Source organism: Pelobates fuscus, chromosome 7 (assembly GCF_036172605.1).
Source record: "Pelobates fuscus isolate aPelFus1 chromosome 7, aPelFus1.pri, whole genome shotgun sequence".
Classification (NCBI taxonomy): domain Eukaryota; kingdom Metazoa; phylum Chordata; class Amphibia; order Anura; family Pelobatidae; genus Pelobates; species Pelobates fuscus.
Window position 1 is genome coordinate 93,226,811 of NC_086323.1, and position 111,699 is coordinate 93,338,509.

General features: G+C 40.3%; 1 protein-coding gene across 3 annotated transcripts; it reads left to right on the forward strand.

Annotated features, from left to right (window-relative positions):
- The first annotated feature begins 29,702 nt into the window (after positions 1–29,702).
- On the forward strand, positions 29,703–108,220 carry EDEM3 (ER degradation enhancing alpha-mannosidase like protein 3). Of its 3 annotated transcripts, none has more exons than XM_063426202.1 (21): positions 29,703–30,037; positions 40,467–40,512; positions 49,695–49,795; positions 68,802–68,841; positions 72,366–72,478; positions 75,790–75,943; positions 77,583–77,717; positions 78,479–78,584; positions 81,232–81,329; positions 81,504–81,629; positions 82,737–82,820; positions 84,703–84,786; positions 85,168–85,292; positions 85,887–86,052; positions 89,532–89,686; positions 91,580–91,733; positions 92,641–92,835; positions 94,165–94,330; positions 101,941–102,126; positions 104,341–104,388; positions 107,478–108,220. In XM_063426202.1, the coding sequence occupies exons 1-21, from the start codon at positions 29,916–29,918 to the stop codon at positions 107,858–107,860; spliced, it is 2,787 nt and encodes a 928-aa protein (XP_063282272.1). In that variant the 5' UTR covers positions 29,703–29,915; the 3' UTR covers positions 107,861–108,220. The 3 variants fall into 3 exon arrangements, with proteins under 3 accessions (XP_063282272.1, XP_063282273.1, XP_063282274.1); XM_063426203.1 differs by having other exon boundaries at positions 104,341–104,355; XM_063426204.1 differs by lacking the exon at positions 104,341–104,388.
- Positions 108,221–111,699: the final 3,479 nt, after the last annotated feature.

Sequence of the window (111,699 nt, forward strand, 5' to 3'; positions counted from 1 at the left end):
AGTACGCATGCTCCTGGTGATCCTTCTTTACCTGCAAGTTGAGCTAAAGAAGGATCACCAAGAGCATGCTTACTTCACCTATTTAATGGCCTTAGCAGGAGACAACAGTGTATACAATGTATACTCCCTTCACAATATTACACTCACCACCCTGCCACACTAACCCTGTAACATAACCCTGTAACATGCAATCGGAACACTGCCACACACTGTCATGCTCATCCCATCATCAAGTCACACTCAACGCTCCTCACCCTGCCACACTAACCCTGTAACATGCAACCGGAACACTGCCAAACACTGTCACGCTCATCCCATCATCAAGTCACACTCACGCTCCTCACCCTGCCACACTCGCCTCCTCATCTCCTAACCCGGTCAAATTCACCCACCCCTCTCAACTCTCGCCCTCTTAAGCTGTCACAATCAACCCACTGCACACTTTCACAACAACTAGACTGGGGTAAAATTGGCACTTTGAGCTCCCTTGTTGACCTTGACCCATTGTGGCTCACTGGGCATTTTCCCATTTTGCATGATAGCCAGTCTGGGTGTGCTTAGTATAGACAGATATTTCTGGGTGTGTCAATTTACCCGGAGAAAGGATTTGTAGCCAATGCCAAATTGCCAATCAGCACATAAAGCTGAGTTAGTGCTCACTCTCACATTGATAGAAATGCCCTACAATGGCCTTATACAACCAAGAGTATGTTTAATTACATATCTGCTCTTTGCTTTTAAAGTGTTATCTATGTCAACCCTATCTTACCATAACAGTCATTAGTTTCAACCTTAACTGTCACCTTCTCCCACCCATTGTCCCCATGTTACCTTACCCCTTTGTCAAAAGATGTTAAGGCAAGCATGTCAAACTCAAAGGCTAGCAACAGGGCCGGACTGGGGATACAAAGCAGCCCTGGAAAAAAAAAATCTATGCCAGCCCCATAAGTCATTGCCCCATATACTGCCGTATGTAATATGTAAGGCAATGTCTTGCCACCCCAGATGGTTGAGAAATATATATATATATATATATATATATATATATATATATATATTTATTTTTCTAATATATAATATTGGTCCTTTTAATTTAATAATACATTACGCATACTCACATGCAGTGTTTACATTGCTTCCTAGTGACACCTCTAGTGACAGTCACTCAGACAGTCACTAGAGGTGCTTCCTGTGTCAGTGCTGCACAGCGTGATTGCACAGTGTGCAGCACCTTTGCAGCCAATCCTATGGCAGAGCATTGGATTGGCTCAGATCATCATGCTTGATGATCTCAGCCATAGAGGCAGGGCCAGTCGAGGGGAGACCAGCACGGCGTGGGGAGAAAAAAAAGGTGAGTAAAAACACTTTTTAAATACACACAGACACACCATGACACAGACACACAATGACACAGACACACAATGACACAGACACACACAATGACGCAGACACACACAATGACGCAGACACACACAATGACACAGACACACACAATGACACAGACACACACAATGACACAGACACACACACACACGATACAGACACACACACACGATACAGACACACACGATACAGACACACACACACACGATACAGACACACACACACGATACAGACACACACACGATACAGACACACACACACGATACAGACACACACCATGACACAGACACACACACCATGACACAGACACACACACTATGACACAGACACACAATGACACAGACACACACACCATGACACAGACACACACACACACCATGACACAGACACACACACACCATGACACAGACACACACATAATGACACACACACACAATGACACAGACACACACATAATGACACACACACACACCATGACACAGACACACACACACACCATGACACAGACACACAATGACACACACACACACACACAATGACACAGACACACACATAATGACACAGACACAGACACACAATGACACAGACACACACACACAATGACACAGACACACACATAATGACACATACACACACACACACAATGACAGAGACACACACATAATGACACAGACACACACACAAATTGACACAGACACACACAATGACACAGACACACACACAATGACACATACACACACATAATGACACACACACACAATGACACAGACACACACACACAATGACAAAGACACACACACAATGACACAGACACACACACCATGACACAGACACACACACACCATGACACAGACACACACACACACATACACTCACACTGACACTGACAGAATTACATATTTTACCTGTTGGTGACCGGCTGGGTGGGCTAGTGGACGCAGGGGGAGGTCTTCTGCTGGCCGCTGGCTGGGGGAGGTCTGCTGGCCGGCGGCCGCTGGCTGGGGAGGTCTGCTGGCCGGCGAGGTCTGCTGGCCGGCGGTCGCTGGCTGGGGAGGTCTGCTGGCGGCCGCAGGGGGAGCAGGCTCTTCTGTCTCTGCTCCCCCGCCCTCGCGCGCAGCTTAATGAGACCGGGGCCGGAATATGACGATCTCTTGCTAGCGCGCGAGGGCGGGGGAGCAGAGACAGAAGAGCCTGCTCCCCCTGCGGCCGCCAGCAGACCTCCCCAGCCAGCGGCCGCCGGCCAGCAGACCTCCCCAGCCAGCGAAATTTCCCGGTATCCCGGTGGGCCAGTCCGGCCCTGGCAAGCAAAGACCAAATAAGCAAGGTTTAAGTTTGTGGGCCGCAAAAAAAAACAAAAAAAAAAACATTTTCATAGAAACATAGGTTTATTTTGAATAGTACAGTATAAAAAAAAAACAACCAGCGACCCCCTCTACTAAACCCAAGTCCTCCCCTCTGTCCACTAAATCCCAGTCTCCACCTTTGTCCACTAAATCCCAGTCTCCCCCTTATATTGTAGCAGTCGCAACAGCAGGGATGTCCTTGTGGTATTGTGCTGGGAATAACTTAAATTGGACATACGAGTACTGGGATGATCTGGACAAGAAATATTGCTTCTCCAGAGCATCATAACTCTGAAGGTAGTTTAGACATAAGAGGTGGAAAAGGTAAGTGGCTCCTCGGGCTTGCCACGGTAGGGCATTAAACGTAGGGGTGCAATAGGAGAGAGATGAGAGGTGTGGCTAGTGACAGACAGGCATGGCTACTCAGAGCTTAGGTTTATGTGTATCCCAAACTCACAGGAGCAGGCAAATGGAAAGGGGGCTAGTGGGAAGGATGGCCTAAAGTGTTTTGATAACCACACCAGGTTGGTCGATTCGTGGTGAACTAGGAGCGATTTCTCCAAGTGTACCTACTAAGAAGGAGGGGTGGAAAGAAAGTAAGGGAGGGCAGTAGCCAATATTGTTGCGCAATAGTACATGTGACTATTGGGTAGTGCCGTCCAGCCATACAAGCTTATTTATGTCTGTGTGCACCGCCTTAAAGAATGTCTGGGGAATCAGGAGTGTGCTAAAAATGTAGAGAAGTTTAGGTAGGATCATCATTTTAAGCGACACAGTTCGCTCCATCCAGGATAGAAAGAGTGGGACCACTTCTTTAATAGGATACAGCAATTATTCCAAAGTTTAACGTAATTGGCAGAATAGAGATTTGTGTGATTTTTGATAATTGTGATCGCTAGGTATTTTAGGTTATCGCCGGTTCTCCATTATAATTCACATGACCTTTGGAGGGTTTTGACTAATGTATCTGGAAGGGCTATGCACAGGGCTTGTGTTTTCAATGCATTTAGCAATTAGTAGGACACCTTGCCATATTCTGAGATTAGTTGCAAAACCTTAGGCAGCGTTATTTGTGGTTGTGTTATATAGAGGAGGATATCATCAGCAAACGCCCCGATCTTAATTTCCCTATCACATACTGTCACACCTTGGATCTCGGTATTTGACCGAATAGCCTCCTACAGAGGCTCCAGAGCTATGGGGAAAGTGGGCACCCCTGCCTTCTCCTATTGGAAATACTAAAGGGAGAGGAGAGAAACCTGGTTTGGAGAACTTGTGCTGTGGGGTTGGAATAGTGTGACAATTTGCTGTATTACTTGGGAGGGAAAGCCATAGGACTTCAGAACCCCTCTCAGGAAGGGCCAAACAATGTGGTTGAATGTTTTTTCTGCATCTAAGGCTAGCAAAAGACTGCCCTCCCTGGCCCCTCTCCCCCCTCCCCTCCCCCCCCCCCCCCCCCCCCCCGCCCCGAAGTTGCTGGAGGAGAAAAGATAATTTATGAGTATTATGTAGCCCATGTCGACCTGACACAAAGCCAGTCAGGTCGTCCTTAATCAGTGTTGATAAAATCAGGGACAATCTATTTGTAAGTATCTTGGCATATATCTTCATGTTTGTGTTAAGAAGGGGTTTTCCATAATTTTTAAATTGTAATACTCGTTACTCAAACCTCCCTAATGAAGCATTATAATAGCATATAATGGGTTAGTTTGTATTTACTGTGTTGCAATGCAAGAGTTGAAGATATTCTAGTTTATTTTAGCTTAAAGAACAGAGGTCTGTGCTTTATCCAAGGTTGCTGAAATCAGAATATACTTAATAGTATATTTACTGTTCAAGAACAAACACAAGCTTGTTTAGCCTTAGAAGAAATAACACTGCACAACCCTCTCTTTTGTTCTTTGTAATTGTTGAAGGCTGCTAGTCATGGCTAACCAGATCTATAACAAGTTTATAGAAATACTATACATCTATGATGACAATCTAAAATGAACATCTTAGTTATATGCCACTTCTTTAACCAGGTTCGGAATTTCTTCAAGATATCAACTGCTTTTAACTTCATTAAATGAATAGAATCCACTAAATGAATTTGAAAGAGTTTGAACTTTCTTATCTGCAACACCCATTATTGTGAACTTTTTATACCTTCGTCATTAGCCTTCAGTTCTAACTTAAATACGTACACTCTCCCACCCTAAATAAAAACAATAGGCATGTGCATGGGGAAAATATTCGTCTCGGATCGGCATTCCGAAATTCGGGACTTCATCAATTTGGGACTTTGGCAATTCGGCACTTCGACACTTCGGAACTTCGGCAACTTCGGCACTTCGGATCTTAGACACTTCGGAACTTCGGATCTTAGACACTTCGGCACTTCAGAACTTCGGCAACTTCGGAACTCTGGCATAACTGGACGACCACACGCAAACAGAGTGGCAACAGCCGGAGGGGGACTGAGAGACCCTCGGGCACCACCTCGATGAAGCAGCCCGCCACTCATCGACCACACAGGCGGAGGCCTACCCGCCACAAGAGGCGAAAAAACATCAAGGCCCCCAGACCTGCCCAAATAGGGAAGGACCCGGCCTCCAGCAGCTCCCAAGTCCGTGGGAACGTGATGCCGGCTATATCACTGGCCCGGAGCTGGAGGGAAGAACAGGCCTGCCTCTGGTTGTCTGCCAATACCTGCACTTACCTGGTACCACCGACACAGATCCCTCCTGGAGGAATAGGATGACCCACTGAGTCATGGGCAGTCCACCTAACACCAATAAAAGGACGCTATCCAGACACACATGGACGCTAGCCTATAGGTTTGGACGCCTCTTAATATTGCAGACTCCATAAGTTTATGCATGTGTTCCCTTACACAACGCTTGCCTCCCCTACCTTACTGACTGAGCCATAACCTATATCCCTGTCCTTCACTCCCGCCCTGACAAAACACAGTCGGATCAGACCTACCTGTTCCTGCAGTAAGGGCAGATATGCATGCTCGCACGGTGCCCACGGAGGTACACATATCGCAGATATACATACTTCAAGCCTACTCATTTATACTTGCACACACGCATTCCTCACTACTCTTGCAACATGCTTTCTAAACTATGTGACATGCCGAAAAGTCTAAGCCTGTTTTTGAATGGTAAAGTGCAAATTTCCATGCCGCTGCCTTATTACTATGCTAGTATACACGCTGCAGATTTAATCCTATTGTTGGCTTATATTACTGTCTTCTAACTTGATATTGCCTACCTGATGACAAGCCAACAGGTTTGCCTTTCTTTAAGCCTGAATGTTTTAATTTAAAAATTGTGCTGATTCAACCTATGCCATATATATGTTAGATACAAGTTGTCGGTACCTGCTACTGTGGCATTACCTGCATGTCTGTAAACCTTATGCACGCAAAAAAAAAAAAATGCATACCCTACACCTTTAATCACAGAATCATTTGACAGGCTCAAACATGCTACTGTATTCACTAAATTGGACCTTAGAGGTGCATACAATTTAATACGTATTAAGAAAGACCACGAATGGAAGACGGCATTCAACACTAGATCTGGTCATTACGAGTATACTGTTATGCCATTTGGTCTCTGTAACGCCCCAGCAGTATTTCAAGAATTTATTAAAGGAACACTATAGTCACCTAAATTACTTTAGCTAAATAAAGCAGTTTTAGTGTATAGATCATTCCCCTGCAATTTCACTGCTCAATTCACTGTCATTTAGTATTTAAATCACTTTGTTTCTGTTTATGCAGCCCTAGCCACACCTCCCCTGGCTATGATTGACAGAGCCTGCATGGAAAAAAAAACTGGTTTCACTTTCAAACAGATGTAATTTACCTTAAATAATTGTATCTCAATCTCTAAATTGAACTTTAATCACATACAGGAGGCTCTTGCAGGGTCTAGCAAGCTATTAACATAGCAGGGGATAAGAAAATCTTAATTAAACAGAACTTGCAATAAGGAAAGCCTTAAAGGGCTCTCTTTACAGGAAGTGTTTATGGAAGGCTGTGCAAGTCACATGCAGGGAGGTGTGACTAGGGTTCATAAACAAGGTGATTTAACTCCTAAATGGCAGAGGATTGAGCAGTGAGGCTGCAGGGGCATGTTCTATACACCAAAACTGCTTCATTAAGCTAAAGTTGTTCAGGTGACTATAGTGTCCCTTTAATGATGTCTTAAGAGACTTTATTCACACATTTGTAATTGTGTACTTGGATGACATATTAATATATTCTACAGATTTACACACTCATCACAAACATGTTACAACAGTTCTGAAGACCCTTCTTGCTAATGGTCTTTATTGTAAACTGGAAAAATGTCTATTTGACCAATCCGAAGTCCAGTTTTTGGGGTATTTGATTTCCGCTAAAGGTTTTCGTATGGATCCCCAGAAGCTTTCTGCTGTCATGGAATGGCCTCTACCAGGTTTGAAAGCCATTCAGCGTTTTCTTGGTTTCTCTAACTATTATAGACGCTTTATTAAAGGTTTTTCTTCTATTGTAGCGCCTATCACCCGTATGACAAAAAAGGATGGCAATACTCGTGTCTGGTCCCCCGAGGCACTTCAGGCTTTTGAATTTCTGAAAACTACTTTCGCCTCTGCTCCTATTTTACAGCATCCTGTCCCCTCACTGCCTTATATTCTTGAAGTTGATGCTTCTGATATCGGGGTAGATGCTGTCAATTGTCAATTTCAATTATATTATCACCTATAGGCCAGGTGATCCAACACTAAAGCAGACGCTCTGTCCAGACAGTTCGAAACTGCTGACAAACAGGAGCTTGATGTTACGCCTGTCATTCCTCCGGACAGGATAATAGCCACTACTATTTTGTCTATTTCTTCATCCCTCTTGCAGGCTATACAGGCTAAACAAAGCATGGCACCTAGCGAGAGGCCTCCTGATAAACTGTTCGTTGATATTCCCGAGAGACGGGATATTCTGTCATTGTATCATGACACTAAAACTGCTGGACATCCTGGTATTTCCAAAACGGTGTCAGCTGTTTCTCGATATTTTTGGTGGGATTCCTTCTTCGTACTTGACCTTGGCTTTGTTTCTGACTCCGTTATCTCTTTATCCTTATCTGCTCTGTTTGCCGGCTTGCTGATTTTTGTGTACCAGACCTCGGCTAGTCCTAGTTTATGCTGTCTCTTTGTACCCTTAACCTCGGATCGTTCCTGACTCTGTATCTCTCTCCTTTACGTCGAGTCCGGCCATTCTAAGGTCCGGTAGATGTATCTCGTCTCTGTGCTGTCATTTGTTAAGCTGAATCCTGCGTGTTGGGGTATATCACCGTTACATGTACGAGCTGTTCCTGCTTCCCTTACAGCATCCCTCCCACTAGGGGGAAAAGAACATGTCTGGCGGTGGAACCCCTCTTTCCATCAGGGTGGCCACCACAACAATCAATATACATTTATATCAAACTAAAACTACAGAGTATACGCATTAAATACAAATTTGAGGTGAGTAAACATGCAGGTTTCAAATAGTTGAGATTTAGGGAACCTGTCCACTCTGCCCTTTTCTTTTCTTTAAAATGCACAGCATAATTGTCTTAACTGCAATTCACTATTTAGTGCTTAAACCCAATGCTCTTGCTTCAAACTCCCTCTCTACCTCTCTCCCATTTTCTTTATTATGTGCTTCAACAATCATCCGCTTTCCAGACTTTCATCCCAAGATGAATGAACATAAAAAAGGCCTGCATCAGTGTGAAAAGATAGCATAGCCTCTGATCCCCTGAAAATAAGAATTCAATTAAACTTTGGGTTGGGAGTCAAGGTGGCCTTAAAACAACGTTGATTTTCTGCCTTTCTATTGTTCTTTTGTCCTTCCAGCTAACAAATTTATTTACTGTGGGCAAAATTGAAAGTGGCTGAATGAAATGGATAACAAACATGCTTCATTAATTTGGAATTTCTCAAGGTTGAAATGCTGCTGCTTCTCCCCAGTCTTAACGTCATTCCAATAGCCTTCTCCCAGTCTTCCTAAAAGCCACCCCTTCGCTAATCAGGAGACCATTGATAGAGAACCACTCCCCAAAGTGTGAACCAACAGTTATGGGCTCTCTGGGTTTTGAACCACCACCTAAAAATTACAAATAATGCATTATACTATTCCATTGAGTATATTACACTTTTAAACGAAAACTGGACATAATTCCTTACGTAAACCAAGGTACATTTTGGTTGCAATTTGACACCACTAACAAAAGTTTGCTGGTTGTATGATGACAATTTGAACATCATCCCAAGTTATCTATGAATATTTTTAGTTATAAATCAAAGTAAATGTGGTTGCCAGTTCTTTAGATGATTTGAAACATCTCCCATTATGAGTAGCAGCCAGTGATAAAGTTGTGACTGCTTTGCCTGTATCTGATAGAACATTAAAGTAAACAGAACCATAGTCTGGGTGTGTACTGTGGCTGTATTGTGTGTCTGTCTATACAGGGGCTGTGCTTTGCATATGTACAAGTATAGGTTTTGTAGTGTGTGAAATGGTATAAGTCCTTAATACCCTTAGTGGAGCACTGAATAAAATATAGGGCTTGCTTACCCTTAAAATAATCTTGATATATGTATAAGTAAATCTCAAACCCCAAAAAATAAAACCAGAACAAAATATAGTGCAGGTGATATGTGCTGCTATGTGCTTATGAAGCATACATAAAAAGAAGTCAGACCACTCACATGTACTGTCAGGGGTTTTGCCAGACATTATGTGATAAGATTGAAATTAAATGTATACTCTGTATCCAGATATATACAGGAACTATATAGTTATGTTTAATTATATACAAATAGTACCTACATTAATAATATTGAATATATTAATAGATGAAACCTAATGAATAAACGTAATTATTATTAAAACTAACATTACCTGAATGTGTGTAAAAGACGTGTGTATACATCACGTCACATATTAATAGTACAGCCAATTAGTTTCATTCAATAAGCCAGTGTAACTGAGCAAACCAGACACAGATAGAATTATCAAGAAGAGATATTCCCTAAGTAATTAATTTTACTTTTCAAATTCAATGGGAAATTTACAAGACCCAATTGTAAGAGTGAGTTGAACCAAAGTCAAGATTCATCAATTTGATAATTTCTGGCATGAAAAGGAGACTGTCTACCAAAAAGGACCACTATTCCTTTGAAGTTTGACATTCATGCTTGATGGATTGGCCATAAAGACAAGACAATTTGATGTCATTTGCATCACGAAATTCAATTAACCTCTTAGACAAGTCATAGTTGGAATTTGTAATGAGAAATTATCATGATGCTACAACGCCATCTACTGATCAAGGTCTATAAGACAATTAGAATAAGGTACACCCACCTAATCCCATTGGTCATGTTAAATTAGTGACGTGAAGAAATTCAAGATAAGGAATTCTTTAAAAAATGAGCCCACTGTTAGAAAATAAAGAAAAATAAATAAATAAAAGATCCAGAGGGTTGGATGCAAGAGTTAGAAGATCATCAAAGCATCATCAGATCAGACCAGACAATGAAACACCCTGGATATGCCTTACTCTACTCCTTTCCAACTAAATTCTGGGACTTTAAAAAAAAATTATCTGCTTTCCAACTGAATTTCCTGGTTAGTCAAATCAATTCTGACTTAGAAATCTTACAGAACTATCTATTTTTCTATTCAATTTCTCTCTATAAACATACTCGCATTCACCATTAACAGGATCAAACCTTCAAGCCTAAAGAGTAAATTTGCTGGTTTAATTTAAAATTAAGTAATTTTTATTAAAAGCAGAAATATACATGGATAATGCTGATCAGATTTCAAACTTTTGAAATCATATTTAGCGGAGGGAATTTAGATCATTTGAAATTCAGGCTGCAGCTGTATGAAAGGCTCATATAAAATTGCTGGTAAATTGCCAAGTTTAGCATATCAAGTGATTATCCAGAGATATTGACCGATCTGATTTTAGGGATAGTTAATTTTTTTAATCAGAAAGGTTAAGTATCTGCAGCTTATTTAGAATGGTTCTTTTGATTACTGGATGGAAAATTAGTTAAATTGACTATTTGTGTGGGAAATAGTGTATATTTAGATTTGCAATGTTTAAGTGTTTAGCCTGTCAGAATTATAGCCAACAGGAAGTGAGTGAGTTACCTCTGTGGGATTCTGCCTGTCAGTATCTAGTTTTTACGACTTGGAGCTGTGAGATTTTCTCTGTGTGCTGATTCTAGCAAACTGTCAGTATCTAGTTTGTCTGACTTTAAGCTTTGCTCTGTGTTACATTCTGGGTGTAAAGGAATTCTAAAGCTCTCAAAGATAAATAGTGTTCTCGTACTTTTAGGGTAGCATCTCACCACTATTCGGGTCTAATCTAGCACTCTGTAAAAAGAAAAGAGGTAAGCAATGTGTAGTACTTAAGACCACTTTTCTATTTAAAATCAGGGAGGTATATTGCTCACCTCATTCAGAGCCTTAGAGTTCTGTCTCTGAGGGTAATAGACGTTGTGCCAATATAGAGGGGAATACATTTCCCCAATGAAGACTCCTGGGACTCCCGGCGCAAGTGACATCTAATTTGCATCTTGCCCTACCCGCCTCCCAGCTGAAAACACTGTGTGCCCTCCCCCTTGAATCTTTGAAGCTCCAGACACCATATTAATTGAGGGTAAATAGAAAGGAAAAGTGGAAAAGGGGAACAAATATGCACCGAATTAAAAGAGAAAAAAAAAGTGGTGAAGATTTTTTTTATACCATAATAATACAGACTTAAGATTTAACTGTTTAAAATCAACCATAACTAAAATAAAAAAATAAAAAACTTGTGTAAGTTTTACATACATAGATACTTATCAGCAACTCAAATACAAACTTGATTATTCTAACATATTGTTTTCCTATCCAAATAAATACAAAAATGAACTGTACATATGAAAGCCCTATATTCATATACATCTGAGTATATATCTGAGAGAGGAACACAATCATGTAAAAAATCTAAATGAAATGGCATAATTAAAAATCGACGTTCAAACCCTGGGGTTGTAATGTATCCAGGTTAAACATCCATTTCATCTCATTTTGTCCAAGGGTTCTAGTGAAATCACCAACTCGCCAATTCCCGGAGATTTTTTGAATACCCGTAAAAAGAAGACCCTAAAGGTTGTGAAATATTGTGTCCCTCAAAACCTTTTTTTTTTTTTTTTTATTATGCTCAGCTCTCTGTATTCTATTAGTATATCTGCACTGTATACGGAGGAGTAACATTTTTCGCCAGCCACCATTGGTTATACTGTAATACAGATAGGGCAGCTTAGAGAACAGTCGCTTTATCCATCCTCTCTTTTTTTCTGAGTCTACAATGGACTTTTATTACCAGTTAGCCAATTTGCATGGCATTGGGGCCCTCTACTGTTGAGTATTTGGTAATACCTGCCCTATCCAGTTCAATTGACTTTAAATATTACAGTACAGTGAGGGAGTTGTGAGACTTGTACAGACGATTAATGTCACCAATATTTTCTTTAGGGAGATTTGCAAGACCTCTTTCTTGATTATCAACATATCCTTTAAGCCATGGGACAAATGGCGGATTGTGGACAAAATACAGTTATTTTGTGAATTATTTTCCAGAGTGACATCTTAATCAATTTTTAATAAAAAAAAAAGTCACATTTTACTCTAAGCTACTATTTGTTTGTAAACCTTAAATATTATTGCAGATATGGCCGGAAAAAGACAATATGTGGGATATCTCTGGACTCACAAAGTCATTCTTCAGCATGCTGGAAAGGAAACATCATGTGGAGGACAGTTTTGGGGAACCATGGCAGAAAGGACTGCCCTTCCCTCTGGGCACAAAGAGGTGAATACACTGAGCTTATTAGAGACCACTTCATCTCATTGAAGTGGTCTGGGTGCAGTGCCCCTGTCCACTTAACCCTGGAATGTAAATCATTGCAGTTTTTGAGAAACTGCAATAATTACATTGCAGGGTTAACTCCACCTCCAGTGGGTGTCTACCAGCAACTCCTGGTGAGTTACAGAGTTTAACATTGTCAGGGTACCTTGTGTGTTGGCACAGGCTGTGCCATAACCTGGAGACGTCCTGCTGTCACATCCTGCTCTGTTCTGCGGAGGCGTCTGGCCTTGCCTTCTGGTATCCAGTACACTTTTTACAATTCTTGTTTAGTTTTTCTTGGTTTTTCTGGTTTTCCATTCCATGTCTGGTTTTCTTTATGCTGGGTTTTCTGGGTTCATTCCTTTATTATGTTCCTTGAATTCCCAGTCTCTTATATTCCTTTAAATGTTTGTTTTATGTTGCCACACCCTTTCCTTTTCCATTTATCCTTTTGTTTCAGTTGGTTCCTGCAGGCAGTTGCTTCAAGTCGTCTGCCCCTTTCTTGGCGGTAAGTGCTGTGTGTGTGTTTTATTATTGTTTATTTAGTCATGCATATCTAGGCAGTCTAGGACCCACCGTACTTGGAGTACTTTGACGCAGTGGTGGGCTGCATACATCTTGGCCATTTATGTATGTCTAAATCTCCAGTGTTTTACATATATAGTACTTACTTATGTCTACTCTTGTTTTGCCTTGTATTTCTTGTCTTGTTTTATTTTGTCTTGTATTCCCAGTTCATGTACAGTCCTGTCCTGCTCTGTTCTTGTTTTCCTCATGTCTTGTGTGCATGTTCTGGGTTCTGCTTTCTGTCCTGCTCTGGTTCTGGGTTCTCCTAGTTTTGCCTTGTTTGGTTTCTATTCTAGTCTTGCCTTGTTTCTGTACTGGCTACATATCTGCTAAAGAGCCTCCCTATTCAGATCCTGGGAGGTCTGGTTATTGTCATCTGGCACCTGGGATCCGCAGAAGCTGCATCAGGGCCTGGGTATGTGGCCGCACAAACGCGGTGCTCAACACCAGGGGGCGTGCTGTTACCCTGCACCAGGCCCTGATAATCCATTTCTACACAGTGACCAGGGCCGCCATCAGGGCATGACAACCATAACAGTTGTCATGGGCCCGGCAGTCCTGGGGGGCCCCGAGCCCCACATACTGCTACAGTAAGTAATGGCTGAGCTGGGGAGTTAAACAATCTCCCCAGCCAGCCTGCACTCAGCAAGGGGCCCGCACAGCCGTCCGCGGGCCCCTGCTGCTAAAAATGTTCTCCCTCCGTGCAGGGCATACTGAGGGGCAGCTATAGGGGCCTCCCAAAGACCCCACTAGGCTGCCCCACAGTGTGCCTGTCTCCAAACAGAGCCTCACTGAGCTGCCTGTAACACTGCTCAGGGCAGCTCCGTGAGGCTTGTTTTGCAGGAAGTGACATCACCAGTCACAGTGAGCTATGCGGAGCTGCCCTGAGCAGACTTACAAGAGGACCACCAGAGAGGTAAGGTTTGGGAGGGTTTTGGGAGCCACTACCCCCCCTTGCTCCCACTGCATCCCCTACCCCCCTGCTCCCACTGCATCCCCTACTCCCCCCTTGCTTCCACTGCATCCCCTACCCCCCCTTGCTTCCACTGCATCCCCTACCCCCCCTTGCTCCCACTGCATCCCCTACCCCCCCTTGCTCCCACTGCATCCCCTACCCCCCTTGCTCCCACTGCATCCCCTACCCCCCTGCTCCCACTGCATCCCCTGCTCCCACTGCATCCCCTACCCCCCTGCTCCCACTGCATCCCCTACCCCCCCTGCTCCCACTGCATCCCCTACCCCCCTGCTCCCACTGCATCCCCTACCCCCTGCTCCCACTGCATCCCCTACCCCCCTGCTCCCACTGCATCCCCCTACCCCCCTGCTCCCACTGCATCTCCTACCCCCTGCTCCCACTGCATCCCCTAGCCCCCTGCTTCCACTGCATCCCCTACCCCCCCTGCTCCCACTGCATCCTTACCCCCCTGCTCCCACTGCATCACCTACCCCCCTGCTCCCACTGCATCCCCTGCTCTCTCTGCAGCCCCTACCCCCATGCTCCCTCTGCAGCCCCTAACCCCCTGCTCCCACTGCATCCCCTACCCCCCTGCTCCCACTGCATCCCTACCCCCCCTGCATCCCCTACCCCCCTGCTCCCACTGCATCCCCTGCTCTCTCTGCAGCCCCTACCCCCTGCTCCCTCTGCAGCCACTACCCCCCTGCTCCCACTGCAGCCCCTACCCCACTGCATCCCCTGCTCCCTCTGCAGTCCCTACCCCCTGCTCCCTTTGCAGCCTCTAGCCCCTCTGCAGCCCCTACCCCCACTGCATCCCCTACCCCCCTGCTCCCACTGCATCCCCTGCTCCCTCTGCAGCCCCTACCCCTCTGCTCCCTCTGCAGCCCCTACCCCCCGCTCCCACTGTATCCCCTCCTCCCTCTGCAGCCCAAACCCCCCTGCTTTCTCTGCAGCCCCCACCCCCCTGCTCCCTCTGCAGCCCCCCCCTTCTGCTCCCTCTGCAGCCCCCACCCCCCTGCTCCCACTGCATCCCCACCCCCCTGCTCCCACTGCATCCCCTACGCCCCTGATCCCACTGCAGTCCATACCCCTTGCAGCTCCTACCCACTGCAGCCCATACCCCCTACAGCCCCTACCTCCCACCTCCCTCTGCAGCTCCTAACCCTTGCGACCACTGCAGCCCATAACCCCTACAGCCCCTACCTCTCTGCTCCCTCTGCAGCCCCTGCTCCCTCTGCAGCCCCTACCCCCTGCGACCACTGCAGCCCATACCCCCTACAGCCCCTACCCCCTGCTCCCTCTGCAGCCCCTGCTCCCTCTGCAGCCCCTGCTCCCTCTGCAGCCCCTACCCCCTCTGCAGCCCCTACCCCCTGCTCCCTCTGCAGCCCCTACCCCCTGCTCCCTCTGCAGCCCCTAGCCCATACCCCCTACAGCTTCTACCTCCCTGCTCCCTCTGCAACCCCTACCTAATTCAGCCCCTACCTCCCTGCTCCATCTGCAGCACCTACCCCTGCTCCCACTGCAGCCCCTACCTCCTGCAGCCCCTACCTCCCTGCTCCCACTGAATCCCCTACCCAACTGCTCCCACTGCAGCTCCTATTACCCTTTGCACCCACTACATCCTGTCCCTCCTCTGCACCCACTACAGCCTCTATTCCCCCCTGTACCCTCTGCAGCCCCTTCCACTCACACCCTTTACAGCCCCTTCCTTTCGGCACCCTCTGCAGTCCCTTCCCCTTTGCACACACAAACATAAAGGGACACTATTTAGTTACCAGAACAACTACAGCTTAATTTATATTATACAGCTTAATGTAGTTGTTCTGGTGAGTATAGTCTACCACTGCAGGGTTTTTGCTGCAAAGACTGCCTTTTCAGAGAAAATGCAGTGTTTACATTGCTGCCTAGGAACACCTAGGCGCTTCCTGTGTCAGTGTTGCAAAATGTGCAGCACTGACATTCAACATCTCCATGCTCTGCATGTCGACGCTGAACGCTTGTCATAGAGAAGCACATATATATATAGAGAGAGCGATTTTCGCTATATATATGTGCACAGAGGGCCCCCTGCTACCTGTACGATGAAGAGGGGGCCCAGCAGCACACTCTGTCCTCCTTTCCAGCTGCTCTCTGTCTAACTTTCTTGCACCCTTGCGCTACAGACACACACTACATTCACTATACACATTGTGCTCTACACACACACACACACTACATTCACTATACACATTTTGCACTACACACACACACTACATTCACTAAACACACTCTGCACTACATTCACTATACACTCTCTGCACTCACTACAAACACTACATTCACTAAACACACTCTGCACTACACACGCACTACATTCACTAAACACACTTTGTACTACACACACACTACATTCACTAAACACACTTTGCACTACACACACACACACACACTACATTCACTATACACACGTTTCACTCACTACAAACACACTACATTCACTATACACACTACATCCACTACAAAAACACACACACTCTGCATGCACTATACACACACCTACATTCACTACACACACACTCTGCATCTAATGCATGCATACAAACATTACATACATTACACAAAACGTACAATCTGCATCCACTATACACACTGCATCCATGACACACATACTGCATCCACTATACACACTGCATCCATGACACACATACCGCCTCCACTATACACATTCTACATCCACTATACATACTGCATCCATGACATACATACCGCATCCACTATACACACACACACACACTTCATCCTTGTGGGCGGACTCGGGGCTGGCCCCGGGGGCCCAGATCTTGAGCTGTGTCAGGGGCCCTAAAATTTCTGATGGCAGCCCTGACAGTGACTATTACTATCAAGATCAGGCATACTGGGTCCACATACCACATCTTTCAACAGATTCTAGACCATATTTGAAGCATTTGTGCCACACTTTTATTTGTGCTGCACTCATTAGATTGTGCCTGAAAGCCTTCTGAATCATCCAAATAGTTTGAGCAAAGGAATGTTGAAGCTCAACGTAAAATTTGATGCAGAGTCCTTGCTCTATTCGCTCAGTCATTTTGAGTGTGGCAGCCACACAGTACACATGCTCACTGAATGGCACAGTGAAGTCGTCATTGTTCAGGCATGTACATTATAGACTACTCTCCTTGGGTGCCAGGTTACATCAATGTTGCAAAAAACGGTCTCATTACATTAACAATAGCTGGACTTTTTCTGGACAGTCCTCGTATAATAAATGCAAGGAATTAAATAATATTCAGAAGTGAAACGAAATTCAAGTGCTATCATTCGAAAGAATACCAAATTTGCTACTCAAATAAATGATACAAGGATTTTCACAGCTGAAAGTCTCTGTGCTAGTGCGAAGAGATTGTATTCATGAATACGTTAATAGTTCAATCAAAAAACAATTGTAAATATATTCAAAAATTAACAAAGTATATACATTAACCAATTGTTCACTGAATATAGTACTTCTTAAAAATAATTTCCTAAGCTCTAGGGGACCATATTGTATTATAAACAGTGTTGAATTGTAGGATGCTTAGGTATCCAACGTGATTCACTTGAAGCTATTGCTCAGATAGTAGCTTTCCATAAGGAGAATAATAAGGAGAATCTGTAAGAAGTGTCAAAGTCCAATCCGGCTCCGTAAAAAATAAAAGGCAAATAATTTTAACTGGGATTTAACTTTGAGGGGAATTGGAAGAGTCACTGGGACTTGGTAGAAAGGTACCTGTAGCAGAGTATGTAGGTGTCAACTGCACACGTGTAGAGACACATTAATTTGTGCACTGAGACATTGAAGTTGAAGGTTTAAATAGGTGGATTCATGAACTTCAATTAGACTCTTAAAGTGATAGATTGGAAAGTGAAGTGAACCATTTTAAGTAACCGTTATACACCCCCACGCCAAAGAACTACCTCTGGGAGCTATGAGGTTTAAGGGAATATTTAGAGTTAAAAGCATCCAACAACTCAGGGGCATGTATGCCAAAATGAGGAACCCATTGATTGTGTGAGTCATCATACCCTTTCCATTTGACAAGATATTAAAGTCTACATGAAAGTTTTTTTTTTTTTTTATAATTTAATAGGAATTTCTTTGATGTTAAATTAGGAATTTTATCAAGATTAAAAATTTTAGAGGTAAGAATTTAGGGTTATAGCCATACTTGGAATAGAAAGGAGAAAATTTTGTAGACGCTTGAATGTTATTGTTGTATGAAAACTCAGCGACAGGCAATAGGGAAGTCCAATTAGTGAGTGGTGTAAATACGAAGATATTGTTTCAAAATACTGTTTAATCTCTCACTTTGCCCATTTGTTTGGGGATGAAAAGCAGTGGATAATTTATGTTCTATTTGTAGGTTTTTTGTAAATTCTCTCCAGAAGAGAGAAGTAAATTGAACTCCCCTATCTGTAATAATCTCATCAGGAGATCTGTGAAGACGACATATTCCTTTATGAAGATTTTAGCAAGTGAAGATGCAGAGGGAACAGAAGGAAGGGGAATGAAATGAACCATCTTTGTGAGACAGTCTAGAATAGTAAGAATACAAGTATTAACCTTCAACAAAGCTAGGTCAACAATAAAATCCATACTTATGGAAGACCATTGACTAAAATGAGTTGGGAGAGGTTGTAATAGGCCAAAGGGTGGAGTGGAAGGTTTTTTCTTCCTTCGACACTCTTCACAGGTTTTTACATAATTTTCAATACTTTTGTTGGATTTGGGCCACCAGAAGTATCGTTTATCGTTGAAAGGTTTTATTGATCCCTGGATGACCAGAAAGAGGTGTGTCCTTCTTAAGGGTAGAGGTACGTATAAGAGGTACGTTTGTACCATAACCATAGGAAGTGGCATTTTCCTGAAATAAAGAGGTCAGAATTTAGAAATTGAGTAACTTATCCATTCTTGATAAAGCATCAGCTTTACCATTTTTATTACCTGGACGGTAAGTGATTTAAAATCAAACCGTTTAAAACATTTAGTTTAGAATTTAACCTTTTTGCAGAATGGAGAAATTCAAGGTTCTTATGGTCTGTGAAAATAACAAAAGGAGCAGAAGAACTCTTAAGTAAATGTCTTCATTCTTCAAGAGATATTTTTATGGATAGCAATTATTTTTCTCCAACACTAATTTCTTTCTGTGGGAGATAATTTTTTTTTAGAAAGAAAAGATATAGGATGTAAAGGAAAAGAAGGATTGTCTCTTTGAGAGAGTACAGCTCCAATTGCAATATCTGAAGCATCTACTTCAAGGACATATTAGAGAGTAGGATTGGGTTATCTTCGAATAGGGGCAGATATGAAACTGTTTAATGATTCAAAAGAATTCTGTTCCTTTTCACCCCAATGAAATGGTTGATCTTGTTTGTAAGGGTTGTTAGAGGAGAAACAATGTGAGAATATTTTTTAATACATTTTTTGTATTTAGGTTGGGGCCAATTTTTGATAGCCTCAACTTTTTGGGGATCCATACGAATAGAAGAATCAGCTATTATGTAGCCCAAAAGGAAATTTCACTTTTTTAAAAACACATTTTGGGTTTGGCAAACAACTTATGATCTATTAAACGTTGTTTGATATGAACCTCTTTATCTTGTGAAAATATATGGATGTCATCTAAATAAACAACCAAAAAATCATCTGATAAATCCTTGAAAATATCATGTATGAAGGAAGCAGTAGCATTACAAAGGCCGAATGGCATCATTAAGTACTCAATAATGACCATATATCTTGTTCTAAATGCTGTTTTCCATTCATCTCCGGCTCTTACACGGAGAAGGTTATAGGCTCCCCGGAGGTCTAGTTTGGTTAATATTTTAGCATTTTTGTTTCTCTCCAAAATTTCAGGGATTAGTGGGAGTGGTTAACGATTCTTTATGGTTATTTTATTTAATTGTTGGGATTGATTATTGGTCTGATGGTTCAATCTTTATTGATATCAAAACAAAAAAAAACCCTGCTCCTTTAGGAGATGTAGAATGACGTATGAATCCTTTTGCCAAGTTAGTATTAAGGTAGTCACGGAGGGTTTTAAGTTCCGGTCATTTAGAAGCTTCTTTTTTTACAAAAAAAATCTTGAAATTCCAGGTAATGATCTGGAATGTTAAGGGTGATAGATCCTATGATACATTGTTTTTTACAATTAGAATTAAAAAAATTTGAATTAAAGACAATAGAATTATTAGACCAATCGATGGAGGGATTATGTTTAAGGAAGGACCAGAAATATGTCAAAAATCGAAATATGTAAGAAAAAACGATATCAAAGGAGATTTCTTCAGAATGAACATCATTGATGGTTGATGAAAGTGTGGTAGTTTGATATACAATTGCATCATATGAAGAGACGGAACCATCGAAAAGAATCATTTCAGAGGAAAGGGTTTTATTAGAAAAAGGGATACTTAATTTATCTACTAATTTTTTGTTAATAAAACCGCCATTGGCTCCTGAGTCAATTACAGCTAAAAAGTTGTTTATTCTTCCATTAACAAGAATTGAAACTTAATAGAAAAATTATTCTTTGAAATAAAATTGGAAGAAACAAGCATGGTGGATTTATGAATATTGTTCTGTTTAATGAGGGGACAATCAGATAGTTGATGAGAGGAGGAGGCACAATATATACATAAATTAAGTGTCTTCCTTCATTTTTCTTTGGCTGTTAATGGTTTCCTGTAAGAACCAATCTCCATAGGTTCAGGTTTAGAGTTAATTTGAGAAAATGAAGAATAAGGCTGTCTGGTATATAGAGAAGTCTGGGATATTTCCCCACATCTCTCTCTAAATCTATGATCTAATTGGATTGTTAAATCAATTCATTCTTTGAGGGAGGAGGCAATACCAATTCGAGCTAATTCATCTTTAAGAGGTTCTGATAAACCAATCCGATATGGTAATTAGATTTGTTCCATGATGTGTCAGCTGAAAGTCTAAATTGAGAAACATTCCTCAATATTACCTCTACCTTGTTTTAAGGCCTGTAATTGAGTTTCTGCTGTGTCTTATTTTAATCTTCACATAATTCATTCATTTCAATGAGGAATTTATCTAAAGTTAATAAACAAGGATCATTACATTTCAATTAAATGATAAGCCCATTTGGCAAGGTCCCCGAGCAATAAGGAAATTATTGTTTTAACTTTTACATCATCATTAAAGGGATCCTATAGTGCCAGGAAAACAAAGCAGTTTTCCTGGCACTATAGGGTTAATAGGTCCCACCTTGCCTGACACCCCCCCTTCTGCAGGGAGATGTCCTTCGGCACTGGGTCAGGTTCCACCCACGCTCCACCCCCGCCGACGTCAATGGCCACGCGTACGCACATTAGACCTCCCCATAGGAAAGCACAGAGGGCAGACTTAGAGCTGTAATGTAAACGTTGCAGTTCTCTGGAACTGCAATGTTTTACGTTGCAGCACTAAGTGCAAAAGGGTCACAGCATCCAGACTACTTCAATGAGATGAAGTGGTCTGGGTGCCTACAGTGTCCTTTTAAAGTAAGTTCTTGTTGAAGGAAACCCCCCAACCCCCCCCCAAAAAAAACACTATACGAAGTTCTATCTCCGTTAAATTTTGTAGGGGGGTAAATTCTTGGCTCAGGAGTGTGTGCTGTCGCTTGTAATTTAAAAGTATCAACTCGTAATTGAATATCATTTACATTTACTATTAAATGGACTTCTTAGATAGATCGGTTTGAAAAGCCTGTATAGAGGCAGTAGTCTCCATTTAAAATGGTTTGACAATTTTTTAGGGCACAATTAATCTGTAATATTTTAAACAATATATTTGTCAAACATATTAAAAATACAGACTACTCACCAGTATGAGAGGTCGGTCTGGGAGAATAAAGGATAATCACCAGAATTGAGAGCGATATTTAGGTGATAATCCGGTTACATTAAATAAAATAGCGAAAATCCAGAAGGTTTGTTGTAGTCCAATCCGGTTTGGCAGCAGTAAATCAGTCTATAAGAATATCCAAGAGAAGGGTCAAATCCAGTCCGGTTCAGCAACAATTAATAATAAGGAGAATAATAAGGAGAATCCGTAAAAAGTGTCAAAGTCCAATCCGGGTCGGTAACAAGTAAAAGGCAAATAATTTTAACTGGGATTTAACCTTGAGGGGAATTGGAAGAGTCACTGGGACTTGGTAGAAAGGTACCTGCATTGAAGTTGAAGGTTTAAATAGGTGGATCCATGAACTTCAATTAGACTCTTAAAGGGATAGATTGGAAAGTGAAGTGAACTATTTAAAGGAACCGTTACACAGTGTGTATTGTGAATGAGAGTGTGTGTTTGTGTAGTGGATGGAGTGCAGGGGCGGGCTGGGCCGGGGGGCAGGGAGGCAATTGCCCCCCAGGCCGCCCAAAATAATTTTAAGACCGGCCGCTGCAGGGCCGGCCCTTTAAATGCTGCAGCCGCCTGAGCGCTCTGTTAAGAGCCTCAGGCGGCTACAGCACATCTTCTCCCTTCCCCTCCCCTGTAGCGTGGCCGAGCTCCTCTCTGGTCCGCGGTGCCCGGCCGGAGTGATAGGAAGGTGCACGCTCAGTGTGCACTTCCTGTCAGTCTGGCCGGTTACAGAAAACAGAAACTCCTGTTCCGCGCGGAGTTTCTGTTTCCTGTAACCGGCCGGACTGACAGGAAGTGCACACTGTGTGCACCTTCCTATCACCCCGGCCGGCCACCGCGGACCGGAGAGCAGCTCGGCCACGCTACAGGGGAGGGGAGGAGAGTAAGTGAAGGAAGGGGGGGGGGGACTAAGTGAAGGAGGGGGAGGGAGGAGACTAAGTGAAGGAGGGGGGGAGACTAAGTGAAGAGGGGAGACTAAGTAAAGGAGGGGGGAGACTAAGTGAAGGAGGGGGGGAGACTAAGTGAAGGAGGGGAGAGACTAAGTGAAGGGGGGACTAAGTGAAGGAGGGGGGCAGACTAAGTGAAGGGGGGAGACTAAGTGAAGGAGGGGGAGACTAAGTGAAGGAGAAGGGAGAGTAAGTGAAGGAGGGGGAGGGGAGACTAAGTGAAGAAGGAGGGGGAGAGAGAGTAAGTGAAGAATGAGGGGGAGAGAGAGTAAGTGAAGAAGGAGGGGGAGAGAGAGTAAGTGAAGAAGGAGGGGGAGAGTAAGTGAGGAAGGGGGGATAGTAAGTGAAGAAGGGGGGAGAGTAAGTGAAGGAGGGGGGAGAGTAAGTGAAGGAGGGGGGGAGAGTAAGTGAAGGAGGGGGAGGGGGAGAGAGTAAGTGGAGGGGGAGGGGGAGAGTAAGTGGAGTGGGGAGAGTAAGTGAAGGGGGAGAGAGTAAGTGAAGGGGGGAGAGTAACAGAAGGAGGAGGAGGGGGGTAAGAAGAACAAGGGGGGGAGAGTAAGTGAAGGAGGGGGAGAATAAGTGGGGGAGAGAGTAAGTGAAGATGGGGGAGAGTAAGTGAAGATGGGGGAGAGTAAGTGAAGGAGGGGGAGAGTAAGTGAAGGAGGGGGAGAGAGTAAGGGAAGGAGGGGGGGGAGAGACTAAGTGAAGGGGGGAGAGTAAGTGAAGGGGGAGAGTAAGTGAAGGAGGGGGAGTAACAGAAGGAGGAGGGGGTAGTAAGAAGAAGAAGGGGGGAGTAAGAAGAAGAAGGGGGGGAGTAAGAAGAACACAAGGAGGAGGGGGAGAGTAAGGGTGAGGAGAAGGGGAGATTAGGAGAAGGGGGGACTGAGAAGAACACAGGGAGGGTGGGTGGTGAGGAGAACACAGGGAGGGGGAGATGAGGACACAGGGAGGAGAGAGGGTAAGAAGAACACAGGGAGGGGGAAGGTGAGGAGAACACAGGGAGGGTGAGGTGAGGAGAACACAGGGAGGGGGGAGGTGAGAAGAACACATGGAGGGTGGATGAGAAGAGCACAGGGAGGGTGGGTCAGAGTGAGAAGAGACCGCTAGGGGAGGGTGGGGGAGAGGAGAGACCACTAAGGGGCAGGGGAGAGCTCTAAGGGACAGAAGGGACGGCTCTATAGGACAGGGGGCAAGACAGGGAGCTCTTTCACACTACGCGCACACACACACACACACACAATGCATCCCTATACATACACAGAAACACACAATGCATCCCTATACACACAGAAACACACAATGCATCCCTACACACACAGAAACACAACATGCTTCCCTTACACACAGAGAAACACACAATGCATCCATTACACACACACAATGCAACCCTTACACACAAAGACAATGCATCCTTTGCACACATACACAGAAACACACAATGCAAACCCTTACACACACATGGAAACACACACACTGTTTTTCTTACATACACACAGAAACACAATGCATCTCTTACACACACTCAATGCACACACTTACAGACACACACCTTGCATCACTTAAGCATACAAACACAGATTCACGCAATGCATCCCTTACACACAACCAGAAACACAAAATACATCACTTATACACAAATACACACTGCTTCCACTACACACAAACACACTGCATCACCTGCACAAACTGGTATCCCTATACACTACATACCATAAGCACACATGTTAGATCCTCTACAATAACACATAACACATCCCCTACATACTCCACTCCCTGTGAGCAAACTCATGGGTGGGTGGAACATATAAGTGGACTTATGAGTGGGCCTTGTGGGCATACTCACCGTCAGGCCCTGGGTCCCAGACCTTGAGCTGTGTAAGGGGCCCCCCAAAAATGGAGCTGCTTCCAATTCTCCCAGAACATTGAATTTAGTGACCACAGTTGCAAACAGCCTCCAGAGATCCTGTTCTACACCCAGGGCCGGTGCTAGGATTTTTGACTACACAGGCGAAGATGCATTTTGACGCCCCACCCCACGCCTCCCCCCAAAAAATAAACAATGCATCGTCACCTCTGTGTCTCGTAGCCCCCTTTTGAATTTCTTACCTCTATTAGTGTTGCATATCCAACCTCTTCAATGTCTTACCCCTTTGGCCCCTTTGTGCCCTTTAGTGTGTCTCCTACAACCCCTCTTATGTATTTTTTACTTCCCTGCCAGCCCCTTTCTGTCTCTTTCTTTCCCCCAGCCCCTATCTATCTCTTTTTTTCTCCCACATAGACATGGATACAGGCAAAAATACATACATGCACAAATACACAAACATACAGACACACAACCATACAAGCACACAGACATAATTATTCAGGCACACAGTCACAAAGATATACAGACACACAGTCATAAAAGGCACACAATCAAACAAACACAGTCATACAATCTACACATACAGGTACATTGTCGTGCAAACACAGACATACATTCATACAGACACAGGCACAAACAGAAATACAGACACAGGCATAAAGAAACAGAGAGGCATATAGAGACATACACACACACTGACAGACAGACAGACATACACACACACACTGAGACATATACACACACACACACTGAGACATATACACACACACACTGACTGAGACATATACACACACACACTGACTGAGACATATACACACACACACTGACTGACAGAAAGACACACACACTGACAGACAGACACATACACACACACTGACAGACATACACATACACACACACTGACAGACAGACACATACACAAACACTGACAGACAGACACATACACACAAACACTGACAGACATACACACACTGACAGACAGACAGACACACTGACAGACAGACAGACACACTGACAGACAGACACACACACACACACAGACAGACAGACAGGCACATACAGACAGACACACACACTAACAGACATACACATACACACACACACTGACAGACAGACACATACACACACACTGACAGACAGACACACACACACAAACACTGAGAGACAGACACACACACTGACAGACCGACAGACACACACACTGACAGACAGACAGACACACACATTGACAGACAGACAGACACACACACTGACAGACAGACAGACAGACACACACTGACAGACACACACTGACAGACAGACACACACACTGACAGACAGACACACACACACTGACAGACAGACAGACACACACTGACAGATAGACATACACACACTGACAGACAGACATACACACACTGACAGACAGACATACACACTGACAGACAGGTTCAGGAGGGTGGCTTACCTGGGATCCAAAGTGCTGCCTGAGGTGGTTGGAAGTTGGAGGAGCTGGTCCTGCCCAGCCCCCGTCCTCTTTGCCTCCTCTCTGCTGTCTTCTTGGGAGGACTTCCTCCCATGTTGACGTGAGGTGGCCGGCGGTAGCTCCGCCCCTGCTGGGCGCCAACCACGCTGTGTGCTAGAGAGGGAGCAGGGATATGACGTGTTCATATCCCCGCCCCCTCCACACAGTCCGCGGCACTGCCGGTTTGCGCTCGGCCACGCTACAAGAAGTGACCGGCAGGAGAGGGGAGCTGTGCGCTTCCCTCCTGCCGGTCACCCGGACTTTTGCGCCCCCGGGCCGGTGCGCCCTAAGGCGGCCGCCTGAGCCGCCTTATGGACGCGCCGGCCCTGTCTACACCAGACCAGTGGAGCCAAACTGCAGCCCATCATCATCCTCATCTGGTTGTAAGTAGGCAATCTAGTATATTATTAGTGACACTAATCTATAATTTACCTCACATTAAAGGGACACTATAGTCCCCAGAACAACTGCAGCTTAATGAAGTGGTTCTGGTGTCTATAGCCGGTCCCTGCAGGCTTTTTAATGTAAACACACACTGTGTGCAGCACTGGCGTTAGTTCGTATGGCAGATCATATGGGTGGGGCATTGTGATGTCACATCGGAGGGGGCGGCAAATTCAGCTGTTCCCCATGCAGCCACAAGTGCCGCTGTGCTGGGAGATTGTGATTACTCTTCACTTCCTCCCAGCCTACAGAGCAGCGCATGGGAGAGAGAGAGAGAGAGAGAGGAGGCATGATTTAATCTTACAACAAATCCAGTAAGCAAATCTTTATAAATTTACTCTGATGTCTGTATTAATATTGAGGGATGTCTAAGTAGTAACTTCAGTGTGTGTCAGCAGGGCCAGCCGTTGGGGTGTGCAAGCTGTGCAGTCACGCAGGGTGCCATGACAACAGAGGCGCCCGGCGGACAACACAGCTCACAAGTCGGGTACACCAGCATATTCAATTTAAACGATTCGCTGGTGGTCCACTGGTGCGCACCAGCAGTAGGTGCAGTCATATTATATCCTCTCCCTCGTGATTCCGGCGCTCAGTTAGTGAGTCGGAGCACAGGCTCAGAGATTCTCAGCCTGCACTCTGACAACATTGAAAGTCAGAGCCGTGAAGGAGCGGGTATGGCAAAGAGCTACTGATTAGCATAACATCAATATCCGTTATAAAACCAGGAAAAGGTGGGCACCATTGCGCTGATTTGGTGGTGCAATGGGCCACTTGACTGGTTTTGCCCCCCAGGCCTGAGGCTGCCAGCCCTCCACTGATGGAGTGTGTGTACAGTGAATTCAGAGTGTGTGTTTGTGTAGTGGATGTAATGTTTGTGTGTATAGTCAATGTAGAGTGTGTGTGTGTGTAGTGGATGTAGTGTGTGTGTATTAGATGCAGTGCGTATAGTGAATGCAGGGTGTGTGTTTTTGTAGTGGAGGCAGTGTGTGTATAGTGAATGCAGAGTGTGTGTTTGTGTAAGGATGTAGCGTGTGTAAGTGTTGTGTAAAATAGGGGTGAGGGGGGCTGCATTCTGTGGGGAAAATAGAGCACATTTGTCGTTTTTACATTTATTGTAATATGTTTTATTTTATTCCCCTTCCCTGCAGCCATGGAGGGAGGGAGACTGCATTCCCTGGTTGTCTGGTGGCATGGTGTAGGATGCCATGAGCTGTACACCGCAGAGAGGGCCCAGCACACTCCGGTATCGTCACTTTACAGAATCTCCTCTCTCTGTCTCCCTAAGTGTCGTGAGCCTTGCCTGCGTGCTGTGGAGCGTTGACATGGTATCCAGCGAAATGGATAAAAAAATGAACCCCATCGATTATTGAGGTTAAAGTTAAAACCACTTAATGGACCAATTAACAGCTACGATACACAACTCCCTTACCTTGTTTTATAAAACATGGGAGCCTTGGCAGGAGTACAAGGACGCATACAATCACAAAGTATTGACCCTAAAGGGAGTTTTCCATCACGCCATGGCATCCATTCATCTCCCTCTCCCCTTCCCTTCTACAGTGTTATTTTTTTTCTTGTTATAGAATTTTATGAAGTTGCGTAAAATTAATAAAAAGGCACCGATACAACTGACAAGAATATTGACATATAAAAATACTTGCAGTATAAACTGCTTCAAGAGATTCCTCATTTTAAGCTTCCTGTGGTCACCTCCAAAGGGGTACCCAGAGTGGATGGATATTCTTCTTATAATATTGACATTACATGATCATACATTTTTCTTATGCAAAATAAATAAAGAATTTTAAACAAAAATAGTATATGGGGTGTTCCTTTAAGTTTATCATACATATCCTTTAAGGGCCAAAGATCTCCCCAATTACAGGTTTCTCGACCTCTTCCTCCATGTAAGAGAGATATCACCAGATAAAGTGAAATATGAATTGGGAAAAGGGTTAAGCTTCCTTTGTATTTTGATAGGAGTTTGGCTTTGTTTGGTGCAAATATTCCATGTTATGAGTAGGAATTAATGCATGTATGCAATGTGCAATAAAAAAATAAAAATTTTGTAAACTGACATTTGGATTAAAATAGTATTTTGTTTATAAAAGACCGGAGAGTGCATCTCTTTTCAAGATATATATCTCTAACGTGGGATTGCACCAGGCCGCACAGGGATAGGCAACTTTCGGCTCTCCAGATGTTGTGGACTACACCTCCCATGATGCTTTGCCAGCATTATGTGTGTAAGAGCATTATGGAGGATGTAGTCCACAACATCTGGAGAGCCGAAGGTTGCCTATCCGTGCGTGACCAGGGCATTAAACTACACAGCCGGAGAAAGTGTGAGTGCCAAGCTACTTATCTATTTTTGTATATACAGGTATATTATTATTATGTGATATATATATATATATATGTATATACACACACATTTATACAGGTTTGTTTGAATGATTACATGGTTTATTGAATAGGAAGTTGGTTGGAAGAAGTCAATAAGCTGAATAAGAAGCCAACTATACTTTGAAATTTTTTTTTTGCAAATCCCCATGTTTTTCTGTAGACTTATAACACGTGACTGCTGCTGGTGGTTAAGTAGTATGTAGATTTAGCACTGACAAGCCTCCATGATTAATTATTAATGTCCCCCTGTCTGCAGGGGTATTTACAGTACATCACTTTCCATGTAGCTATATGACAACACGGTGGGCCTATGTTGGTATCCCTGCTCTGACCTACCAGGCACTGAGACCGCCTGTCACGTGACTGGCAAGCGAAGCAGTCCCCCGCTGCCCTTACTTCACCGGATCTCCGGGTCCACGTCAAACCCGTGATGTCACCGGGCCATCGCCGCTTTGATTGGCTACGACGCATTCCATGCCTCCACGTCACACCAGCAGCTGAAAGCCGGAACTGGAAGGCGAGCTGAGCGTGAGTCCGTGGAGCTCGGGGGGAAAGCTGCCTGGCAAGACCGGGGATTGTGTAGGCCTTGTCCCTGTGTGATCAGCAGGATGTGCAGAGCAGAGGTTTAGCAGCCGCAGAAGGACTGGTCAGCCCCCTCCCCTCACAGTGTGTGGCCATGGGCTGGTTAACTTTAACACTGGCTGGGATGAGGAGCATACTGCTCTCCTTCATATTGTCTGTGGCCGTACTCCGGACTGGACAAGCTGCCATGACCAAGGAAGAGAAAGCTCAGCTCAGGTAATTGTTTAACCAGGCTGGGATAATGATTCCAGATGGTGCCGACTTTGGCTTCGCTAAGCATTGTGTGAAATGTAGTCCATGTGAATTGGTGTGCCAGAGATTAGTCACCTCTGCAGTGCTTTAAGGGTTAAGCCCTGCCATGGCTTACTATGGACCCTTCAGATCTTGCTTACATTTCCTTACATGTTCAGCCATTGTTTGGATCCAGCTGGTGGGGACATTCTCCTGGGGGTACATGGGAAATGTAGTCCACAACAGCTGGAGATCCTTGTGAGATAGATCACTCATGTCCTTGGTTAATACAGTGAACACTACCCATGCACACAAATATTTGTGAACTACAATTGACTGTTATTTGTGCTGGAGGCAGGGGAGAGCTGTCTGTATTTGGCTGGGGGATAATGACAAGCAGCCCAATTTGAAATCAAACCAGCACACCCTCATACCACATTTTCTCAGTATAATATGACGTGTTTTATACTGATCCTGCCAGAACTTAAATACAATAAAAGTACAATGATTCTGTTGCATACTATTTTTGAGTATTGTGATGTAATGCAGTAGCCCACAATCCACTCTATCCTAGTGGCTTGAGGGGCATACGCCCCCTTTCCAGCAATCCCTTAGTTGGTTGTGCTTACTAGCAAATGTAGTTTACAAATATCTGGGTTGCTAAGGTAAGGCATAAATGGTTTAATTACTAACGTTCTGGATTAGTGTTCTGGTGTACCTGTTTAACCCCATGTGTGACGTCATGATTCCCTTTTATTCCATTAGTTTGGTCATTAAGGGGTTAAATTCTGAGTACTAATGATGTTCACAATGGAAATAGGTACTTGCTCTGATACATATAAGAAGATATATCTCGTCATAACATGTATTATTTTGAGCGCAAAGCGTTAAATGTTGCAACTTTCCGTTGGTTTCTGTGACGATTGCACCTTATTTAGCATTTTGTGTCATATATTTTCCCCATAGATTATTGCCCTGTATTTGGGCTGATGCCTTATCTAAAAGTATGTTGAATCATATAATGATGCTTTTTCTTTTACTTCTTTTCATTTTATTGAAGAAAATAAAGCAGATGCATGAATGATGCAGGCCAAATAGAACAATATATAGTTGCAAACCAAAGTGATTTTTTTTTTTTTTTAACTTCTCATAATACATTGGATAGTACATATCCATATCATTGGTGTTATCATCGTATGTAGACAAACATTACCTTGTCATGTTTTCAAGGCACCAAGCAGGGGTAGTAATTAAATCGTTCATGGACCAATAAAGAAAGAATATATTTGTAATGATATGCTTATGGTCATATATCAGAAAGCTATGAAGTGGGAGGTGGTTGTAATGGCGGATGGAATGTTAGATCTACCTATATGGGTGATACTTCATCAATATTGCCTGTTTGACTTTCACTAGGACCCCAATAGATTTTACTTTCTGTATCCATTCTGTACTGAGGGGGGAAACGTTTATTTCAATTTGACTGCTATAAGAAATTAATTTGTGGTAAGTGAAATAATAAGGACTTTTTTATATTTGGGGCTGGAAATCTCAGTTCGTTGAAGGAGAAATATCTCGGGAGGGAACTCAAAGCAGCTGTGTCACTTTCTGACGTTTCCATAAACACATACTTTTCATGAAAAGCTCTCGCAATGAAGAGATATACATAAAAACAAAGTAGTGACAATTAAGGCTTATGTAATTGTCAATCTTTTGCAAAATCACCTTTAATGACAATTCTGTAACAGTTTTAACCCCTTAAGGACACATGACATGTGTGACATGTCATGATTCCCTTTTATTCCAGAAGTTTAGTCCTTAAGGGGTTAATGGAATCTGCAATTTGTTGCCATAAAAGATACAATATGTGGACAGAAGCGCCACATTTGTATGAAGGATCCATCCTTGTTGGTTCTACAGTCCCAACAAATTATGGTGCTGGAGAGAAATATTGTATGGAGAATTAACATACAGAGTTTTGTACGGTTTGTAGTTTTTCCATACATGCACGCTAGCCTCTCACTGCTTTATTTCAGTCAATCCAAAGCTTTCTCTTAATAATCAAATTTGATAAAGTCTGGTTCATCCGCAAAGAGGGCAGTGCGGCATGGGATAAAAGCAAAGTCATTTACCCTTTTAACCATTACAGGATGGGGTGGGGGTGGCTGGAATTCTAGGACACTATAGCATACACGTTTGTATTCCTAACTCTTCAGTGTTCCTTTAAGCAGAAGTGAATTAGAGGGTGCAGTCCTGTGAGGTGTATCCAATGTGTAGATTTTGTGGGGAGGTTTATCAGTTTGTTTTGATTGCTTGCACGCTCTTTCTCTTTTGAGATGAGAGCCCTGTATAATTTAGTTTGGCTCTCATTTTGCGTTTATGGTAGTCTGACTAGATATGGGGACATATTTGAAGAATATCAATTAAAAAAAATAAATAAATATTTTCTAATCGGATTCTGAATAGAAGGTGAAATCCTGGTGTGACGTGGCCATGATGATTAGAATCTATGTACCGCCTTTCACTATGAAACGTTGCATATACAGACTTTAACCCCTCTACTACTGGAAGTGTAACTCCATCTCTGGTCGTGTCATTGGTGATTCATTAGCCAGACTGGATCAAGCGTTCCGGGTGACTAATGGGTATTTTGTGGAAATTTCCCATCCCATCAGCACCCCTGCCACTCTGTATATCCTATGTTCCCCATTCAGCCTGATCTCCCTGCCCCTCCAGCAAGATGAGTCTCTTGAGCATTTCAGAACTTAGCTCAGGAGGGCTAAGGTAAGTTCTGGCTGAGGAACTTTCTTCTCTTTTGCCATGGTAACGGAGGCTGAGTGTGGCTCCTGGCAGACCCCAGGTAGAAGAACTGTTTGAAAACAGTTTGCTTACATACTCCAGAAACCATAACCACTAAAAGTGGAAGTAGTAAATCAAGGTGCATAACCACTACATCTATTTGTAGTGGTTATGGTTTCTGGAGTATTCCTTTAATAATTTTAATTGGATAGGGTGTAGGATTCACACAAGCTTAAAAGAAACATTAAATTATGTGGGTTTTATTCACTTAACAGTGAATTGAAAGCTGTTGATTTTGGTGGGAAAGTTGCTGTTCAGACTCCTAAAACATGACCCCTCAGCTGCTACCGAGGTGAAGAAGAATTCATTATCTATTCATTTTTAGCCGACGTCACCACCATTGCCATGTTTAAGGAAAACAGAAGTGACAGACCGGTAATCACGATTTGCAGTAGTCTTTGTACCCAAACAGGACTATACTTCGGACACAAGGTCATGCGTTTAGACTGGAAGAAAGAAGATTTGGTCTAAGGCAAAGGAAAGGTTTCTTTTACCCAAAAAAATAAGGATGTGGAATTCTCTGCCTGAAGAAGTAGTTTTATCAGAGTCTGTACAGATGTTTAACCCCTTAAGGACCGGCCTGTTTTTGCGATGTTTGTACGTTAAGGACCAGAGCAGTTTTAACACTTTTGTGGTGTTTGTGTTTAGCTGTAATTTTCCGCTCTCTCTTTTACGTTTCCCATACAAGTTATATATTGTTTTTTTCAAGACGAGAAGGGCTTTCTTTACATACCATTATTTGTATTATGTCCAATATTGTATTTAAAAAAAATAATAAAATATGGTGAAAAATTTAAAAAAAAAACATGTTTTTGGACTTTTTACTTGAAAAATCTTTTACTTATCTACAAAAGCTAATGAAAAAAACTGCTAAATAGATTCAAAATTTTGTCCCGAGTTTAAAAACACCCAGTGTTTACATGCTTTATTGCTTTTTTTTGCAAGTTATAGGCCTATAAATACAAGTAGGAAATTGCTGTTTCAATATATATATATTTTAAATGTATCAATAGTGACATTGTAACACCGTTATCTGTCATAAATCCCCGAAACACACCTAACATGTACATATTTTTTTTTAAAGTAGACAACCCAGGGTATTCAAAATGGGGTATGTCCAGTGGCGTACATACCGGGGTCGCGGCTGCGACCGGGCCCGGCCCACCAGGGGGCCCGGCCGCCCTGCGACCCGGTATGTATGTCACTGGGCCAGCCTCTTCTCCTGGGGGGGCCAGGAGCCGGCCACCTCCGGGCCCCCCGAGGCTGGCCCTGCTGTCATCCGGCTGGCCGGTACTGCGGGCGCGCGAGGGAGCACTGTCTCCTGGGTACTTCCTCTTCAGCTCCCTCGCGCACCGCACTGATACCGGAGCCGGAAGATGACGTCATCTTCCGGCTCCGGCATCAGTACGCGGCGCGCGAGGGAGCTGAAGAGGAAGCACCCAGGAGACAGTGCTCCCTCGCGCGCCCGCCAGCCTGCCTGCCCACCGGGTGACCGGCCCCCCAGGAGCCCAGCAGCACCACTGGACCCCAGGGAATCCCCTCAGCTCTCCCACAGGTAAGGAGGCTGGGGGGATTTAAAAAAAAATGTGTTTGTGAGTGTTAGTGTTAGTGAGTGTGTGTTAGAGTGTGAGTGTATGTTAGTGTGTGTTTGTGAGTGTATGTTAGTGTTAGTGAGTGTGTGTTAGAGTGTGAGTGTGTGTTTGTGAGTGTGAGTGTGAGTGTATGTTAGTGTTAGTGAGTATGTGTTAGAGTGTGAGTGTGTGTTAGTGTTAGTGAGTGTGTGTTAGGGTGTGAGTGTGTGTTTGTGAGTGTGAGTGTGTGTTTGTGAGTGTGAGTGTATGTTAGTGTGTGTGAGTGTATGTTAGTGTGTGTTTGTGAGTGTTAGTGTGTGAGTATGTTAGAGTGTGAGTGTGTGTTAGTGTGTGTTAGTGTGTGAGTGTGAGTGTATGTTAGTGTGTGTGAGTGTGTGTTAGCGTGTGTGTGTTAGTCTTAGAGTGTGTGTGTGAGTGTATGTTAGTGTGTGTGTGTGTGTGTTAGAGTGTGTGTTAGTGTGTGTGTCTGTTACTGAGTATGTTTGTGTGCATCTGTTAGTGAGTGTGTATGTATGTCTGTCACTGAGTGTGTGTCTGTCAGTAAATGTGTGAGTCTGTTCATGAGAGTCTGTGTGTGTGTGTCTTAAGCACTTACCTTTCTCCAGCGCCGGACTCCCTTGGCGCTGGGAATCTCTCCGCCTCTCAGCTCCGAATACGCATGCGTGGCAAGAGCCACGTGCGCATTCAAACCGCCCATAGGAAAGCATTATTCAATGCTTTCCTATGGACGTTCAGCGTCTTCTCACTGTGATTTTCACAGTGAGAATCGCAGAAAATCCTCTAGCGGCTGTCAATGAGACAGCCACTAGAGGCTGGATTAACCCTCAGTGAAACATAGCCGTTTCTCTGAAACGGCTATGTTTTCAGCTGCAGGGTTAAAACTAGAGACCTGGCACCCAGACCACTTCATTGAGCTGATGTGATCTGGGTGTCTGTAGTGGTCCTTAAAGTGTATGTGTTTATGCATGCACTGGCGTACATACCGCGGTCACACAGGTCGCAGCCCTGCGACCCGGTGCCCGCCGCCATGTGTTGCGGCCCCTGCCCGCGCAGCGTAAGCGTGCGCGCGGGGGGGGGCCCACGGATCAGTTTTCGCACCGGGGCCCCATGGGTTGTGTGTACGCCACTGGGTATGTCCAGTCTTTTTTAGTAGCCACCTAGTCACAAACACTGGCCAAAGTTAGCATTTATATTTGTTTGTGTGTTTAAAAATGCAAAAAACGCTAACTTTGGCCGGTGTTTGTGACCAAGTGGCTACTAATAAAGGCTGAACATACCCCATTTGCAATACCTTGGGTTGTCTTCTTTTGCAAATGGTATGCCATCATGGGGCTAATTCTCATTCCTTGGCTACCATACGCTCTCAAAGGCAACCTAACCAATCTAACAAATTTCAATAAAAAAAAAAAAAAGTAAAATCAAGCCTTATATTTGACCCTGTAACTTTCACAAACACTATAAAACCTCTACATGTGGGGTGCTGTTATACTCAGGAGACTTCGCTGAACACAAATATTAGTGTATCAGAACAGTAAAATGTATCACAGCAATAATATCCTCAGTGAAAGTGCGGTTTGTGTGTGAAAAATGCAAAAAACTTCACTTTCACTGACAATATCATCGCTGTGATATGTTTTACTGTTTTGAAACACTAATATTTGTGTTCAGCGAAGTCTCCCGAGTAAAACAGTACCCCCATGTACAGGTTTTAGGGTGTCATAGAAAGTTACAGGGTTAAACACAGTGCTAGCAAATTAAATTATCTGGACTTTCAGCCTGGGTTGGCAGGCAGGTCCCTCAAATTGCAATCATTAAAATTACTTAATTAGATAAAATATTACATAAATACGCACGTAGAATTTTAATATATATACATATTTATATATTTGACGTCTACGTGTATATTTATGAAATTATTTATGTAATTATGTATATGGACATATGTATATTTCGTATTATTTTTATTTATACATAGATATATATATATATATATCATTACATTCTAAGTGTATTTTGATATAAATATATATATATATCAATATCAAAATACTGTTAGAATAAAATTGCATATATATATAATTTTTTTTAATTATTAAAAATTATTTTTATTTTTTGTTATTTATTTTTTATTAACATATTATTTGTATTTTATAATAATATATACCATATATATAGTAATTATATATATATATATATTTGTGTGTAATTTAAATATAAGTGTATTTTTATATTAATATACGTATATATAAATATAAAAATACACTTAGTATGACATTATATATATATATATATATATATATATGTCATACTAAGTGTATTTTTATATTTATATATACGTTTATTAATATAAAAATACACTTATATTTAAATTACACACAAATATATATATATATATATATATATATATACATACATACATACACACACACGATATATATATACACACACATGTATTATATCTATATATAATATATGTATATGTATCATATTTATTTATTTCTTCAACCTATTGTTCCTGTAAGTTTATTTGTAATTGTCCTATTTATAGTTAAATCCCCCTCTCATAATATTGTAAAGCGCTACGGAATCTGTTGGCGCTATATAAATGGCAATAATAAATAAATAAATAAATAAATATGCATACTTGCAAAAACATAATATTCAAGGATATAATTTTTCAACTGTAGGGTAATAGCTTCTTGATCCAAAGATAAATCTGGCTGCTATTCCGGGATCAAGAAGGTTTTTTGTTTTTTTTCCTAGTTTGTAGAAAAATTGGAAGTGCCTCAAACAGTTTTTTTTTTTTTTTTATTATTATTTTTTGTTGCCTTCTCTTGTGTGTGGCTAAATTACACCGTATTCCCTTTACGTGAAGTGTCCTTTATAGGAGGATTGAAAATGCATTAAAAATGTGGAATAAAATTAACATATTGAAAGATACGTTTGCACCCTCTGAATTTGCTGCATCCTGCGTGTTGTCAGCCATGTCTGCCCTCCATTATTTCACTGGAGGTGCTGATACATGTGTAACACATGATTATTTTGTAGCATTTTTTAAAAAATCTCTGCAGCTATAAGGAATAACTTTCATGAGACAGTGATTGAGACCCCGTTACACCATAACCTAGGTGATGAGCATGGGTACTAATGGTATATCTCAGTGCCTCGTGAAAAGCAGTGCCCACTTTATGCAAACTACAACTTCACATCATACATATACACATCCCCCCCCCCTTTTTTTGTGATAGTTCTTACTTTCTCTATGTGTTCGTTTGATATGTATTTGTATATTGGATAACCTTGACAGTTGCAGCTGTTTGATTTCACACGTGCTTTAGTTTCACATTATTGAAAAAGTGGTAAGCCTCAGTGAGTAACGTGTACAGTACTTTGTCATTGAATTCAGTCTCCCGAACAGTGCCATGAAAATGGAAACCATAAATTTTAATAAATACAGTAAGGTTAAATCTGCAGTGGGCAATTCGGGACCGGAATCTTGCAGATGGTGTCAAGTTTTCATGTATCCTTGAAAATGTTGGCTGTTTTTTTGCTGGATTTAAACATTTTGAAATGACACTGAAAAACCCCAAACCCACCTGCAAGCTCATTTCAAGCCAAATACAGCCCTTCTTTTAGACTTGAAGGGGCAATCTAGGCATCCACATGTTGGATCATAATGTTTTATTGTGTGCGCGGTTTATGGCTTAGTTTTTATTTATTTGTTTAACTATAATTTGTTTTTAATTTAAAGTTGAATATTAAAACTTCTCAATGTTGTGTTGTTGACTTATCTTAAAACTGTTTAAAAGTATATAAGCACTATTTACAGCAGACTTCATTACATCATTGGTATTTGTAGAACAGTGGGCTCAGCATTGTTAATGCTGTTCCTATTACATAGTAGTAACAATTAAGAAACTCAGAAAATAATAAATGGGAATATCCTTTCAGCTATGCATTTGCAAGGAATTTGGCAAGCACATTGTGTAGATAGTTACATTGTTACATAGGCCGAAAAGAGACATGTTTCCATCATGTTTAGCCTTCCTCACATCGGTTTTTGCTATTGATCCAAAAGAAGGCAAAAAAAAAAAAAAGTTTTAAAGCACTTACAATTTTGTAACAAACTAGGGGGAAAAAATTCCTTCTTGACTCCAGAATGGCAGTTAGATTTATCCTTTTATCAAGAATCTATTACCCTACAGTTGAAAAATTATACCATTGAATATTATGTTTTTGCAAGTATGCATCTAGTTGCTGTTTAAACATCTGTATGGACTCTGATAAAACCACTTCTTCAGGCAGAGAATTCCACATCCTTATTGTTCTTATGGTAAAAAAAAAAACACCTCGTGTTCTATGTATAATCCTGTTTGTGAATAGATTTCCACCCAATGGTTTGTATTGGCCCTGGAAATATTTGTACAATGTTATCTATCCCCTCTGTGGCGAGATTTTTTTCTAAACTAAAGAGGATTAAATTGTATATACTAAAAAAAGAGATCTACTAAGCAATTTGATGGTTTTAAGATTAAAGGAACACTTCACACACAGAAAGTTTGCTGAAGTGATTTATGTATGAGAATATGTTCATTTAGTTCTGATTAGTTTTTAAAATCTGCACTTTTACAAATAATTGCAGAAACACCTCCCTGACTCACTCAGAAAGCTTGGTTGGTTATCTTCGGATTCCGTTGACTCCACAGAGCTAATGGAAGTGGCATGCCTTTCCCCAGCCTGTGAGTCCATCAGTGTGCAGTTTACCTCTGCTTCCCTGGCTCTGAACTGGCATGCGGCTCAAAAATCAGAGGCTACTATGAGATTGTCAGTCTGTGAAGGGGGAAAAAAGGGAAGGCTACCAAAGGCTTGCAAGCTGTTTTTAGGTTTACCCCAAATTACAAAAAGGCATAATTAAATACCTGCATGTTTTAGTGGGGTATATCTACTAAATAGGTATTTTTTTTTTTTTTATAATATATTTGGGTAGTGCAGTGTCCCTTTAAAGAAACAGAGAAGTTTAAAGAGACACTATAGTCCCCAGAACAACTACAGCTTATTGTATTTGTTCTGGTGAGTATAATCATTCCCTTCAGACTTTTTTTGCAGTAAACATGGTCTTTTCACACTGTGCAGCACTGACCGTCAGTGTTTCCACCCTCTGCATAGAGACACATAACTTTACTCATAGAGATGCATTAATTCAATGCATCTCTATTAGCAGATGCTGATTGGCCATGGCTGTGTTTGACTTGTGCTGGCCCTGCTCCTGATCTGCCTCCTTGACAGTCTCAGCCAATCCTATGGAAAAGCATTGTGATTGACTCAGAACACCACTTCTGATGATGTCAGTCAAGCAGGCAGATTAGGGGCAGAGCCAGCAGCAGTAGATTAGAATAAACTATATTTAGAGAGGCATGGGAAGGGGGAAAGGGTGGTGGTTTTAACATTTTTGTGTTCCTGACCCTATGGCGTTCCTTCAAGAAGCTAATAGAGATTAAACAGAAATCACAAAGTATCAAAGGGGGGGGGGGGGGAGGGGGTTATTTTATGAAGAACACAACTGCATTGTTAGTCAAAGTAAGGTTATGAAAAGAATATGTGAGTAAATATATGTACATTTTTGTTGGCTGCCCATTGATGCTCAATTGTATGCTTCCACATTTGCCAAAATGTAGAGGAGAGACAGTGCGATGGGAGCCTAGGGAGGAGGCCACTTTTTATTTTTTTTAATTTTTTAATTTTTTTTTAACTATTCAAATTCATATGAATTCAAAATTTTAATGAACCATAATAGGCAAAGTCTGTCTAACAATTTGTTTTGTTACATTTCATAAACCTGTTATCAATGGTCATGTGTGGCTTAGTTATAATTACTATATATATATAGGCATTGCATTAACAACACTGTAAAAAATGTTTATTTCTGTTTAAATACATATTATTTTTTATATTTTTCTTAACAGGAGTCAAGTGCTGGAAATGTTTGATCACGCATATGGAAATTATATGGTATGTATACATTTTTTTTTTTTTTTCATCTGCAAAACTTTAATTTAGTGAAAAAAAATTGATAATTGTGTAAATGGTGCTTTTGTTCCCCACACACAAATACCGTTTTCAAACAGCAGCTTCAACACTCATGTGGACTTTCCCCCTATATACCATGCACATAAAGTATTTAATTTCAGTGGTGTGTGTGTGTGTATATGTATATGTGTATGAGGCCCTGACTAAAGCCCTGTAGTAGGGCGGGCGAGGCGTATAACTATGATTTGGGTGTGGGGCCGTACCTCCGTGTTGAGGTGGGAGATGGCCTTGCGGGACCGGATTTCCTAATAGGGTGAGCTAAGGCGGTAGCTTAGACCCTGTAGCCAGTTCACTTGTATACTTAAGGTTGACTGGGAATTCTGGTGTAATGTGTGGATACTAACCTTGAAAGGTTGTAAATGATAACTGGAACCTTCTAGTATTTTTAATGTGGCAAGTCTTGTTTGCTGCTCTCCTCGAAGAAGAAGCCTGAGGATTAAGACAGGTGTTGATGTATTTATGCGTATCGTGGTGGCGTATGGTTTGTAGTGAGGGTTGGCTGTTAGGAGTGCAACATGAGATCCTGAATTGAGGGATCTGAAAGGTTTAGTATAAGACTGGGACGAGTTTGCGTAAAAGAGAAAGGCTGATTGCCGTAAGTACCTGGTGGTATGGCTGAGTACCGGGTCAGGTAGGTTGGGTGTTTTTCCTGGCCTGATGGCAGTATGACCGTAGGCCTGGGTAAAGAAATTGTAAAGAATTAACACACCGCAGGCGTAAGACCGTGAGTCAGTCGTAATGAAATCGAGACCGCGTAATTGATTTGAAGTACAGGAACTATGATGAGCGTAACTGCTTTAATGTGTAGAAACCGGTGGAGGCCTAGAATAATACTGGAGCTATGGATTAACCGATGAATATTACATAGTTAGCGAAAGCTGTGACAGTATGTAATAAATACCAACATGTCTCACTGTGACAAGTCTAGATTGCGTTATTGTATTTGAGGCCTAGATGAAACCAAAGTGAGAAAATACTATACCTGTTCCTGTAATAAAAAGAACTTCAAATGAGGGGGGCGTGGCCAAGCAACTGAACTGAATGGCCGCATGGACTCAGAGCTCCGGGACACGGCTAGAAATTTTGCATCCTAACCGCAGCAAAACCCGACTGGGACAACCGACGAGGCAGGAGTGAGACCCGAACTACCCAATGGGTCGGAAAAACGAAAAAATAAAACCCGACAAACCTAACCTTGGCCAGGACATTGACGCAATCCTCAGACAGGCGCATCAGGCCAGCAGGCCCAATATGGCCGACTATGCCGGGGCCTATTCAGACCTGTCCGACGACCAGTCCCTGGACAAAGAGGTGGACACAATGCTGGCGAGACCGACACCAGCCGTAAAACCGTGCAGCCCAGACAAGGAACCGGTAACAACGGCGGTGCTTAAAGACCTGCTGGCGGGCTTACAACAAACTATTCCGGCAGATATGGCGAACCTGTGCGCAGACCTCCGGGGCCTGACAGGCCGGCTGGGTACAGTGGAAGCTACTGCAGGGGAACATGCACAGCAAATAGACTCAATGCAACAAACGATACTGGGGCTCAAAAAGCAAAATGAAACCTATGACACCATATTTGCAATGCTAGAAGACATGAGGCGTAAAAATAACTTGAAAATTAGGGGGGTCCCGGAAACTGTACCTACGGAGGAACTACCTCACATGCCGAGACGCCTTGCAGTGGCGCTGTTATCCCCAAGACAAGCTTAATCCCTGTCCCTGGAAGACTGCTTCCGCATCCCAAAAGCACCCAAGGCTCCAGCAGCCCCACGGGACTTAATAGTTCACTTACACAGCGGGCGGGACAAAGCAGCAATGCTCGCAGCCCTCAAGAACCAAGACCCTTACAACTTCGAAGGAATGCAGCTCACCTTCTATCCAGATTTATCCGGAGGTACCTTGGCGTGGCAGAGAACCCTCAGGCCATTCACCACTATCCTCCGGCAGAACGGCATACAATACCGCTGGCGGCATACGAGAACCCTATTGATCCTCCAAGGAGAAACACAGCACACAGTCCGCGTCGCCGCTGAAGCAATGGCCATCATGCACACGCTAGGACTACCGATGGACTCACTGCCGTCAGATGGATCTTAAAGGGGAGAAACTGCAACGCAATGCTGGGACCCGGCGAAAGTGACCGCGTTCGTCCCACGACAGCCCCCAATGGTCCGGCATGCGGAAGGGACTACCTGAACTCATTAGTGCCATGTTATGTCTAAAGACACGCAATAACCCTAAGTTACACCTAATTGTCAAACCACGTTCTCCTCGTTATAGTTTCTCCTAATTTGTGCAACACAGCAGTGCACACTCACTCCTATAGTCAGACTATCTGACCCCCCCATTAACCACGATTGAACCTCCAGCTGAGCGGCGCAAGCAGCCCCTAAACCAGGCACTGCGCCCCTAGATCCAACAATAGACCCAACGCACCGGTTTACACCGTAACTCAGACCTAACTAACGTGCAACGAGTCTCAAAAATGTACACTAGCAGATAACATTGTCAGCAGATATGCACCACAAGCATAGGTACATAGGCTTAACTTAAGGCACACTACCTGTGACCACGGCCAGAACTTAGCCTACAATCGGTGTGTCAGACACCACAGGCGCACAACACACACTTTGTTATGGCAACCATACCCTTTTAGAACAATAGTCCCACAACTCATACTCATATAATAATAAAAATGTGCTGACCCTCTATTAGCCACATTGTACATGTATATTTATGTTTAGCCCTGGACAGCTGTTGTGGCCCATGGGCCGTTTGTTAAAATGCGCACTGCAAAAATAAAGCATTAGGAAAAAAAAGAAGAACTTGAAATAGTAACTTTGAGCATGAATGCAAAAAAATATGCAATCTGTGAAGCCAAAGAAATGTGACAGAGGCAAGAATAAATGACTGCGTGACTTTAAGGAGAAGATGTAGTACAAATGTGGATTTAACAGAATTGCCCTAGAAGATCGTGTTTAATAATTAATATCTGTATGTAGAGTTTGAATAGGGTTGGTGTAGAATTAGAGAAACCTGCTCTTTACTTTGGTGTCATGAGAAATCTATTAGAATTGATAAAATGACTATTAAAACATAGTTTACTAGTTACTTAGCTGTAGGAAAAAGAACCGGATATTAGTAAACAATTGCAGAGGTTTTTTAATGTTTTGAACATAACAAACCGACAGTTTAGAAAAAAAAAATGGTAGTTTGACCTGATTAAATAACTTTATACTGACAGGTAGGTATAAGCAGTTAACTGACCGAACAGAAAGTATGCGCTTTAAAATGAAATTTGTGTGAATTAAATTCATGAATTATTTAGAATGGGATTGATAGAATTAGCCGTACTAGGGACCTGTAACGTGCGTTTGTTTAAAACCGTACGAATAGAACAGTAATGAATTGGGAAGTAGCGAGGTGTGAATAGGATTTACATCAAACGTTAAAGATGCATGAACTGGTAAGTAAATAGGTATGTGGTTCGTGCGTATGACCGAACGGTAACACAGAAATATAACTATTAATATCAGCGTTATGCCTATACATGGTTCGGCAGTTTTGGCCGTACGAATGCGTAAATGATGCGTAAGTATAATGGGCGTTCGTCCATTTTGGCGCGAACGCTGAATACGTGAAACAAGCACGGATACGTTTAAGGGAAAAAAGGGAGCCTACCCCTACGTTTTTAGGCCCGAACGGAGGGAAATGGCCGAATGCTATTTCCCTCACTTAGCTTACGTGAGCGTGCCGGTCTCGTGACCGGAAGCCAGGTACCGTGACCAGGAGGAAAACCCGGGTGGCAGGGCCTCAGAACAGACGGAGGATTTCTCTGGACCTCTTGCTGCAGGAGACTGAAGCTGTTTGGCGGGAAGCTCGGACCGGAAGTGCTGGTTGCTATGGGGATAGACAATCAACTGAACGGCAGAGTAGGGGACTTACTCCTCCCACAAATACAGGCCTAATGGCGCATATATATATATATATATATATATATATATATATATATATATATATATATATATATATATATATATATATATATTTTTTATATATATATATATAAATAAAAATACCGGCACTCTAGGTCTGTCAAAAGTTATTTCTTTTCTGTCAATCCAAAGGGTCAACATTTCAGCCCCCGTTCGGAGCTTTCATCAGGACACATGGATGTGTCCTCATGAAAGCTCCAAACGGGGGCTGAAACGTTGACCCTTTGGATTGACAGAAAAGAAATAACTTTTGACAGACCTAGAGTGCCGGTATTTTTTCTCTTACATTGTTACTGAGCACCAGGCTGTATATTTTGAGAGTTGGAGTGCAGGAACTCCTATTTTTAATATATATATATATATATATATATATATATATATATATATATATATATATATATATATATATATATATATATATATATATATATATATATATATATATATATTTTTTTTTTTCTCCTCAAAAAAAGAACATAAATACATTATTTTCTGGCCCCTTGCCTGGTAGTCCAGTATTCAACGCTACAAGGGAGTGTTACCCCTAGTAACACAAAGTGGGTACATCACGAGCCTGAGGCTCTACCCCACGTGAGTGTTATTCTTCAGTAAATTTATATTCATAATTGTGACACCTCTGTCATTCCTGTATCAGCTGCTCAGAGATGGCCAAAGAAGAAGATATTGAAATGGACATGGTGAAAAAGCTTACACATTTATTTACTTAAAACCAATAATATTGCAGTATCCAAAATGCGTTTTACCCCAAGGCTTTACCAGTTGCAAATGTATCACAGTAAGCCTCCAGGTGAAACGTGTTTCCAAGAGTTGTAATGCGTTGATTGTTAGACTTCCATGGCAACCAGGAATTGTTGTAAATACTTGTAATTATTGCCCTAGCAATTATATAGATACTGCATCTTTACAAATATGGATTTTATTTTATTTTCCATTTTTTTATTTTATTTTTATTGTGGTGACAATATTGTCACTTTTTGATCACATGTCCTGTTCAGTTTTGATACCTGGCATTCTATAAATCACATACAATTTCTATTGAAATGACTGTGAAGTTGGACTTATTTTTTATTGGCATTTAAAACCACCTATAGTGTTCAAATGTCTATTCTATTAGACATTTAATTTGTTTCACTGGCAAGCTGTGAAGGTGCAACTTTTCCATACTTTTCCATACCTTGAAGGGAAACCTCTAAGCACTCTAACCATTACAGCATCATCTAGTGATTATGGTGCCAGAATCCACTGGCACTCTCCTACAGTAATTGGTCAAACTATTTTGGAATTGTTTTATACTCAATTATGTCCTCCAGGTACCTGAAGTCCAGCTGCTTCTTCCAATATCACTAAACTGGAAGTCCTTGTATCAATTTTGTCCCTATGTTAATGGAATTTATTGGTTGAGAGTGTTGACTGATGCTCTCAGCCAATTAATTCTGTCCACATATGTGGTCCATCTAATGTGAAAGGGGAACTTCTGTTTTACAAAATAATATGCAAATGTTGGCACTCAACTGGCTGATGGTGCTCGTATTGAGGCAACCCACCATTTAAACTAAAATGAAGTATTATAACCCAATAATACAGTACTCAAAAAAGTTTGAAAATCGAAGAGATTTTAGATTGCAGTTCTTGTATATGTATGTGAATTTATTACTCTTATTCTTTTTAGCTCACATTGCTGATGGTTTCCACAAACCTTTGAATAATTTCACCCCATGTAAAGAATACTGCGCTATTTTTGTTTTGTAGGTGTAACACTGACAGGTCAGTAGAAATACAGAGTAGTATATTAGTATGAACAGCTCCACAGATTAGTTTACGTGTGCGCTAGAGGCATTGGGGGTGGGGGGGAATGTTGAGTTGATATTTATGGGATAATAATAGTAAACAGTTGAGAATTGCCCACTATTTCAATTCTCTAGATCCCAAAGATCGTTATCGTGTAAGTGAAATGTATTCCATATAAATAAAATCACAATTTGTTATAAAAATAGATACAATTTATTGTGACAATTTAAATAATAATAATAATAAGTAACATGCGTGACAATAATCAATGAATATTTAGTATAACATAGTATGCAATACAATATGGTAATGTAAAAACATCTTCCAATGGCTAACACCCTTAATTGTCAAGACAAGATTTATGACGGTAGTTCACAGAGACAAAGAAAAAGTTTCACACAGATTGCAGCGTAAAGCCATAAAACTAGCTAACAGTTAAAATAACCCTTTCAATGCTGGCTAGACCTCCTAAGTAATTAAGACCTATTCTCATGTGATTTTAAATAAAATAACATTCATACCAGCTCATTAGTCATTTCCTGGAACCATCAAATAAGCTTAATCTACTATGTTCTATAAGCAGAATTTTAACTTGCCTAAACAGATATTTTATCTTATTTTAGAGCAAATCAATACACCTGGATAAATATCACGATATGCTAACATGTGATGTGTCACATAAATACATAATTATTCATTTCTATCTGCAGTATAGAATGTCTAATTATATATTCTTTAGTAACTAAGATTTCTAAATATCGAAATCTAATCGAGATTTTTCAAGTCATATTTCTTGCTATTAGAAAATTTTAATTAAATTAGATTAATTAAATGAAACCAGTATATTTACCAGTTAAAGAGATGTTCTCAGATAGCGAAGTGTCAAGGAATGTTTCTTTCTCGCCTACTTTGTCTTGCTTTGCATCCTTCTGCCTCCTTTTGCTTTCTCTGCATACCTCTCTCTTCCCTTTGTCTTAACTTTTTAAAGGAAAATTCACTAGGTGATAGACCAATAGAAACACTGGAGGTGTGGTTACCTTCCAGATAACAATTTAAGTATTTGGTCTATAGAGGGCAGTCTCGTCCCACTAAACATACCTATGCAGGAAAGAGTTAACTTTTCCTGATGGCTATTTTGACGTCATTTAGCTTATCTTTATGGTTATTCATAATTTAAGTTTTCTGTCAGTTCAAAGAGATTCTTTGGGCTTTCTTCAGACTATGTGTCTGGCAAATTCCGCTATAATTTCTAATATGGCAGTTATAACTAAATATGACCCCTAAACTTACAATGGGACGTTATACAATATCGAAAGTAAAATTAAATTATTTAATCTTCTCTGTCACAAATGTCTGGGTTTAGAATTGATTATATTCCATTAGCATTTAGACAGTCTGTCCATCCCCCGTTCTCATCTCTTACCAACAGGTTTGTATATACTAAGCATTCCTTAGCTTCTGGCAAAGTGGTTAGCTTTACAGAAGGGATAGAAATCTTGTGTCTTTTGTTAGTCTGAAAATAACAAAATGGAGTCTGCTCTGTTCAGAATGATTTAGGCAATATACATTTAAATTTCTATCATAGCACAAAATGTCTGCCGATATAAATACCCTGACAATGTTAACTTGGATCTAGCGTAGCCGGGATGTACCCGGGTCGACCAATGTAGGTTGTGTAATCATGGCATAGGAAATTTAAAAATAAAAGGCAACATTAACAGAAAGCAATTCAATAAAATAAAAAGAACCACAGGAGAACAGTTCCTTTGCTCTGGATCAGCTAAGTTCAGGTGACCGCCACTCTTGTTGCACCATTAGCTGCAGGGGTGAATGGGACAATGTTGGCTGGATCCCAAAAGGCGGAAGTGGACTGAGATGGTCGACTGAGGCCCAAGCCGGACAAGACTGCATCAATCTCTGAGGCTTTGGTGACTTTATGCTCAGCTTTGTTGTGGTAGACAATGAGGATTCGTGGGTAGCCCCATCCATATTTCAGGCCATGGGAAGACAACGCCAACGTTAAGGGTCAGGGAGATTTCCTCCACTGCAGGGTAGAGCGTGAGAGATCCGCAAGAAAGGCGAGTTCCATCTCCTCAAAGCAGTATGGGGTCTTTCCCCTGGTTGCTTGCAAGAAGGCAGTCTTTTCCTGCCCGTTCTGAAACTTTATGAGAAGGTCGCCAGCGGCCGAGGCCTTGCTAGACTGTGATGTTGGCAGACGGAACATGCTGTCTAGCTGAATGCTCTTCACCTGCCTAGGAGGCAGTAGGACCAAAAACAGCCTACAGAGAAAATGTGGTAACTCAGCTGGAGTGATGCTCTGAGATGCCTCTGATCTTCAGATGCTTCCATTTCCTCTTGTCCTCCAGGGCTGCAAGTTGGTGATCAAAGTTTGCCTGGGCCGAGGCGAGTTCCCCCCCACCTGCCTCTTTAACTCTGTGAGGTGAGGTGAGTGGAGTGATTCTTTGTCACCGGCTCCACTGCAGCCATTCGGGCAGTAAAGCCCCTGACATCCTCTAGTACCTGGGTAATTGCCGCTGTTTTTGCCTGAGATCTGCCAAAAGGCTAGTGAGGATGGCAGCAGTGACAGGCGGAGAAGTGTCCTCTTCCTGCTTAGAGGGAGTAGAAGGTTTAGGGGTACCTTGGTAACTCAGGTCCTCACTGCTGTGTAGAGGGAGATCCCCTGAGACATCTGAGAAATCATCTACGTCCGCCGCCATGTTTGGCCTACCCATGCCATGCGGCCTCTAAAATAGATCCCCGATGTCGGCAGAATATCCAAACCGATCCAGTCTCTGCTTTTTAGTTTTGTGCCCCATCGTCCGTGGTGCACTGTGCGGAGGTCTGCCGGGTAAGTGCCCTCCATCTGCAGCTCTTTTACTGGGGAACACACTTTTGCAAGAGGAGCACCACGGACATATGCGACTGCTTCCATTGGGCGCTAGCTCTCTCTACCCCCCCCCCCGCTTTATTATTTACATGCCTTTACACATTTTGCAATATAAGTGCATCAGACCATGTCATCTATTTTTTATTTTTTTAACATTTTCTAATCAACATATAAATAATCTATTCTTGGATTTCAAACTATTTTGAGTGTGGTGTTATTAGTTTATAATATAATAACTTCTGTTTTAGCTGTATTTGAAGAACAGTCTTGATGTCAGGTACTGGGAAAGCCAGCTAAGTGCCATACTGTTCAGAAATGTTGAATGCTAGCCAAGAGGCTCCTCGTACCATTACCACTAGTGATGTAACTTAAGTTATAACATTAATAACATTGTTCCTCACAATTAGACACATGCTTACCCAGCTGATGAACTGATGCCTTTGACGTGTCGAGGAAGAATACGTGGCCAAGAACCAAGCAGGGGTGATGTGGATGATGCATTGGGAAAGTAAGCCCGTGATCGTCTTAAGTTTATTTTGTCTGTTTGTAAATGTTCTGTTTTATTTACTTTAAAAATGTCTCTTCCAATGGCACAAAACGTTGTTTGGTCACTAAGCTAAAATAACCATCAAGTTTATAAAAGATTTTGTGCATGCTGTTTTCTCCTAGAACATACTTTTTTTTTTTTTTTTTTTTTTTCCCAGAGCTGTTTGCTTATGGTAAGCCAAGTCTGGATTTGCAACAGACCATATTTTATTTGCTTCAGAAACATTTCCATTGCTTTTCTGTTGTAGAGAAAGGAAGGGCCTGATACTCTTCTACAATAAGCTTATTTTGACTTAAAAAAAATAATAATAAAAATGATAGGATAAATAATTTATTGATCTAACTTTTAAATACCTACCCATATTATCGTAAAAGGGGCAGGCAACTTTGAGCGCTCCAAATTTTGTGTATTACATCTATACTGATGCTTTGCCAGCATTATGGGTGTAAGAGCATTATGGAAGATGTAGCCCCAACATCTGGAGTGCTGAAGGTTGCCTACCCCTGCCTTAGAATTTACTAGATACAACCATTAGACTCCAGTTTAACTGTTCTCTGTCCTTGCATGGCTCTTCCCCTGAAATAGTCTCTGCCCTTTAGTCTCAAGCAGAAATTGGACCTTAAAACTCAATGTCGCTTAGTCACAAAAAATACCCAACTTTGCTATTTTGGCCTAGAGTTGGTAACACTAGAAGTAATGGCAGTGGCGAGACTGAAAGTGATGTAAGAACATATCCCAGTTGCCATGGTCAAAACTAATATGTAATGCCGTACAACCTACACGACTGCTGGAAGCTAAATTATTGTATATGTTAATTGTGAATAACAAGTTTGCATTAAAGGGACACTGTAGTCACACAAACAATTTTAGCTTAATGAAGCAGTTTTTGTGTATAGATCATATCCCTGCAGTCTCACTGCTCAATTATCTGACATTTAGGAGTTAACCCCTTAGTGACCAGACCGTTTTTCAATTTTCTTACCGTTAAGGACCAGGGCTGTGTTTACATTTCTGTGGTGTTGGTGTTTAGCTGTAATTTTCTTCTTACTCATTTACTGTACCCACACATATTATGTATTGTTTTTCTCGCCATTAAATGGTCTTTCTAAAGATACCATTATTTTTGTCATATCATATATAATTTACTATAAAACAAATGATAAAATATGATTGATTTTTGTTTTTGAAAACACACCTTTTCTAACTTTAACCCCCAAAATCTGTTACGCATATACAACCACCAAAACACCCGTGCTAAATAGTTTCTAAATTTTGTCTTGAGTTTAGAAATACCCAATGTTAACATGTTCTTAGCTTTTTTTTTTTTGGAAAGTTTTGGGCTTTAAGTACAAGTAGGACATTGTTATTTCAAAATATATATTTTCCAGATGTATCAATAGTGACATTGTTACACGGTTATCTGTCATAAATCTCTGAATCACACCTCACATGTACATATATATTTTTTTAAAGTAGACTACACAAGGGTCTTCAATATGGGGTATGTCCAGTCTTTTTTAGTAGCCACTTAGTCACAAACACTGGCCAAAGTTAGCATTTATATTTGTTTGTGTGTTTAAAAATGCAAAAAACTATTATGAACGCTAACTTTGGCCAGTGTTTGTGACTAAGTGGCTACTAAAAAAGACTAAACATTACCCCATTTGCAATACCTTGGGTTTTCTTCTTTTGCAAATGGTATGTCATCATGGGGGTAATTCTCATTCCTGGGCTACCATACTCTTACAAAAGGCAACATAACCAATCTGGCAAATTTCAATGTGAAAAAACTGAAAATCAAGCCTTCTATTTGACCTTGTAACTTTCAAAAACACTACAAAAAAAAATGTACATGGGGGGTACTATTATACTCAGAGACTTTGCTGAACACAAATATTAGTGTTTCAAAACAGTAAAACGTATCCCAACAATGATATCATCAGTGAAAGTGTTTGTGTGTAAAAAAAAAAATGCAGAAAACATCACTTTCACTGACAATATCATTGCTGTGATATGTTTTACTGTTTTGAAACACTAATATTTGTGCTCAGCGAAGTCTACCGAGTAAAACAGTACCCCCCATGTAGAGATTTTAGGGTGTCAAGGAAAGTTACAGGGTTAAATACAGTGCTAGCAAATTAAATTCTCTGGACTTTCGGCCTGGGTTGTCAGTTGTCAATAAAACAGACATTTTACTTACCATAAATTCTCTTTTCCTTAACCCTTTAAGACCGGAGGGCGTACTATTACGCCCTATTTTAAGCGGCTCTAAACTCCGCCGGGCGTAATAGTACGCCCTCCGTTTTTTTCTTACTTACCCGGTCGCCGGCGTACTAGGGAGCTCCCCGCGGCACGTCCTTCCTCCTGGGAGCCCCCCGGCCATGTGAGAGTGCGGCCCTTGCGAGGACCTCACAATCACATGGCCGGGTTAGCTGGCTCAGGCATTGCCAGCAGGGGGACTTACTGTAATGACAGTCCCCCTGCTGGCTGAATTCAAATAAAATATAATTAAAATAAGTGTAAAAAAAAATAATAATAATATACTTAGATCATATATATATATATATATATATATATATATATATATATATATAATGATCTAAGTGTGTGTGTGTATATATATATATATATATATATATATATATATATATATATATATATATAATTATACATATATATATGTGTGTGTGTGTGTGTGTGTGTGTGTGTGTGTATATATATATATATATATATATATATTTATATAATTGTACATACATATACACACACATACACTGTCTAGGTGTATTTTAGTAATATATATATATATTAATATCAATTTACACGTAGACTGATACTGATTAAATATATAATTATTGTTATATATATTTATATATAATATAAAAAAATATGTAAATACATTAAAAAATAATTAAAAATAAATAATTCAAAAATATATAGATGTGTTATTTCGTTCTAACTATATTGTGATATTAATATATATATATTTATATCAAAATACACGTAGAACGAAATATATATCTATCTATATACATAAATATATACGTATATATCAAAATATATATATACTGCAAATATCCCGCACTCAATGTACCGGTCTTGTGCTTGCCTCGGTGCTGCCTCAGCCTTCAATATATGCAGATGAAAAGAGTGCACTCGAAAGGTCTTCTTAAAGATATAAACAATTTATTGTGCCAAACTTCAAAGACATACAAGTCGACGTTTCAGTCCTCGTAGGACTTTTTTCAAGACAATGAAAGGCGGAAAAGAAGTGAATTTAAGGCTGCTATGACTTGCGCCGAGTCTTTGACATAGGTAGGTAGTGACATTACCGTTTTTTTAAATTTTGTGTCTAACCATTTCCCTATGGGTTCTAGCAATCCCCCGATCGCCGATACTATCGGTCGTCCTGGTGGGCGCTCCAGGTTTTTGTGAACCTTAGGCACTGTGTATATGATCGGGCACCGAGGGTGGGTTTCAAATAAGTACTCATATTCCGTAGTAGTGAGAAAACCTGCTTCTAAGCCCCTTTGCAATGTCTGTTGAACAACTTTGCTGAATTCATAGGTGGGATCTATTTGCGTGTATTGTTATGCTAAGGTGGCTTCGATATTTCTTATCCTTGTATTTTAATATGTCTGCGAGAGCAGATTATTAGACACTTGGCCGTAACCACACTCACTTACTGGCCTTTCCATTAGGCACTTAAGGGGTTAATCCCTATTTCATAGTTGAGTAATCACTTTCACGTTTGCACAGCCTCTCTTTCATATAACCTACTCTCCAATCAAATCACCTGTAAGGTATATTTAAATCACTTCTTTTCCGCCTTTCATTGTCTTGAAAAAAGTCCTACGAGGACTGAAACGTCGACTTGTATGTCTTTGAAGTTTGGCACAATAAATTGTTTATATCTTTAAGAAGACCTTTCGAGTGCACTCTTTTCATCTGCATATATATATATATATATATATATATATATATATATATATATATATATAAAAAAAATGATATATATATATATATATAGCGTCCAAGTAGAGAGCACTCTGGAGTCTTAATATTATATCAAAATAAATACTGCTTTATTGTGCAGAATACAAAAAATGTCGACGTTTCAGTCACAGTAGACTTTTCTCAAGACAATTCATGCAATGAATAAACCGTGATTATATATGTTACAACAGAATTCCTATTGGAGGGTGAAAGATTGAAAACGAGGACAGGTGACGTCATAATTGACGTATTTAGACAGAATATTAGCCAGGTGATTCTTAATTCAATCAGATCATTAGACGTTTTTCCCACGTATATCAGCCCACATGGGCATATTATTTTGTATACTACGTGGGTAGTTTGGCATGTAATGTGATATTTAATTTTGTATATACGTAATATACAAAATAATATGCCCATGTGGGCTGATATACGTGGGAAAAACGTCTAATGATCTGAGGGAGAGAATGCGTGGACATCGATCGACTATCCGCACAGCACTTAACAGTGGAATAGCGACGACTCCCGTATCACGACATTTCCTTGAGGCGAGTCATAATTTGGCAACCCTACGCTTTATTGGTATAGACCATGTACCCATCTCCCCAAGAGGAGGGGATAGAGACTTGGCTTTACTTAAACGTGAAGCATACTGGATCCATGCTTTAGGGGCACTATCACCTAATGGGTTAAATGAGAAAAATGCCCTGTATTGCTTTTTGAATAGAAGATAACAGTGTTGCATATGAAGTATCTGTGGGATATTATGACATTGTGTTCTTATTATGATAATGTTTGTAACTAATATTGTATTACTAAGATATACATTGTTAGGAGATTTTGTGATTATAAATAGGATACACTGATTTTGTCTCTATACACATATTCTGCTGATAGGCATTAGGAAAGTGCAAGACAGAAAAATCAAGACTTGTTGTTAGTTAACAGGATTATAGGATAATAGTACTGATTTTGTCCCTATATATATATTCTGCCGATAGGCATTAGGAAATTGCAAGACAGAAAAATCAGGACTTGTTGTTAGTTAACAGGACTATAGGATATAGTGAGTATTTTTTAGGTTTACTTATTATTATATTATTATTATTATTAGTTTTCATTTTTAATTTTATAATTTTGTAAATAGCCTTCTGTGTATTGAATTAGTATCAATTCACTTTTCCCACCTTGATTGAATTAAGAATCACCTGGCTAATATTCTGTCTAAATACATCAATTATGACGTCACCTGTCCTCGTTTTCAATCTTTCACCCTCCAATAGGAATTCTGTTGTAACATATATAATCACGGTTTATTCATTGCATGAATTGTCTTGAGAAAAGTCTACTGTGACTGAAACGTCGAAATTTTTTGTATTCTGCACAATAAAGCAGTATTTATTTTTTTATAATATTAAGACTCCAGAGTGCTCTCTACTTGGACGCTATACATTGGTTAGAGATTACTTGCACAGAGCAGAGAGGGGACCGGGAGCATTGAGTGCTGGGACCTGGGGAAAAATATATATACATATATTTATGTAATATTTTTACATAATTAGGTATCTTAATTAATTACAATTAGGGGGACCTGCCTGACAACCCATGCCTAAAGTATAGGGAATTAAATTTGCTTGCACTATATTTAACCCTATAACTTTCCAAGACACCATAAAACCTGTACATGGGGGGTACTGTTTTACTCGGGAGACTTCGCTGAACACAAATATTCGTGTTTCAAAACAGTAAAATGTATTACAACGATGATATCGCCAGTAAAAGTGACGTTTTTTGCATTTTTCACGCACAAACAGCACTTACACGGACGATATTATTGCTGTGATACTTTTTACTGTTTTGAAACACAAATATTTGTGTTCAGCAAAGTCTCCCGAGTACAACAGTACCCCTCATGTACAGGTTTTATGGTGTTTTCAAAAGTTACAGCGTCAAATATAAGGCTTGTGTTTAATTTTTTTTTTCTCCACATTAAAATTCGCCAGATTGCGTACGTTGCCTTTGTGACCCTATGGTAGCCCAATAATGAAAATGACCCCTATGATGGCATACCATTTGCAATAGTAGACAACCCAAGGTATTGCAAATGGGGTATGTCCAGTCTTTTTATTAGCCACTTAGTCACAAACACTGGCCAAAATTGGCGTTTTTTGAATTTTCACACACAAACAAATACTAACGCTAACTTTGGCCAGTGTTTGTGACCAAATGGCTACTAAAAAAGTCTGGACATACCCCATTTGCAATACCTTGGGTTGTCTACTATTGCAAATGGTATGCCATTATGGGTGTAAATCTAATTCCTGGGCTACTATATAGTCTCAAAGGCAACGTAACCAATCTGGCGAATTTCAATTTCAAATGTAACTTGCTATATTTGACCCTGTAACTTCCCAAAACACCATAAAACCTGTACATAGGGGGTACTGTTTTACACGCGGGACTTTGCTAAATACAAATATGTGTATTTTATTGCAGTAAAAGCAAACCGTATTATGACATTGACAGTTAAAATGTCACTTAGAACTAAAAAAATAACATTTCTTATTTTCTCCCATTTTTTTCATATTAAATTATGTTTCATAGCAAAAATGTTGATATTAAATGAAAGCCCTGTTTCCCCTGAATAAAATGATATATAATAAGGGGGGGTGCATTTAATATGAAAGAGGTGAATTACGGTTGGACAGACATATAGCGCAAATGCCAGGTTTTGTTTACGTTTTGTTCTGTTCACAACGTGTACATTTGGCTCAGTCCTTAAGGGGTTAATATAGTGGCAGTACCTGTAGATTTGCATCCTCTTGATGGACAAGCCGACTGTAAATAAAGATGTTTAAATAGTCCCTCCTCCTTCCACTTAAAAACTTACCCCAGGACCGTACGTAAATGAAAAGAAAAGACACAATAGGCCATATCGTGCTAAATATAAATTTATTATTAAAAGAGGGAGGGATTCGTACTGCCACTATATTAAGGAAAAAATAATTTACGGTAAGTAAAATTTTCAATTTTTCCTGGCATACAGTGGCAGTACCTGTGGGATATAACAAGATCCCTGGAACATTAAAAGGGTGGGTCTCTGCGAACTACAACCTGAAGCACTTTGCGCCCAAAAGCAGCCTCAGAGGACAAGAAGATGTCTGGCCGGGAATGCTCGATGAAGGTATGAGAGGACCATGTTGCTGCTTTGCAGATGTCTTTACGAGAGGCGTTGGATTTTTCCACCCATTAAGTAGACATGGCTCTGGTTGAGTGTGCTCTAATGGAGGAAGGTATTTGAACATCGTGCAATTCATAAGCCAACTTGATGGTGTCCATTAACAACCTCGCCAGATGTAATAAACAGGTGATCCAAGGACCTGAAATCTTCTGAACGGGATAAGTACATCATGAGTGCTCTGCAAACATCCAGGTTATGGCACTTTCCTTATTGATCAGAACTTCAGAATGATGGAAGCACCAGAGGCTCATTCAGAGATTTTCTTGAAATAATTTTCGGTAAAAAAGGCTTAGCATGGGGCGTGTCCTGACCGCACATGTGAGCGGACGTGAGAGACCGGAGCTCCTCCGATATCGCGGCTAACACAGCTTGATATAACCGACGGATCGCCGGCAAAACGCACACTATACAAGGGGAACCGCTCTGCTACCCGATGGCGACAAAACCGCAGAAGAAAATGAAACAAAAAACCATAAATGCTCATCTGGAGAAAACACTGCCGCCGGAACACGGTGAGCAAGATGGCGCCGGTAGGCCGCGATCCCCAGCGTGTTACTCTGATACTGGTGACTACAGGCACAGACCAGACAGCCCAGCCACAAACTCATCCATCAGAGCGATCATGCAAGAATTAAAAACCTCATTTAAAACGGACTTACACCAAATAGCAGCAGACATCAGATCTGACATCAACAGCATTGGGGAGAGGACTGCACGCCTGGAAGAGCGCACAGAGGAACTAACAGACGCGCATAACTCCATGGCAGCAGCCTATACCTCCTTGTCACAAAGGATCAAGACACTGGAAGAGAAAGTTGCTGACCAGGAAGACAGAAGTCGGAGGAATAACGTACGCATTAGAGGTATCCCAGAATCTGTGACACAGACAAGTTTAACTAAATACGTTCAAGATCTCTTTAGAGTGCTTATCCCCTCACTAACTGAATCAGAACTGCTCCTGGACAGGACGCACCGTCTCCCTAAGCCCAGACATCTCCCACCTGACACGCCACGAGACACCATTACCAGGGTCCACTTCTACCCTGTCAAAGACCGCATTATGCAGGCAGCCAGAACCACGAGCCACTGGCCAGCGCCCTACAGTGATGTTAAGCTCTTCACAGACCTCTCATCGACCACCATGATAGCGCGCCGCACTTTCGCGCCCATTACTGCAGCGCTGCGGGCAGCGAACGTCCCCTACAAATGGGGCTTCCCCACGAAGCTTTTGATCAAGCGGAATGGCGTGGATAAACCAATATTCAACCCAGAAGAGGGAAAGAGAATTCTCCAGGAATGGGACATTCCACTACAATCTGACAGCCCTAAAAGGGCCCTGCAGACCACCGCTGCACCAAAATCGCTAACCAAAGGCTGGGAACACCCAATGAAGACTTCCCGCACACCCTCTGATCGCGGAACCTCCCTAACCTGAAAGGACTGCTGGTTCTAATCAAAATTGGTGTCAACCGAATGGACTAGACGCACAGGTTTTATGTTTTGTATCATTTGCTTAATCCCCTGTATTTTATTTTAACTTAATAATGTCGGTTATACAATACAATTCATTGTTAATGCCGCGACCGGGGGTACTGCCACCCGGACTCACTATGTCATACATTTGTACTGTTGTAGATCTTCCGTGCTGTAGATCTCGACATCCTGCCCTTAACGGGCCACCCCCAAGGCTCCCTAGTAGCCGTAAATATCCGTTACTTCAGGTACCTTGATGTCACCCCTAGGTGACACACGGAACATTGTATATAGTTCTCACCCAGTTACCCCCACCCCTTCCCTTGTGCGTATACCGATCAACTGTCCCATATACGATCTCCACTATGACTCTAAACCCTTAAGAGCTAACAAAACTGCAGCAAACCCCGTCATTATACCATGGTGATTAAGATCATGTCCCTAAATACGAAAGGGCTAAATTCACCAAACAAACGCAGGCTGGCCATACAAGAGGCTAAGAAATGTGGCGCTCTAGTAGCATTCTTCCAAGAGACGCATTTTAGATGGAAGGATAAACCCAGGTTTCACTCCAAATGGTTCCCCCACGACTACCACGCTTGCTATACAGCCAAACAGCGAGGTGTGTCTATTTTAATCAGCAAAAATGTAGTGTTCTCTTTGGTCCGTAAAATAGCAGATAGGAAGGGTCGATATCTAATTATCCAATGTTTACTTAATAATGCCCCGTACACGCTGGTCAATGTCTATGGCCCCAATGAAAACCAACATGAATTTATAACCTCAACCCTAGCAATCCTTGACATGTATAAATATGGGGAGGTAATTATTGGAGGTGACACAAATTTCTTACTGGATAGCAAGTCTGACTCGTCCTCTGCTACTGGGCTCTCGCGATATACCATGCAACAGAGAACGGTTCTCACAGCCAAAATTTGCAATACACTAGCTTCACACCGTATGATAGATCCATGGCGCATCCTCCACCCCACAGAGGTGGACTACACCTGCCACACAGCTGCACACAACAGCTACTCCCGCATAGATCGCTTTCTAATTCCAGCTACCTCCATGCCTAACATAGCAGAAGCCACTATTGGTACGATTACTTGGTCCGACCATGCCCCGATTACCCTCAGTATTAAAGAAGCATTTCCCAACAAAGGGACTGGCACCTGGAGACTCAACGAGTCCCTTCTAGCCGATCCATTCGTAGTGTCGCAGATCACCGATGACCTCAAACATTATTTTGCTGAAAACACCACACATGCTACCTCCATAGAACAGGTATGGCTGGCACATAAAGCGGTCATACGGGGTTGCTTTATAAAGCATGCCAGTAGAGCTAAGAAACTAAGGCTAGCACGCTACAACTCCTTAGTAACGGAAATCGCCACACTGACACACTCCAATAAACGCGACCCAAGCACGACCACCTATAAAAAACTGTCAGACCTCCAAAACCAATTACGTAACATAGAAATGGCCAAAACATCACACCTATTGCGCAAGGCAAAGCATAACTTTTTTGCCAATGGAAATAGAGCTGGTGCCAAATTGGCTTCACAACTAAAGGAGAGAAGTGTCGCCTCCAGAATTGCCTTCCTAATAGATAAACAAGGGAACAAGATATTGAACCCACAAAATATTGTTGATCTCTTTGCAAATTACTATAGTGAGCTATATAACCTCAAAAACGACCCCAATATGTCTCTACCGACCCCTAGCGACATCGACGGCTTTCTACAGGACCTCGACCTACCGACGCTAAAAGACGGAGACCTAGATATACTGCAACGACCATTCTCCACAGATGAGCTCGCAACTGTAATCTCACAACTCCCTGCTCACAAATCCCCCGGCCCAGATGGCTTTTCAAACGCTTACTACCAGAAATTCTCAACCATTCTTGCACCACACCTCCTAACGCTCCTTAACCACTGTGCCTCCGTAGGTGCCTTGCCTGATGAGCTGCTGCTGGCCCACATATCCACCCTTCCCAAACCCGGCAAACCCCCCACACAGTGTCAAAACTTTAGGCCTATCTCCCTGCTTAACGGAGATGCCAAGATATATGCCAAGCTTATCAGCAACCGGCTAGCCCCATTACTCCACAAATTAGTGCACAATGACCAATCCGGGTTCATAAAAGGCCGCCAAGGCTCTGACAACACCAGGAAAATCCTAAATATGCTTTCCTCACTAGACTCAAGAAACTCGAAAGGCCTCTTTCTTGCCCTTGACGCGGAGAAGGCCTTTGACCGATTAAACTGGGCATACATGGTCAAGACTTTGCACAAGTTTAACTTTCCTACATCTACTATTAGGAGTATAATGGCACTGTACCACAAACCAGCAGCCAGAGTCTCCCACGGAGGCTTCCTGTCCAGCCCCTTCCATATCACAAATGGAACACGACAGGGTTGCCCCCTATCCCCCCTACTATACATCCTGGCCCTAGAACCCCTGGCATGTAAACTTAGACTGCACCCCGACATACGAGGCATCCCTATAGGAAGCAAGACATATAGTTTGGCTCTCTTCGCAGACGACATCTTTATAGCACTGACAGACCCCATTCGCTCTCTACCTCATATGCTGACTCTCATAACCCAATTCGGAAAAGTCTCCTATTATAAATTGAACCAAGACAAAACACAGGCCCTACCTATCAACCTACTGAACACCCTAACAGATACCCTTCGCTCCACATACAAATTTGACTGGAGGCATACATCCCTCACATACCTAGGGATTAAAGTGGCACCCTCCATCCCGACCACAATAACATCAAACTACACCCCACTGCTGGCACTCTGTAAGACAGAAATGAACAAATGGAAACACACCATGATTTCTTGGCTAGGGAAAATCAACGCCTACAAGATGATGATTTTACCCCGCATCCTCTATGTCATTCGGATGCTCCCCCTCAGAGTTCAGCCCAGTTACTGCAAAACATTACAAAAACTATGTAGTGCGTTCATTTGGGGAGGCAAAAAACCCAGAGTGTCCATATCACTGCTACAGACAGCCACCCGCTTAGGAGGGGTTGGGCTACCAAATATCAACCAGTACTACAAGGCTGCAATTTTATCCTCAGGTGTCCTCTTACATACACCACCCAACACGATACAATGGGTAGACATGGAAAGGGAACAGTTTAGCAATCAATCCCTACTTGACTATTTGTGGACCCCCAAAACTCTGCGACAGAGACGGCAGAACCTCTTCCCAACTACCCAGCTCACAATAACGATATGGGACGAATTCATGAAAGCAATAGGGCACAACACCTACTTTCACCCCAAATCACCTATCACTGCCCTCAGAATGGTAGTGCCAAACATACCGCTACAAGACTGGCGCGATGCAGGGCTTACAAAAATATCCCAACTAATGACAAACAAAGCAGTGACAACCTTCCCAATCCTACAGACGCAGTGGCGACTCCCAAGTCGAGCCACCTTCTCTTACTTACAACTTAAAAGTGTGCTACAAGCACACGCGACACCCCCTCAGGACTCCCAAGATCCACCCTTGCCCACCCCACGCCTGCTATTAGACAGATGCTGGTCCGCTCCTACTAAGCCCAAAACCCTTTCTATGTGTTATAAAGCTTGGCAAGAACTCATACCACACAAACCGTCCCTACATAAAACCCAATGGGAAAAGGACTGTGGGATAACACTGTCAGATGAGGAGTGGCTTAAAGCTCTGAACGGGTTGTCCAAACGGACACGGTGCTTCTCCCATGTGGAAGCCCACAGAAAACTCCTGTACAGGTGGTACATGACCCCACAAAGACTACAACATCTGTTCCCCATGACAGACCCGATATGTTGGAGATGCCACTCAGCCACAGGCTCGCTATTGCACCTATGGTGGTCCTGTAGGGATATTCAGCCTCTCTGGACTACCGCAAGGTATATCTTAGACAACCTAGGCATCCCACAATTCACCCTGACGGCATCTATTTGCCTACTGTTGTTATTCCCAACAGGGATAGATTCAGGCCACAAACAAATTCTGACGTTGGTTCTAATGGCATCCAGAAACCTCTTAGCACTCAACTGGAAATCCCGTGTCTGTCCCTCCCTAGCCCAGTTAGAGGACAAGATAGAGCAATTCCGTTTGTATGAAAGATTAGCAATTACGTCCTCGACTCATGTTCAACAATTTGACGCCACCTGGGAGACATGGGGAAAAATGATTAAAGGGAAATCAGCGAAGAGACAACCACTGACGGACAACTTGTGAACGCTGGCTAGACAGCTCACTGAGACCACTATAACCTCACAATGTAAGTTAACACTGGGACAAGGCTTTTTCTAATGAACATAGGTAATAACCACGCACCCTTCCCCCACCCTCCCTGCCCAACCCACGGTTCTCCCCTATTCAAGTTCACATCCTCCTCCATCACCGATTCTGGTACCCCAACATGGTCCATACCATCCGTACACATATAGGAATAGAAGGTAGACCGAGACACCCAAAGACTGCCTCAAACATTAGTGACGAAGTCACAGACGTGACAAATCTCAGGTTCAAGAGAAAATGTTGGATGTATTGTCCTGAACATCGTAGATGTGTTAAGTAGAATACCCCATGAATAATTTTACCATGCTGTATTGTGTCTACCAATATATGGATGGAAGTTTTGTATTGATACCTAAACCTCCTATTCTTTATTCTGTACCCTGAATCATTTTTGCTCATGAAAAATAATAAAATATAAATTTGAAAAAAAAAAAAGGCTTAGCATGCAGTACAACCTTGTCCTGATGGAAAATCGTGAATTCCGATGAAAAGGAAAGGGCATGGATCTCCACAATTCTCCTAGCTGAGGTAATTGCAACCAGGAAAATAGTCTTTAGAGACAGAATTCTTAATAATACACCTAAAATAGGTTTAAATGGAGCTTCACATAAAGACTGTAGCACCAGAGGTAAATCCCAGAAAGGGAATTAAAATTTTCAACGTGGTCTTTGTAGAAGAATGGACTTGAAGAAACACCTAATCAGCAGACATGTTGCAAACTCTTGTAGCAAAAAGGGCCGCAGTGTGAACCTTTAAAGTAGACACTGAGTCCATTTCCAAAGCCTTCTTGAAAAAAATGAAGAATCGTCTTAACAGAGTGACGGCAATGAAAGCAACTATGCCGAACACTCCAATGGAGAAATTTGTTCCAAATCCTCAAATAGATGCTAGATTTAGAAGCTCTGGTGGAGTTTAGAATTGTATGAAACAGGTTATCTGGAATGCCCTTGTTTTTCAGCATTAACCTTGCAACAGCCAAGCCGTCAATCTGAACATTGTTTTCTCCGAAAGAACAACATTTTCCAGGAGTTTATCTAAGAATGGAAGCTCCCAGTAGTCCAGTGCCATAATTCGCAATGCGAGAACCAGCTCCGGTTTGGCCAGTATGGGATGACTGCAATCACTCCAGCTTGTTCTGCTTTGATCTTCTGTAAAGTTCTCAAGATCATTGGGATAGGAGGAAAAGGGTATGTCAGACTGAAACGCCAGTGGGTCGACATGCTGTCCTGTCTGAACAGTGAAGCAAACTTCTGCACTTTTCTGTTTCTCCTCCTTGCCAGTAGATCTATTACCGGAAGACCAAATCTTTTTACTATCTCTGGGAAGACTTGAGGGAGTAGAGACCAATTTGTTTGTGACCATTTGTTCCTGTTGAGGTCGTCTGCTACCACATTTTGTTCGCCTTTTATGTGAACTGCTGAAATAGATTCCAGGTGTCTCTGGGACCACATCATAATCTCCCCACAAAGAATGTGCAGGCCTCTAATTTTTGTACCTCCCTGATGGTTGATATATGCTACCGTCGTGCTGTTGTCCTACTGTATATTTACTGCCTTGTTCAGAATCCAATATTTGAATTTTACTAGGTCATACCAGACTGCTTTGAGCTCCTTGAAATTGGAACAGTGTTTTCTTCCAAATTCCATACCCCATGATGGAAGTGTGAAAGCAGATGTGCTCCCCATCCTAGTTTTGATGCGTCCGTTGTGATAATCACGCACTCTTTTTGCTGGAAAGGAAAACCTATTGACAGGGATTTTGACTGTTTCCACCAAAATAGCTGTTTTCAGGTTTCCATCGAAAGGCAGAACTTTGCATCTAGGTCTTAATCCATTTTGGTCCACTGAGATAACATTTCCCATTGAAGTGGACATATTGCCGATTTGACCCATCTGACGGGTGGAATTGTAGACGTTAAAGTACCCAGGGCACTCATTGCTCGCCTTATGGTGTAAACTTGTTCTTCTTGTAGAAACAAAATTTCTTCCTCTATTTTCTGTGTTTTTCACACAGGGAGGTGCAGAGAGAACTTCTTGACATCTATGATGAAACACAGGAATTTAATTTTGATAATCCAACCATGATTTTTCGAGCATGTGCATTGTTGTTTGAAGATCCCTTTCCAGGTGACTCCTTGAGTCAGCTATGATAAGCCAGTCGTCCAGGTATGGGGTTAAAGAAACACCCATTTCCCTTAATCTTGCCCGTTAATCTTGCGTAATGATTTTTGGAAAAATTCTTGGGGCTGATGCGAGCCCTAAGGGAAGGGCCTTGAATTGGAAGTGATGGATACCGGAACCGGAGTGAGCTGCAAAACTTCCTTTGGGTCCTTTGGGTCTTAAGTTGATATAAAATTCCCTTTGTTTAATAAATGAGTGACCGAGTGAATCGTGTCAAGTCTGTAATTTCTTGTACGGAATATACTTGTTGATATTCTTTAGGTCCAGAATAGGTGACTGATCTGACTTTGGGACCAGAAATAATCTGGAATATACCCTTTTTTCTTCCTGACGTCTTGGCACTCTTTCTATTACACCCTTTTATTAATAGTGCCATAGCTTCTGACCAAAGAGCTTCCTTTTTATTTTTGATGGGTAAGAAGACAGGACATGGTTTCAGACTTTCTGAGAACTTGATTTTGTAATCCTCTCTTATATGACCCCCAGAATCAATGGGTTTGATGTTGATTCTTCCCATGCTTTATAAATATGTTGTAGTCGACCCACCTACTTTGGCGTCAGAATCTCTTCTTTTTGTCTTGTTTGTTAGTGTTTCTATCTTGAAACTTGTCTCTTGCTTGTCTCTGAAAAAAATGATTTCTATCAAACTTCCCAGATCTTCTAGGCTAGTATTGGAATCTTTTATAATGTGGTGTAAATCTATTTTCCTGAGGTAAAGCTTTTTTTGTGTCAGACATTTGCTTAATCATTTCTTCCAGTTGGGAACCAAACAATTTCCCACTTTCTAGAGGCAGTTCACATAAAGAAGCCTTCAAAGTCATATCAGCAGACCATGAATGCAGCCATAAAGCTGGCTACTGAAGCAAGTCCCAATGAACGTGCTGACAATTTTAGGCCTTCCTCAGATAAATCCTGCATAAAATTATTAGCCAACTTTGTTATGCAAAAGATGAGGAATTTATTTTTCCGAGCCTTCCATCAGGCAACTCTCAATTTCTTGAAGCCAAACGTTTTGTGCTCTCATAACAGATACTCCTGCAATTGGGGCTTTACTTTGAAATCCCGCTGTTTGCAAGATTCTTCTGCAGGATGTCTCTGCTCTTCTGTCCATTGCATTTTTAAGGCTAGATACCTCACTGACGGGTACAGTGGTCTTTTTGGACAGTTGTGCCACTTGCGTATCAACCTTTGGTAGATCTTCCCAACTTAAACCTTCTTGGAGCCTGATCAGCTCCTTAAAATGTTTGGAAATGAAAGCTCTTTTCTCAGGATTCTTCCATTCTCTATGAACCAATTCTAACAACTTTGGGAAACCTCTGATATCACCACCATTACCTCTTTAAAGAATCTTTGTAGGTGTTCTGCAGGAAAACCTTCTTCCTCACTAGCTTTTGATGAGCATTCTGAACAGGTGTTATGTTTGCATTTAAATGTAGCCTTCTTGGGTGCAGGTGCCAACATTTTCTCCTTGTCTAAGTCTTTAGGAGACGATGGGCTTTACATCTGCAATAAATAACATAATAACATAATTTTAGAACTTACCAATCCAGAAAAGAAAACAGATGCCTTTATAGAAAAGATAAAATAAATCTTACCTTAAAGACATCTGAATCGTGGGGGTGGGGGGCTGGTGACACTTTATTCCTTCTCCAGACAACAAGCACGCTTGCACTGAAGGTTTGTAATGGCTTTAATAGGCATCTTTTTTTTTTTTTTTTTATTTGGCGCCAAATTTTCAAGTTCCGAATTGCGCATGTGCAGTAACTCCGGTGGAATGCAAGACCGCCTGGGCGTGCATTCCACTGTCGTGCGCAAACTCCAAGCTTGCAATTCCATTGGTGGACCACCCAGGACCACCTCTTTCCCATTGCCGGTCTACCCCCCCCCCCCCCCCCCCCCGTAAGAAGGCAGATTCTGCTGCTTGCTCTGTAACCTGGATGCAGAGCGTGGCACTCAGCTCACCTCCCAGGGAGCTATCGGCACAATCCCCCAGAGAGCAGCCTGTGCGCCTCACCAGACTTCCAGGAACAGTCAGCGTGTCCGTCAAGAAAGAATACTGACGGTCCTGGGCTAAGTCCGGGGTTTTAACCTCTTAGGGACTGAGCCAAATGTACACGTTGTGATCAAAACAAAATGTAAACAAAAACTTGAATTTGCGCTATATGTCTGTTCAGGCGTAATTCACCTCTTTCATATTATGTGCACCCACACTTATATATAATTGTATTCAGGGAAAACGGGGCTTTCATTTAACATCAAATATTTAAGTATGAAACATAATTTAATATGAATAAAATATAATAAAATGGGAGAAAAAACGAATTAAAAAAATAATAATTTAGTTCTACGTGACATTCTAACTGTGAATGTCATAATACTGTTTGCATTTACTGCAATAAAATACACATTTGTATTCAGCGATGTCTCACGTGTAAAACAGTACCCCCTATGTACAGGATTTATGGTGTTTTGGGAAGTTACAGGGTCAAATATAGCACGTTAAATTTTTCAGGTTTTTCACGTTGAAATTCCCTAGATTGGTTACATTGCCTTTGAGACCGTATGGTAGCCTAGGAATGAGAATTACCCACATGATGGCATACCATTTGCAAAAGTAGACAACCCAAGGTATTGCAAATGGGGTATGTCCAGTCTTTTTAGTAGCTACTTGGTCACTTTATTGAAAGTTTGCCACTTTATTGCAAATTCTGTTTAATTTAGAATTTCTTATCTCCTGCTCTGTTAATAACTAGCTAGACCCTGCAGAAGTCTCCTGTATGTAATTCAAGTTCAATTTACAGAGCAGGAGATAAAAACTTTTAAAGTAAGCTACATCTGATTAAAAATGAAACATTTTGTTTCCATGCAGGCTGGGTCAGTCACAGCCAAGGGAGGTGTGGCTAGGGCTGCATGGACAGAAACAAAAGTGATTTAACTCCTAAATGGCAAATAATTGAGGCATGCAACTTCAGAGACATGATCTATACACAAAAACAGCTTCATTAAGCAAAAGTTCTTTTGGTGACTATAGTGTCCCTTTAATGACCGGGAATATAGGGAGTGATAGAAGACATTAGCAGAATGAGCTGAGCAACAGCTACAAGAAAGTACATTTTGAAGCTAAACCTGAAGACATTCACAAATCGAAGGTCCTCATCTAGAGGCGTAGTTTAGGAAAATGTTAAAGATTGTAATTTCTCTAAAAATGCAATGTTTTACATTGCCAATGGAAACAAACAACAAAAAAGTGTCTCTTTAAAACTGCAATTTATCAGAGATATTGTTGAACAGAATGATGATGACTTGGAAAGCCCCACAAGCAGCCGAGATTAGGAAATCCATCATGTTCTGCTGGCAAATAAAGTACCTGACAGCAAGGCAACACTCAATGGGATTGCTAATTTAATTTCCTTCAATTTGCACAAAACAGGGAATTTTGCAGTCCCTTATCAATTTGCCATCCCTCATAGAACCTTTTTTTTTTGGAAGAAAGGGAACTTTAACTTGACTAGCAGTAAACCTTAACATTTGCTATGTTAGTCGTTTGGGGGGGTAGGGTCCATTTTAATTTTCATTATTTGAGGGATATACCTTTTTTATGTTACGCTGGTTTTATTTTGTTTTTACTTGGCACTGACCTACTAGGATACCATAAGTTTAACCTGACATGTATTTGCAGTCACTTCTGTAGGTAAACATTTAGATGTACGCAAACAATGTTGGTTCAAGTTGTTTCTTTTCTTTTTCGTTCCAGATTTTCTTTGACCTTAATTGATACTCTGGATACTCTAGTGGTAATTAATTTTTTTTTGTCATCTCATGATTGTGTAATACTGTATTAAAGTTCAAATGATGCTCTGGTCATAGTGTGCATGGATTTAAGATTTAACATTAAGATTGTTTATTGTATGTGATATGTGTAGCCTGATAGGTACCCATAGCATCTCAGATACTAGTGTACTCGTTTGCAGTTTAAAATTCTTTATTTTATTTTTTATTTTATTTTTTATATACAAACAAACAGAAAATTGCCATCCCAAATCTACTTATACTGTAGCTGCTAATAAAGGATATGTAAGGATCCAATTCCGTGTTTAGTGGTGTTTTAGTTAAAGACATAATTAACCAAACTGGTACATTATGTTCCCTGTTGTCTCATGTATCGGAAGGCACTGACAACCATCTTTTGAGAAACAGTTGATGAAGACCAGAATGCCCTAATAATCTTGCATTTTCTTAAAATTTCTACTCTATATCAGCTTTTTACAAGTATAGCTATCTAAATGTTTCACATTTTTACCTAACAATGGAACGATCAGTGATCAATAAATCAATAATTTATAAAAAAAAAAAAAAAAGAATGACCCTGCTATTTTGTGAATTTATTTTTAAATGTGTTGGCATTTGGTTTGTTGGGAGGTTTATTGGTTATTACTCCCAAATCATTTCATGACCTATTATGTAGCATGGCTGTCAAACATAGTTTTATTTTATTTAATTATTTTTTTTCCATGCTCAGTCTCTAGAGTCAGACCAATGTTCACAACCATTTTTTTTTTTTTTTTAGACCAAGGCATACTTCAATGATATAAAAGTCTTCAAGAACACACATTTTTCCTTTTTATCTTTGTCAGCAGTTTCTAAATGTCACACATACTTGAAATCTTACTATAGGCATATGTATAAATCTACCCTGACTAAATTATAATTAATATTATTATTATTATTTTTTTTTTTTTTACTGTTTGTCAGATGAAAACCACAATTTTAATGCTGACATTTAAAAATAAAACCCACATTAAGGACTGTATTCTGTAACTTGGACATGCACATGATAATGGTTTGGATTGGGTATAGGGAGAAGTTGTTATACAGATGTGTGTTCACTGCCTCCTTTGTGATTTACCTGCATGCAAAAACAAGCTTGCTATACTTATTCCAATATAACCTGCAATTTACATAGTAAAGCATGACATATCTGGAGTGCACCTTTAAAGTGTAAAAAAAACGTAGGCTTGGGTAAGTCTGTCATTTTAAGGCACCAATGAGGTTTTTCATTATTAAAGGGACACTGTAAGCACCCAGACCACATCAGCTAATTGAAGTGGTCTGGGATCCAACTCCCATCACCCTTAACACTGCAGTGGTAATTATTGCAGTTTTTATAAACTGCAATAATTACCTCTGAGGGTTAACTCTTCTACTAGACACCCACTAGAGGGACTTCCGGAATTGAAACGGACATTTGGTCCGTTATCTGATGCTGGACACCCTCACGCTCTGCATGAGGTCTTCCAGCGTCAAATTTTCCCCATAGTTAAGCATGGAATAATGCTTTCCTATGGGGAGATCCTAATGCGAGCGCAGTCATTGCCGTGCATGTGCATTAGGTCTCCCCCACCGGCAGACGTCGGTGGTGGAGGAGTGTGGGCGGAGCTGAGCCAGTGTGACCCAGATAAGTGACTGAAGGGGTTATTAACCCCTTCAGTGCCGCGGGAGGGGCCTTGACAGAGGGGGAAATCTATAGTGCCAGGAAAACAAGTTTGTTCTTCTGGCCCTATAGAATCCCTTTTAATGAAAGTTTCGTGGCATTTCAGCTTTGTTTAAACTAACGTTACCTAAATTAACTATATCTTTGTTAGGGCAAGTTAATAAAGTGGTTTTAGTGTATTGACTGTCCCTCTACTGGGACAATGTAAAAACTTTGCTATTTCTGAGAAACTAAATGTTTACCTTTGTCCAAAACTACACCTCTAGTCATCTCAAACTCTTGATGCCCCAGTTGTTTCTGACCTGCAACTCCCTTGATTTCCTGGGAATATATTTCATTCAAAGAATTCTGGGAGTCACAGGCCATCAACATCTGCAGGGTCAGAATTTAAGATCCCTGTTCTGGAAGCTGTTAGACTGATAGCCAATGGAGCAGCCTCTTCCTTAAAGGAATGCTGTAGTCACCAAAACAACTGTAGCTTATTGAAGCAGTTTTGCAGTTTCACTGTTCAATTCTCTGCCATTTAGGAATTAAATCATTTTGTTTATATAGCCCCTGTCACACCTTCCTGCATGTGACTTACGCAGTCTTCCTAAATACTTACTGTAAAGTGAGATCTAATGTTTACAATTCCTTTATTGCACAGTCTGTTTAATTTCTTATCTCCTGCTCTGTTAATAGCTTGCTAGACTTTGCAGGAGCCCCCTGTGTGGGATTGATTAAAGAGAAATTTACAGAGTAGGAGATAAAAGGTTCTAAAGTAAGTTAACATCTGATTGAAATGGAAACCATTTTTTTCATGCAGGCTGTGTCAGTCAGATGGAGGTGTAATTTGGGCTCCATGGACAGAAACAAAAGTGATCTAATGACAGTTGATTAAGCAATTAGACTGCAGGGGCATGGTCTATACACAAACTGCTTCATTAAGCAAAAGTTGTTTTGGTGACTTTAGTGTCATTTAAGCCCTTCAGAAATCAAATGACTTTACATTGGACTTCATTACGCACAACATGATGGCGCTAAACACTGTTAATGTACTGGATTGGACAGAGATAGTCAAGCATGATAAATGGTCATATCTTTAGATAACTGGCCCCCATTTCAGCATTAAAGGGATTAAAAGCAAATACGCTCTTTATTTGAGCTTTTGGAGAGTCTGCCCACTGCAGCTCTGATCCACTACCTGTGAAGTTGTTGGAGAAGTTAAGAGAAGTACCATAGATAAAAGCAAGTGAGGCAGGAAATCCAATTTGCCGTTCGCTTGAGAATCACGCAATGTTTCTAAAGGGAATTTGTCAAAGTGCCTTGTCTTCTTGAAATTGGCACTCTTCTAAAATGTGCCTGCAGGGACATTGAGTTAAAGGACCACTATAGGCACGCAGACCACTTCATCTCGAGTAAATCGCACTGAAATGACGCTGGACGTCCTCACGGAGTCCAGCGTCAAATAAGATCCCCATAGGAAAGCAGTGTAATGTGAGTAATGCTTTCCCATGGGTGGGTTTGAATGCGCATGCGCCTCTGGCCGCGCATGTGCATTCGGCTCTACTCTGGAGCTGATGTCAGCAGGGGGAGGAGAGGTCACCAGCGCTGAGGGAGCCCGGTGCTGAAATAAGTTAAGTGGCTGAAGGAGTTTTAACCCCTTCAACCCAGCGGGAGGGGGGCCCCAAGGGAGGGCGAGACCTTTTAACCCTATAGTGCCAGGAAAACGGATTTGTTTTTCTGGCACTATAGGATCCTTTTAACCCCTAAAATACAGCCGCAAAATGTATTTAATTTTTAACCTTTGAGTTCTCCTTTAAATATCTCGGAATTTTATATTTTTAGGTGTTGAACAAAACCAAGTTGTTCGAAGAAGCTGTTCGAAAAGTAATCAATGATGTAAACTTAGATAATGATATTGTGGTGTCCGTTTTTGAAACAAACATCAGAGTATTGGGGTAAGTACTCATGAAGCAAGCCTTAAGAATTGTGTGTATTGGAACGGTCACTGCTTATATATTTTTATTTTTTAGTTCTACCAGAGAAAGGATTAATGTTTATACAATATTTTCTTTGCAAGTGTTGAGGATAACATCAAAGGTTCTAAAAAAATAAATAAATAAAATGTTTTCCTATTATCTGTGAGCAATGGCAGGCGGAATATATTTTGAATATTTGTGTACCCCCCGCTAGCAGCTAGGGCATTTTGCTTAGCTCATACCTGACTTGGTATCATGTATGGTTAGCACACACAGCTGTTTAATTAAAATGTAGGAAATAACCGTTATTAGTTCTGAAAAAATCTTTTCACTGTGGAAACCATTTTAGATTCAAGTATGTGTTTTGTGCACAGCGAAGGTCTTCATGTATTTTCCCATCTAGGTCTACAGATACCCAGCTGCACATTATCATACATTTCATTTCACTACCCTGTAATATACTTGTCATTGTGGGCGAACACTGATGTGCTGTACTGGTGTTCTTTTTCAAATATTCTGGTTTATTGACGAAATTCATAGCTTGGACTTTGTAACACTTTAATCTCTGGATTATTAGCACCCTGCAAAAGCTATTCACTATCAAATTCACTATCTTTTTCTAAAGTAGGGCGTGTTAGACAGATGTAAATCTCTGGATATTAGACAGAGACTTTTAACAAAGAAAGGATCCTCTTGTTAAATTGGCTCTGTCATTCTCTGGGGTCTTAATGCTATTGGACACCGCTATGGAATTTGTTGACGCTTTATTATTATTATTATTATGATATTTATATAGCGCCATCAAATTCCGCAGCGCTTTACAATGGGTGGACGAACAGACGTAGTTGTAACCAGACAAGTTGGACACACAGGAACAGAGGGGTTGAGGGCCCTGCTCAATGAGCTTAATTTTATAAATAATTATAATACAATTTATCCCAGCATCTACTTTGTCTCCGAATATCTTTTGACTGGGTTGAAATGTCAGTGAATTTCCACACGGTCAATCTGAAATCTTTATGCAATACTCATTCTTGAAGAGGAGATGGCAGAGCCGCTTTAATCAGCATTGTATATTTTCTGCCTTCGCTAAATTAGATGCCATTTAAACTGGAGTAAAATAAAGTGTTGCAGACCCGATAAGTATGAATTATTTTTTCAAAAGTGGAATAACCTACAGGAATATGCTATTGGTTTCTATGGTGATTTTGTCTCATTTTTCTATTGCATTGACATTTCAAGAAAACCAAGGGTTCACCTTGTGTACACCCCTTTTTTTCTCATCGGAACAATCTAGATTTTAAGGTTAGAAATTACAGAAATTATAAACATTATTTCATCGTTGTATCATTAGCTTTTTGGTCGTAGCAAAATGCATTCTTTAAAAAAAAAAAAAAAAAAAAATTGCACAAAGACCAGTTTTAAGTCCGTAGGTGAGATGCTATTTAGGCTATGTAAAGCTACCTTGTTTATTTTAGTTGAAGTTTAAACACTGAAGAAATTCTTACTTTTACCACGAGTCGTACATAGTCTGATTATCAGAATAGTTAATTATGGGAAACCTAGACCAACAGAATAGAATCTGCTTAACACTAGGCTAAGTTTGTCATATTTAACTCCTTGCACATAGGGGGATTACACAGATCATGAGTAGGATTTTACTAGAAATATATTTTTATAAATGTTAATAGTTTGTGGTCTGCTTTCATGTTTTGAAATGACTGTATAGGCAGCTGAAGATTTTACATTTGTTTTTGTTAAAAAATTGCATTTATCATTGGTACCTATATTTTATAATTAATAATACTGGAAGTAATTACCGTATTTATTGGCGTATAACACGCACCGGCGTATAACACGCACCTCATTTTCAGAAGGAAATTCCAGGAAATTTCCACCCCTCCCATAGTATTCCCCCGCCCCCTCATCCCATAGTATTCCCCCCCCCCTCATCCCATAGTATTCCCCCCCCCATCCCATAGTATTCCCCCCATCCCATAGTATTCCCCCCCTCATCCCATAGTATTCCCCCCCTCATCCCATAGTATTCCCCCCCTCATCCCATAGTATTCCCCCCCTCATCCCATAGTATTCCCCCCCTCATCCCATAGTATTCTCCCCCTCATCCCATAGTATTCTCCCCCCCTCATCCCATAGTATTCTCCCCCCCTCATCCCATAGTATTCTCCCCCCATAGTATTCTCCCCCCCTCCCATAGTATTCTCCCCCCTCCCATAGTATTCTCCCCCCTCCCATAGTATTCTCCCCCCCTCCCATAGTATTCTCCCCCCTCCCATAGTATTCTCCCCCCCTCCTATAGTATTCTCCTCCCCTCCTATAGTATTCTCCCCCCCTCCTATAGTATTCTCCCCCCCTCCCATAGTATTCTCCCCCCCTCCCATAGTATTCTCCCCCCCTCCCATAGTATTCTCCCCCCCTCCCATAGTATTCTCCCCCCCTCCCATAGTATTCTCCCCCCTCCCATAGTGTTCCCCCCCTCATCCCATAGTGCTCCCCCCTTTCCATTGTATTCTTCCCCCCATTGCATAGTATTCTTCCCCCCTTTCCATAGTATTCTTCCCCCCCTTTCCATAGTATTCTTCCCCCCCTTTCCATAGTATTCTTCCGCCCCATAGTATTCTCCACCCCCTCCCATAGTGTCCCCCCCTTTCCATAGTATTCTTTCCCCCCCCTCCCATAGTGTCCCCACCCCTTTCCATAGTATTCTTCCCCCCCATAGTATTCTCCACCCCCCATAGTGTGTCCCCCCCCCCTCCCATAGTGTCCCCTAGTGCACTTTCCCTCTTGTCCCATATTTACTTACCTGTCTTGAAGCGTGGGCCGGCTTCACAGCGCGCACCGCGGTACTGGAACTTCAATTTCAGGTTCCGGTTTCCGGCGGGACTGAAAGGAAGTGTGCACACTTCCTTTCAGTCCCGCCGGAAACCGGAACCTGAAATTGAAGTTCCAGTACCGCGGTGCGCGCTGAAACACCGGCCCACGCTTCAAGACAGGTAAGTAAATATGGGATATCGGCGTATAACATGCACCCATCTTTTCCCCCCTATTTTCAGGGAGAAAAAGTGCGTGTTATACGCCGATAAATACGGTAGTTTTTCCACTTGTAGCATCCTACCCTTTACTTAATTTATCAATTTTTTTTTTTTTACTTTATTTTTTGGGGGAACTTATGTCCATTTTTAATTGTGATAGAATACATCAATCTATGTCTCAGGGTTCCTTCATGTGATTAATAGCCTTTAATATAACACTTGTGCTTAAACCCCTAGTGGTCTCCTTGGAGGGCATTCACTTGCCATAATGCTGAAAGAAAGTGGTGAGCGAATGGATTGGTACAATGATGAACTGTTACATATGGCTAAGGAGCTCGGCTACAAACTTCTCCCCGCATTCAACACAACTAGTGGCCTCCCCTATCCAAGAGTATGTTGAAGTGTCCAATGAATTAACCTTGTCTTAAACCAGTTATGGCTTACCATGCTTTCTAGGCATCAAACGGTTTTCTAAATATTTCCTGAAATCTTGTTCAATTGGTTTTTGATGCCCATGATCCTTTGCCAATTGGTACGTGCTTTTTTGGAAATGGCACAATAAATGATATTCCACCTTTGTTTGAACCCAGAAGTGTTGCTTGTTTATTAAGGGATATATTGCTGTTCATTGTAAATGTGTATCCATGGCCATTAGAAGTCCAACTCTTTCAACGCTAGGTCACTGATTCTAAGACTGTCTTGTCGTCTTAAAAGGAAACGGTCATTTTCCAGGATTTTTTATATTCGGTTTATGTATTCCTATAGTCAACAAATATGTTAACTATAACTAAAATATCTTTATAAAATGTGTGAAAATTTGAATTTAAATGGAGAAATTCACATCTTTTATCCTGCAATCCGACCCCTCCATTTGAGCTCCCTGTCAATCTTTTATACGCACCATCTGGTGTAACTGGCAGTCAGCATTCCTAGTAGAGGGGAGATGTAACAATGTTTCTATTTCCCCTCTTCATTTGTAATATATGCACTGGCTTTCTTTGCTTTGTTTGAACTGGATTATGATGTAGTTTGCTAAATCTTTATAATACATATTAAAGTAAACCGAGTCTAATGAGAACAAAATAGGTTAACACATGTTACAAGCCATTTTCAGTGTTTTAATCAATGGTGTAAATTCAGAGAAGTGACAGTTGCCTTTTAAGAATATGTGCCTATTAAAGCAATACTCCAAACAACATAAGAATTTTTTTTTCCATTAAAAAATAATAATGCAGATTTCAATAGAAATTTGCAATTTTATAAATGAGTTGGCATTGTGCAGTTTTATAGCCTTTTGTGAATAATCAAACCCGTATTCATCATCCCAGACCTTGAATACTACTGACTGTAACAAAGTAGTTTTGAATCAGTCTTCCTGTTTTACATTTTCTGTTCTTTAAAGGGACACTATAGTCACCAGAACAACTACAGCTTATTGAATTTGTTCTGGTGAGTAGAATCACCACCTTCAGGCTTTTTGCTGTAAACACTGTCTTTTCAGAGAAAATGCAGTGTTTACATTACAGCCTAGTGATAACTTCACTGGCCGCTCCTCAGATGTCTGTTAGAGATCCTTTCTGGGTCAAGGTTGCATAAAATGCATCCAAACATTCAGTGTCTCCACCCTCTGCATGCAGACACTGAACTTTCCTCATAGATATTCATTGATTCCATTCATCTCTATGAGCAGATGCTGATTGGCCAGGGCTGTGTTTGAATTGTGCTGGCTCTGCCCCTGATCTGCCTCCTTGACAGTCCCTGCCAATCCTATGGGGAAGCATTGTGATTGGATCAGGCCACCACTTCTGATGTCAGAGGAAGTTCACAGGCAGAGGCAGCAGCTTCAGACTTGAATACAAGATTTTACTATATTTAGGGAGGCAAAGGGGGCTAGATAGTGGATTTAACACTATAGGGTCAGGAATACATGTTTGTATTCCTGACCCTATAGTGCTCCTTTAACCTTATACCTTCATGTGTTACATATACATAATTGCATAATCTAATCTTTTATATAACATTTAATTCAGGTTAACTTAAAGTTTGGGATCAGACGTCCAGAAGCCCGCACAGGAACGGAGACGGATACGTGCACAGCTTGTGCGGGGACGTTAATCTTAGAATTTGCTGCTCTTAGCCGATTTACGGGGATATCAATATTTGAGGTTGGTGAAAAATGTATTTCTGCTATGAAGTTTTTATTCCATGTTTTTTGTTATTTGCAGTTTTAGGTTTTTCATACATTCATATACGGATTGTGTTATATTATGAACTTAGTAATGCCTTCATTATGTTATGTGACACGCTTGCCAGAAATCTACTCCTGGTCAGTGACTAGAAAATTCACAGATAGATATTAACTATTGTGTGCTGCAAAAGACAGACTTCTTGACTAAAACGTTCAAGTAAACCAAATATTTACATATATATATATATATATATATATATATATATATATTTCATATTTAAAGTTATCCAAGCACCATAACCACTTCAGTGACTAGCAAATGACACCTCTATGAAGCTTCCGGAGGTGAACTTACACCTCCAGCAGTAGAGAAGTTAAACGCCAAGTGTGCATATGTAGTTTATATGTATTGCTCGACTCCTTTTGGCTTATGGCAAAGTTATTTAGTGGATGCTGTAAATTGTAATACTTTTTGCCTTCATTTGTTTAACAAAAGGGAAATATATGTGAATTTAAATTAGTCAATATACTGTTCAAAGAACAAGTCTAAGGACCATAGCCACTACCTGCTATTGTAGTGATTATGGTGCTAGTGCCCTTTTAACAGACTTTGTAATTTTGCATATAGCTGAATATTAGCTCTCAGCCTATCAGAGCGGTTATGGTGGCACCTGGACTCTCGTTCCCCCATAACATCTAAAATGTTTCAATCACTGTTAATATCATTCTTTATTGCAGGAGTATGCACGAAAGGCACTAGATTTTCTATGGGAGAAACGTCAGCGCAGTAGTAATTTGGTTGGTGTAACGATAAATATCCATACCGGAGACTGGGTACGCAAAGGTATGCATTGAGTCTGGAAGAGTGCTCATTCCTTGTCTGCAAACATAATGATTGTGTGTGTGTGTGTGTGTGTGTGTGTGTGTGTGTACACCAGGCATAAAAAAGTAAGTTTAGAAGCCTAGTTGCCAGACATCCCATTTTTGCATGGTTAGTACACTTTGTGGGGATATTTATGGGATGGTAATAGTAAACGGTTGAGAATTGCCCACTATTTCAATTCTCTAGATCCCAAAGATCGTTATCATGCAAGTGAAATGTATTCCATATAAATAAAATCACAATTTGTTATAAAAATAGATACAATTTATTGTGACAATTTAAATAAAATAATATGTAACATGCGTGATAATAATCAATGAATATTTAGTATAACATGGTATGCAATACAATGGCAATACACATTCCAATGGTTAACACAGCAATTGTCAAGACAAGATTTATGAGGGGCTTCACAGAGAAAGAAAGTCTCCTTTCACACAGCGCAGCAGCGAAAGGCCATAAAACTTTGGCTAGCAGGTAACTAATAACCCTTTCAATGCTGGTTAGATCTTCCTAAGCCTATTTTAATTAAAATAACATTTAAACCCGCTCATTAATCATTTCCTGGAACCATCCAATAAGAGTAATCTACCATATTCTATAAGCCGAATTTTAATTTGCCTAAAAAGATATCTTGTCTTAATTTAGAGCAAATCAATACACCTGGATAAATACAACGGTATGCTAACATGTGATAAATCACATAATATATATATATATAATTATTCTTAATTCCACCTGCAGAATGGAATGTTCTAACTATATATTCTTTAGTTAACTAAGATTTCTAAATATCGAAATCTGACCGTGATTTATCCAGTCATATATCATGCTATTAGATTTTTAATTAATTTAGATTAATTAAATAAAACCAGCATAATTACCAGTTAAGTAGATGTTCTCATTAGATGTTCTCCGGTAGCGAAGTGTCAAGGAATGTTTCTTGAGTGTTATCAAGAGAGTTTGTCTGTCATAGGCCTCTCTCTGCATGTCCGAATCTGGAAGCCCAACTTTCTCTTTCCACTCCGACTGACTCTTCTCTGACTCACTTGCTTTCTCCTGACTCCTTTTGCTTACTTCCTCACTTAGCCTGTGATCCTGATTTTTAAAGGGCCAGACTTTCTGTTCGTCATTACTTGATAAGCCAATAGGAAATTGAAGGTGGGGTCACCCTGCATACAGCAATTTAGGTATTTGGTCCATAGAGGGCAGTATCGCCTCACTAAACTTTCCTATCCAGGAAAGAGTTAACTTTTCCTGATGACGATTTTGACGTAATTTGGCTTATCTATATGGCTGCCATAACTTAAGTGAACTTGTCAGTTCAAAGAGTTTCTTTGGGTTTTGTCCAGACAGTGTGTCAACAATTCCTGCTGTAATTTCTAAAATTACAGTTGTAAACTCAGTCTCACCTTTCACTTACAATGGGAATCTTGTAAAATTTAGAAAGTAAAATTAATTTCTAAGTCTTATCTGGTCACTGGTGTCTGGCTTTCTTGTGTGAAGCTAACATTAAGAAGAGTATTCCATCTCTCTTCTCTGTTAGACTCATTGTATCACTTGGTTTGTTTATATAATACATTCCTTAGCTCCGGCTAAGTGGTTAGTGTTACAGAAAGGATAGAAATTTCGTGTCTCTTTGTTAGCCTGAAATCCAAAATGGAGTCTGCTCTGTTTTGAGTGACTCTGGCAATATACACTTTTAATTTCTATCATAGCGCAAAATGTCTGCCGATATAAATATCCTGACAACTTCTGAACTGAAATCCGCTCAGCATTTCACTTTGCCATGTTGTTAGGGAGACACTGCTCTCTGTCATGCTAAAGGTTATCTGTGTGTATCTTTGGGATGCTATAAATATTTATATCTTCCCATTGGTTATATGACAGGGTGCCTTTATCCTGTCCCTTCCCACAGGGGTAGATGAACTATGGGAGGGATGTGGTTGTAGGGACATGAAGCATGGGACAGGATATGGCTGTGGAGACTTGTACAGGGGGTGATCTAACTTTTCCAACCCAAAAACCACCACACAAAACTCAAAGCGTACAGAGCTTTGAAAACTATGGGTAGTCTTAGAAAACACTATCGTAAAATGCTTATTTGGGTCTCAATTGCAAAGTGTCCCTACATTTTTGGCAACAATTGTAGTCTACACATATTCCTCCACCCCTCCCTCTCCAGTCATGTCTGGACCTTGTTTTGGAGAAATGCACACATTGATCCTTGCAAGCTGTACAGGGCGGAAGAGAAAGAGTGTGTCATCATTTACTGTTCCTCTGTTTGAATTAGCAGTGGTGAATGTAAGAGAGTTGACTAATATTTATTTAACATATTTATAATCGTGATATAAAAGAAACCCATTACCTTGCATAAATGCTGTTGGTTTATGAAGGGGTTAAGGAAAACACATGCATTGAATGGTAAATTCTATTACTTGCTTTGGGAACTTATGTTAAAAAAAATAAATAAAAAAATGTTGGAAATTACGTGGTATTTAGTAACTTGAGCATATATGCCTTGAAATGTGCTCTCTCCCTGAATTACGAGGAGAGCAATCTAAATATGAAAAATGTGTTTAGAAATGTTTGTCTATCTCTCTTTAAGACAGTGGTGTGGGCGCAGGGATTGATTCATATTATGAGTATTTATTGAAGGCCTACGTACTGCTTGGAGATGACAACTACCTTAAAAGATTTAACACGGTAAGCTTTTTTTTTTTTTAATAAACTCAGTTTTATTAATCTGCTGTTTTGTGCACTTTTTGTTTGCAGAAATAAAAAACTAAATAAAAAAAAAAACAATCGTTAACATAAAAAATTGGCGTCCAAAAATCTGTTTGGATCTATTTGTAACATGTCTACTTTTCCCATGCACAGCATTATGACGCCATCATGCGCTATATCAGTCAGCCTCCTCTATTGCTCGATGTACATATTCACAAACCAATGCTGACAGCCCGAACCTGGATGGATTCCCTCCTTGCCTTTTTCCCAGGACTTCAGGTGAAAATCTGCAAAGCCTGTGTGGTTCTTATATTAAATATCTAATTGTAGTGAATTGAAAACGGAATAGCAATAATATCCAAATACATAGCTGAGTTTGCGATTATTCCCCTCTCCCACCAACCCATCTCTTCCAAAATTTAGCCCACCCACATTTTGTACATGCTTTTTTAGTTCACTGTACTTCTTTGTTTAGTGAATAAACCTGTTTGATTAAAACTCATTTGCCGTAGGAAACTAAACTGCGCTTTAACCCCTTAAGGACCCAACTTCGCTGGAGAAAGGTAAGTTTTAACCCCTTTCCTCTCCCCAGAACCCGGCGGGAGGGGGTCCCTGAGGGGTGGGGGCACCCTCAGGGCACTATAGTGGCAGGAAAACGAGTATGTTTTCCTGGCACTATAGTGGTCCTTTAAGTAAACTTTACAGTTTACCTCACATGCCATTGACATAAGATTCCGTTTAGATATATGCTGCCTACCCAGATTGCACCACTTGTGTCCCCAACCTGCATTTCCTGCATTACGTTCCACATGTTCATGGAACGGAGAGAACGATTCAGCAAAGGATTGTCATTCTAATCTTTTCCTAGTACACTGCATTGCTTCATTGACATTATGGGACCAGTTCCAATGTAATCATTATGCTTAAAATACTGCGATTTCATCTAGAACCAAGCTGCTGCTGATGGGCATTAGATACGGTTATGTAGATCTCATACCCAACCAACCGGTCTATAACATCACTCTCACTTGCAACCTTACCTTATATAATCTGGATAGAGGCATCAGTTCACCCACATCATCCTGCAAGAAACTGCTCATCATATTTTGAATTCTTCTTTAAGGATTATCCCAGGGACTCTCATCATGGAGAGCAATGAGTTGTCTTCTATAATCTCAGCCTCAGTGCTTCACTTTGAAACGTGGAGGCTCTATTGAAGGGGATAGTATGGCAGATTTAACCTAAACAACATAATCATATTTAATCAATGTTAAAACAGAGCTTTGTATCTTTTTTCAATATTTCTTCCTTCAGTTAGTACACTCTATCTGCCTACTGATGTAATGTCTTATATCTCACTGTTGCTTTTATCCTGCTGCATAATAGGTCTTAAAGGGAGACATAAGACCTGCGATAGAGACCCATGAAATGTTGTACCAGGTGATCAAAAAGCACAATTTTCTCCCAGAGGTAAGTGTCTGTGTTTCCATTTGCTTGAGTGTTTTTCCTACATGTTAGGTAAACATGTTAAGCTGTACATTGGCAATAAACGTGCAATACAATAGATTATTTTTGTATCAAAGTGAAAAGGAGTATAGTCTGCATTCATAGGCATACTTTAAAGCGGCCTATGTATATTTTGCATACCACCCCAAATGTGAATGCTCCGCTTGCGGTGGCCTGGAGGTGTAGCTGAACCTGTCCCACACAGATGTTGCCATCTTCTTCCGAGATGTACTTTTGTGCTCCTGATGCTTCATCTGCCAGAAGTCGATGTCTGTGATGTGCTGCGAGAAAAGAGTCTATGGAAGCTCCTGTGAGGCCGCGGGATCCTCAATATACAGAATCTTTTTACACTGATCTGTCACCAGTATGACAAAGCTTGATGTCTGTAGGTGGGCTTTTTTGACAAGCTTTGTCAAACATAGGAAAAATACTCTATCTTTTGATAGAGTTGAAATTTCAGTGAAATATCCAACACCGTTTTAATGAGCATTCCATGAATATTAAATCTTTATGAAATGCTTGATTGTTTGTGGGGGGAGGAGAGGGTCAGTCACTTTAGTGAAGGGTGAGCAACTTGTTCCATTACAGTTGCTAAGGACTACATTAGAGCATCATATAAAGGTGTCAGAACACACAGTGCATTGCAGTTTACTGTGTATGGGGCTACATAATCGCAGACCAGTCAGAGTGCCCTTGATGGCCTCCTGTCCACCACTAAAAACACCTTCACTGGTGGTGTGAGTGTCAATGGACCACAGAGCATTGGAACAAGGTTGCCTGGTCTGATGAATCACGTTTTCTTTTAGATCAAGTGGATGGCAGGATAGCCGGCTCAGCTATGGGAAGGAGGTAGGGCAGCGTAAACAGTGCTATGCTCTGGGCAATGTTGGTAAACCTTGGGTCCTGGCATTCATTGTTGGTGGTACATGTTACTTTGACATGTACCAACAACCTAGAGATTGTTGCAGACCATGTACACCCCTTCCTGGCAATAATGTTCCCTGATGGCAGTGGCCCCTTTCAGCTGGATAATGCACCCTGCCAAACTGCAAAAAGTGCTCGGGAATGGTTTATGGTACATGACAAAGAGTTCAAAGTATTGTCAAAATTCCTCAAATCTCAATCTGCTTGAGCATTTGTGAGATGTGCCAGAACAACAAATCTGATCCATGGAGAACCCCACCTTGCAACTTGCAGGACTGCTGCTCATGTCTTGGTGCCAAATATTACAGGACATGTTCTGAGGTCTTGTGGAGTCCATGCCTTGACACATCAGAACTGTTTTGGCATCACAAGGGAGACCTACATGATATTAGGCAGGTGGTTTTAATGCTGTGGCTCATCAATATAGACCCTGTGGAGTAGCTGTACAGGTTTTGAGTTTATTAAGTCACAATCAAACTGGTCCTACAGGGCACAATATAAATGAACAGTGGCTTAGCACGAATAAACAATTTTTACATTTTACATAATCACTGGCACATATGGAGACATTAATATTCTTAAATAATTCTGTTTATTCTTGACTATAAATCTCAATATGAAGTTGTAAACTTTTCTTGCAACACCGTGTACAAAGATGGGAAGAAAGAAAGAAAAACAAACTTCAAAAACCATTTAACAGCCGTTGTTTATATTGATTTCAAATTTAATGTCAAATTCTCACTTTAGTAAATAACCCCTGATAATGTCCAGGCAGCAGTAAAGGAAAATAATTGTTTATTATTTTATTTTATTTTCATGTGTAGCAGTTTTGTGTGCATCAGTCATCTTCTGATTCTTGTATTTTTTTTTTATTTTTTTTTTGGTTTGTTTTTTTAATCTGGATTTTTGGTTTTCTTTCAAGGCTTTTACAACAGATTTCAGAGTACACTGGGCTCAGCATCCATTAAGACCAGAATTTGCAGAAAGTACATATTTCTTGTATAAAGTAAGAAACCACCTTGTTTCAATTCCTTCATTATTTAATAGAATGTCTTGAGTATAAAACTACCTTAAAGTAAACGTAACAACTTTAATAATTAACTTTTGTGAAAGGTTGCTCTTTGTCACGATGGTATTGGTGCTATGATAATCCTTTACTGTTCATTAATGTTACTTGTACCCCTTAGAGGTCTTGTATCACATCTTAGGGGATGTTTAATAAACCATTTTAACGTTCGATACAAATGAATTTCATTGTGCATGGACAACTAGTGTTCTCTATACATTTGTTTTTACCTGATATTGAAACATGTACATCTGCCTATCGACATATTGCATTTGTGTTTTATATATCTGACAATCTGCCAAACATTTTATTTTTGCACAGGCTACAGGTGATCCCTACTATCTGGAGGTTGGAAAAACCCTCATTGACAATCTGAATAAATATGCACGAGTGCCGTGTGGCTTTGCCGCAGTTAAAGATGTGCGCACAGGAAGCCACGAGGATAGGTTTGTCTTTTTTTGATTCCTGGCACAATAGCTCACTCTGCCTCACCCCACCCTCCCATGTAAATAAAGGGTTAAAAACCCTATACTGACCTGATCCGCCCTCTCCAAAGTTTCTCGACGAGTGGGTGCTAATGCGCACGTGTGCCAAATGCCGCACTTGCATTAGACCTTCCCATTGGAAAGCATTGAATCAATAGGCATTCATGATTTCCTATGGGGAAAAACTCTGACGCTGGGTATCCTCGTGCAAAGCGTGAGGACGTCCAGCGTCCGATACGGACCAAAGGTCCGTTTTAATCCAGGAAGCCATCTAGTGGATTCCTGTTTGGAGAACAGTTCATTTGAACTGTATCCGGCACTAATAACGCTTGTGTTATACCAATTCTCTTGTTCTACAAGTACTTAATTTGCTGATTTCTTCTTATCCTTTGCAGTTAGTAGGATATTAATACATTTTGACAGTAATTAAACCATTTTCTTCATGACAACTTTAATTTATGAGGTGGAAAAAAAACCCACAGAATAAAATCATTTTACATTGATCTGAGATTTCCAAGCTTATTGAACATTTTCATTGTTTTTTTTTGTTTAAAGGATGGATTCCTTCTTCCTGGCTGAAATGTTTAAATATCTGTACTTGTTGTTTTCGGAGCGAGAAGACCTTATCTTTGATATAGAGGATTATATTTTTACTACAGAAGCCCACCTCTTACCCCTCTCGCTTTCAACGGCGAATCAAACCAAGCCTAAGAAAAACACGGTGTGTATTTGTTATCAAAGTTCTGATAGTTGGTGCCAAACTTATGATTAATTATGTAATATTTTCATGCTTTTCACATATCCACTTCCCTTTCTGTCTGTCACCTGCAGCCAGATCCTACAGAGGAACTTTTAGCAATAATATTTGTTTTCTCTCTTAAACCAGCCTGTCATTCATCCAAATTGCAAATTGGACACATGAATGTATGGCATTATGCCCAAGCATCCAAGTCCTTAAAGGAGAAGACACCTAATCATGCTATATTAACCTACAACATTATGCCATACGATATCCTTATGCTCTTAAGGGGCCAGAATTTCCTTAAAAAGAGTCCAAAATGAGTATCAAGTATAATTTACATTCAGATTTCATATATAATAATCTCCTTGTACAGCTCAATGCTGCCTTCCCTACTATTTGTTGACATTTACCGATATATGTGTATAAAGATTTGCCTTGCATTGAGAGAAGTGACAGAAGAGGTTTCGCCTCTCCCCAGTAGGTGAAGCAATACATATTAAAATGTATTGTATTTTATATACATACAAAATGTTTGAGGATTTGGTTCAAGACAATTTCAGGTTCACATTCCGCTTTACAAAATCACCAAATTATGTAGATTAAAAAGATGTATACAAAAATCGCTTCTGCCATCGGAGATGTAAGCCATGACATGTCAGGGCTGATTGATGCTGTCTAAGCTGGCTTTACATTCTGCAGCCTGCTCTCTGTCACTAACACTGTTTATCAATATGAAGAAGTGTGTTACTCTATGCATCAAATCTGAGGTTTGCAAGGCTATGGGAGCATCCGTACTCCTAGTGACTCCTGCATAGCAATTATATTAAGCACTTGTGAGTTCCTTTCATGGAAATCTATTATTCACAGTAAGCTCACTGCCCTGTATTAGGGATACTACGATCTTTAATGACATTGAGAAATATGCCATTCTCCACTCAACACTAACACATGCCGGTCTTTCCAGTTCTGATGCCTTCTGGGTTAGTCTACTTCCTCCTCCCTTTGGTAAATAGCCGTTGACAGTACAAACTATAAATTATGTAAATTTAATGACTACTTCATATCATTGGTTTTGCTTCCTGGTAGCACTCTAAGGCTGTTCATTGTCTTACTCTGCTGCACTGTTTATCTTAAAGGAAAACAGACATTACTTTTATTTTGTAAAATAATATATTAGATGTATTCTAGCCCCTGTGTGTTTAATTGTGTATCTTTTCTTTTTAATTATATCTCCTCACCTAGCCTTGCTCTATGGTGCCATGTATCCAAAATCATCTTTGGTCAGAAACTCTGATTATCTGACTTAAAATTAAGATAATTCAGAACTAGATCTTTCACAAATCCTTACATCCACCTCAGGCACTGGGTATCTCAACATGCATGCTTTGACTTGATCAGACAATCCAATCATGCATAGCCTTAGTATATAAATGGTGCTTCTGTCCTTAGAGGTAGCTGACCCATGTTGCAAGGTAGTGCACAGGAGACTCACTACAAAGAGTTAACATCTATGTGTCCATTGTAAAATAACACAAAATAATGCAATCTTCCGTGTGTTTGGGGTCCAGGGTGTTATCAGTACTAATTTAAAATAAATAAATAAAATATGACTTTCCATTAATTGATTGACCGGTTCTAGCAGCAAATTAGAACCAAACAAATCTCCTTTTGGGAGAGTGTGTGCTACAACAGATGTGTTATGAAAAAGATACAGCCGCTCTGTACACTAATGTGGATTACCCTTTATTCCACATGCAATAAATATAACAAAGGAATTTGGTATATATAATATATATATATATATATATATATATATATATATACACCTTAAGTGGAGAGCTATGAATGTTGAGGAATTATCTTACAGGGTCTTGATTGGATTGTATACGTCACATACAGATATGGAAGATGCAAATATATAATATAGTGCAGATTTACAATTTGTGCACTTTTCAAATGAGGTAGATAAATGGATCACTCACATTTTTCAGAGCCCATGTCTGGCTCTGTAAATTGGACTGGTATGCTTTTTAGGGCAGCATCCCACCACTATTTACTGCTGAAATTTTTCTCCAGGAAGATAAAAACAATAGGAACATGCAATGTGTAGTATAGTCAATTCACAAATATTTCTGATAGAATGTAAATAGGTATTATGCTCACCTGTTATAGAGCCTTAAAATACTGGCTCTGAGAGTGGTAGGCTTTGTGCCACTCTAAAGGGGTTGGCACTTCCCCAAATGAAGGTACTTGAGGCTTCTATGGACTTAGTTGAAAATGTAATCTATTTATTAATACAAATAGGCTAAAAAGTAAATAAAAATGAAATACAATGATTAAGATAAAAAGTCCTGGTTGCCGATATGCGTTTCACTCCTCCTGGAGCTTCCTCAGTCAGCTGTGTTCCAGCAGCAATCAAGTGATGGCTAAGACAAAGAAACACTATAGTCACAAAGACCACTTCATCTCAATGTTCTGTTATTTTAATCCTGAAATGTAAACCATTGCAGTTTTTCAGTTACTGCACCGTAGGGTTAAATCCTCTTCCAGGTCAAGTAAAACTTTGTCTGGAAATAAAATGCTGCTGGTGGCCATAAAGAAGTGGAAAGATTTTATTTAGCAAAAAGAAGAGTTCTGTTCAAAGTAAAGTCTACATCATGGTAATTTGATACTATTTCATGTGTCTGCAGTGCCAAGTGAAAAGATTTACCATGTATATTAAAGGGAACCTATAGTGCCAGGAAAACAAACTTGTTTTCCTGGCACTATAGCTTCCCCCTGTGTCAAGGCCCCTCCCTTATGTCACTTACCTGGGTCCAGTGCTGATGCCATTCCCCGCCGGCATGGGAGACCTAATGCGCATGCGTGGCAATGACCACGCTCGCAATAGGATTTCCCCATTATTCAATATTCAATGCTTTCCTATGGGGATTCCGTTGCCGCTGAAAGTCCTCATGCAAAGTCGACTTTGTGTCCGGAAGTCCCTCTGGTGGCTGTCTGGTAGACAGCCACTAGAGGAGGAGTAAACCCTAGCAGGTAATTATTGCAGTTTATAAAAACCGCAATAGTTACATGCTCAGGGTTAAGGGTGATAGAACATTGCACTCAGACCACTTCAATGAGCTGAAGTGGTCTGGGTGCCTACAGTGTCCCTTTAATTGGGTAGCACAGCTATTTATAGTTGTCTTGTTTTAGGGATATGCGTGTGTTGACCATGCATTCTTTTTCAGAATAATGTAAATGATGGATTGTAAGGAAGATTTAGGATCTGTAGTTCTCAGGGATTGCTTGTAATAAATTTATGCTCTGTATCCTTACCCCAACTTTTCCACATTGGCTGGTTACATGTAAAAATATTTATTTCCCATGTTATATATGTATTAAAAAGATCCAATTTACTTTAACATAATAATGAAATCTTTGCAACTACTGTTACTCTTTTAACATTGTATCTGCAGACAACTCAGTACACAGAGTTGGATGATAGCAACTTTGATTGGTCGTGCCCAAACACACAGATTCTTTTTCGAAATGACCCAATGTATGCACAGAGCATTCGAGAACCTTTAAAAAACGTGGTTGATAAGACTTGCCCACGAAGTTCATCAAGAGTGTAAGTGACCAAGTTTTAAATAAATGTTATATGTGTACAATTTTATTCTGTGTACAATTTGCATAACTCATTTTTAGGGGGGTTTTTTGGCCATAAATCTATAAAACGGTGCCACTACCTACCAATTTGTGGATTTTTTTTATTTTCCTTACACAAATTGTGAACTTTTTTTTTTCTTTTGCATTGGGTGGGGATTTATGAGCTATTTTTTTTTTTATTTTTTTGGTCTGGTAAAAAAGGCCAGCCAGGATTTTGGATATATGTACAACAAGCATGTCAAACTTGCGGCCCACAATGGATATATTTGCGGCCCACCTGCCTTGGGACCACTTTGTATTGTGGCTGCTACCAGCTGCAAGACAGGAAAGATATTTCCTGTCTGATTCTTGTCTTTTCTTCCACGGCCAAACGCGTGCTCCCGAAGGCCAGCCACTACCCTTCCCGAGGAACATCTGGCCTGCTTGAGCAGATCTCATCTTAAGGTAGGGGGAAGAGGGACTTGGAGGACCTTCATGTGTAGTGTGCTCAATTTGGGAGTGGGTCAGTGTATTAAATTGGTGAAGGGAGTGTATTAATTTTAGGGAGGGTGCACTGTATTCATTTTGGGGAGGAAAGGGGCCAATGTATTGGGGAGAGGGGGCAGTGTATTAATTTGGGAGACGAAGGGAGGCAGTGTATTAGAGTGGTGGGCACTGTGTTAAATTGGGGGAGGGCAATGTATTAATTTGGGGGAGGGAGTCGTTAAAGAGTGGTGGGAGGGGGGCAGTGTGTTAAATTGGAGGGAGGTCAGTGTATTAAATTGGGGGAGGGAAGGCAGTGTATTAAATTAGAGTGCTGGGAGGAGGGGCAATGTATTAGAGTGGGGGGAGGAGGGGCAGTGTATTAAATTGGGTGGAGGGGGCAGTCTATTAGAGTGGTGGGGCGCAGTGTATTGGATTTGTGGGCAGTGTATTAGAATGAGGAAGGGGGCAGTGTATTAGAATGAGGGAGGGGGCAGTGTATTGGATTTGTGGGCAGTGTATTTAAATAGGGGGGGCAGTGTATTAAATTGGGTGGAGGGGGCAGTCTATTAGAGTGGTGGGGCAGTGTATTAGAATGAGGAAGGGGGCATTGTATTAGAATGAGGGAGGGGGCAGTGTATTGGATTTGTGGGCAGTGTATTTAAATAGGGGGGGCAGTGTATTAAATTGGGTGGAGGGGGCAGTCTATTAGAGTGGTGGGGCAGTGTATTGAATTTGTGGGCAGTGTATTAGAATGAGGGAGGGGGCAGTGTATTGGATTTATAGGCAGTGTATTTAAATAGGGGGGGCAGTGTATTAGATTGGGTCTGCATGGAGCCACTAAATGCTCCCCATGGAGATGCTGATTGGCCCCGCAGCTTTTTGCCACACCTGCACAATAGCCTTCCAATGCTTTCCCATGGGAAAGCATTGGATTGGCTGAGATCTCAGACAAAGTGGAGAACACAGTCATAGGACTTCAAAATCAAAAAGATAACGCAATTTGTTTTTTACAGCTGAGCAACAGCATACATCGACCATTTCAGTCTTATTACCAAATTTTTATTAATATGTCAAGGTAGTTGGACTGAAACATTGGTTATATGCAAATGCACGTCTTCTTAAAATAAATTTGCCCTTTTGTTTACTTTGAAGCCCTACGAGTATGAGACGTCCAATGTCAGGCAGCATTTTTATGCTGTACTTTTCTAAATAAACCTGCGTTTCTATGAAAACTTAACTTTTTGTTTTTTTGAGGCCCACTTAAACTTTGTTTATTTGGCCAGTGTTAGTCTTTGAGTTTGACATACTTGATGTACAAAAACAATATCATTACGACGTCACTTGATTTAATACGCGCATCTAATTAAAAATATTATTTGTTTTTTGGAAGGGATGAGACCTCTGGGGGTGGGAACAGGCCGCCACTTCGTGCCAGAGATTTTATGGCAAGTAATTCAGAACATTTGGACATCCTGAAGAAAATGGGAGTGAGTCTCATTCACCTTAAAGATGGACGGGTCCAGCTGGTTCAACATGCCAACCAGGTAAGAGAACTCCTCTATCTACAGGAGGGTAGCCATTATCTTGGTAATGTGTCCTTACATTATTATTATTATTATTGCAATTTAAAGGACCACTCTAGTGCCAGGAAAACATACTCGTTTTCCTGGCACTAGAGTGCCCTGAGGGTGCCCCCACCCGGCTCTGGAAAGGGGAAAGGGGTAAAAACTTACCTTTTTCCAGCGGTGGGCGGAGAGCTCTCCTCCTCCGATCCTCCTCTTCTCCTCCCCGTCGGCTGAATGCGCACGCGCGGCAAGAGCTGCGCGCGCATTCAGCCGGTCACATAGGAAAGCATTCATAATGCTTTCCTATGGACGCTTGCGTGCTCTCACTGTGATTTTCACAGTGAGAATCACGCAAGCGCCTCTAGCGGCTGTCAGTGAGATAGCCACTAGAGGAAATAGGGGAAGGCTTAACCCATTCACAAACATAGCAGTTTCTCTGAAACTGCTATGTTTATGAAAAAATGGGTTAACCCTAGAAGGACCTGGCACCCAGACCACTTCATTAAGCTGAAGTGGTCTGGGTGCCTAGAGTGGTCCTTTAAGGTGAGGATGTCCTTTGCATAATATTAACATAATATTAACATAAAATCACCTGTTTTATTTTTATTTAAAAATGTGTTGATACTCATGTGCAAATATCTGCTTGCCCGTGCATTTTATTCCCAATTAAATAGACAGTTGCTTCTTTGTTTTAGTTGTAAATTTTATGTGCCTGCTGTCTCTGAAATCCAAAATGAAAAGGACAGTATTATTAACCCCAGTAGTATGTGTACATCACTGCTTGCCTGACATGTTGCAGTTTTAGGAATGGAGAGAAACGTGTCAAATGCTGGAGGCAAATTTACTTGACTGAAGCTATAAAAAAGCACTTTGAAATGTTCTGCAGGCTGCAAGTTCTGTGGATGCAGAGGATGGTTTGCGTTTTATGCAGGAAATGATTGAATTGTCCAGCCAGCAACAGAAAGAGCAACAACTGCCTCCACGTGCTGTCCAGATAGTTTCCCACCCATTTTACGGAAGGGTGGTACTGACTGCTGGGCCTGCCCAATTTGGAATGGACCTTTCCAAGAATGTAGCAGGGGTATGTTGGCTTAATGACATGAAACGTTTTATACCTTTTTAGCTATGTAATTTCTTTACTAAACCAAATAGTGACATGGTATTTAAAAGGTTTTGTCCAGTTAAACAGACATGCTCAAATGCTGCAGCTTTTCCAGCTGTACTATTTGGGCCTAACTTTGCAGTTCCATTGTCTGTTCTTAGCAATTCCTGGTTTAGTAAATAAATCCTTAAAGTTTTTGTAACATATATCTTAGAGTAGTGAAGATATTGTTGGCTATTTTCTTCCTCTGACCCTATAGGACAAAAACTGCCTATAATGTTTTAAAATCCGGGTTAATAACTTTCTACTTGTCTACCTCCTGGGCATAGTGACCCTCAGCAGCAGCATCATGATGTTTAAAGTCTAGTTTACTATTCTTTGCAGAGTGGAACTACTCCTTTATTAGGATTCTAATTGGTTCTTGAGATCACATGCTCAGATCTTGGGGACTGTAGCAAAAAGGCTAGTGTGATTAAAATAAACTGCTTTTGGCAAAAAATAGGTGAATAATAACAATGGCCGTGCATTGCATAGGTTGCAGTGTCTGAGTGATGGAATACAAATTGTCCCAAATAAAGCTTTCAGTTGCCTGTTACATTGTGGTTAGTGTCCTACTGCTGGACCAGGAGTAAATGCATACCGTTTCTGAAGACACACTGATCAGGTTATTTATGAAAGTGAATTTCAAATTTAAGGCCAAAGTGGATAAACTGGAACCATAGCTAACTTGGAGAATTTTTCCAGTTTGGCTACTTTGCCTTAAATTAGAATTTTACTTTGAATTACCAACATTTCCCATTTTCATTAATAACCTTGTGAGTGTGTCTTCAGCAACTGTGTATATATACTCGAGCTTGAAATTCACATGAATTTCCGACCATTCCACCTTTAGTAAATAACCCTGCAGTGTTTTCTGGGAGTCTGGCATGTGATCTCTCGTGCCTTTCACATGGTAACATCATTCTCCATGCACAATAAACCTGCAGGAGAACTAATGAGAACTGGACAAATAGAGCAATGGCAGCTATGAAAGGAACATGGAATGGAGAAACTTAAATGGGAGGTAAAATCCGAGGAAGGAGGTGGAATGGAGGGGTAAGATATAAATGGGAATTTGAGAGATGGAATACGTAGTAGAGAAAAGAAAATTAAGATCAAATGGGCAGGTGAGGTTGAAAGAGAAAATTAAAATTCTTAATTTTTTAATTAGAAAATTAGATTCTTAAGCAGTATTGCCATGTATTCCAGTACAAGTGTATGAGCAAGGCGAAAAAGACATACATGTGTTGCTTTTCATATTTCCAACAGGCTAGAGGCTTTGTAGCCAGGACTGAGCCATACAGCGGCTGCTCTGACGTTACAAATGCTGAATCGATAAAGGGGAAAATTGCACTCATGCAAAGGGGTCAGTGTATGTTTGCTGAGAAGGCCCGCAATGTCCAGAAATCCGGGGCTATTGGAGGAATTGTCATTGGTAAGTTGTGTTGTAAAGCTGCTTATGTAGTGATCTTACTTTATTTATTTAAATTTGTAACGATTTGACCTCTTGGGTACTCGACTCTGGACCATTTTCAGATTACTCTACCTTAAGGATTAGGTATCTCACTAGAACTCAGTGACTTCCGTTCCAGACTTTAGATCCCTTATTTTTAAATGAATTGAAAGAACGATGAAGGAAATAAATCATGACCTTTACTGTGCTTTTGGCAAACAAAATTGTACTGTAGCACATTCTGAATTTACTTTATATGCAACGGTTGTAGCCTTTACATTCTATTAGACGCCAACCTTGCGAGTTGCATGTTTGTGCCTAGCCTAGAGAGAGCATCATTTCAAAAAGCCCAGAGTCTGCTTCATTATCCAGCGACTTCCTACTTCCTTTAACAGTCTTAGTTTATTATGTACGTGGATAATGTTTAAATACTTGGAGCATTGAGTGATAAACTAAAACAACAATCTCCCCCCACCCCACAAGACTCAACTGTAAACCCAAAGTAACGAAATATTAACCTAATAATCAAATATTAATGTTTTTTTTTAATCATTATATCAGTCCTACAAGCTTGACAGATCTATCTGTGTAAATACCTTTAGGCTTTTTTTACAGCTTTTTTAGGGGAGGTAAAAAAATCTAATTGTCTTTTTTATTGTCACCTGCAATTTGTATTGTAAAGACCTATATTGGCATAAATTAACAACAGAGCCTAGCAAATACTGGCCCTGTGTAGACCATGCTAGAAACCACGATGTATTATACATACAGTGTGTTTCTTGGCCTGTGGATAATGCGAATAGACTTGTGTGTGTATTCATGTATATGTGTATGGGTTTACCATACGGTAGACAGGACACACGGCAAGTGCAGTAATTACAGTGTATGTACATGTTAATTTATATAGTAAAAAACAGGTGTAGTTATAACTAAAAGGTACACTAAAGCATTATTAACACAGGTTTGTATTCCTAACGCTTTAGCTTCCCTGTCCAGCTCCATGTGTATAATTAAAAATAATAAAATGAAGGTTTTTACTTTCCTTTTTCCAGTCCCGAGACTTCCTCGGTGCTGTTTACCTATCCAACTCCCATGAGGTCATTGAAGAGTCATAGCTTCTCCGGGAGTGGTTTAATCCAGTGCTCCTGGTAGAGGTACATTGGGAACCTGATGCACATGCGCGGTGAGTGCCATGCACGAATCCAAACTTCCCAATAGAAAAGCATTGATTCAGTGCTTTCCTGTGGGGGCTTTCACATCCTGCGACTGCGTTTTACTAGAAGAGGATTTAACCCTGCAAACGTAAGCGTTTCAGTTTCTAAATAATAAAAACAGTGCTTTGCATTGCAGGGTTAAAATAACAGGACCACTGCACCCAGGCCTTTTTACTGAGCTGAAGTGGTGTGAGTGTCTTAGTGTTTTTTTTAACAGATTACATTGCAATAGAGGGAGGTGCAGTAGGTATACAGTGTATATGTACTTGTATAACGCTAACAGGTGTATTTCGCACTTAACCGGATACATTAAAGTAGAGGAGAAGTGGTGTAAATTCAGTAGTTATACAGTGTATGTGTATTTACATAGCACCTACAGGTATATTTAGCTAACGACAGTAAATGCAGTATACTGGATGTGACCAGTGCTATATGAATCCAAGAAGAAAAAACGCACAGGCACTCCAACTTCAAGCCGCAGGCAGATTTATTAGGACAGAATGCAACGCAACGTTTCGACTGGAAAGGTCTTTTTCAAGCTGACACCACATGGTGAAAAATGTGCTTATATAACAAACACTAACAACTAAGAAATCAATCAATCAATCACTGCTAATTAGTAGAAATTCCTAATTGATGAAAAGGTAATTTAAAAAGGCATTGTAAAAGAAACAAATATCAAATGTGAAATATTACAATATATACATAAATCAGATCAGTAATGCACACTATATCATTAACTTCATACACACAAGACATGAATCATTCTATGATCATATTAATGCTAGGAATTCTAGAATGTATATATATAGGATAACCTATTATGCCATGAGTATTCCCTGGTTACAAATACTGTGCCCATAGAGGAGAGAAAACAAGAAAACAGCAAATAAAAGAGTAAATACATGCAGCTTATCCTCCATGGTAACCAAACGTAACCCCCTTCCGTGTCTGTGAACCGCACATGACGTCATTGGAACGCATGTGGGGAACCCTCCTCCGAACGGATTGGCTGGAGGACCAAACATAACATCGTTCTGTGTTCAATTCACCATTGCACAGCCCACATAGTGGAGTATGTTCACGCTGCCACATCACTATCCCAAAGTAAATCTTCACAGAACATCCTAATCATTCAGGCATGTTGTATGGCACAGATCAGGAAAATAAATCTATTAGATGTAATATACAATATAAATCAATGTAAATAAACAGGGGTAATAGTTATTCATATAGGAATACCAGAGATGGACACTTAGAATAATCATCATACCAAATAAAAGCCAATTCCATTTTAAAGGTACAGACCTCAAAAGTCAAACACCTATACCTAGCAAAAAATAAAAAAGGAGACAGCGAAGAAAATACAGGGACAGTAAATTCCCATATGGAACATAAGAGTCTGTATATATAAGGACAGAGACTATCTAGTCTAATTATATTCTCTCATACATAGGCACAGTCGACATTATTGCAGATTAAAGGTACAGACCTCAAAAGTCAAACACCTATCCCTAGCAAAAGTTAAATAAAAAAAGTTAAATAAAAAAGGAGACCGTGAAGGAAATAAAGGGACTGTGAATTCCCATATGGAACATAAGAGTCTGTACATATAAGGACAGAGACTATATAGGCATAAGGAATCCATCGCTAATCTATGTGAGAAAAAATAGGGAGTATCTAATATCCACATATGGAACTCTCAAGTAGTCAGTGATTCAATTAAGTAACTATGTTAAAGAAGTGAATCCATAAGAGCAAATAGTAATAAAGTGCAAGTGCCACAAATCATAAACAAAATAGGTAATAAATCCAAGCAGTGACCAAGTAGTCCAAGTAATCTTATGATCACAGTGTAAAAAATGGTGAAAAGTTAATTAACACATTTTTAAATAAGTGATCCAAGTCTAATAATGTGATCACAGTGTATAGCACCACAGGACGGAAATACCATCCTTACTACTAACAGTGCATTCATGTACTTATAATAATATAATTGTGCATTAAATAGAGAGTACATGTGTCCACATCCTAGTAGTCCCTGAGAACGCCTACAAGTCCCTGAAAGATCCAGCTTATCATGTCGTGTAGTAGACAAAAATAGGGTGTCTAGGAAACCAGCACCAAACATCTAAAAAATCCTGAAAAATATAAAAAAATGAGAGTTAAAAAACAAAGATAAAATAAAACAATCATTCCTTAAATGAGCATAGACAAATCATATTCATAATTCAAACCCTTTGGGTATAATGTATCCAGTTCCCGTATCCAATATGCCTCACGTAACAGAAGCCTCCGATTTCTATCCCCCCTCCTAGGAGATTCCATAATGTGTTCTAAAATCTGGAATCTGAGCTGAGAGACCCCATGTCTAGCCTCTATAAAATGTGCCGGTAAGGGCAAATCAGTCAATCTAGTCCGAATCGTGGACTTATGTTTAGAGAATCTCATCTTGAATTTCTGACTCGTTTGCCCTACATATAGAAGGCCGCATGGGCATTTCAATGCATAGATGACAAAGTCAGAATCACAAGTCAAGTATTGTTTAATAGAGTACTTTCTACCACTCCGCGGGTGATGAATCACATCACCCCGGATCATCGAATGACAAGAGACACAATTGTAACAAGGAAAATTACCTTGTTTCACATCAGATAAAGTGCCAGTAGACTCAGGAACCAAAGTTTTCACTAATTTATCTTTCAACGAGGTGCCTCTTTTATAGGCAAACATAGGTCTTTGGGAAAATTCCACAATGTTGGGATGACATTGGGCAAGAACATGCCAATGCCTATATACAATTTTTCGTAAGTCATCTGAATATCTCCCAAATTTGGATACAAATTTTAACCTCTTGTCATTCCGTTGTGATTTATGGGAGTGGAGTAAATCATCTCTATCCTGATCCTTCACTTGGTTGAGTTGAGTATTAAGCAATGGTAAAGGGTAACCCCGTTCCATAAATCTGGTGGTCATCTTATCCAGACGCCTCTCAACAGTATCACCGTCAGATACAAGTCTCCGTACACGGGTGTATTGACTCTTAGGGAGGGCTTTGAATATAGCTGGAGGATGAGCACTAGAGAAATGGAGGAGTGTATTCCTATCCATAGTCTTCTTATAAAGGTCGGTGACAAGCCTATCCTCATGTTTTTTAATCAAAATATCCAAAAATGGTATCTCAACAAGATCATAAGTCATTGTAAATTTGATACTATCCGAGCATGTATTCAAGAAAGTAAAAAAGTCCTCAAGGGACTCCAATGTGCCACACCACAATAGCAGCACGTCATCAATATAACGCCACCACCTAGTGGCGAATTGTTGGAATAAGAAATGAGGATAAATCAATGTTTATAAATATGCCAGCATATGTGGGTGCCACATTGGAGCCCATCGAGGTACCCTTCAACTGTAAAAAGAATTGGTTTTGAAACAAGAAATAGTTATCTTTCATGACAATCTCTAGGAGCACCATCAGAAAGTTCAAGACCTCATCCTTAAAGCCAAGTGACATGAATGCAGATTTGGCAGCCGCCAGACCTGCATCATGTTCAATAGATGTATATAAACTTGTCACATCCAGAGTGACAAGAACCAAATTATCATTAGATGATATTTAAGTTTTAGTAGCACCTCAGTGGTATCCCTTACATACGACTTAATATTGCTCAAAAAAGGCCTTAAAATGTTGTCAAGGAATCTAGCTAAAGGTGACAACAGAGAACCTATCCCTGCTACTATAGGTCTACCGGGAGGTCTAGTTAAAGATTTGTGAATCTTTGGGAGAGTGTATAGGGCTGGTACAACCGGTGTTGTTTCAAGCAAAAACTTGAACAACTCCTTATCAATAATATGGTTGTCTAAGGCCTGTTTTAAACAAGTTTCTATTTTAGACTGTAAATTCAGAGTGGGGTCACCAGATAGACGTTTGTATGTCGTAGTGTCTCCCAGTTGTCTAAGAATTTCGTCTACATAATCAACTGTATTTTGCACCACTATGGCACCCCCCTTGTCTGCAGACTTGATTGTAATTGCCTTATTCCCACTGAGGGTATTCAAAGCCAATCTTTCTTTCTTAGAGAGGTTCTGCATACCTTGGAGATGTTTACGTATCGGTTTGGATGAAGTTATAATATTCAAATCAATTCAATATACCAAATTAGCAAAAACCTCAATAGCATGATCAATAGAAGGAGGGTTAAACCTACTCTTATTCTTAAGTTTGGTATCACTGAGTTTAATGTCTGCATCTTTTTGCTAATTTGGTACAAAAGGATTTGAATATTATGATGTTTGGTGCTGGTTTCCTAGACACCCTATTTTTGTCTACTACACGACATGATAAGCTGGATCTTTCAGGGACTTGTAGGCGTTCTCAGGGACTACTAGGATGTGGACACATGTACTCTCTATTTAATGCACAATTATATTATTATAAGTACATGAATGCACTGTTAGTACATAAATGCACTGTTAGTAGTAAGGATGGTATTTCCGTCCTGTGGTGTTATACACTGTGATCACATTATTAGACTTGGATCACTTATTTAAAAATGTGTTAATTAACTTTTCACCATTTTTTACACTGTGATCATAAGATTACTTGGACTACTTGGTCACTGCTTGGATGTATTACCTATTTTGTTTATGATTTGTGGCACTTGCACTTTATTACTATTTGCTCTTATGGATTCACTTCTTTAACATAGTTACTTAATTGAATCACTGACTACTTGAGAGTTCCATATGTGGATATTAGATACTCCCTATTTTTTCTCACATAGATTAGCGATGGATTCCTTATGCCTATATAGTCTCTGTCCTTATATGTACAGACTCTTATGTTCCATATGGGAATTCACGGTCCCTTTATTTCCTTCACGGTCTCCTTTTTTATTTAACTTTTTTTATTTAACTTTTGCTAGGGATAGGTGTTTGACTTTTGAGGTCTGTACCTTTAATCTGGAATAATGTCGACTGTGCCTATGTATGAGAGAATATAATTAGACTAGATAGTCTCTGTCCTTATATATACAGACTCTAATGTTCCATATGGGAATTCACTGTCCCTGTATTTTCTTCGCTGTCTCCTTTTTTATTTTTTGCTAGGTATAGGTGTTTGACTTTTGAGGTCTGTACCTTTAAAATGGAATTGGCTTTTATTTGGTATGATGATTATTCTAAGTGTCCATCTCTGGTATTCCTATATGAATAACTATTACCCCTGTTTATTTACATTGATTTATATTGTATATTACATCTAATAGATTTATTTTCCTGATCTGTGCCATACAACATGCCTGAATGATTAGGATGTTCTGTGAAGATTTACTTTGGGATAGTGATGTGGCAGCGTGAACATACTCCACTATGTGGGCTGTGCAATGGTGAATTGAACACAGAACGATGTTATGTTTGGTCCTCCAGCCAATCCGTTCGGAGGAGGGTTTCGCACGTGCGTTCCAATGACGTCATGTGCGGTTCACAGACACGGAAGGGGGTTACGTTTGGATACCATGGAGGATACGCTGCATGTATTTACTCTTTTATTTGCTGTTTTCTTGTTTTCTCTCCTCTATGGGCACAGTATTTGTAACCAGGGAATACTCATGGCATAATAGGTTATCCTATATATATACATTCTAGAATTCCTAGCATTAATATGATCATAGAATGATTCATGTCTTGTGTGTATGAAGTTAATGATATAGTGTGCATTACTGATCTGATTTATGTATATATTGTAATATTTCACATTTGATATTTGTTTCTTTTACAATGCCTTTTTAAATTACCTTTTCATCAATTAGGAATTTCTACTAATTAGCAGTGATTGATTGATTGATTTCTTAGTTGTTAGTGTTTGTTATATAAGCACATTGTGCACCATGTGGTGTCAGCTTGAAAAAGACCTTTCCGGTCGAAACGTTGCGTTGCATTCTGTCATAATAAATCTGCCTGCGGCTTGAAGTTGGAGTGCCTGTGAGTTTTTTCTTCTTGGATTATTGTACTGGGATTGCTGGTCCTGCTCTGGAGCACCCTTGGCCGTAGGGACTGAGTGCGGTTCTCATCACTTACTCTGCTCAGTGCTATATGAATGACCGTTTACTTATCACTTTGCATGTTACATTGCAGTAGATGGAGGTGCATTAAGGGCAGTGTATATTTTATTTATATAGCACTCTAACAGGTTTACTGAGCACTTCCTAAGAAATAGACAAAATGGTAACTTGAGCAAATATTAGAATAGAGGGATATCTTGCCGCTAGTAAATGCCTGGAAAGATGAAGAGTATTCTAATGTGTGAAAAGAATATACCTTGTAGTGTTTATTTTAATTTGTGTGAATATGGTCTACTTTGTCTTCTCTTTATAGATGATAATGATGGCAGCAGCAGTGACACAGCCCCCCTTTTCCAAATGGCTGGAGATGGGAAGAATACGGATGACATTACAATTCCTATGTTGTTTCTGTTCAGCAAGGAGGGGAATATTATTCTAGATGCCATCCAAGAGTACCAGGAAGTGGAGGTTCTCCTGTCGGATAAAGCCAAAGACAGAGGTGAGCAGTATTAGATTAATTAATGAAGGGATGGCCAAAGCGACATGGCGGAGGAGGGGAGTGTGGGGGGGAAAGGGTCAAGGCGTTGTTCAGTAATAACTCAGAGGTTTCCTTTTGGCCATTCCTGTTAGTTGTGGCCTTTGTTCTTCCACTACTTGTCCAAAAATGGTTCTGTAAGATTTATTTTAAAAGGTTACTCGAAGCACTGTGACCACTTCAGTGTTTTGAAGTGGTCATGGTGCAAGGATCCAGTTTGCACAGCTCTTCGCTATGAAACGCTGCAAATACAGAGATCTTAAAGCGATCTGCCAGAGGGTGTTACTTCACCTCCAGCAGCGTGATTAGCCAGCCCATAACGAGCGTGTACAGATCTGAAAATCCCAAATAGGAGGTGCACCTCATAAGATCTTTTAGGGACTAGATAATGATATCTAGAACATTTCCACAAGTCCTTAAAGGAAAATTTCAACCACCATAACAACTACATACACAATTATTTGTCAAAATATAAGTTGGTAAAACCAAAAAGCAGCCTTACATGTTTGTTGGCTCAGACTCTTTTGGGGGTCAGTAAAGTATCAAAGGATAGTTACAGTGCTGGGATAGAATGCCATGTGTCTTAAAAATGTACAAGGGCATTGCCACCAATGCACCCTACACCAACCATGCGCGACTTGGTTCTGGTGGTGAAAGGGTTAAACTTCACTCTTTGTCTGAAATAATTTTAAAAATCCCCCTCAGTAGCACCCACACATAATTATAATAATATAAATATTAATATTTTATAACAATGTCACCACGAAGATACATCATAAAAAGTAGAAATTAACAATGTCCTTAGGATTTTAAAAGTAACGGTGTCTTCTGCCCCAGTGGACATTTCCACACCATTGAATCTTTACCTCCTGTATTCATCGCAAGTTTCCAAGCTGCTCCAGAGGTGGAGGGAAGGTATACCTTTAGGAAGTATAACTAACCCCCCTTTGTGTTTCAGACCATAACCAATCCAAACCAATTTATTTTAACCTTTGTACTTGTCACAGAAATAATTATTGTATCTATGAATTTGTTATAATTTTTCAATTCCATACGTATGTCACACTTCCTACTTATGACCTAATACCTTGGACTTCACAGTTTCTTCAGAACGGCTTAAGCTGCGCTAGCCATTTTCATACTCTTTTTGTAGGGTGTGCTTTCCCCCTTCTGAGTATGCACTATTTTTATTGTAGCTATTAGTCTGTGGGTTATTATTAATGTTTCTTAATGACTTGGAGGCAGCTCATATGTAACATTTCACACTTTGCAAAAGAACTCTGGTTGAAGTCACAGCTTAAAAAGAGGAATTCATGCTGTAAAAACCAAAGAAAAGAAAGTTACCTGCGCTCTCTCCTTAATCCCTATGTATATTTAGACAAATGGAGGTAATTTAGTTGCTCCAATGGCCATTGGAGGGAATGCCCGCCTGCCAACGTCAAGGCAGACCCCCTTAAGCGGGTCCTAACACTGACCCTTCAACCTGCTTCCTTGAGCTTCTGGCAAAGATATCTCTAATGAGACAGAGAGGGGTATTCATGCTGTAAACCTTCTCACATCTATCGCATTCCTATACAATGAAATGAACTCCTCTCATGCTGAAATAGCCGATTCATGTAGGCACTACCCAAATCACATTAAATAGCAATATTCTATAGTGCAACAATTTATTATGCACCCTTGGTGTGACTGGCATTTTATTCATATTTTGAAGGGCTACGTAAAAATATGGTCGATCTAGTTTTAAAAGAAAAAACAGACTGATATTTTTTTAGTGGCTCTTTAATTGTAATTTATGAAATCGGTGGCAATTTTATACCAGTACAAAACTTGAGCGCATCTGTGGTTTTACAAAAAGGTGGTTTGGGGACCTTATGTGCGCACTTTTTTTTTTTTTTTTTGCGCCAAATGTTTTGAACTCCTCCTCCCCTCAACCCCCCCCCATTACGTTCAGGGGATGATGATTCCTGGTGTTTGTGGTAGTCTAGTGGGGACTAGATAACTTATTACCCTGTGTTCATTATGTATCTCTCTTTTCTCAAAATGTTCCTCTGTAATTTCATTATCACACTATCATCTAATATAAATAACCCTTGTGGTACAGTGTACGTTACAATAATTGTATATTTTCACCATGTATTTTTTTTTGTCTTATTTCTGCCAATCCTGGATTTTCAGCGACCATTTTTAAAGGTAAAATAATACCAAACTACATTATTGATAGCAGTAAGTATTTGTTTACACATGGCAAAGTGACAACGTAAATGAGAATGATGGCCCCCAATTAGCAGTTTCAATGTCTAACCACTTTTTTTTGTTTCTCTCTCTCTTCCTCTCAATTCAAGGACAGACTCTTTAACTGCTATCCATAAAACATAAGTACTCCTTGTTCTGCAACTTACTACAACCCCAGCCTTGATTACATTCAATCGGGTGAAAATGGTTGATAAAGATCACATTTCAATTAGATTTAATGCCAGCTGAAATTCTAGTAGCCAAACCAGATAAATCGGCTGGCTGAGCGATATTGTCTAGTAAATGTGTTTCGGCAGCACATTTATCAAGCTGCCAAAAAAAAAAAAAAAAGAATTGTGTGCTTGTGCTGCCAGCGATGAAATCGTAAAAAAAAGGAGGAAAAAAAGGATTTTTTTTTTCTTTCACAGTTTTTTGATATTGGTATATTAAAGGCCATTTATGAGGATTATCTTTGATAAATGGCATGTATCGTCAAATCTGATCATTTCAATATTAATATTGATTTTTGATATTTTTTTTTTGAAACTCCGTATTATTCAAAGCGATATTTCTCAGTTGCAGATGTCTTCAGGGGCGTGATTTAAAGGGACACTATAGTCTCCAAAACAACTTTATCTTAATGAAGCAGTTTTGGTGTATAGATTATTTCCCTGCAGTCTCACTATTCAATTTCAAAACTTCTAAAGTGTGTTAACAGCTGATTGAAAATGAAACCATTTATTTCATGCAGGCTGTGTGAGTCCCAGCCAGGGGAAGTGTGCCTACAGCTGCATAGACAGAAACATAAGTGATTTGACTGCTAAATGACAGAGAATTGTGTAGTGACACTGCAAGGGTATTCTCTATACACCAAAACTGCTTTATTAAAATAGTTGCTTTGGTGACTAAAGTGTTCCTATAAATAGATTGGAGCTGATAAAATGCTTATTTAATAAACTGCTGATATTATGTATCAGTTGGTATGCTTTTGAGGCCCTAATTTACCATATATTGAGCTTTTTATAGTAAACAGTCGCATGACTGCATTATGACACAGCCTGAAATTTGGATTTATGGCTACTGTCCTCATTCTTTAGTGACCAGCAAAATCTTTAGGGAATGCGAAACATTCTTTGTCAATGGTATTTGACCAGGTTGCATAAAACATGGTCAAAACGTTGTGTTGGCTTGTTTAAACTCTACATTAAAGAGCCACTAAATGTTTTTAATCATGGCCTCTTTTATCGAAACCAGTGTTTATATGTAGTGGAATCCAGAGTGGGAATAAAACAGTATATACTTTCAGTGATGCCAGCCATTTTGTCATGTTCAGGGTGCCATCATATATTAGTCTAGGTGTAGGCAACCTTCGGCAAATTTCTATATGGAATCTGTAGATGGGCTCATAACCAACAGTGACAGAACTTCACATTAGGGCTTCACTGACAGCTCATTGGCTGGAGCATGTACTGATGATGTCAGCCCCTTCATCATCTGTTAGGTGGCAGGTAGTATACAATGACAAAAAAAAACATTCACTGACTTTTTTTTTTACTTAAAAATTTTACTTAAAAAAATTAGGCTTAGTAGTGCAAAAAATGAATTACTGGATTGACTGTAACAATTTAACACAATGCTACACTATAACAAGTTGCTCTGTTTTTGGTTTTCATTTATTATTCGAGTAAAAAAATGAGTCTGGTTGGGGATGGCGTTATGTAACTTACGAACCGCACTCAATTCACTAAAGACAGGGTGCTTAGCTGGACCAAGGGCCAGCACAAGCCAAGAAGATAATAAATACCAGTATTAGAAAAAAGAGGTCCAGGCACCCCAATGTCTTTAAGCTTAACAAAGACTCCACAGGGAGTCGAAACGTTGCACTGTTCCACTTGTAATAAAGGTGCCTAAAGACATTGGAGTACCTGGACCCTTTTTCTAAAACATATTTTTTCTTTTTTTTTCTTGGCTTTTACTTGCCCAATTTCCATGGTAATGCTCTGTGACTGTTGGGGTTACTTTATCTTATGTGGTTCTCTTCCTGGTGGTGATGTGACAGTGTTGAAAATTCCCAAATAAGAGGAATTGTCCTTTTTGTAGGTGACTGTAGGTTTAACCTGATTCCTCGATATGCTGCTTAAAGTGTTTACTAGAGTGAGATGTGCAGTAGAGATAGAAGTACAAACGAACCACTTCTGCATTTCTTGTGAATGGCGCCGAAGGCTTGCCACATGGCATGGACATCCTGTCTCTCTTGTTCATGTGCGCACTCACTCGATGCATGGCATCACCGGTAGATGATTTGTTTGTGTCAGATGTCAGGCTGTCAGACTGTGCCCTACATTCATTGAAAATATATATATATTATTTTTTTTTATTATTCATTTTCCTACTTTTGGCTTTTAATGTGTGCAATTTCCTCCTGATTCACAGATCCTAAAGAGTCTCCATACTTTTTCTCAGCCTTTACTTAGAAGTGGCTCACCATGTTATGCATGGAGATAGAAGTCCCTTACATGCAGGATTACGTCACCAATTCTCAGTCATAGGTTCTCATAATCCTGCTTTTTGTACAGTACATATTTTTCCAACATAAGCTCATCTTACATACAGCAAGAAAAAAGTAGTAGAGCATAATCACGAGAAGCAACATTTTATATCTTTTCCAAAATAGTTTGAAAACAGGACACATTTGTGAAAAAAGAAGTTATAATGTATCACCAGCCTTAGTATCCCAAAATTGCAGCCACAATAATAAACTTGTAAACTTGAAATGTGCAGCTTCAAGTGCAAAAGAAAAAACAGTTGTCACTTGGCTTTCTTATTGATCCTATGTGTTAGTTTGCAAGTGCAATGAAATGTTAATACCATAACTCTGGCCTTGGATATTCTTTACCATTGAATTTCCATTGGGGTTTATGTTCCGCACTTGGCTTGCTGGGATGGTTGCGCTCGAATTCCTTACATTTATGAAGCACTGAAGTGCTACATTGGTCCAGTGTCGTGTCATACCTAGAGATATTTTGTGTGAACATTTATCACCTACCTTTTAATGATAATCTCTTCTCTTTGTGACCTAGATTTAGAAGGTGAAACTGGAGAGCAGAAACCATCTGAAAATAATTCCCAAAAACAAATTCTAGAAGAAACTTCTATACATCAAGACAGTATCACAGACTCTGAAGATGATGCGTCAGTAGCTTCCCAACCAGGGTTGACCAGTTCCTCTAACAGTGAGGATTCTTCTAGTCTAGAGGAGGACAGTGGTTCATTAGAAAGTAGTGAGTTTAATGATAAGAATATTAAGGACTCAGAAGACCATCTACAGGAATCAATGGAAACATTAGAAGATCCCAAAGTTAATAAATGGGACAAAAAAAGGGTTCAGCCAATAGAGTCGATATTGGCAGATTGGAAGGAGGACATTGAAGCATTTGAACTGATGGAAAAGGATGAACTATGACCAAGAACTCAAAAATAAAAACTTTGTCCACAAAACCAGATCTCTTCTGAAATATCCATGGTGTTGCAAGACTTTTCTGAAGGTCAGAAGTATACATGTGAACTTTATGTGAACATTATTTTCTGCAGATTTCTAATGGGTCCTTACCTCCAAGGCATGCCCGTTTCATGTTGTGGATGGATCCTCTGAATTTGTCAGATATTCATGGATTCTAGGAACAAATTCTATTTTTATGAAGATCTACCAGGGAGGGGCTTCATCAAAATAATAAGACACAATGTTTAAGAGCTTGCAAAACTCTATCTTCACTAAAACTGAGAAAAGAAAATCCTTTAATTTATTAAATAATTTTAAAGATTTTTTTTTTATGTACAAGAAAACAGAAAACCTGATTTAAAACCTAACAAACTTACACTTAGAAATGGACCTAAGATTGACTTAACTCTCAATTGTTCTTTGATCAAAAGTATGTTTGGGTTTTTGTTTTTCCCCTTTCCTGTCTCACGTCAGAGGGTTCTGTAGAATCCACTACAGTGTCCACTAGTACAATTGGCAATATATGGTTCACAGACGTCTCCTTTAGTTTCAGTTTGAGATTAATTTCATTGGCCATTTATTTAGTTTTTGTTACTGGGGGAAAAAATATGTTTTACCATAATTTGAAATGGCAGATTTGAGACTTTAAAATTGGCTTAATCCGAATTCTAACTGTATTTACAATCAGTAGAAAATATATTCTGTTTTGAATTCTGAGAGAAGGAGACATTGCTTGAATACTTTATTTGCAAAATAGCTTTTAATATCAGTCATGACCAAGACTGGTGTCATTAATTTTACAACCAACTCATAAATCCTTTCAGGGTTTTTTCTGTTTTGAAAAAAAAAAAAATGTGAACCACTCAAATGTAATTTTTTCATGATATAAAGAAATATGGTAACAATCAAATCCTTAAGCAAAAACTAAAACCAAATATATAAAGTATTAATAAAATGGGATATGTAGTAACTAGAGGATAAATAAATAAATCTGAAAGCCCTGCATAAAAAGGCTAATCTGCATTTAATGGAGCACCCCTAAAAGCTGTGATCAGAAAATGTTTGTTAAACTATAGAATTATGTATATTTATATATATATATATATATATATATATATATATATATAAAACAATTTTGTGCTTTTTTTATTGTTCATTTGGATATGTACGTTTTAAAGCATCTTAAAAATTATAAGCCTATTAAAGCATGTCCTGATAATATGCAACTGCCAAGACCAATGGATTCATAGTTCCAGCAACAAAATTCGACATCCACGGAGTAGAGTTCTATTCCCAACTTTTATCATCTGATCTCTCCGATTCACTAATAAGCATTTTGACTGGTCTTTAAAGCAGGATTATTGGGACCTGTGAGTGAATTTGTGATGGAAAACACGTAACCTGGTTATTTTATTTAAGGCTCATTCGGCAGGAAATAAAGATGCACCTCTTGTTCCTACCTCGGCTGACTTAAGTGAAGAATACGTTTGTTTAAGGTAATATTTGGCTGCTATGAGTCTTGAGTCTTCAAGATACATCCATAAAAACACATTAAGGGCTTTACATTTCCAATACTGTGTTAGAATTGTGCAAACTGCTAACTCTGTTATTTTATTGCGGTTTCTGTTAATTGCTTTATATATGTTAATAAGGAATCCATGGCCTGTTGTCTTAAAGATTGTTGATGGTTTAGGTGAGTAAAGAACAGTGGAAAACCAAGGCTGGAGCAGTGGATGTTATGAGTCATACGTAACTGTGACTGCACTACAAAATCTGTTCTTATCAGGATGTCTCAAAAGAGACAGCAGTCTTCATTATTCAGAGTTTATCCCCACAAAGTGTTTCCAAACCATAAAAAAGACATTGTTTTATTGGGTAGGGGAGTTTGTGATTTTGCTCACAACAGATACAAAAATGTTGTCCAGAAAACAAAACATTCAGTAGATGTGATAAGACTGCTATTATGCAATAAAATGATGGCGTTTCGTTTCTATTTAATATCTTGATACACTTTTTAATTTTAATTTTTTTTATAAGTAATTTTTGTTTTAAGAGTAAATGTCTAATGGGACTTTATCACTGCCACAAATGCCATCTATATTGGGGTTTTTTTGCTTCAAGAATAGGTTTTATTTGGAAGAAAATATTTTACATTATACTAAATGAATGGCACTATGTTTAAGTACTTATCCAATTATATATGTACAGGAGTCTGTTGATTTAGTAACTTGGTAATTAAAATTTAACAAAAAAACGACATTTATCAGAGTAAAAAAAGTCTAAAACCATTCAGCATTTATATATTGTAACAACAAATGTCTTGTGTGCTATTTACACTATGACTTTACTGTGATTGGTAACTAGTTTTGTTGCTGTAATTTCGGTCTTCCTGGCAGATTTTCTAACCTCTGTGTAGGAACCAGGAGACAGTGTCTTTACCGAAACAATAACTATGTGGATGACCCCTATAACTGGGAATAGCTGAAACACACACAGAATATTTCAGTTTATGGTTATGGCCTGTGTGATATGTGAACCAGAAATATGACAAAGGAACTCTTTTTCATAAGTAATCTACCTCAAATGGTTTAGTTGGAAAAAGAGTTACTTTGTTTTTGTGAGACTGGTATTAGCTTAAAGTAAACTGTCATTTTTATCCTGTTTACATGATATATCATTCAGCAATCTACTAAAATAAGAGCGGTAAAATTAGTATCTGACAAAGTCCATTAAGACAATCTGTAATTAATCTAATCAAATACCAATACACCGCTATTTACTGCAATTCTAACATTTACTAAACTTTAAATTCTGTACGATGTGAGTTTCTTTCTGTAAAGAACGCCGTGCACTAATTGGTATCCTTAAGTGTACATGTCATACATAATCATATATTTGCAAATGACTACCCTGTCTTACTCTGACAGTACTGAAATGTGTAGCTTATGAAAAGTTCATTTATGTTTGTTCACTCCCTTTAGTTAAGCAGTAAACAGGGATTCTATATACACGTGTCACTTGTTATTGCCAAAATAAATAATGCGATATGCAGGCAAATGTAGCTCCCATTACTGTTACTTCTGGTTACACATCAGGCACCATAACCACTGTGCTTGGAGTGTTCTTTGGTGTTCGCTGCCTCACTCACTAAGTAGACTATTTTCTAATGGTTTGACTTTGTGTCTGGGATCTGCCAGTGAGCAGCTTCTGACTCTCCATACTGGAAGGGGGAGCTGTAGGGACAGCCACTTGGAGGATACCAGAGAAGAAGTTAAACCCTTCGGAAATATTTTAACTACTTATATGAGGTATTCCTAGCACCATAACCACTCGAGGAGTCAGTGGAGTCCTCTATAAATTCTCACACTTGCAATAAAATATTATAGGCATCACATGAGAAAACACGTATTCCCATTGACATAGATTAATGGCAGAGGAATTAAACTCCTATTATTATTTGTCATTCCCCCCCCCCCCCCCCCAATTTGCATATCACAGTTCAGCATTAAATAATTGTAAATGCTGCATCTGTACAATTAACGAAGGGTTGCAATTAAATGGAATGTACATTTTAGTTCATGTGGCTTATTTCTTTCTCCACGGCAGACTATGATCCAGCAAATTGGCTCAATCATACTCAAGTATAACTGGCAAAGTCCATCACGTGAAAGACTGACGTTTTTGATGTGTGACTAGATTTGCCAGAGCTCTGTTTGAATATCATTAACCTATTAAAAAAAAAAAAAAAAAAAAAATCCTTTTGGAGTTACATTTTAAACAAATGAAATATGTACTTTTCATAG

Coding starts and splice junctions, on each gene's coding strand:
- EDEM3 (XM_063426202.1), top strand. CDS start 29,916: ATGGGCTGGTTAACTTTAACACTGGCTGGGATGAGGAGCATACTGCTC. Junction 75,944..77,582: donor GTGGCCTCCCCTATCCAAGA/GTATGTTGAAGT, acceptor CATTTAATTCAG/GTTAACTTAAAGTTTGGGAT. Junction 86,053..89,531: donor CCAAGCCTAAGAAAAACACG/GTGTGTATTTGT, acceptor TTGTATCTGCAG/ACAACTCAGTACACAGAGTT.